Source organism: Protopterus annectens, chromosome 14.part0 (genome assembly GCF_019279795.1).
Source record: "Protopterus annectens isolate FY-2018-M chromosome 14.part0, PAN1.0, whole genome shotgun sequence".
Classification (NCBI taxonomy): Eukaryota; Metazoa; Chordata; order Ceratodontiformes; family Protopteridae; genus Protopterus; species Protopterus annectens.
In genome coordinates, this window is record NC_056748.1 from 1,045,121,766 (window position 1) to 1,045,265,944 (window position 144,179).

Consider the following 144,179-nt stretch of genomic DNA (forward strand, 5'->3'; position numbering starts at 1 on the left):
ACCTAATATATGTTCTCTGTACAATACTTGCATTATTCTTTCTCAGTATCACAGATGCTAGTTTGTAAATAACCATATATAATGTAAACATGTGGGTTAAGATACTTGCCATTTTTGTAAATATCTGTGTTAAAGATACTTAGGTTCATAGGTTCATAGGTTTATACTAGGCTATCTGCCCTAAGGCATTTATAAGCCTAGCCCAAAGTTTTGTGGCTTACGCCACCCCTTATATGAAAAAATACTGTACCCATTAGTTTGTTGTGCCTCTGTCCAGCAGTGATACAGAGATGATTCCCGGGGTAAACCTACGATCTCCCATCCACAGGTCAAGATTTCTCTTGAACAGAGCTAGCGAGGTGCTCTGCCTCACATGGACCGGGATTTTATTCCACAGCATAGGGAGTCTCTGAGTGATAAATCTATCCCTCCAGCACGTCCTATTTATATCCGTGCTAAGGTTTAAGTCGCTTGCTCTAGTGGTTTTGTTGGGTTTGGATTTTTTGAGGTGGAGCATGTCCATTAATTCCGGGTTGGACATGGCCTTGTATGTCAGGCACATGTCATCTCTGAGCAGATGGTATGCAACTGAATAGAGCTGAAGTTTCTTCAATCTGGCAGCATATGACAGATTTTGGAGTCCCTTTATCCTTTTGGTGAGGAACTTTTGGGGTCTCTCCAATTGCTGCAGATGTCGGGTGAGATACATCCCGAATGGGGCATTGTACTCGATCATTGGTCTGATAAGTGAAGAGTACAGGGGAACAATGACCTCACTAGATCTGGATGTGAATCCCTTCATGATCAGGTGGGCAATGTAGAAGGTCTTTCTAACCACTTTAGCAACGTGAGTGTCAAAAGAAAGGCCACTGTCAACCTGGGTCCCCAGGTCCCTGATAACCTCTTCTGTGCTTAGTGGATTGCCACCTATATGGTAGCTTGGGGTTACCTTGTTTTTCCCGAAGGGTATGACTATACATTTTTGACGTTTAACTTCAGGCCATGGCTCTGGCACCAGCTATCTGTTTCCGTGAGTCCCTTCTGAAGGATATCCGTGTCCGATGCACTTTCCACTATGGCACCCAGTTTGCAGTCGTCTGCAAACTTTGTCAGCCAAAGTCCTCCCATGTTGGCCTGTACTTCTGAGAAGTAGATGCCGAACAATAGGGGGCCAAGGACCGAGCCCTGTGGGACACCACTTGTGACCGGCTTGGAGTCTGACATAGCGCCAGCAACTCTAACCCTGTGGGTTCTGTCCTTAAGCCAGTTTGCAACCCATCTTGTGACATATGGGTTTACATTTAAGCTGGTAAGTTTTTCTACAATACCCGAGTGGGGTATTGTGTCGAAAGCCTTTGCAAGGTCAAGGTAGGCTGTATGGACTGCCTTTCCCTCATCAATGGCCTTGGTGACTGTTTTGAAGAAGTTGACCAAGTTCAAAAGGCATGATCTGCCCTTGACGAAGCCAAACTGGGTCGGGTCCAATGTCTGCAAGTCCCCTATATCTTTGTTTATGAGCTCCATTATGATCCTCTCCATAGCTTTGCAGACTAGACTTGTTAAGCTTATGGGGCAGTAATTACCAGGGTCCGTGAGGCACCGCCTTTGTGGAGTGGGACCACAGTTGCCGACGCCACTCCTTGGGCACGTATCCTGTGGTAAGGCTGAGATTAAACAGCTGCCTTATGTGCGGGTTTAATTCCTCATTTAGCTCGTGTAGCACACAGCCGGGGACACCATCCGGTCCCATTGATGCTGTGTTTTAGATTTAGAGAGAGCAGCTTTCACCTGCGCATTTGAGATGTCTGGGAGGCTACACTCCGCTGGGATAGTTATCTCTCCTTTAGGGGATAAGAGGGGGGTGAAGTTTGCACTGAACCTGTCTGCCAGTATGTTGGCAATGTCTGTGGGTTCAGTGATTTTTGTATCATTTTGGACTAATTCTGAGCATATCTGGGAGTTTCCACCCAGGTTCCTAACATAGCTGAAAAAGGTCTTATGATTGTCCTTTGAATCCATGGCAATTTTTCTCTCAAAATTGGCCTTAGTTGATTTTATGAGTGCTCGTATTTTTTTACTAATAATGATCAGGGGTGACTTCCCTTTTATGGATTTTGTTCTATCATGTAATAGCTTTCTCCTCTTATTGTAAAGTTTGTTAATGGCTGGGGTCCACCAGACTGGACGTTTGCCCTTTGTGGAAAGAGTCTTGGTTTTATTTGGGATTGCCTGATCCATGCAGTCCTGGAGGTGTCCATAGAAGGCATTTGTAAGGGCTTCTGCAGCTTGGGTTGTGGTTTCCACTGGCTCAGGGGCCTTGAAAGATACCACACCAGTCTTGAGTAGTGTGAAGTTTGCTTTAGAGAAGTTCTTCACTGTGGTCTTTTTTGTTTGGGGTGGGGGCGGGATGTGGATTTCCAGTGAGATTAGTTTATGATCAGATCTCACCAATGAGGGATATACTTCCGGTGTGGAGCATTTTATCCCCATGTTTGTGATAATGAGATCTAGTATATTTTCTCCTCTCGTGGGAACAGTGACTAGCTGTTCCATGGCATTTGAATTTATGAACCCCAGGAACCGTTGGGCTAGAAAGTTAGGGCTTGAGTAATGTTCCCAGTCTATATTCAGGTAGTTGAAGTCACCCAATATGATGGTGTTTGGAGATACATTTATACCCTCCAGTGTCTTCAGGAAGGCTGTGTGGGGTTCCTGAGTTTGAGAGGGTGGCCTGTAGCATGCTACAATTTGTAGAGCAGTTTTGCCTATGGTTAGTTGCACCTGGATGGTTTCCGAAGCTTCGTGCGTTGCCACCAACCTGGAGGTGTGGGTATCCTTTATGAATATGGATACACCCCCCCCTTTTGTGGTGTGGTCAGGGTTTTGGGGCCGGAACGCATGATATGAGGTAAAACCTAATAGTGCTGGGGTGCTCTCAGGAGCCTTGAACCAGGTTTCAGTTACAGCACAGACATCGATGTTCTCCATACTGAGAAGGGCCTCGAGTGCGTGCATTTTGAGATTTAGACTTCTGGCATTGAGCAGCATTACCCTCAGTTTCTTCCCATTTTTGTTTTCTAGGGTGGTAGGTTTAGAATTTGAGCCTTGCCTAAAAAAGGCACTATGGGGGTGGCAAGAGCCTTAGCCAATATCCGGAATCCCAGGGGTGACAGGTGCAAGCCATCCCTTGCGAAGAAGCGTGGCTTGTCAAGCATGTCATCCCAGGCAGACAGACACTGGATCCCCAGATAAGAAGCAAACTTGTAACTCTTGTTAATCTACATGGACATTACTGTGATTATTGCGTTCCTGACTATATTATTCCAACTTAAACTGTATGTGCCTCATCATTAATGTCTAGCATTTACAATTATTTTAGAGCTTTTATCCCCAGGCCTCTTCTGAAAATGGACAGATTCTACCCAGTCAGAACTTCCTTGTAAACAAAGACAATAAATAAAAATAAAATGTATATACTCTAAATGTGTTAAAATAATGCTATGCCTTTAGGCTTGTTCAGATGACCATATCTTGGAAATACTGGAGAATGTTCATTAGTCGCTTTACTAAATCATTGGTAGCAGTCTTGGAACATTCTGGAATAGACATTACATTATCAGACAATAAATCCAAACACACAGTGAATCTCTCCTGTAGGATTATCAAAAAATGTCATCAAATACCCCGGTTTCTGTGATATGTCTGCCAGCCAGGAAGGATCTCTATTTCTTCTGGTTAGATTATAACTGCTGGCTTCTACTTCCTTATTTCTAGCTGAAAACACACAGACTATGGCCCCATGATAGAATCTGACCTATAACAAAAACGTTATCTCTAGTCGGTCTGGTTCTACTACAATTGTCCCCTCATGGATTCTGAACTTACCACCTTGGTAATAGTTTCAAGATTACATTTCACAAAATGGAACATACTCTTTTTGTAATCCTGCCGTACCTCCTCCAAGACATCCCAGTCACTCTATTGCCCTATTCAGTTTATGGAGATGAGAGCCCTGTAGCCCATTTGCTCTCTGGGGCAACAGTTAAGTGGAACCAGGAGTAGGAGCCATCATCTGGGTGTTAGGGACTGTGTTTTCCCTAAGTAACCCTTCCTGTTGGCAGCTTGTGATTTTCACTATTGCTCTTTCATACAGAATGGACATTTACTACTACACATGAAACCCCCTTCATTAGAGGTGCAGTGGTATGCAGTATGGGGTTACTAGGCACATTGCTGTGAGTCATACACTTACAATCTTGTAGAAGTGAGCCCAACACTCAAACTCTCTCTCTCTCTCTTCCTTGAAGATAGACAAGCTGGTGTTGGATTCTCACTTCCATCTTCCTGTTTGGACACTTCTGCAACCCATGCTGTTAATCAAACATGAGGCAGCTAGGTCTTAGAGATTTATCCCTGTATGCAATGGGGCAGCAAGACAAATGGAATTAGCATTCTGTTAATTATGAGTTGTGCTCAAGATTTGAAAGGATCGTCAGCTAATAACTGTACCATCAAATATTAAATTAAGATTGTTAAAGCTGACAACACCCACACTCAGTTTAAGAGTAATTAAAAAGTACAGCTGTGTAAGTAAACTAACCTCAGTATTAGATGTTCAGATAGATCACTATTGCAGTAGCATAAAACTACATGGGATGTATCCTGCCAAGGATATTGGACTGCCAGGCCGTATACTAAATTTTTTGGGTGCCTTCATCAAATACTGTTTGTTCACTGAATTGAAAGAATGTGCTAGTATAAACAGAACATATGGGTACCAAATTTCAGAACTTTCTTGCCTCAAAAAAGGGAGGCTACAGCTAAAAGATATGTCATGACCTGATAAGTTAAAAATGTCACATCTTATGCCATGCAATAAACAGCAAGGGGTAAATAGCAAATAAAAAATATAGGGGATGACGGGAGGGTGTTAGTACTGTAACAATTATCTAACATCTGCTGTTATGGTAAGTTTATCATAAGATCCCTGTTGCAGTAGCATAAAGCTATATGAGATAATTGTCAAAACTTGGAGAGAAAGGTTGAAGGATACACAACTAGAGTCTCAAAAACCCTAGAGAATTGCTCTAGCAAATCCTGTTCTGCCTCTGGAAAATGAGTCAGTTTTGTAGTTTTCCTGAAAGGGAACACTAAGGACCAAGATGACCCTTCTAGACTAGCTCTAGAGCCCAACATTTTCCAAAAGGCCCTAGGAGTAGCTACAGTTCTGGTGCAGTGTACCTTGACATTCTGAGTGGAGTTTTTTCCATGGTAAGAATATCAGAAATGAATAGCCTGAGATAACCATCTGGAAATGGTTTGCTTGGAAAATGATTGCCCTTTTTGGTACCTGTGATGATATGGGCAAGTCCCAGCATAGCCAGCTGGAGTTTTGTAAAGAATGATATGTGCTTTGAATATCAAACTGATTTATACAAGATGCTTGTGTTTCAAATGTATTAGAACTGTAAAAATTTATTTGTACAGAATTTATGCTGAAAACGTATTGGTGAGGTTTGCTTGTGTTAAAATGTATCAGCAGTGCACCCTGCTGAAAAGAAAATAAATTCATATGTTTTATTGTAACGGAATTAAATGTTCATGTTTTAATAGATGATACTGGCACAACAGCGGTTAACCAGCTAACTGACTTTAAGAAAAATAATGGAAGTGAGCTATTAAACCATTAAAAGGCACCCCACAGTGCTGACTAGGACTGGAGATGCTGGGTCTGGAATAGAGCTTTTGTTCATTAGGTCAGTGAAATAAGGGGAGACCCCGGGTACTGCCATAAACATCTGGATGTGTATTGTGGCTGTCTGTGCTAAATTCCTGTCTCAGCTTCAAAGGGGGATACTGTGAGAACCTAAATTCAGGTGACATGATGAGGTCACTCTGCCAGCCCTCTTGGAAATTATATTTTAGATATTAAAAAGAGAAATTGCAACGTATTGAGTATTTTGTTTGGGAAGCCTGACTAGAAAGACCGTCGCCCACAGCATCCTGCCTTGCGATAGTAACTTAACTATAGAACAGTAAATCTTTTAGATCAGTCAGGAATATAGTGAAGCTTAATTAAGATATTGTTTTTCTTTATTTGCACGAGTCTGTCCATCAATGTTAATTTCAATATTTTTGTGATTTGAACTCTGTGATTTACTTTAAATATATATTCAATATTTTCATGTTCTTTTATTTATTTTTAAATATATTTAAAATGCTTATTGTGGGTGGTCCTTTTAGAAAGTATCTAACCTTTGACAGTACTTATACTTATTTGGTGACACTGTGTGGGCCACTCCAGAAGGCCTAGCTGTCTTGGTGAACTATTACCATTTGTATTAGTATGAATATTAGACAGTATAATTGGACACCCATTGTTAAGGGCCACAGAGTAGCTGATTGGGAAGTGTCTGGTGGTGGTGATAACTACCTTATAGTCTGGGCAGAAGGGGGCATAGCTAGTAAACATGTGCCAGCCTCTCCCAGGTGTGTGTGTGTGTCTGCGCGTGCGCAAATCAAATCTCTCAGTGAGTATGTGTCAGCTACTTGGGGCAGGGACATGAAGCACTGTGTTCACAGAGTGGGTGCTGGAGGACCTGGCTTGGACATTTGACTGAGGACATTACCCTACAGCTGTACCAGTGCAACGTTTTATTGGGGACCTGGAGGGAGACAAATATAGAGACCTCCAGACCCCAGGCTGAGTGTTTTCCCTGTGTGCTCTTAAGGGAAATTGTTACTGATGCAAAGAGGTCTGCATCTGGAAATACTGAGTGTATCCATTTGTATTCCAAGTGCATGTCCCTCTCTAGTGTCAGGGGTGAGGATTCAGGCTCCTTCATTACTGGCCTAGCATGGGGACAACACATATTGGTGGTCCTCTCATATTGGTTGCAGTGGTGGGCATCATATTGCATTCTAAAGAAATAAAGAGTTGGTGCGACTGTTTGAAAATTGTCTGTAGATATCCAGGGAATGCAGAATTCTTTCTTCTCTGTTCTTAGGCTGGGGAATGTAAACAGGCAGCTAATGGAGTGATTTAAAGAAAACTCAAAAACTAGCTTGGGCATAAATCAGGACTACTTTTAAGAATCATCCTATCTTTATGAAAAAAGTGAGATGGGAGGAAGGCTTGCAACTCAAATATTCATCTAACTAAAGTCAGGACAATAAGTAAATCTCTTAGCTTTTGCACTACAAAATTAAAATACCAGGATGAAGCTACCTGTCGTTTAGGTGCAATAATATGTAAAACCCCTTTCAGGGATTACTTTACCTAGAATAAAGAAAAAAAGATGGAGGAGGGATTACTAGCAGACAAGCATAAATGCCTGAAATATGTACCTTGATAGAAGTGTAAGACAGGCTAGATTTGAGCAACTTGCATAGAGTGGATCCTTCTGTCTGCTATGGCACCAGCTAGAAAATCTCTTCCATTTGGTTAAATATGATTTTATAGTAAGAAGTATTCTAGTCTCATTTAATACCTGTTGCACATCCTCTGTAAAGAGGTATTTGAATGGGATCAAAAACCTATCATCCAAACAGTCAGGTTTAGAATGCTGGGGTGAATGAGAGATCCCTTGTTCTGTGTGAGTAAGTCCACTCTGTGAGGAAGGTTTTGGTAATTACCCCTGGTCAGGTGCATAAGATGAAAGAATTAATGTCCGAGTCAAATGTGAGTCACTACCAGTATTCTTGGTAGAGTCTTTCTTGATCTGTAGTAAGACTGTAGTCATTGGGGAAAGGGGGGAAGCATAGAGGAACCTTCACAGCCAAGGTCAAGGAAAAGCATCTGTTCTCTAGACCTGTTTGCAAGAAATCCTGGTGCAGAACTTCTTTAACTGTCTCTTGTGAATGGAGGCAAACAAATCTACTTGGGGGTTCTCCACAGTTGGACAATCTCCTGGAAGACCTCTGGGTATAACATCCATTCTTGAGAGTCTGTCCTACAGCTGCTCAGTGAGACAGTGATAGTGTTGTGCATTGACAGGATGTACGTTGCCTGAAGGGAAAGAGAGAGACTGTGCTGAGATGTCACCTGATAGGCAATCATGGCTAGTCTGCCCAGGGGGTAAGACCTGGTTCCCTCAGTCGTCTGTGTATCACATCACTGCTGTTTCGTCTGTAACTACTGGAGCCCACAACTAATTCAAGGATTTTAATATTTTTATTAGGGCTGTCATTATTTTGACATTGATTTTTTTTTGTCCTGAAGTGGGGGGATCCCAAATCCACTGAACTTTGATCCCTTACATACTGCTCCCCAAGCAAAGTCTGAGGCATCTGTTGTGACAGGCTGACTTAGAATGGTGTGTGGGGGTACAGAATCTTTGGATCTAATTGACTCTGATTTACTCATCATAGAAGTGTTTTCTTAATAAAGTTCAGAACTGGACTAGGAAAGGTAAGAAGATGATGGTGTTGAGTCCAAACAGATTTGATGAACCACTGAATATTCTTCATGTGAAGTATGGCTAAAGTGACCATGAGAATAGCTGATGACAAGTCACCTAGAATTTTGGAGGAACTCTTTTGCTGTGGAAATGAACCAATGAATCAAGTCTAAGAACTGTTTATGGCAAAAGGAAATTTTCTTTGGAGGGAGGCATGCCATCATAAAAGAAGAGTTCAAGAACATATACCAGAAATGTTAACTTGTGAGATGGAACAAGGGAAGATTTCTCTAGGTTATTTTGAAACATAGTTTTCTAAACAGGTTTATGGAGAAAAGGAGGGAAGCCCGAGTGTCTTGAGCAGAGTCTAAGATAAGGCAATCATCCAGTTAAGGGTAAATGTAGATACCTAAAGACTGCAGAAGTAATCTACTTGAGGTAGATATTTTGTAAATACTTTTGGAGTCAAAGAAAGTCCAAATGGTAAGGCTGAAAATAAAAAAAAATGTAACCCAGACACACAAAATCTCAAGTAACATCTAAAGTCTTTCTGAATTCAAATATTGTGACATGCATCCTTGAGGTCTGGGGTTACTAAAAAAATAAATGGTAAGGAAGTGGAGGAAAAAGTGACTGTAGAGTTAGCATGATGAACTTTGGAATGGCTGAAAAGGAATGCAGAACTGAAAGATCCAAAATGGTCCATGTGCCTTTTTTCTTGGGTACAAAAAAAATTCCTTCTGGGTAAAGATGGAAAACCTTTCCCTCAGTGTTGAGAATCTGTCAGAGTTTAAGAGATCCACTTTAGACAACACAAACCTTTATGTTGATGCAGACCTTTCAAATAAAGTTGTTCTCCAACCAGAAAGCCATTTCTGAATTCATTTACTGATTGCTGTAACCTTGCGGATAATATTTTACTGTCAGACAGAATTTGGCTGATGGGGGCAATAAGTCATTGTTGGTCACTGTTTGGATAATGAGTTGCACAGGTACCTTGGGTATGAAAACTGCAAAGAGCGAGCAAATTAGGAATAAGCAAATTCAGCAGCAGCAACTAGTAGCTCTACCACAAGAGCATACACAAATCTAAACAAAGCTATTATTTTTTTCATGAAATTTCAGGCAGATCATGACAAGTACTTATTTCCAACAAAATTCTACCACAGAATAAAATAAAATGCTTATAAAATAACAATGCTGCCAAGTCATTCCAAGAAGTTTTAATTACATTAAAAAAAATCACAAAATGAAGTGTTTTTGCTCATTTTAGTACATAAATTCATCAAAATAAATTAAACCTATTGCACACTACCCAATTTATAAATAACCTAACCAATCCTATTAACAGACCAACAACTCAATTAATTACATAAACATTCTTTCCAAAACAAATAAAAAAATACAGTACCTCCAAAACAGTAACAGTAATGTACATGTGTAATAAAAGGACTCAAAAATAATTTGCAAAAGACAACTGTATAAAAATCAATAATGTAAACAACCTCCCTAAAAGTTCATAAAAAAATTCCTTAAATTGGATTAACAACTTTCCTGATCTAAAATGTAAAATGCTGTTGATCAAAACGTTATTATTAATACCAGGGCGGTGAGTAGCATTCAATCTAAGCTGCCATACAAATTCCTTTTTTTTCAAATATACCTCCCAATGATCACCTCTAACATATTGTGAAACCCTTTTCAAAAAAAAAAAAGATTTTTTAAAATCTCTACATTCTGTGCTGTGTTTAGAAAGGGCATTTCAAACAGCCTTCTTTATAGTATACACATGTTCATAGATTCTTTGCCTCGGCTCTGTTTTTCCAACGTAGAACACATCACAAGTCATGCATTGCACCAAATAAATCACTCCTACAGCATTACACGTAAACTGACCTTTCTACTCAACACAATGAGATAAAAGGCAACTGAAATACACATTTAGACATCACAGCCATACCAACAAATCTGTTGTTACTCCCTTCCAATATATTTTTCAGATTCCTTCCCCTCTTATATACAAGATAGGATGGTCTCCAAATTTACTAGTTAACCAAAAATATCCAAAAGCATCATCCCAATTCTTATTTATGAAGTCCTTTAACCAAATGTTCATACTACCATATGACAAAACCATTGGTAAACTCAAATTCTTAAATTTGTTTTGGAAGGAATTTTGATGTAATAAACTGAGTTAATTAACTAAATTAAAATAAAAATATAGATAACCAGCTAAACACCGCAGAATAAACTGATTAAACTTTAATAAAAATAAAAATAAAAACAGATAAAAAGTATTCAACAATTGTAAGAGCTTTCACACTATAACAGTGCTTCCTCAGACCAGCAATAAAATTTCAAGACTCAACTTATATAACTCATCAAGTAATGCTTCAAAGGTCTGGATCTCAGTTTAGCCCTTAAAGAGGCATTGTCATTCAGTCCTGGTTTCCTCTGTGATTGCAGCCTAAATATCCAGTCGAGCCCAAGGTTTTCAGTCTGTAGCCTTTTATCAGCACTTCTCTTACTCTCATTAATATCCAAGAAAAAAATGACAGGAGCTCAAAGCCAAACACTATTTTAATGAGTAATATAATAAAATACCGCAAAGCTTTTGAGTTATGAAACTATCTCAATGCAATTACTCATCTCATTATCTTCACAGTGTTTAAATATTTACACCAGCCAATCAGGGTCTATATTATAATCTCGAAGGTTTAAAACTTCGAATCACTAAAGATCGAACTTTAGTGATCGAAGTCTTAAACCATTGAAATAAAAAAAAAGTGTGTAGGCAGGGGGGCAAGGCCCTATGCACCTCCCACATGGGGGGCTGTGCCCCCCCACTTAAATATACCAACTCCGAGAACATACTACATTGAAGTAAATGGAAATCTCCCCCTAGGAAGATATTCCGTTTAAATGTTTGATGTAGTGCGTTTTCGCTATTCTCATGTTGACAATATCATATTCGATATTGTCAGACTTCAAGATTATAATATAGACCCGCCAATCATACATACTCCTAAACTCACATGGGTTATTAAATAGCTAAATGCAGTTAAAATAAAACAGCATAGTAAAAGGAACAATAGCATTAAGCCCATATTGAAAAACAGACATCAATATGTATATAAGTAGTATTTGTTTTTTATCATAATATTTAGTATAATAATAATAATAATAATATAGTTATTAGTAATACTTATAATATGTAATATATTCTTTATTTATATTTGGATTTTATTATAAGTTTATTTTTACTTAGTCCTGGGCTTATTTATATGTATTTGTATGTTCCTTTTACTATGCCGTTTTATTTTAACTGCATTTTAGCTATTTAATAACCCATGTCATTTTAAGAACATGTATGATTGGCTGGTGTAGATATTTAAGCACTGGGAAGATAATGAGATGTGCAATTGCACCGTGAAATAGTTTTGTAATTGAAAGCTTTGCTGTGTTTTATTATTTTACTCATTAAAATAGTGTTTGGCGTTGAGTAGTTTTTTCTTGGATATTCTTGCTACTTTGTCTTCAAGAGCTCTTTGGACACCAGGACTGGTTGATTTTGTGTGTCTCTTACTCTTGTTACAGAGTTGTAAAACAAGAAAACAAAAGATGTGATCACTACTAGTAGCTATCACATGTTTAGACAAAACACTTCCAAGTATCACCCTTCCCAATATCACTGATATGCTCTCTGATCCATTCCTTCAGTGACCTGTTAGTCTTTCCTATGTATAAGCATGGCATGTACAAGACTTACACAGGGCTAAATAGACCAAATGCACGGAACAACCAGCATAAAAATCAAATGTATACCTGTACCTGGCCACAGAATGAACAAAGAACTTATTAGTGGAAATATTTATTTATTATTTTACATTTGTTGTCCGGGAAAGTCCGATTGGATGTATGTCCATTTTCAGTGGAGGCCCGGGGAGAAAATCTTCACAGTTACATTTTAAGCAAAATATAAAGTGTATACAGAAGCATTCAAATTTACATAGATAGTACCAAATTTAACACTGACCAGTAATATAGCATTGAAGCTCAAGATTTAACATATTTACATAGACTGAACACATCTTTTACAGTTTTAAGCAGAGACATTACATAATGGTGAACATTGTTAACAGGGGTTGCATTTTTTACTTTATACAGTTGACTTGTGAGCAAGTTAGCCACAGTAGGGAATATAACAACAAAGAGAGCAAACATTAGACATAGTAGGGAGTATAGTAGCAGGAGAAGAGACAGAGATGGGAAATTGGATAACAGGTTAAGTAAGAAAAGCTGGAGGAATAAGTAACTAAGTACAGAGTAAGAGTAGAGGTGCAAAGAGAAAAGTGTAGTGGATAGATAACAGAGTGTCCTAGCAGTGACATAAGGGTACTGACTAAGGGGTTAGACTTAGAGGTGGAAGTTGAAGGAAGCTAGAGAAGTTGCATTATTTTGGTGATGAAATTGAAGTCAGAGGGCAAGAGTAAGGGGGGGGGGGGGCAGCCAGGTAGGGAACATGTGTATATCCATGTGTGCTTTAGGTGTTCTTTCAGGAGTCTTTTAAATGTAGTCTTTGAGCCTGCTGAGGTAACAGCAGTAGGTAGGGTGTTCCAAATTTTGCCTATGTAGTTAGGGAAGAGGGAGTCCCCTGCTGTGTTGTTGATCTTGGTGACCTTGACAAAATTTTATGTCGCTAGAGTGAAGTTGTCTAGTTTTAGCTTGTAGTTCTAGTATATTGGCCAGCGCTGGAGTTTTGTCTGGGAGTAATAGAAGATTATGGGCAAAGGAAAGTTGATGAAGTTGATGATAGTTTAGGTGATTAGGGAATTCAAGCCAGCCATGTTGTTTTAGGGAATGGCAGTGGTGGGCTTGGTAGGGGGCACCGTTAGCAAATTTTGAAATTTGATTGTAACAGGTGTTGAGGTTGACAATTTCAGTTTTGGATAAGTTGGTGAGAATGGGTGAAGCATAAAACAGTGTGGAAAGGAGGTGAGTTTGAGCAATTGTTATCCTAGCAGGTTGTGTTAGAAATGGTTTATTTTTATATAGACTGACCAGTTTTTTTGTGAATAATTTTAATGGCTTGATTTATATGCTGATTAAATTTGAGGTTATTATCAATGGTCAGTCTTAGCAATTTAGTGTGAGTGTCAGGGGAGATGACAGTTCTATCCCTGGGCACAATTTTAAATGGGCTTGGTATTGTGGTGGATTTGTTAGGTGTAAATAGCAACAGTTTGGTTTTTGGGATTTAGTATTAAGTTTTTGTTAAGAAACCAGTTTTTAGTGGTATGGAAGGCTTTTTGGGTTATAGAGAGGATATTCTGAGGATCACTGGTTGAAAAGACAAGTGTCAAGTCATCAGCATATTGTATAACTGTTGTATCTTGACAGATGCTATAGAGGTTATTGGTGAAAATGGAGAATAGGAGGGGACCTAAATGGAACCTTGTGGGACTCCTGTGATGATGGACAGCAGTGCGGATAGTTGTTGTCCCACCATACTGCTTGTTGTCTTCCTTGTAAATAGTTCTGAAACCAAGCTAATGCTTTGTTACTAAGGCCAATGTCAGTAAGGGCTTATACTAGTTTAAGATGGTTGACCATATCAAAGGCCTTTGATAGGTCCAAGAATATGGCAGAAGTTAGAATGCCTGTGTGTGTTTTGGTTGATGAGGTTTATAAAAGAGAGTAGGGCGTGGTTGTGCTATGAGAAGGCCAAAATCCATGTTGGGTAGGAGGGAGAAGTTGACTGTTAAGCAGGTATGGCATAAGTTGGTGGTGTACACATTTCTCAAGTATTTTAGCTAGTGGAGGCTAGATAGCTATGGGACGATATACCGACACATAGCACAAGATCTATACATAACATTATCTGATCGGTCAGAGCCAGGTCTAGTTACATCATAAGAATAATAACAAAGCCTCCTCTGTAACGATAAACCATTTCTAAAACTAAAGTGAGGAACACTACCAAGCAATGTCTCAAATCTCTGGTCAGTCATCAAAATGGCTCAATTCCTTCTAATAACATCATATACCAAATGGACATTATTAGAATATGTCAGATTCATCCTCATCATGTTCTGTGGAGCATTTCTGAATAGATATTCACATCTATCAGAAAAGAATGGTCTAGCTGTATCGTCCCTATGGGCAAGAACCTCATCAATAGCACATCTGGTCTCATTTTCATGGTAACCTCTTCTCAAGAAGTCATTCTTTAACTCATTAAACATATTGAGCATATCAGATTCCCTGTCACAAAGTCTAGCAGCTCTATAAAACTGGTTCTTTAACACATTTCTATCTATATACCTCAGATGCATACCAGCTTTATGCAAAACACTGTTCTTCTTAGTGGCCTTCTTGTACAAACTGGTGGAAAAATACCATCACTATTAGTGATACAAGTATTCAAGAATTCAATCCTCTCCACTGACCAGTTCACAGTAAACCTCAAAAAATGCATTGTACTATGCAAATAAGTGACAAAGTCAGACATCTCACTGGATCCCTGCAAATCACAACAATGTCATTCAAAGCGTACATAAAATAAGACACAGCTCCTAAAAGGATTATTATCACATGACACACAATCAAGTTCCCATCTTGCCATGACCACATTGGTGTAGCTATTGGCAAAACTGGTGCCCATAGCCATGCCTAACTGTTGCAAATAAAGGTCATCACCAAATAAAAACACACTGTTTGACAGAATTACCTCCAATAGTGAACAAATAAGATAAATCCTGCCATGGTCATAGTTAGAAGTTAATAATGACCTGACCAAATTAATACCCATGTCATTTGGAATCTTAGTAAAAAGTGAGATGACATCTAAGGTAACTAAAGCAGAAGTCGCAGGTAGTCTTATTTCTATACCAGTCAAACAAAGAGCTTAAAAATGTTTAATATCCTTCAGGATTGTCCCTGTATCATTCAGTATTGTTCATAACAACCTTTCTACATATAGTGACAAGGGCTCAGTGGCCCATCCCCTTCCTGATACAACTGGTCGCATAGGTGGGTCATGTAATGACTGGTGTATTTTAGGTAATCCATGAAGCACAGGTACCACAGGATGTTTCACTGCAAAATATTCATACAGTTCACTATGCAAAGAACCTTCCATAAGCAAATCATACACAGCACTAGAGATGTTATCAAGTACCCGATTAAAATCCAACCTAGACATTTTCTTATATGTTGCATTGTCATCTAATAGCTGATGCATGCCCCTTAAATAAGAGCTCTTATCCATGACCACTAGTCCACTACCTGTATCTGTAGGATGAAATTGTATATTATCCACATTAGTCAAGTCTCTTAGAACAGTCCTCTCTTCCTGGGTCAAATTGTGAAAAACATTACTGTGCTTTTTAAACAAAATCTCATAAATGTCTTTCTCACAGAGTCTAACAAATGCCTCAACCATCGGATTATTAACTGGCATATAGGCACTAGGTTTCCTAAATGCTGGTACATGATGTGACTGCACATCACAAAAGATCAATTTCAATGTTATATTTCTTGCAAAAAGCTTCAGATCAGTCAACACATCACTAATATCAGAGCCAGTATATGGAATAAAGGATAAAGCTTTACTCTAAATCAAAATTTGTTGAGGCGTTAAATGTTAATAGGATATATTAACAATCAAATCTTCTGTACCTTGCTCTTCACAACCAGGCCTAGGTCCAGATATTCTTCCCCTTCTAATCTCTTCCTGCCTTCCCTTCCCCTACTGGAGGACCAATCTTTCTTGAACTGAGCCCCTTCTCTTACTGGTTCTGGTAAAGGGAGTGAGAGAAAAGGGAAAAAATGAGCTAACAATGTTAGAAGAAACACCTTCCCATGCCAAAATAATACTGGTATTAATCAAGGCAACATTATCCGAATTAGTGGCAGCTACAGGGTCATCAGAGCCAATTGGATTCCCTGATATGCCAGACAAAACTGGCGTACTCTTATTGTAAGGTAAAACAGACTTGTTAGCCTGGCAATCCACTGTTGTACGAGTTGCTTGTTCCTTACTACTCTCCACTGCAGAACCAGACGTTGTATTAGATGAACGCTCAGGAGTTTTTCGGCCAGGAGAAGACACACCCCTCCCCAAAATCAGCAACATCATGCTGTAACTTTCTTTGTTTAACCTTCTGCAGTCTTCTGTCATAAGCCATAATGTCAACATGTAAACTGTCATTTTTATTCCTAAAAAAACGCACAGAGTAGGGTCCAGCCAGAAAGATAATTCAGTAATCTCACAACGCAGCAACTCTTCCAAGGATTTGAAAAAGCATGTCATGAGTTTCGTCTAGTGATCACACCTTTTGTTTTCTTGTTTTACAATTCTGTAATGAGAGTAAGAGAGGTGGTGATAAAAGGCTACAGACTGAGATACTTGAGATCAAGTGGATATTTAGGCTGCAAGCACACAGGAAACCAGGACTGAATGACAATGTCCCTTTAAGGGTTAAATTGAAATCCAGACCCTTGAAGCATTAATTGATGAGCTATATAAGTTGAGTCTTGAAATATTATTGCTGGTCTGAGGAAGCACTGTTATGGTGTGAAATGGCTTAGAATTGTAGAATACGTTTTATCTGTATTTATTTTTATTAAAGTGTGATCAGTTTATTCTGCAGTGTTTAGCTGTTTTTATATATATATATATATATATATATATATATATATATATATATATATATATATATATATATATATATATAAACGCTACAGAATCCTGAAAGCCCCAAATCCTGAAGACCAAAATCCTGAAAACTCAAAATCTTGAAAACTCAAAATCCTGAAAACACACAGGATACCAACACTTACTACATTCCAGCACAAGTACATACAGAAACATATTACCCTTCAACTATATGCAGGGGGGCAAACCCCCCTGCGCCCCCAACCCCCCCTACTACTTAAATATAACAACTCTGAGATTGCACTTGACTACACTAAGTGCAATCTTGGAGTTGATATATTTAAGTAGCAGGGAGTGTGGGGTTGTTCGTGGGCTTGCCCCCTCTGCTTAAACTAGGAGAAGAGTAATATGGTTTGTCTTTTATTTGTTTCTGTATGTACTTGTGCTGGAATATAGTAAGTGTTGGTATCCTGCATTTTGAACTTTTAGGATTTTGGGCTTTCAGGATTCTGTAGCGCATATATATATGTGTATATATATATATATATATATATATATATATATATATATATATATATATATATATATATATATATATATATTATCTGGTGGTTGTGTTTTAACCAGCTTTCATCCATTTATTTGTTTTGTGTATTTTTTAATTAACTGAGTTGTTAGTCTGTTAATGGGATTAGATAGATTATTTATAAATAGGGTAGTGTGCAACAATTTTTATTTATTCTGAGGAAGTTCTGAAGTAAACAAAAATGTTTAAGTTTGTGATTTTAATGCAATTAAAACATCTTGCAATGACTTGGCAGCATTTTCATTTTACAAGTACTTATTTACTAACCTATTTACATAGGCCATTGAAGAATAACTTGTCAGTGCTTCAAGCCTGGATAAAATTATGTATTAATAATTCTTCTTTGACATATCATTTGGAAGATGAAGGCTATGTTTACCAGAGGTGGTGATCATACCTCTCAACCTGTTAGCACGAGAATTCTGTAGAAAGCCTAACACAGTGTGAGGGGACAAAGGCCCAAAAATAGGGACAGATTTTAAATATTGTTGTTATAAACTTAGAAAGTTAGGTTAACAACATGAGTCAGAGCAGTAAATACAGTGTATTTAAAATGTTTTTTTTTCTTTTGTTTACTCCCATTTTTTTTCCTTTCCTTCTTTTTCAGTTCTTATGGCAAAGTACAAGAGATTTAGTGAATGTCACAAAATTTGACACCTGTTTAAGCATAATATGTGTACCAGCAGTGACATTAAAGTTAAATTGGACTGAATGGCTGGAGAAGATGAGAAGGTTGAGGAGGAGGAAGAGAGATTAGAAAAGCTGATAGATGGTTAGGTGATATAACCAGTCTGGAGGCAGGAACATTGAGTTTCTTTGAGGAAGTAGTTTTTTTTAAATTGTTAGCGCAAATTTTTAGGAGTTTTTTTAGGTATAATCTGAATGACTGTCAAAGTAAAGGGGCTGTAGTGGAAGAGGGTTGTTTTGTATGATGTAGTTTAGTTCCGAGGGTTGAGTGTATGGGGGTTGTTTGAGGGTAACTTCTCATGTTATAGGATATTTTCTCAGTTACTTTTGATACTAAAGGTGCGAATGTTTCCAGCTGTAATAGTCTGAAAAGCTGTGTTCTAAGTAAAAGAGCAGTTCCTTCTTTAATCAGGGACCATTTAATGAAAAATGGTACCATCATGAAAAGAATGAGTCAGTGGAGTTCCTTGGGTTGTGAATTTCTAATTGTAGAATGATGTTTGTGTGTTGTACCATTAAGAAGCATTTCAAGGTCAGCACATGCATATAAATAAAGCACGTGTTAACTTCAGTGCCATTTTGACAGTGCAGCCAGAGAGTGAGCATGTATGAGTGTAATAGCTAGTTCGTTTATAAGTTTATCTAAGTTAAAATTATTAAGCCACAATCCTGATATGTTTGTACACAATAAAGCTGCTTAAATAGAGCCCACAAAGGCTCATTTATTTTATCCTGACTTGATGAGCAACATGGTGTCAGAACCGGGATTCCAGAGACTGCTTTTCATAGCTACCAGGTGCAAAGTTAACAGTGAAGATAAACTAAAAAAACTGAGCACAAAAAAGGGCCAGAAATGAACCAAAGGTAAGGAAAACTTGCACAAATTATTTATTTTATAAAAAAGATAAAACAGAATATTACAAGGGAACAAACCAAATTATTAAACAAGCGACCAGCACAAAAGGTTTATTAATTAAATGAAATGTTTAAAATTAATATATTTGATAACACGATTATCAGAAAAGCATGTAAGGTGTTCAAAATTACCTCAGAATTGCAAAATGAGCATGTTTAGATTAAAACGAGCACAAGAAAACTATAATGGGCAGGGAAAAATATTAAACGAGCAAAATGAATATAATAAGGGCAAAAATGGCACATTAATATTAAATAAAGTAAGGCGACTATTTTTTTTGTCAAAGTACTGAGTTTTGACATGACTACTATTTTGTATTGTATTAAGGGCATAATTAGAGTTATTCAAAGTACCTCAAAGTGTGTAAAGTGCTTACAGTGTGTACTTATTACTGTGCATTTATTCTGAAGAGTTTATTTGTATGCAAGGTACAACTATTTTGTGAAGTTCAGTCAAAATACAGCCATTTTGGAAAGCTTTTTGTGCTGTGTGTGTGTCTATTCGCAAAGTGCCACCATTACAGAGTATTTCTTGCACTGTAAAGAGTTATTTAGCAAAGTACAGCCATTTTGTAAGAGTTTCAGTGTGCTGTGTACTGTTTATTTGTAAGGTACAGTTATTTTAAATGCTTCTTACTCGGAGCTTCTTCTGCCCAGTTTATTCGCAAAGTGCAGTTATTTTTAAATGTTTCTTACACTGATAAGTGTGATTTTTTTATAGTACAGCTATTTCACGCATATTCCGGGGCCCGAGAGTCTTATTTCTCAAAGTTCAGTTATTCAGAGGCTTGTTGTGCTATTGGGCATAGTCACAAATAATGCCATAAATTTCTGGCATATGAATATGTATGTGTGTCTGTGTGTGTGTGTGTGTGTGTGTGTGTGTGTGTGTGTGTGTGTGTGTGTGTGTGTGTGTGTGTGTGTGTTCATGCATACTTGCAAAAGCCTTCACTGGTATGAGTTAATATGGCAGACAGATTTCGAAAACCATCATCACTTGTATATGATCAGAATGTAGCAGAGAATTTTTGAATATTTGAGCAAGAGAACAATATTTCTATACAGGCAGCTTATTCTGACAATGATGCATGCACCAGGGCATTCATTTTGCTAAACCTAGCTGTGTAAGAGGCCATTGAAAGAGAGCATTCATTTGTGTAAGCACCAGCAGTATATGAGGGAAAATGTGAAAACCGTCATATTGTTGTACAGGCTGAATCAAGGGAAATGTATAACCCCCCAGACAAATATTACATTAGCGAGGCATTTGTTTTACACAAGAGATCAGAAACCAGAGGAAACTTTTGCAGCTTACATTACTGACCTGAGAAACAAAGCTAAAATGTGTCGGTTTGGTGACTTAAAAGATGAGTTGATAAATGACAGGCTTGTGTGTGTGGTATTAATAGTGCTGCAGTGAAAAAGATTCTGCTTCATGACATTTGTGATTTAATGCTGAGCAAAGCTATTGAGATTTGTCAAATCCATGAAGTTAAAGAAAGGCACACAAGTATCCTTGCAAGTGATAAGAGCATGGTTTCAGCTGGCTCCAGAGCAAATGCAGACAACATGCAATATGTGGCTAGCAGAAGCAAGCCTAAGCACATGGTACCTGCTACCCCTGCAGGCTCCCCAGGTAAAACCCGTAGTTTTCCAGCACGTTCTCAGAAAAGGATATACTTAGTGCAGTATAGGATGAGTCAGCAAGCCCCAAATCCAGCTTTATTGCTAATTGTCGCAATTGTGGCGCCAATTATGAGTCTAAAAGAGAAAAATGCTTAGCATTTGGTCAGCAATGCCACAAGTGTAAAAAATTTAACCATTTTCAGAAGTTTTGCAAATCAAGTAAACCTTACACAGTTATAAAGAGGGATCACTCAGAAAGGCAAGTTGATCATATAGAGAGCTGTAATTCTACTTTCTACTTAGATGGTATATCAGTAATTGGTGAAAAGGTTGATGCAGTAAATTTGTTGGCAGAGAGTGAATTGTTTTGTACTGTCCAGATCAATAGTAAATCCACCGAGCTTAAAGTGGGCACTTGCTCAAAGTGTAATGTTATGTCAGCATACACATTTGCGAAGGTGAGAGCTGGTGAACAACTCCATGTGGCTAGTTGTGTGAAACTTGTTGCTTATGGAGGTGAAGAAATTCAAACCGAAGGCTGAGTACTGCTTTCATGTTATTTGGCTATGAACTGTTACAACTTGTTATTCTATGTAGTCCAAAGACCTGTGCAATCATTACTGGGTCTCAGAGACAGTTTGAGAATGAATTTGCTATTCTTTGCCAAAGATGTTCATCATATAAGCACATATCCTAGTTTCAATTTTACTGAAGCTATTTTCTCAGAGTATGCTGATGTTTTCAGTGACAAGTCAGGTAAACTTCCAGTTGTGTATTCTATGAAGTTAGACCGAGAGGTCAGTCCAGTGGTCAGACCGGCAAGAAATGTTCCAGTAGCTATGCAAGATAAAGTTAAAGCTCAGCTGGATAAAATGGTGCAGCAAGTTGTGATTTGTCCCATCACAGAACCAAGTGAATGGGTGTTGTCCATGGTTGCAGCCCAAAAAAAGCATAGATGAAATCAGAATATGTATTGACCCAAGAGATTTGAACAAAGCATTAAAGAGACCACATCATCCAATGTGTACAGTTGAGGAGGTCGCAGCCCTAATATTAAATGCCACTGTTTTTTCTGTCTTGGATGCAAAAAGTTCATTTTGGCAAGTAATGCTTGATCGCAAATCCTCATTACTGACTACTTTCAGTAACCAGCTTGGCAGATACTGATTCCTCAAGATGTCAATTGGAATAAACTCTGCAAGTGAAGTTTTTCAGCATGCAGTGGAGCAGATTTTTTCTGGTTATCCTTGTGCCATAACAGTAGATGATTTATTGGTTGGAGGCAATAGTGAAGCAGAACATGGCAGAAACCTTAAGAGAGTTCTAGACAGAGCACGTGAAATGAACTTAAGGATCAATCCCCTGAAGTGCAAATTCAGACTACCAGATGTTACATATGTAGGTCATTTATTTACTAGCACTAACTAGCCACCAGACCTGTCCAAGCAAGCAGCCATTCTTGAGATGCCAACTCCAAATAATGTTCAAGCTGTACAATGTTTGCTTGGCAAGGTCAACCATTTAGGCACGTTTATACCAGACTTCAGTGACTTGACAGCACCTTTGTGAGAGTTGATGTGCAAAAATGTTATATGGTCTTTGCTGGAGCAGCATCAAAAAGCATTTGAAGACCTTAAGCAGAAAATTGCCACCTCACGTACATTAAAATACTATGATGTCAATAAACCAGTAACTTTTTCCTGTGATGCTTCAAAGTTTGGTCTTGGCGATGTTACTCTTCAAGAGGGCAGACCAGTAGCCTATGCATCTAGATCTCTTACCCAAACTGAAATGCAATATGCTCAAATTGAGAAAGAATTTTTGGTAATAGTATTTGCATGTTCAAAGTTTCATGATTATATCTATGGCCGAGCTATTCAGATGGAAACGGATCATCAACCTCTAGTTACTATTTTAAAGAAGCCTATGTATTCAACTCCAGAGAGATTACAAAGAATGATGCTCAAGTTGCAAAAGTACAACTTCAAAATGGTCTATACAAAAGGCAAACTTCTTTATCTGGCTGATATCTTTTCCAGATCGCCCATAAATACAACGGCAGAGAATTGTGACTTTGATGTCATGGAAGTGCATAATTTTTCTACCACAAGACTTGATAAGCTGAGAGATCATACAAAGACTGATCAAATTTTGCAAAACCTCAACCATATATTAATGTTGGATGGCCAGCAAAGCAACCTAGTGTACCACCTGAAGTGCAAACTTATTTTCCTTACAGAGATGAGATGTTGATGGAAGATGGCATTATTTTCAAAGGTCCTAAAACTGTTGCTCCCGATTCCTTACAACATGAATATACCCGGATTTTGCATCATGGTCACCCAAGTTCCAAATCTATCAAAAGAAGGGCGAGAGGACTAGTATTTTGGCCTTCCCGAGCAAAAAAAAAATGATAGTGTACTTTGTACTTGTTCAGTATGCAATAGTACTAAACTGCATTTGCAAAATGAACCACATCAGCTAAGTCAAGTCCTGAACCACCTTGGTTAACAGTAGCCACTGATATATGCAACTGGAACAATCAGCATTACTTAGTGTTGGTAGACTTTTATTTGAACTGGTTTGAGATTGATTTACTACCTAATCTAATGTCCACTGCTATTACAAAGTTGAAACGTCATTTCTCAGTCCATGGTAGTCCACACAAAGTTATTTCTGACAATAATACCCAATTTACCAGTCAGTTATTCAGAAATTTGCAAAGGAATGGGACTTTGTACATGTTACTAGTAGTCCAGAGTATCCACAGTCAAATGGACTAGCCAAATGTGCAGTACAGAGTGCAAAGCAATTGCTGGAGAAATCAAAGCATGATAATACTGATATCTTTTTTAATTTACTTAATCTCAGAAACATACCCCATGATGATGTACTTGGCTGACCTGCTCAAAGACTTCCATATAGGCAAACCAGAAAAACACTGCCTATTAGTTCCAGTTTGTTGAGGCCTAAAGTTACGAACAACAGGACAATTAGAGCTCAACTTTTCAGAAAGAGTTCTTTCCAGAAGTCCAGTTACGACAAATTGAGCTGATTTCTTCATCCATTGAAAGGAGGAGACAATGAGGATACAAATGGCGAAAGGTTTCGACTGGACTGGTCAAGTAACAGGTATATGTAACCGAGCTGAGTTCTTACTTTGTAGAATCTGAGGGTGTGGAATACAGGAGAAATCGCAGACATCATCTTCCTGTTTTAGAATCAATATTGCAGCATTGTTCCTGTGATACAGATTCTAGATCTCAGAGAAATCCAGACAGTGTTCCTCTTGTAGAAAGTGTTTTACCTTCTACTTCCATTCCTGATGTCCCCAAAGTTGAACATTTAGCAGAGACAGTCCCAGTTGCTAGACCTAATTACAATTTCTATTGTGATAGTTAAAAGAAGAGTAACACATTTTAAGCCCATACTTGGGGAAAACACACTAGACAACAGCCCCTCTGAAGTTGAAGAGGGGAGACCTGAGTTGGAAACAAGTTCTTTTTGTAGATCTATGGTGCTTACATTCAACTCTGACTCATCCCACTTGATGACCATTTTTTATAAGAACTGAGACATTTTAATGGATGACTTGTACATCAGGGCACAAATAGGAGAAAGACCTATAGTTACATACAGAAGGGGCTCAAACTTAAAAGACCTTCTTAGGAAAGGTTCTAACTACACTAGAACAGGACATGTAGGGATGTACAAATGTGAGTCTTGTAACTGGTGCCACAAGGTGAAATCAGGCAGCAAATTTACAGTGAATGGTATAGACCATTATGTAAAATGTAAATATAACCGTCACTCCAAGACAGTGGTCATCATGGCTACATGCGACCAATGCCTAGCATTTTATGTAGGCAAAACAGAAAGAAAATTTAACGCCAGAATTTATAAACACAACTATGCCATAAGAAAGAATAATATTAATAATGCTTTAGCGAGGCATATTCAGGACAATACTGGCCACAATTTCACATTTAAGGCAATAGTCCATGTAGACATCAGTGACAAAAAGCCTTGGGGACTTCAGTTACAGTTAAAGGAGTTAAGGTGGCAAATCTTACTACAGGCAGATAGATGGCCAGGGATAAATGACAGGACATTCATCTCTCTTGTATTGAAATTAAAAGCTCTAGAAAGGACAGAATATCTCAAAACATTTGTTAAGCACAAGCACTTTTATATGTATTTGGCTTTGGTAAACATTTTAGCATTATGTGAATATTTAACATGAGATTTTAAAAATGACTTTGGTTTTAGTTTTATCCTATTTAGAATCATTCATGACACAAGTATGAGACTAATAATTTATCTTTTAATTACAAATTTTAGTTGTATTTAAGATGCAACAGTTTCAACTGTAACACAGTCATCAAGGGGTTAATTAATGTTCTGTCTCAGTATTGCTTAGCTAGCTGCCTCTCTTTGCTTACCCAATCAGAGCGTTTTTTTATATGTATGTAAATGGCTGTCTTATATTTTAATGGTGTCTGATGAAGTTAACACTTGTTTAATGAAAGCGCTCACATTTTATTTGTTTTTCTTGTGGATTTTTATCATTAAATACACCTTTGGTTTATCATCACCTGAGTGATTTGTGCCTGCGAAACTCTGCCTGCCAGCATTTTTATTTATTTAGTTTGTTTTGCTGCTTCTGTTTTTTTGAGTTATCTAAGTTATGTTTAAAGGAAGATAGTGAATTGTACTGTTTAACATGGATAACAGTTGAATTACAGAGGCTTGAAAAGCATCGAGTTATAAACCTGTCTCTCCAATGATTTTCATTTATCTGTTGGTGAAAATTTAGGCCCTTGGTTCTAGTACTGGTGGAGCCAGTAGACGTGCAGAGATAAAAAGATACAAGAAAACTATTTATCTTATGGCACATTAAGCAAAAGAGAGTTATTCCTTTAAAAGCCAATTAGACACTGAATAAAAGGAGAGAGCTTCCAGACTTTCTTGATAGTTCAGGAGCATTAAATGCCTTTGATTTTTGTTAGCTAGAAACCTTTGGGTCTATCTGACTGATATGCTTAGTAAGATATATCACAAAAAGGGTACAGTACTCAACAACTGGTCTGATCAGTGCTGAGTATAAGGGAGTGCTTAAATTCAGACTTTGAAGATATTCCTTTTGGAATTAGCTATGCTAAATAACACGATTTCCTGACAACCACTCTCCCTAGGTATCTGACTATATTTTTATTTTGTAGTGTTGTGTTGTCTACGTAACATGATGAGGGGAGTGACTGTCTGCCAAAAGTGACAATACTGCAGTTTTTTTAGCATTTAGTTGGAGTTCAGTTTAGTAGACCAAAAGTTTACCAAGCAGAGTTCATGCTGCCAGGTTTGGGTGTCAGAGGGTGACTTAACAACAACCCCCTGTCTGCAGTCATCTATACATTCGGTTACCAGAGGTATTGGCTGGGGATCTGAGAATTAAAGGCCAAAAAGAAGAGTTATGAGCACTAAGCCCTGAGGAGTACTGCATGTCACTGTCAGTTATTCTAATGATGCACCAGCAAATCGCACTATGGATTCTGTCTTTCAGACAGTTTCCTAAATATATTATGACATATGGGTCCATTTTTAACACACACACTGAACTTCTGTATGATGTCAGCATGTGGATGGTATCAAATGTATGGACCATGTTAAGATACACAGTGTGCACCACATGGCTCTGATCTACAGACTTCGTACCCCTTTCAAAATGTTATCAGATATAAAAGACAGGATCTACGCTACACACAGTCAAAATGCTGGGGGTCAAGTCAAGTAGAATTCTTGATATTGTAGTTTATGATGTCAGTTCTAATACTCTTCTTGACTTTGCAGAAGAGGTTTGTAAGACTGATAGGTCTGTAATTACCTGCGTCAATTGTAAGGTCACTCTTTTGGGGGGCAGCAAGAATGCAGTGTGCCACTCATCAGGGATTAAACCAGTAGCTAAACTTAGGTTAAACTGTTTAAGGAGTGATTCTGAAACAGCATGCACAACAATATTAATTAAGCAATTAGGTATATTGTCAGGTCCCATGGAGGAAGTATTTTTGGTCTGGTTTGCGCTTTCAGTAAATGGTCTTATAGAGATAATTGGAGGGGTAACAGAGTGAGATATTTCAGGGCCTTGGACAGAAGTCAATAATGCTGTGCTGTCTTGCAGATTTACAAACTACTCATGGGAGTTTTTGTTTATTAGGTCTAAAAGTTTTAGCCACATTCTACATTGGAGGTATAGGTGTCATAGTTTATTGACAGGTATTTGAAGTCCCCCAAAATAATGGAGCTCATGCTAAAAGGGAGATCATTTAGAACATTGAGGAATCTTATGTAGTTATTAGGAACAAACAATGTGTTCTGCAGCAAGCTATTAGTTGATAAGTAATTATGTCTAGAGTGATTTGTGGCTCAGCAAGTTCAGTTTGTGGGCCACTATGAATCTGCCTGGAGGTAATATGTTCCTTGACAAATATGGAGACTCCAACACAGTTGCCATTATGTTTCAAGAGTGCAATACAGGTATGGGGAGAGTGCTCATTTTGCATTTAAACCAGATCTTAGTATCTTTGCAGACAGGATGTTTTCCCAAATACAAAAATGCTTCAAGATCAATACATTTACCTAGACTTGTGTTGAGAAGAGCCACCTTAATGTGATTACATTTTGGAACTGATATGTTAGTTATTTTGCAATTTCATTAACTGCAACACTGTTTAAAAAGCCATTGGGGCATGAAAGGCTTTAGCCAGTATGTGAAAGCCTTGGAATGAGAGGTGCAGGCCATCTTTAATGAAGCAAACTAGATCCTCAAGTAAATACACCAGTTATTTAATCAATTATTGAAACCAATGATATTTTCTTTGTATCTAGGCATCATCTGAAGTGAAGGAAGGATTCCACTCAGGCCAGTGTGTCTTACCTGCATTTGTAACATGCATAGAACATTCTTACATGTCCCTTTAAGTTACGCAGGGTTTTACATTTCAAGTCATTTACACTAATGTATACCACTACCACATTGTAGTCATTTGTTAGAAGATCCTTGCAATGTTAGAAATCCAGGTGTCTGGAAGACAACTCAGCCTTGTAAATAATGAGTCAGTATGGTTAACAATCAATTCACCTGCCACCAAAGCATGTCTGTTGCTGCTGTGGTTAAGAGTGGTAAATTTGGAGTGTATTTGCTCAGGTTATATCTTTAAGGTAGGTACATAAGGTGGATGAATGGCCTAATTTTTGCCGAGATTTAGCATTTTTATTTCTTAAAGGCTTTGGGAATGATTATTTTGGCCTAGCCAAGGTGTTTGAAGTAGATTGTTTCTACACTGATGTTAGATTTGTAGGACTTTTGGGTAGCAGAAGAATGTTTGTTGAGTTCCAAACATCATGGTTTTAATTTTAGAGGGGTTAAGTATTAGTATGTGTTGCATAAGCTATTCATGAAGTGAATGAAGTTCTGAAGGTCTGAAGTTGTAACGAGATGTCAATGAGTTTGGGATATGACCTGTATCTGTATATAAGATCAGTGGTAGTGGTGAGAGGTCATGTGGGAGTTTGTTGAAAAAGATGTAGCATACTAATGGTGCCAGGATGGATTCTTTAAGGCTGCCTATGTTTAGAGAGGCTTTTTCATAAAATGAGAATCCTAATTTTGATTCTGAAGTATCTGTTGGAAAGTAAATCTTTCTATCATAGTAGTGTGTCTGGGCTAATGTCTGCTTCTGTCATTTTAACAAAGAGGAGAAGGAGCTAGTGGTAGTTGAAATCAAATTGCCTTATTGAGATCTATGAAAAGTTCACCTATGGGGTTGCTTTTTTCTGTGTTTAGTAGAATATCATCTGTAGAATCCAAAGGTTGCTTACGGTACTTCTCCCTGGTCAGTTGTATAAATGGACACTGTATTCAGTAATTACTTTTTATTAATTTGCATGATGTGGGATGGACATTTTTTTCTGTCTGATACATATGCATGAGGCTGCAGAAAACAGAGCACATGTTCAGACGTAGAACTGAGTATAACGACAAAGCCAATGGTTATACTTATCTTTGTTTTCTAGTGTGGTATACATGTAGAACCGAGTCTTTTATGAAACATGAAATTATGTTAATGAGTTTTCACAAAATGGGGGCAATTATTCATCTCTTTGAATTGCAGCAACTTTGAAGAAAGCAATAAGCTGAGGGATGCAAAAACCTTTGTTTCCTAGACAAGAATATGTATGAAAGAAAACTCTAAAAGGGAACAACCATTAAAATGTTATTTTTAAATCAATCTGATTACTTGATCTCAGGATTTCTAGATTCAGAAGACCATTGGTGCAGCAAGCCGTAAAATAAAGTAGTCAAAACTTAAGCCCACCTCTCCATTTTCTGTGAAGATTACAACTACCACACACAAATTGCTTTTTTCTGAATGAATTTATGTAGCATATGGAATTTCACAACATAGCAACAATCAGTGAAAATTCGGGGATGTTTATTATCACACATGGAATACTGAAAATCATTTTACAAAGACTCATAGGAAAAATTGAGTAGTCCATTTACTGACACTACATATTATGGTTATATCCCACAAAAAATACAAATATTATTATTTTTTTAATTGTTGCTTCATTTGCTATGATTGATATGTCAGCTGCATTTAATGGTTATCACTACATTTTTCAAGTTACAAAATGTTGCTTCATACTGATAACACACCATTGCTTCTGTGAGTATATAAAAAGCTGCTACAAGCATTTGCATGCATCTGAATGGCAGCATTTTCATCAGATGAGGTTCAAAGGTTTGGCAAACAAGCTCAGGGCCTACTGACTATAAAGGAGCTTAATGAACCGTATCCTAGGATGAAGGTTACTGGCCATCGAGTAGTCTTTCAAGTCAGTTCTTTTTTAAATACCTTTATTAAACTATCACTTAAGATACAGGCAAACATACATTAACAAAAAAGACAACAAACCATATTAACATTTTTTTCCATTTACATACATTATACATCACATCTTTTCTTTCTATATTCAATCCAACATTACATAAAGTGCTGAATTCTTGCCTTCCCTTAAACTTACTCATCCTACTTCTCTTCCTAAACATTATTCTGCTTGTAGTGTTCCCACAATTTCCATTTATTTCATAATGTAATTCACTCCTATTTTCTACAAATCCCCCCTCCAGTACTTGTATCTCTTTTATAACATTCAGTACTTTAAATAATGATGGTTTAAACAGTGATTTCCGTTTTCTACTAATTGTTTTTTTTGACACCCAAAAGAATTAAACTTAATAAGACCTACTATGTCCAGGGAATTCAGATCCTGTATCCCAGCTCAAAAAGATAATTTCCTTTGTTACAGCCATTTGCTCACCCAATATTTCTGACAGAGTATTCTGTAGGGACATTTTAAAATCTGACAACTCATTACACTCCCAAAACATATATTCTCATTAACTTCATTCTTTCTCTTCACACCTCCAACATTTGGTATCTATCTGAGAAAAAAAAACTGAAGTCTGCTTGGGGCATAAAAATATCTATGCAAACACTTCCAAGCAAATATCCTAAACCTTCTGGACTTTGCATACTTGTGAGCCAAACATATATCCTCCCTCTGTTCCCTTGTAAATTGCTTTTCCAGTCTCTCTTTCCAATCTTTACTAACCTCCTCTGATTGATTCTTACAGTTATCATGCAGAATTTTATACGCCAACTAATTTCTTTTTTGACAGAAGCTTCTGTTCTAGATTCAACTAAAAACTCTACAAGAGCAGTTTTTTTTTTTTTTTACTTAAGATTCCCCTATCCTTTTCTCTTTGCTTATACTTTGATAACAATCTATGTTAGGGAATGCAGTCTCTAGCCTGCAGTACAAAAGTCTTCTTGGCCTTACCCCACTCTATTATCTTTCCTTCTATAGTTATTTGCTCCCAGTACCTTGGTTCCCTTGCCAGTTTTCTCTTTAAATTACAGCCCCCTCTTGCCTATTTTCTGTACTCCTACATGTAGTCATTCATATTGGAAAAATCTCCTTTCTCCACTCTCATGTTCACAGGTGTGTACTAGGCTAATGGCCCTGGAGCCCTTACAAGCCTAGCCCATAAAACTGGCCTGGCATTGTGCTGCCCGATGTTAGTTCCCGGTGCCTCCATCAAGTACAGCCACTGGAGTGATCCTGGGGTGAACTTTCTATTTCCCATCCACTCATCAAGATTTCTCTTGAAGAGGGCCAGTGAGGTGGTCTGCTTGATATGTATGCGAAGTCTATTCCAGAGCATGGGCAGTCTCTGGGTTATGAATCTGTCACTCCAGCATCTTCTGTTGATTGTGGTAATGAGGTTGAGGTCTCTGGAGCATGTGGTGCGGAGGGATTGGGATTTATTTAGCTGTAGCATTTCTAACAGAGCTAGTTCAGACAGGGCTTGTTGAGTCAAGCAGAGATCGCCTCTTAGTAGATGACATGAGACAGAGAATAGCTATAGTTTTTTTAGTGTGTCTGTGGGATATGCGTTTAAGACCTAGAATCCACTTTGTGAGGTAATTTTGAGGCCTTTCCAGCTGCTGCATGTGTCTAGTGAGGTACATGCCAAATGGGGCATTATACTCGATGATTGGCCTAATGAGGGAAGAGTAGAGCGAGAGATGATGACCTCTTTCTTCCTGGATGCAAAACCCTTGGTAATCAGATGTGCCACATAGAAGGACTTTCTGACCACAGTGGCAATGTGGGGGTCAAAGGAGAGGTTGTGGTCAACCTGTGTCCCCAAATCTCTTATAACGCCTTAGAACTATTGTCTTAGTTCTTAAAATAGTTTCTGCTACATTATGAATATACTATTTTGTAAAGTTATTATTGTCCTTAAGGATCTGCATCCAAAATCCCACGATCTCACTATTTTTCAACTTCCCTCAGCTTCATCATGATCATTCCTTTCCATTTTTAATTAAAACAGTCTACTTGTGCTATGTATATCAGCCTTAACTGTGTAGCTCTAAAATATCCCTTCAAACCATGTAATCCTAAACCACCTTTTTCTGTTGGAAGGATCATCTTAACTCTTGCCCTATTCCCCTTCTAAATGAATTCAACTCGTTATTAATTATTGTTCACAACTTCTCAAATGGTTGATAAAAATATGCATGACCCGTATATAAAACTAAAGGGATTAAAAACATTTTCACTGAATGTATGTTACTATCAATACTGATTAACAAAGCACTTCCATTTTCTCAATTTTTGTATTATCTTTTGTTTAGGCTCTTCCTACATATCCTTAGTGGCCATAACAGAATATTTTTAATCCATACTCCTAAAAACTTCATCTTATCATGCCCCATAAATATGGATATTGCTGAAGCAATTGTGTTTAGATACATAAGTTATGGTTATATCCTTTATTTTATCTTCACTAATTTTATATCCCAAAAAGACTTGAAACTTGTCTCAAAAGTTCCACAACACTAAGATGTCTTTCTCTGTATTTATCAGGTACAGAATAATATCACCTGCAAAAAAGCAGTATATTCTTGATTACAATACCAATTACATCATTGCATTTCTGAGTCCCTTATTTTCTTTGCCAAGAGCAATAAATATAATGCAAATAAAGTGGAAAAAGGACACCCCTCCCTGGTTCCTCTTTTCAAACACAACTTATCAGAGGGGAACCCTCACACCTTAATATTTGCCTCAAATCCTTCACAGATCACCCTAATTAACCTTATGCTTCCAATACCCTATTCGTACAATCCCACCTTACTATACTGAATGCTTTCTCTGCATCAAGACCCACTACCAACAGAGGTACTTTATTACATTCTTGCTTCCTTGTGGATCATTACTGTTCTATTAATGGTATTAAATGTTTGTCTCTCCTCCATAAAACAATATTGATACATATCTATCAATTTTAACAACACTTTTGCCACTCTTTTAGCTAGCAGAGATATAATCACTTTATAATAATGGTTTGAAATTGAAATGGTTCTACAAAAAGCTGGGTCTGCTAGGTCATTACCATCTTTAGGTAAAATAGCCACTACAGCTTTCTTCCAAGATGTTGGCAGTTCCCCTTCTTTTAAAATACTGTTAAACAAAATCTTTTAGATTGTCATACTGCCAGCCCAGTTATCAGGAATTTTGTAAATAATCATATGTCATTTGTGAATATCAACATGATTCATATGCTTGTCTTACAAATGTATTAGAACTGTATGTTATGTGTATATTAAATTGCTGGTACAGAAGTATGTGTTGAACAGGGTTTGTGCAGTGCTGAGCCTGGATGTGTGACCACAGTGTGCCCTGCTGGATTAGAGCAGAAATGTATATAAACTATTGTACATGCATACATGTATATGTTTTAATAGTGAGAACTAGAACATAGAGGGTTAACTTGCAAAACTTCAAGAAAATAGTTGGAATTAAATTGTTTTATGATTGTGCTATAAAAGTTAGTTTCAGTGCAGCAAGGAGACAGGGTGTCTATAACTAAGGTGCCTTCTGCATTGTTTTGTAAATGTTTTATTGTTTTATGTCTTCCAGCAATTGCAAAGATCTGCGAGAGATGTATCTTTCACAGGGAGATGCTAAAATGTTGGTAGTTTCTGACAATGGGAGTTCAGCTTGGGAACTAAAGTTATGTGACAAAATGTGATGTCATCCAAGCTAACCTAGCAGTAATATTCAATATTAATTTAAGAACTCTTCGAGAGAGAGAGAGGAGGCATTTTATATTTTGTCTTTGACCTAACAAGAACATCCACTCACCACTTCTACCTGCTTGTTGTTCTGTAAGTAAGTTTTTAGGGCATAGTATACTCTTTCAGATTCAGATAGGAGTAAAGTATAGCTTAGATGTTTTCTTTATTGTCCTGCAATGTTGTAAATATTTCCTGTGATTTTGAACTCTGAGGTAACTGATTACTTACTGAGTACTGTCTTGTTCTTTCATTATTTATTATTAAATATATTTAAACCTTTCAATTGTGGCTGGTGCATTTAGAAATATTTAAGCTCAGAGTCCTTGCATATCTATTTGGTGACACTGTACAAGCCACTCCTAATAGACTGACCCTTGATCAAACTACCATTTGGATTAACAGTAACATTGCACAGTAGGACTGGACACCCTTTGTTAAGGGCCTTAATGTAGCTGATAAAGAGAGGCTAGTGGTAGTCAGAACTACCTTATAGTCTGGGCAGAAGATGGCATAGCTAGTAAACCTGTGCTAGCCTTTCCCAAGAGTGTGTGTGTGTGTGTGTATATGTATATATATATATATATATATATATATATATGGGTCTACCTGACAAGGTCGACAAGCCACAACATCGACAACCAGTTTACCGACACCACATAACCGACAGTTCACAAACACGAAACCTCACATGCCCGACAATGAAATCACTGACACCACATAACCGACAGTTCACAAACACGAAACCTCACATGCCCAACACACCATAATAACAACAATCAACAAACAAAACAAATCCCCTGTCCAAAAAGCACACACACAACACAAGCACACCAAAATCCTTACAAACCCACACTAAACCTCACATACACAACTATCTACAACCTTAACCCAAACCCTAACCCTAAGGTCCATCACTATCGCAAACTTACCTAACCCGCGCCCTAACCCTAACTCACTTAACCCACCCCTAACCCAAAGACTATCACTACCGCGACACTTACCTAACCAGCGGGCCTAACCCTAACTCACTTAACCGCCCCTAACCCAAAGACTATCACTACCAGACACTTACCTAACCCGCGCCCTAACCCTAACTCACTTAACCCACCCCTATCCCTACAGACCATCAATATCGCACACTTACCTTACTCGCACCCTAACGTCCATCACTACCGCATACTTACACAGCCTTTTCCCATGTCGGTGTTCTCAGCGTCGGTGTTTTCATCCATCGGTCTTCTCAGTTGTCGATCTTCTGGCGTCGGTGTTCTCAGTGTCAGCGTTCTGAGCTGTCGACGTTGTCAGGCGGACCCATATATGGAGATATATATATATATATATATATACAGCAAATCTCAAAGAGTGTGTGTGTCAGCTACTTGGGCAGGGACAAGAAGCAATGGTTGGACAGAGAGGGTACTGGAGATCATTTTGCCACTCAGATGAGATCTCAACCCTATAGCTGTGCCAGTAGGGAGTCTTATTGGGGATCTGGAGAAAGAAGGAGAAACCTGCACCAGACTGACTGTGATCTCTGCATGCTCAAGTAATTTGCACTTTACTGTGTGCATACTTATCCTCCCTGTGTGGACATTCCCCACTGTTGCCAGTGGTAAAGATTGAGGCTCCTTGATTACTGGGCCAGTGCTGGGTCATCACACATATCTTTATCAATTTTTCCCTCTTAAGATCAAGACTTCTACAGGAACACCATTTGTTCCTGGAAACTTTCCTGAAGAATGATTATACCTCACTCTTTTTCCCCATCTCCTCCTATCTTAACTAGAAGTTCTTGAGCCTCAATATTTCCATGTGTGCTATTTCTTTATTTCCAGATTTCCCTGCTTTATAAAATTTTCATAAAATTCATGAAATATCGAGAATACGTCTGTAGGATCTCTGGTTATTTTTCTTGTTAGAGGCTCCCTAAGTTTGGCAACAACTCTTTCTACTTTCTGTTGCCTATGTCATTGTGCTAAAAGGTTTTGTGCACTCACTGGAGTTATCATCAGAAATAACTGCTTACCAGAAATCTTTCTAAACATGTGCATATTATCCAGATGCTCCCCTAGTTTCTCTTCAGCACTCTGCATTTGCCCTCTTCTTGTTCTGTTAGATTCACCTAATTCTGCAATACTTTAACCTTCGTTAATCACTAAGTAATTCCTAATACTTCTTACCATATCTCTTTTTGTTTTATTTTCATTTGATCCCACTCATTTTATATTTCTGTCCCTAATAACTCTCAAATAATTTGCACTATCCATGCTTTAAATTCTTTTATTTTTAACAATCAGAATGGAAAGCACCCATGTCTTATTTGACTTCATAACCCTGCATTTTTATGTTAGTTTTTTTCAGTGCATGATCTGAAATAGTTATTGTATGTGTGTCAAAGCTTTCAACTAAATGTACATGTTCATGTAAAATATAATTTCTATCTAGCCTAGCCTCTTTATTTGTATTTTGGAAAATAGTAAGTAAACTTTGTCCGAGTTCCTGCTACCAAATTCACATCCTGCATACCAAATATCATTATAAATGTCATCAGAAATCTACCCTATTTTGTTATATTTTCTAAGTCCATCTGATGCATCCACACTATTGCAAATTAAGTTCCAAACCCCATCTGTAAGTAATATTTCCTACTGAAAGTGGATTATTTCTTACATTTTCTTAAACTCCATAACAGTTTTTGATGGAATCTCTTATTCACTTCCCATAATTTCGAACATTTTACACTGAACTGCTAGCCATCGTACCTTTAAAGATTTATTGCTTGCACGTGCAGACAGCTGGTCTCCATATAAAAGTCGTTGGCAATGAAGCTTTGTAAATTTCACTCAGAGCAGAATGTACAATTGCCTTCAGCTGCAAACTTCTCGACTCTCACTGAACATTTGCTAATGGAAAAAACAGCTATTTTTTCAGGTGTAAGAGGCTTGGCATTTTCATGGCTTTCATTATTTTGTCGTATTTTTCAAACCTACTTGCTTAAAGCTGAAGCCAATGGTATTAATCTATACATTGTCCCTTGTAAAAATAAGACAAAATATCTCAATTCTACATATAATACAGTTAATTCACTTTTACACTCCACTGCCACCCAAGCAGCCCAAAATAATAGCATCTTAACATTAAACTTGCTTTTGTCCAGCCTTTCTTCTCTTGCTATACTGTAAAGGCTATATTTCTTACAACTAAAATGTACTTTCTTTATTTTATCTTTAACACATGCAACAGTCACTGAGAAAACTCCCCAACATTTTATTTTTTTATTTTATTTTACATTTGTTAACCGGGCTAGTCCAACTGGATATATTTCCATTTTCAGTAGAGGCCCAGGGAGAAAAGCTCCAGTAGTAACAAATAAAAATTGAAATTAAAAATTAAAAATCAATATTATTACATAGTAAATGAAAGAATTTGAATAAAAAAGAATACTAAAAATACAGGAAGTAATAAAATAAAGTAGGTATTTACAACAGTAAAGGTGACAATAAGTACAGGATAAATTATTATACAATATGATTCATGTGGACTTTCAGAACATCAAACAGGATAGATTACACCAGTATGTTGAATTGTGTTCAGCAGTTACAGTCCTGCTTCCAAGGAGTGTGAATTAAAGTTATGGTTCTAGAGGAGGAAATATCAGTAGTGAAGCAGAAGGTTAATCATGGTTGCTGCAGGGGCATAACCAGTGTGTTTTGAGGTTTTGTTTAAAGAGAGGCAGTGAAGAAAGTAAAGTTAGTTCATTAGGCAGTAGGTTCCAGTTTTTCCCCACAGAGTTGGAAAACAGAGAATCTCCAGCCATGTTGTTAGACTTGCTTATGCTAGCAAGAAGTTTGTTGGAAGAGCCTAGGGAATTTAGATTTTTGTAGGGGATTATGAGATTGGAGAGTATAGGAGTGCCTTTAGGTTGATAAAATATCTTGTGGGTAATGGTGATTTGGGAGACTTTCAGATGGTTTTGAAGTTCAAGCCAGCCTAGCTGCATTAGATTCAGACAGTGGTGAGTTCTAAAGGGATTGCCAGTGGCAAATCTGGCAATGTTGTTATAGGAATTAGTTAGTTTGATAATATTATTTTTGTTTAGGTTAGTATATATGGGTGAGGTGTACAGAAGAGTTGAAATTAAATGGAAGTGTGCAATCTTGGTTCTGGCTATTGGAGTTAGGAAAGGTTTGATTCTATATAAGAAGCCTATTTTTCTGTTGACAGTTGTTATGGTGTTATTTATGTGGCTGTCAAATGTAAGGTTATTGTCTATAGTAATTCCTAACAATTTAGTGGTAGAGTCAGGGAATATAATCGTGCCATTATTGGAAATGACAGAGAAATCTATGGCGGAGGACTTACTGGTGGGTGTAAAGAGAAGGAGTTTAGTTTTTTTAGCATTGAGAAGAAGGCAACATTTTGTGAACCATGTTTCAACTATGTTAAATACATTCTGAGTTAGAGAATGTAGTTCTGATGAGGAGTTTGCTGAGCATACTAGTGTAGAATCATCTGCATATTGAATGCAGGTGGCTTGTGGAATTGCTACATGGAGGTCATTGATAAACAGTGAGAAAAGAAGTGGACCTAGAATAGAGCCCTGAGGGACTCCGAGGGTGACTGGCAGAAGGGATGATATATTATTTTCCCAGAGAACTGCCTGTTACCTATTGGTAAGGTAGGACTTGAACCATTTAAATGTCAGACAGTCAAGGGAAAGGGATTCAAGAATGTTGATAAGAAGGGCATGGTTTACCATATCAAAAGCTTTTGAGAGGTCAATAAAGAGTGCAGATGAGAGGTTGTTTTTATTGCGATTTCTACTGATGGCATCTGTAAAGGATAATAGGGCAGTTGTGGTGCTATGTGATGGCCTAAAGCCATGCTGGCAGTTTGCTATTATGTTATGTTGAGATAAATGGTTTAATAGTTGTTGGTGAATGCATTTTTCCATAATTTTTGCTAAGGGTGATAAAAGAGCTATTGGCCGGTAGTTAGAGTAATCATTTGAGTTACCCCCTTTGTGTAGGGGGATAATATGGGAGATTTTCCAGATGTCTGGAATGATTCCCTCCTTAATGGTTCTATTTATGAGGATGGATATGGGATAGGAAATTACTTTGGCTGCTTTTTGCAGGTATTCAGATGATAGCTGGTCAGCAGAAGGAGTACAAGTTTTAAGTTTTTGGATGAATTTGTAGATGAGAGTGGTTGAGATGGGTTGCAGATGGAATGTTGGTACAGTGCTAGGTATGGTGGTGGGAAGGCTTGAGTTGTCTGGGATTAGTTGATTGGCTAGTGATTGTATGGTCTCTGTGAAGAAGGTATTGAAGGTATTGACAGTTTGGTGGGGGGTATCTGGATCAGCCTGAAATGGGGTAGGTGTACGAGAGTGCCCTGGGAACAGAAGTTTATTTATAATAGACCAGAACTTCTGGGGATTGTTTTGGTGATTTTGCTGTAGTTTACAGTAGTAGTTCTTTTTGTCTGTAAATATTGCCTTTTTTGTACTATTTCTCAACTGCCTAAAAATTTGTTGATCTGAGATATTTTTGTTAGCTCTCCATTTAGCCCAAGACTTGTTCCTAAGTAAAATTTTCTGTTTGGTTTCTTTAGAAAGCCAGGGGGCTGTTTTGGACTTCATTCTAATGGACCGTTTGGGTGTGTGCTTATCAAGGATAGATAAGAATTTAGAGTTTAGGTATTTAACAGCTTCTTCAAGTGGTAGAGTTTTAAAGGGTTCCAGTCACAGGCACTAAGTTCATTTTGGGATAATACTGGGTTAAAGTGTTTGTTGGTATGTGCAATCCTATATGTGGGGGGCTTAGAGATATAATTTATTTGCCTTAGGATGTAGGTTAAAGTATGATTGCTTACATCGTCTGGCAGAGTTCCTGCCTTGTAAGCTTGTTTCTGTTTATTTATAAGTATCCAGTCTAAGGTGCTCTCTTTCTTGTTTGGTTTATTGATTCTAGTTGTGGAGGTGATAGTTTGACTAAAGCCGTGACGGTTGATATGGGAGGTAGGATTATCAGCGTTGACAACTTTCCAGTCAGTATTAAAATCACCAAGTATTATTGTTTCTTGGGGGTAAGTTGAGGACACCCAGCTTAGAATATCCTCTATAGTATTGATATTATTACTGGGCGGTAGGTAGATACAGATGATATATAAAGATTTATTTTGGTTGATTTGAAATCTGGTGATAAGGACTTCTGCCTTACTATGCTGAGGTGGGTTGTATGGTAAAGTTGAGATTTGAAGTCCATCTTTGAATAGAACTGCTACTCCACCACCCTTGCTTTTTATTATGTCTTGTTTTAATATATTATATCCTTGGGGAATGATTTCATTGTCTTTGGTCTCTGGTTTTAACCACGTTTCTGTCAGGCAGAAGATGTCAAAGCAGTGAATATCTAGAAGGGCATGGAGATGGGCTACTTTGTTATTAATACTGTGGATATTCAGATATCCTATTAGGAAAAAGTTAGGGAGTTTAGGGTGGGTTACTAGGGTAGCAGGATTGGTAGAGCCAGGGTTAGGGTGGATGTCTAGGAGGGATTATTTAGATTTATTGAAGAAGTATTTATAAAGTTGGTTTGATATTTTTACTGTGAGTTTATTGTATTTAATGTGGGAGAGTCTATGGTATTTAAGTAGTAGATAACTGGGAATGGAAGTGATATTAGTATGACTATTAGGGAGTATAGCAGTATGTATTGCTGTTTGTTTTAGAGAGTAGTTAAAATGGTAATAGTACAGTTTTTCAAAGGAGGTGAGGAGGTAGGCAGAGGTGAGGGCAGTTGAAATTAAAGCTATGAGTATTAATTTGGTTATATTAGTTTTTACTACTAAAGGCATCTTGTTGAGATTATGTATAAGAAGTTTCAGGAGTTAAATCTGAAATTAAGAAAAAAGGTGGTATTGGATAAGGAGAGTGTCAAGAGAAGGGAACTAATACTTATTAGCTAAAAGAAAAGGGATATGGTAAATTACTACAAGTAGTGGGTTATTGTAACGAATAGAAAAAATGCATGGGTGTGGTTAATTTTGTGAAAATGTTGGTGAATGCGATTGGTTGGATAGGAGAGAGGGTCTGGTTAAAGAAGTATAAGTTTAGGACCACTGGGGCTGGGTGGGAATTGGGGGTAGGGTATGGGAGCGAAGTGAGCCCGCAGGGTGAACGGAGCGGGTCACAGCTGAGAGAGGCTGAGAGGCAATCAGTTATACAGTGAGACTGTGTTCTACAAGCTTTGAGTAAGTAAGAGGCACTTTCTGTATTTACTTATCATAAGAAAAAGAGGGTGAGCTTTTAGTATAGATGTGTAGGGAAAAAGGTAATATTAAAGAGTTCTATAGCAGGAAAAGTAAGGTTATTTAGAGAGTTAATTAAGGAGTTCTATAACAGGAGTAGTAAGTGATAGTAGAATAAACTGCTGGTTTATTTATATTTAAGACTAACAAGGTTAATTCCCTTTAAAATCATTTATGGGGTGGGGGGTAATTACTTGAAGTAAGAGTACTAACAGGGATAACTAAGAGAGGCTAGCCCGCAGAGCTAGAGGAGTTTGGCTGGCAGTAAGAAACAGCTTTACATGCTTTGAGTTCTGCTGCCCTCTTGTGGTATATATAGGAATTACACTAAATTCACTAGGATAGGAGGTACAGGAGGAAAAAGTAAGATATTAATAGATGGCCTAAGGGGTAGGTCCGCGGGTGTGCTGGCCCTTACAATTAGTACTACTTTAAAGCACTCACAATTTTTAGTTAAATACCTAAAATCACTGTAGGTTGTCACCTACACTGTGAGGCTGAGTGAGGAGAGACTAGGTAGTTCACGTAGGGCTTTCCGGTTGGGTATTCCCTCCTGTTCTGTTTGGATTTCTTTTACCTTGCTAGGTTGCTGATAGGGGGGACAGCCTGTATCTCAAGCACAAGGCTTAAATGCTGAAAAGGAGACAGAAAGAAGTAAGTTATAAGATGGCAACTAGGTTAAAGTCTATGCAGAAGTGGGAGGTGAAATGGTGAGGAAGGAGTGCAAGTCAGTACTTGAGTGGTGTGTAACACACAGTACAGTTTAAACACAGGTAGGCAGCATAAAGACTCCTAAACATCTGATTGTGTGGCTCATAGAAAAAAAAGAAGAAACATTTACCCACTATAGTCACATTCAAGTAATTCCTAATTCCTATAAAGGATTAGTTAAAGATAAAGAAAAATGAACCCAACAGGTTTACAGTTTGTACAACCTTCGTATACATGAAATAATGTTATATTCAGTAGAACATTTTCTGTGGAGTACAGCACATACAGCCCAGAAATTAAGCTAAAACCTTTCCCAAAACAATTAGATAGATAGTTAGCCTTCACTTCAGAAAAAGCATATGGTGGTTTATAGCTAGATAATTTGTACAGGCTAGCACAACAAAAATGTAATCAAGTACATTTTACATCAGACAATCCAAATTAAGATGATGCATGTGCTAAAACAGCAGTAATGTCCCCAAGTGTGTTTCACATCACATAGACCAGGAAGCGCTTTTCAGAACACAGCTACCAATTTAAATTGTGTGAGCAAATGCAGCAAGCAGGTCAAATAATACTAGCCCAGATTGGGAAAAAAAACGCATTTATGTGCCTAGTAAAAAATAATTGAAGGTTAAATTAGGTGAAAGAGTACAGCGCTCTGAGCCTGAGCACAATAAAAGTAGGCTATAAGCAATAAAAACCTCTCCGAATAGCAAGTAGAGTAGCTGCAGAGGAGAAACCCCCTCTATAACTTAATTACTGTAATTATAGTGATATCCTTATATCTGAGCACAAGATACGAGTGCGACTGGTTTAGGTTACAGCGAGTAGCACTATGGTCTATAATCAACAATTAAATAACCCCTCTATAACTTATTTAATATATTACAGTGCTATCCTAATATCGGTGCACAAGATAGCAGCGCGACTGGTTTAGGTCATAGATAGTAATGCTGTGGTCTATAATCAACATTTAAATAACCACTCCATCCTACTAGAAGCTCTCGGTAGGCTGTAAGCAAATTTATAATTAAAACCTCTCCGGGTAGCAAGTAGATAGGAGCGCTACTGGTTTAGATCGCAGCGAGTGACGCTATGTTCTATAATAAACAATTTAAAACTGGTCAAACCTACTAGAAGCTCTCGGTAGGCTGTAAGCAAGTTTCTAAAAAAAACCTTGCTGGTTAATAAGTAGAGTAGCTACAAAGGAGAAAAAACCCTTCTATTTCTTATTTAGCATATTAGAGTGCTATCCATACACCAGAGCTCAAGAAAGGAGTGCGACTGGTTAAGATCACAGCGAGGAACGCTATAGTCTGTAATCTACAATTACATAACTGGACAAACCTACTAGAAGCTCTCATTAGTGTATATTAGCTCTGGTAATGCAGAAAATACAGAGGATAACTTCAAAGCAGATTGTACACCACGCGGGAAATACACTCAACCTAGGCAATATAGCTTAACAAAGTTATCACAGTTTAAAAAATATAGAGCCTATTTGGCTTTCATAAACACTTTCAAAGTTGTTCAGTTATAGAGATTATTACACATCAAGCAAAGAAAACACATGTACAGACCGCACACCGCCCAGAGCACAAGGGGTTGTTAACTATGGCAAGGGGATTTAAAAATGGCGCCTAAAGTCCTAACCTGTATTTATAGGTTTAACTTAGTTAATAGGGAGGGAGAGGGATGGGCGGGACAGAAAGTACCAGGACAAAGTAGGGGGGAGGGGGAAAAACAATTAGCAGGAATAGAGAGTCAAAAAAGCATAAAAGGAGATACGTAGTAGGTACAAGAGGCTGAGAGGCAATCAGTTATACAGTGAGACTGTGTTCTACAAGCTTTGAGTAAGTAAGAGGCACTTTCTGTATTTACTTATCATAAGAAATAAGAGGGTGAGCTTTTAGTATAGATGTGTAGGGGAAAAGGTAATATTAAAGAGTTCTATAGCAGGAAAAGTAAGGTTATTTAGAGTTAATTAAGGAGTTCTATAACAGGAGTAGTAAGTGATAGTAGAATAAACTACTGGTTTATTTATATTTAAACTAACAAGGTTAATTCCCTTTAAAATCATTTATGGGGTGGGGGGTAATTACTTGAAGTAAGAGTACTAACAGGGTTAACTAAGAGAGGCTAGTCTGCAGAGCTAGAGGAGTTTGGCTGGCAGTAAGAAACAGCTTTACATGCTTTGAGTTCTGCTGCCCTCTTGTGGTATATATAGGAATTACACTAAATTCACTAGGATAGGAGGTAAAGGAGGAAAAAGTAAGATATTAATAGATGGCCTAAGGGGTAGGTCTGCGGGTGTGCTGGCCCTTACAATTAGTACTACTTTGAAGCACTCACATTTTTTAGTTAAATACCTAAAATAACTGTAGGTTGTCACCTACACTGTGAGGCTGAGCGAGGAGAGACTAGGTAGTTCACGTAGGGCTTTCCGGTTGGATATTCCCTCCTGTTCTGTTTGGATTTCTTTTACCTTGCTAGGTTGCTGATTAGGTTCATAGGTTCATAGATTAGTACTAGGCTAACTGCCCTTGCAAGCAATTTTAAGCCTAGCTAATTATCCCTTGTGAGACTCCAACCCTGCACCTTGTGTTTGTAAGGCAAACACCTTAACCATTAGGCCACCCTCCCAACCCAGGGGGATAGCCTGTATCTCAAGCACAAGGCTTAAATGACTGTGAGGCTGAGTGAGGAGAGACTAGGTAGTTCACGTAGGGCTTTCCGGTTGGGTATTCCCTCCTGTTCTGTTTGGATTTCTTTTACCTTGCTAGGTTGCTGATAGGGGGACAGCCTATATCCCAAGCACAAGGCTTAAATGCTTATCCCTAGAATACAGTGCAACTCCTTTCCTCCTCCTTCACCACCTCCCCATCACCTTATCTCTGACATTCTTCAATGCATGTCAAGTGATGACTAAGTGTACACACAAAAGATACTAGTCAGTGGTAGGGGTGACAAAAGGACACCATAATAATGCCGAAATCCCAATAACCGAATTAATAGGAGACTGCGAAACTTTACCTGTCACAACACTGCCTTGCCTAATCAAGACCGACTTTCCACCGTCTCTCATTTAAAACACCTCTGGTTATACACTACACAAAACTGCTTTACTTAATCTAACATGCAGTTTATATCTTGAAATGTTTTATACAAACACTAATAAGAACAAATTTGGTTTACTTTTCATTACTTTTTCCCCTTTTAGTGTCCTTCAAAACATTAATGACAAAGTAGGGTATATGATTTACAGGGTGGCCACGGTGGTGCAGCGGTTAGCATTGCCGCCTCACAGCAAGAGGTTCTCGGGTTCGATCCTTAGCTGGGGTGCCTTCTGTGTGGAGTCTGCATGTCCTCACTGTGGTCATGTGGGTTTCCTCTGGGTGCTCCAGTTTCCTCCCACATCCCAAAGACATGCTGTACATGGACTGGATACTCTAAATTGGCCCTAGGCGTGAGTGTGTGCATATGTGTGCCTTCTGTGGAAGGTTGAGCACCGGGCTGGCAACTCGACACCGTAAAACTCCACTGCTAATCATGAGCGAACAGGTGATCTGCTGTAGTGACCCCTAACTGGGAAAAGCTGAAAGGAGAAGAAGAAGTGTATATGATTTATAGTCCAACCAAAAGTTTAACAGTAAAGAAAAGTCCACTCTTTTCCAGCTTCTTTGTCTTGCAAAGTCATATTTCACAAATATGACTGATGCTTCATACAGTGCCATTTACTCACTAATTTCAGTGTTGCTGGTCTTCTTCCTGTTCATCTCCATCTCCCCAAACCAGACTGTTGTTCAAGGCCAATGTTCTCCTGATTCTTCTAGTCAACTCCTGTGTTTTTACTGTTTCTCAAGCATTTTCTTTTTCAAACATTGGAAATGTTTCACTAATGGCCGCTCTTAGTTTTATTGTCAAAAAAATGAGAATCCAAGTACACTTCAGTTTGCTGGCTCATTTTTTTTGTTTGATAAGCTTTTTTTTATTTCCTGCTTAGCCTGTTATGATTCAAAAATGTTTTTGATCCTCCAGGAAAAATATTCATTAGACAGCTAGATATAGCATCTTGAATCTCACAACTGCCTCCTGACATTCCCGAAGTGTTGGGACAAATTTACTTCTCTTCTGCCTAGTGTACAGTGAATAACCAATCTGATGTTGTTAATCTTCTTTCCATTCATCACAGATGGGTTTGGTTCCAAGCCCTCGGAACTGAGTCAGCCTAGTATCAAGCTCGCACCAGCGAAAAAACTCTCGAGCTAAGCTTCTACCCACAATGCCCTTCTCCCAGTTACCTCAGATCTTATTTGCCACATAGCCGTAAAGTGACGTTTCAGTCGAGCTCTCAGCTAAGTGGAATCTTTTTGATATTTTGTGAGAAAATTGTTTGATTCTCTTACCGTTAGTGGTTTATATTCATTGATCTTCACTTTTACAGTTAGATTGACTCCTTTTTCTCTTTCCTTCTACCCGTTTGGTAATCTTTTTAAGTACCATTGGTGGTACGGCCCACTCTCTTTACCCTTGTGGTATTCCTTCCTTTTCCATCTAGTTGTGTGTTTTTGCTCTTGGGATAGATATTGTGTGTTTTTTGTTTAGATTTAGGCTAGACTAAATAGGATTTAAGATTGTATTTGAAGACTGATTGTTGTGTTAACTTGTCATGATATCTGACAAGAAGGGTATTTCAGGTTTCAAGCACTGTACTTCCTAACAGTGACTCTCATGATGATTGTGTTTATTGCTTGGGGGTGCCCCATCTTTCGGTGCAGCCTCCCTGCAGCTTCCCTGTGTAATTTGCTAAAATTTAGCCAGCACACACTGAGTGCAAGAATAAGTTGATTCTAAATGGTTTACTTAAATTGCCCTTTTCAGAGGCCCTTTCTGCAACTGAGGTCTCAACCCCTCCTAGGAAAGATAAAAAGGTTCCATTCGGTTCCCTCTTCACCCTCGGGTGACCAGGGCACGTCTGTCAAACCTAAGTTACAAAAAGTTTATTCGGAGCATAAGTCCCCGTTACTATATCGGCACCATCTTCGGCACCAATACTGTCTCTGGCACCAACCATAAACCTGCCTTCGATGCCTATCTCTGCAATGACAACTCAACCTCCCATAACGGCTCTGAGTGCCCCTTCGGTACCGTGCTCTCCAACTACAATAGATTTGACTCCACTGCTCCCGGACTCCAAACTTGAGACTTCGGGGCCGGTAGACCCCACATCACAAATCCGATTTTCTCCGTCCTTAGACCCGTTTCTAGGCCAAGTCTATAGCCCATTCCTAGATCGACCAACCTCCCCATTGGGAGTATCCACTAGATCCACCAGGAGCTTTCATAACTTGATGTGGTGCATCTTGTGGACCAGCTGCTGGCAGCCAGGGGGATACCCATGCGTTCCAAGACCCATCCCCATACGGGATTTGGGTTAATTTCTCCACAGACTCCATCTTATTCTCCTCTTTTGACTACCTCAGTTCCAAAGCCTTCTGCTCCATCTCTTTCAGAATCCCCCATCTCAGTGCCAGTAGTGGACCTCACTTTGGCTCTGGGACCATCCCTTTGTTCCTCAGTTCCTAATGAGCCAGTCCTTCCTCAAGCCCGTGATTGGGCTGCGGGCTCTTCGGTTGGTGGCACGGTTCCGAGTGTTTCTTCAGTTCCGTCCTCGGTACCAGGAGCTTCGTCTGCTCTGATCCTGCTTGAGGATCGATACTTGGGAGCGTGTTCGATGGAATGGGGTTTGACCCTGTTTCCGAGGTTGCCCTTCTCAGTTCTGGGCTCCCATCCCTCTTTGGGCAGACCTGCTTTCCATGCGCTCGAGAGGGCTCTTGCTTCTAGAAGCATTCTGCCGACATCGGAACTCCAGTTTTCTCCCCCTGAGCTACAGCTGCCACAGGCTATCTTCCCAGGACTCTGGGCAGGGAAGCCACAGGAAACCCCTGTACAGGGTTACCCACTCTTCCGAGTCCTCCTCAGAAGCCCCCACTGAGGAGCCCCTGTGGAAGAGATCATGCAAGAGGAAGCACATAGACTCACCTGAGGAGTCTTTTACGGAGGACACGGATTTTGATGATGGTGAAGGGTCCCCATGGTCACCTCCTGATGATGTCTCCTTTGGAGCCATCCTTGAAATGCTGAAAAAGAGGGGTGACTGGAAGCTCACTAATCCTTCTTCTGAGGAGTCTGTGTTCCTGCAGGCTTTCCGTGCCTGGCCTTATACCTCTTGGGTGACCCCATCTGCAAACGAGCTAGTTCAGCTCATGGTGCAGCATGCCTGGAAGAACCCTGACTCTGTTGAGGCGATCCCTCAGAGAGACAATGACATTCTCTCCCCACCTGAGGATCACCCACATTGGTCCAGAGGTTTACCAGTCGATGCTATGGTGGTGGCAGTGGCCAGTAAAAGGGACCTAGCTGAAGAGAGTCCTACTGTTCACCCACCCAACAGAGAGTCTCGGGCCAGGGACAGATTGGGGAAGCAAGTTTTTGCATCAGCAAGCTTTGCATATGGTCCCTGAACTGCTCGGCACATTTTATGAGGCTCCAAAGAGACTTGATTTGAGAACTCTCTGAAGCACTCAGACGGCAGGTGTCTGATGAGGTGAGGGACAAAGTTGCCTCGTAGCTCGCAACCCTGGAATCCATCTCCAATTCATCCATGAGGTTGCTTTTACACGCAACCAAAGGAGCAGCTAGAGCTGTGGGTACAGGCATAGTTATGAGACATCACACCTGGATGCACATTTGTGACCTTGTAGACCCCTTCAAGTCTTCCTTTTTGAATGCTCCCATTGAAGCATCTTCCCTGTTTGGCTCCAAGGTAAAGGACACTGTGGCCAGGTGTGAGCAGGATGGTAAGATCCTGTCTACCATAGGCCTATGTTTTTCCAACCCTCAACGTTCCTTCTCCAGGAACCAGAGGAGTGGGAAGATGTGGCACAAAAAATCTCAGGGTCTTCTCTGTGCAGCATGTAGTGATGATACCCCCAGGGGCAGAGGGGGTAACAATTCCAGAAAATGCACCTTTCGAGGCAGATGGGGTCACCACAACCAAAGCCCCAGAGGCCTTCTCTGGATAGCCTTACCAGCGCTCCTGAACAGTGGCCTGACTGCTGGCCTCTGGAAGCAGTTGGGGGTCGTTTCTCTCGGCACCAAGCTGCCTAGCACTCTATCACCACCGATCATTGGGTGCAGAACATTATTACCAGAGATGACACCATTCCCCTCATATCTTATCCAAAACTTCCAACAATGCTTCCCAATGCTCCACCCAGTCAGAGGGAAGAAGCAGCTTCAGAAGTAAGAAAGCTGTAAGTCCCACCAGACCAATGCGGATCCGGATTTTACTCAAGATCCTTTTTGGTGCCAAAAAAGACAGGGGACTGGAGACCCATCCTGCATCTCAGCAGTTTGAACAAACATGTCGCCCAAACCAAATTCCAAATGGTCATGGTTCAGTCCATCCTCCCTTTTCTCAGGGAGGGCAATTAGATGTGCTCAGTAGATCACCGGGATGTGTATCACCACATCAAAATGGACAAACACTCTAGCAGTCTGCTTCTCTTCCGGCTAAGAGCCAATCATTACCAGCTTTGTGCCTGCCGTTTGGTCTCTCTACAGCCCCCAGAGTGTTCACAAAGTGCACGGCAGTTGTCACAGCTCACTTGAGAATGCAAGGATTCCCGGGTGTTTCCGTATTTGAACGACTGGCTCCTTACCACCCCCAGCAAGCATCTTCTGGTAACAAGCCCTGCAATACACCCTTTCTCTGGCAGAAATTTTGGGGATAACTGTGCACTGGGAGAAATCCAACCTTACTCCAACCCAGCAGATAGAATTCGTCAGGACAGTCTTCGACACTCAATCCTGTCTGGTGTCACTCCCAGCTGTTAGCATTGCAAGCATTCCATCCGGTCCTCCCCTCTGGAATGACTGCAATTTAGTCAGACAATATGTCAGTAGTCTGGTATATCAACAAGCATGGAGGAACAAAATCCTCCCTCCTGTGTTGAGGCCATGAGACTTTGGCAATGAGTAATAGATTCCAACCGCTTTTTGATAGCAACGCATATCCCGGGGAGCTCCAACGTGATTGCGGACAAGCTGAGCAGATGTATTCTCTTGCCCCATGAGTGGTCTCTCAATCCTGGAGTAGCGGCAGAAATTTTCAGCCGTTAGGGCCAGCCTTGCTGTGACCTCTTTGCCTCCCCTTCAAACATCAAATGTAGCAGCTATTTTGCCCTATTCCCCCCAAAGGGGGAGTCCCCAAGGGATGCTCTGATTCATGATTGGCCCACGGGACTTCTCTATGCCTATCCCCCATTCCTCTGATTCCACAGTTCATAAAGAAAGCGATTTGGTTGAAATGCAAGGTGATCCTCATATCCCCAATTTGACCTCGACAAGTTTGGTTCCTATTCCTTCACCCTCATCTGTTGTACCCGCCGTGGATTCTGGACCCTATTCTAGATCTGATCTCTCACTCCCAAGGGTTGACTCATCCAAATCAGTCCAGTCTCAAGCTGACAGCTTGGTTTCTCCACTTCCGCTAGTTGCCAGGCAGGCTGACCTCCCCTCTCCTGTTTGTGATATCATTCATCACTTCCCACCCTCCTTCCCCCGCCAAAGGCTCCTGGCGGATACTTTGGGTCCTAGTGGTGTCTTAGGGTATTTACTCAGAAATGGCCTCTGCTTTACTTGTATAACATGGGCAAACTTGATCTGAGGTAACAGGGAGAAGGGCATTGTCGGTAGAAGCTAAGCTCGAGAGTTTTTTCGCTGGTGCGTGCTTGGTACTAGGCCGACTCAGTTCCAAGGGCTCGGAACTGAACCCATCGGTGATGAATGAAAGAAGATGAACAACACAGATGGAACATTATGGTAAGACATAATAATAAGTTATGAACCTACCATAACGTTCCATGTTAGTTGTCTTCTTCTCGCCTTCTTTCTTGCTGGATCCGACTCGGCATATACTATAGCTCGAGAGCTATTTTTACTGGCTCGAGGCAGCCCTATATCCCACAATACCATGCGCTAACTCCCCAGATCTCGTTGGCAGCTAACACATAGTATAGTTTTATTGTTACCAAAAAAAATAAGCCTTTATACAAAGATATGGTCATCCTGCTGATAATACTCATGATATGGATAACCCTGGATAACTATGTATTATGAAAGAGAAGGACTCAGAGACCTTCAAGTCTGTCCAGGCTGGGGGGCAGGAGGGAGGGACGCAAGAAAGAAGGCGAGAAGAAGACAACTAACATGGAACGTTATGGTAGGTACATAACTTCTTAATGTTAAGTTGTCATTCTCACCTTCATTCGTGCTGGATGGGACAGCGTCCCTAGCACCTTGGTCCTGGGTGGCTCAACGGAACAGACTCCTGAGTATGGTGGAACCAAAGTCAGCTCTATTTCTGGAGGCTATATCAAGTTTGTAATGGGTAATAAAAGTATGTTGAGAAGCCCATGTAGCTGCTGCACAAATGGTATCTAATGGTAACCTTGCTTGAAAGGCTGTTGAGGTTGATAGTGCCCTGGTTGAATGAGCCTTAGGTCTTGAAGGAAGTTGTTTGTGTCTCAACTCGTAGACAAAGGTAATGATGGATGCTAACCATCTGGAAAGAGTTACCTTTGATACCGAAAGTCCTTTCTTTCCTTCAGCATAAGAGAGGAAGAGCTGTTCTGACTTTCTGAATTGTTTTGTCCTGTCTAGATAATACCACAGTTGACGATGAACATCCAAGGAATGTAGTTTCTGTTCAGCCCTGTTTGAATAATTTGGGAAGAAAACAGGCAAGTCAATAGTGTGGTTCAGATTTGATTCAGACGAGACTTTTGGTAGGAAGGAAGGACTCGTTCTGAGAGCTACCCTGTCTTTATGAAAATCCAAATAAGGGGGACGGACAGACAAGGCCTGAAATTCTGACACCCTTCTGGCAGATGTTATAGCCACCAAAAACAGAGTTTTCCAAGAGAGAAGCTTGAGGGAACAAGAAGCTGCAGGCTCAAAGGGAGGAAAAATTAATGAAGTTAACACTAAATTTAGATCCCATTGTGGAGGAGGATCCCTAATGGGAGGTCTGAGCAAGAAGATGCCCTTGAGGAAAGCTTTACAGAGCTTATGTGACATATAATATTGGTTTCCGAGAGCCCTACATGAAAATTGGCAATGGCCGCTAGTTGTACTCTGATAGTGGCCGATGACGACCCTGAATGAAAAAGCTCCGCTAGAAAATCTAGAACTTTATGAATTGGTGCATTAAAAGGATCTAAGGACCTAGCTTCTGCCCAGAACGAAAAACGCTTCCATTTACTCTTCCTAGTATTGGACTTATGGGAGGCAAGAATGATATCACGGACAGGAAGAGAAATAAAGGGAAACCTGGCTAATGTTGGAAGTGGAGCAACCAAGCTGTGAGGTTGAGGGAGTGAAGAGACTGGTGCAGCTTGCCCGTCAGATGGGTCAAAAGGTCTGGAAATGGTTCCAGATGCCAGGGCTGTTCCAGTAGATGACGGTGCAGGAACGGAAACCATACTTGTCGAGGCCAGTATGGGGCAATGAGGATCATTTTGGATCTCAATGCGGTTGCTTTCTGAATTAATTGCGGAATAAACGGAAAGGGGGGAGAAGCGTATAGAAGACCCCGAGGCCAATCGTGGACAAGAGCGTCTCTGGGGGGATGGCCTGGTAGAGGGAAGAGTGTGAAGAAGTCAAGGCACTTGCTGTTTTGAGGTGTTGCGAAAAGGTCGCAGCAAGGCTGGCCCCACTTCTGGAAAATTCTCTCTGCTACCGCTTGATTTAAAGACCACTCGTGAGACATGAGAATTGTTCTGCTCGGTCTGTCCGCTATGACGTTGGACCTCCCGGGGATGTGCGTTGCTATCAGAAACCGCTGAGAGGAGATCGCCCACTGCCAAAGTCTGAGTGCTTCTCGACATAGGGGGTAGGACTTTGTTCCGCCCTGCTTGTTTATGTACCACACTACAGACATATTGTCTGTTTGAACTGCTATAGTCCCCATGGGAAGAGAGTCCTGAAGGGCTTGCAACGATAAAAGCACTGCTCTCATCTCCAGGGCATTTATGTGCAGGTGGCATTCTAATTGTTGCCATGTGCCCTGGACAGTCCTGCCCTGATAGTACCCCCCCCACCCGATCAGGGAGGCATCCGTTGTCACCGTGGCAACTGGAGGGGGAAGAGCAATGGGTCTGCCCTGAAGAAGTTGAGGGGAGACTATCCATCAGGAGAGGTGTTTTTTGCAAGTTGGGGGTTATCAAAATGCAGTAAGTCATTGGGAGCCGTTGAAAGGACCACTGAGAAAAAAGCATCCACTGGAGAATTCACATGTGGAAGCGGGCTAAGGGGAGAAGGAGAATCGCCACTGCCATGAGGTCTAATGTTTTCAGTACTAACTTGACTTGAATTCTGTTGGACTGAAACAGAAATTGAACATTCCGCCATATGTCTGTCACTCTCTGAGGTGGTAATGTTGCAGACATTTCTGTGGTGTTTAACACGGCGCCTATGAAGTTTATACATTGATAAGGCTACTAGGAGGATTTTGCGAAATTTATGGAAATACCTAGTTTGTTGCAAATGCGAATGGTGTAATCCCTGGCTATGATAAGATGCTGCTTGGTGGTAGTGGCAATGAGCCAGTCGTCTAAATATGGAAACACCTGGAATCCTTTTTGTCTCAGATGAGCCGTGACCACTGCCAAACATTTGGTGAACACCCGGGGGGCTGTGGTGAGACCAAAGGGCAGGGATCTGAATTGGTAATGACTGGCTCCCAGCCCAAAGCGGAGAAACCTCCTGGAGTGCCTGTGTATCTTTACATGATAGTATGCATCCTGAAGGTCTAACGAGCACATCCAGTTGTCTCTGCCCAAGAAGGGCAGAATGGACTGCAGTGTTACCATCCAAAATTTTGTCTTCTGCACAGACTTGTTCAGTCTGCTGAGGTCCAAAATGGGTCTCCAGTCTCCTGTCTTTTTTGGTACCAAAAAGAACCTGGAGTAAATTCTGGATCCTAGCTGGTCTGCTGGGACTGCCTGGATGACAATTTTTTCTAACAGCTTTTTTATCTCTAGCTGCGCCTGACCCCTTTGTGCGGGTGGTACATCTGGGAGGGGTATCGGCGACTGGATCGGAGGGGAAATGAAGGGGATTTTGTAACCCTCGGATATGATCGACTGTACCCATTTGTCTTGAGAGATGGATTGCCAGGCTTCCGGGTACAGAGATAATCTTCCCCCGACTGCCTCCAAAGGTGGACAGTCGGGCAGCTTCTCAGGGATGCTGAAAGGGTTGGTCAGGGAAGGATTCCCTGGAACCCTGGTTCTGTGGACCCCCTCTGCCCCTGGGGCGGCATCTATTATTGTTCCCCCCTCTGCCTCTGGGGGGAAGTTCACCACGTGCGGCAGGTGTGACTCCCTGTGGTTTGCGGAACCACATCTTTCCACCCTTCTGACCTTTAGGGTATGGTCTAGATGGTGTGGAAAAGTGGACTCCCACAGCAGAGAGAGTCTTACCATCTTGCTCGCACCTGGTGAGGGTAGTCTTCACCTGAGGTCCAAACAACTCTGAACCATCAAAGGGGGTGTTGGTGAAGGATGCCTTGAAGGGATCAGCAAAATTACAGAGTTGCATCCAGACGTGACGTCTCAATGCAACACTTGTGCCTGCGGCCCTACTCGCTCCATTGGCTGCATAAGAGATAAGCCGCATGGAGGAGTTGGCAATGGAATTCAGGGTAGCCAGCTGGGAGTTAATCTTGTCCTGATACCCTGCAGCAGAAGGATCCTGTATGGTTTCACCCAGTTCTTTGAGCAAATCTCTCTGAAGGCGGGTGAAATGACATAAATAGTTCAGCGACCACATGGCAAAGGTCGCTGAAGCAAATGTCCGCTTACCGTACCTGTCCATAGTCCTAGAGTCTTTGTTAGGAGGATGAACAGGTACAGAAGGATCAGCTAATTCCTTCTTAGTGGCGGCTGCTAACACCATAGCATCTACCGAGACACCCTTGGTCAGAAATGGTTTGTCTACCGGAGCAGAAATAAATTTAGAAGGCCTCTTAGGGGTAGGTTCCATTGAGTCAGGAGCTGCCCAAGCCTTTCTGGCCACTACTTCCATCAGTGGGTCGAAAGGAGGGGACACCCAGGAGGTGGAAAGGCGAGACCCAAAAGCGTCAAGGTAAACCGACTCGTCCTTGGAGGGTTTGAGGGTGTACCAATTCCCCCTCTGTTTTAGGATCTCTAGGATGTCTGAAAAGGAGACATCCTCAGAGGGGGATCTCGGGGAACCCTCCGACTCATCCAAGTCAGTGTCCAAAGTGAGAGACTTGGGGGAGTTCACGTGCTTCCTCTTGCACTTTCTTTTACTAGGGGGTTCCCCTGAAACTTCAGGGGAGGCCTCGGACGAGGAAGAGACACCCAAAGTGGGTAGCCTGCACTTTGGATCTCTGCTATCAGTTTCAAGAGGATGACCAGAGACCGTAACAGGCACTGTAGAGGGAGGAGCTGAAGGAACCAACCTTGGAGAGGACACCGGATCCAGCATGCTCCTCATCACCTCAAGTGCTCCCCTATCAAGCACCGAAGACAGCCCTGGCTCCGAGAATACCAGGACCGCCCTCGGTGCCGACAGAGAAGGCTCCGAGAATGATGTCGGGGCTGAACTAACCAGAGCCGACGCTCCGAGAGGGAGAACGGGGTCGGACAAGGGTCCGATGCCACTCGCCCCCTCGGAGCCGACGATGGAGTCTCGGCGCCTGGACCTCTCCATGGACGGCACCAATGAAGAGGTCGGAGTCAATGACGTTGGAGCCAAAGGTGGTAGTATCGGCTCCGACGTGGGCAAGGTCCCGGTTCCGACAAACTCCGGCTCCGAATTCAACTGAAGAGTCGGAGGAGGAATCGAAAGTGGTACTGAGGGAGCCACAGTCTGATGAGATGGGCTTTGAATTATTTGGGCCAGTGCCTGGGACTTGAGGAGTCTACTGACCACCCTCTCAATGTCATGGTCGGACAGCCTGGAAGACCTGGAAGAATGAGTCCTATGACTCCGCTCCGACAGTAAGGGCGATGCTGGAGCCGATCGAACGGACTCTAGTGAGGGCGATCTAGAGCACTTGCGTGCTGTTGTTGGCTCCGAAAAGGCTTTCAGAGCGGGCAAAGTCTTGCTCGCATTGGATCCGGCCGGAGCCGATGTCGGAGCACTTTCGGTTCTGCCAGCCGTCGACTCAGAAGCTGGAGCCGAGGGTTTGGCGGGCTTGGGCGACTTCCCCGAGCCAGACTTAGACGGGGAGTCATCGGGCTTCAATAAGCCCCTCAAAATCAACTTATTACGGCGTTCCTGCAGGACTCTTGAACTAAATCTGTGACACACGGAACAAGAGTCCTGCAGGTGCAAGGGTCCTAAACAATAAACACAAGAAGTGTGACCGTCTGTCAGAGACATCTTCTGACAGCACGAGTCACACTTCTTGAATCCTGAAATCTTAGTGTCTTTAGACATTATGGTGGACACTAAGAGTCAACACAGTCAGCACTCACAACTCACACTCAAACTCTAACACAAGGGGAGAAGTTAAAGGACTGACTCACACACACACTAAAAAAACGGAACTATAGGAAAACTATAGAAAAGCTAAGGCCCGAAGGCCCGTCTATAAGTTTGACTAAAAAGGGGGGGAAGGCTTAACAAATTTTTAGCTAATAAGATTTTAGGATTAGGTAATACAATGGGGAATATAATTAGATAGGGAAATCTAACCTATTACCTAAAAAACTACACAAAAAAGTTCTTAACTGACCTGAGCCGGTAAAAATGCAACTTCGCAGCGAAGCGGCAAACGAGATCTGGGGAGTTAGCGCATGGTATTGTGGGATATAGGGCTGCCTCGAGCCGGTAAAAATAGCTCTCGAGCTATAGTATAGGCCGAGTCGGAGCCGAGGATCAGCTCCGAACCCATCCAGCAAGAATGAAGGCGAGAATGACAACTTAACATCATCTTTTTTCCACAAATTTATTACTTTTCTCTTTTGTCAGTTTTATCAGGATCAACTCTGTATGCTGATATAATTAAATATTTACTACTACAGGTCTTGGCTGCTTTCTCAAGGCCAGGTTTGGAGGACACACGATGTGCCCCTTAAAATTAAGGAATCCTATTGTGGAACACTAGTCTGGTTGCTTATTTGTGGTTTCATAAAAATAATACAGTCTGTTCCTTCCAGTTTCTCTAGTACATAATCATAGGCTTTTTCTGTGCACTGTTTTCTAACTGTACCATTTTTTGAAACAGTTCTGAGAAGTGTCACACTCAACTAGACTTTTCTTCTTTTTAACCTCTGATTTTGCAGTTTATCACTTCATCTGAATAGCTAGCTATAGCTTCTAATATGTTTTCCATTCTTTAGTTATTTGAGTTGATATTCTCCTTCAGTGTTTCATTTATTTTAGTCACCTCTGAGTACATTTGATTTATTTTTCCTCTAAATTACTGGAAGCCATATTCTGTACCAAAGCTGAAGCTTCAACTGCTTTTTGCTGAACACCTGCGAGATTCTTCCCAGTCAATGCTTTCTCTTCACATTTTCTGGTTGATTTTCTTCTTTGCTGGCATCCAGGTAGTGTATTTACTATCTAGAAAACTGAATTTGACTCAAACTGACAATATCACGGTCTCTTACTTCTCAGTTTCTTTTTTCACACTGTGAGAGCTGAAATTAAGCTGTGCATCCATTTTGGAAGTTTCATTCAGTTCCTTCCTGATGGTATGAACTGATGGCTTGAGCTTAACTGGAAGGAGGATTTTAGTCTATAGACATGGAAGTCTTTGAGATATGAAGCTGTCCCGTATCATGTTACAGTTATTTTTTTATTGAGACCAAGTGCACTGTTGTGCTCAGGTCGCCAGTGGGACATTATAAGCATAAAGTTTCAAATAGTAAGGGCTCGTTAGTGCAGTGTACTGCATGCAAAGGTCTCTGTTAAGAAGGGTATTAGACAGTGATAAGAGAGTAAGAGTTGTTGCTGTAATCTGTGAATATAAGACAAGCCTTAAAACCCATCAAGCCTCTGTCAGGAATACTTGCACCTTTTCCATTTGGGCCAGATAGCAAGTGCAAAATTATAGAACAAGATGCAGTACTGTATACTGTGGACAGCTTCCTTCCTAACATGGTCTTGATAACTATGATGGATTAGGTGGGCAACTTTATATTTCTTGTAGAGAGCAGCAATTATATGGCAACCAAAGAAAAGATCATTGTCTATAAGGACTCCACGGTCATTCACTATTTTGTCAACTTTTGATGCCTTTCAATGATATGTAAAGAGGACAGGATGTCTAATACCAGAATCATGCATTTTTTTTTCAAATTGGATGCAGTGATATTTCTTGTGAGCCATTTCTGTGCAGTTTTATGTGCCATTTGAGGAGATAAGCCATCAACAGTGGTAAGGACACTGCTCCCATGCTTACAGTGTGTACGTATTTTGTGTATCGGACAGTGGAGACAGTTTTGACATCTGAGAAAAATATGTAATTTACTAAACTGATATTCTGAACTAATTTTCAGGAGACTAGTAAATGACTAACTGCAGTGGTTGACAAATGGTCTCAACATTTTTGCACAGATATCTATGTGTCACTAAAAACATAAGTAGTTCAGTGGGACCTTGGGTTACTTCCTGCTGTTCACAAAGCACAACCTAGTATTTTTTTTCTGGCCTGAGGTCATTATAAACATATTTCAAGCTTTGGAAAGGCCTAGGATGTTCTCCTGTTAACTCTAAGTCAATTTCCAGGAAATATGTAGCCCATAAATTTTGAAATCTATGAGAGCTCTTCCTTTTATTTTTAAGCAGACAGCCACAGAGGCAGGAGTGGCCTTAGGTCAACTGGTGTCCTAGGCAAAAGGGCTCTATGGCACCCCCACCATACCACCTGGTGCCCCCATCCTAGTCTACCTACACCAAATAAATACTGGAAAAGCGCCTCTGCTAGAGTGGCGCCCTAGGCGGCCGCCTAGTTGGCCTATGCCTAAGGCCGGCTATGCACAGAGGAACACATTGGAGAAAATGAGAGCTTAGGCTGAACTATTTTAAATGTGATATTGAAGTAAGACAGCATGATTTGGGAATGGAAATTTATAAATTACCGAATATAATATTTAACACAAACTAGTTTCCTCAAATTAACCAGAGGTGCTTTAATATAGACTGCTTTGTGGTGTGGTGATGGTCTGTATACTACACTTTACTGATGCATGGCAATGTTATATTAATTAATTAATTTATTTATTTCTGTAAGTTCTTCTCAACTGACGGTTGCAGTGAACTCTTGTGGTAGTGCTGTGTCCCCTCTATGAACCCTACCTTCTAATCAATCTGCACTGATCCTGGAACCGGTTAGATTTGCCAGACACCTGGCCAGGCAAGTGACACAGGAGGTGAGGGAGTTAGGGATTCACCATAGTCAAGCACAGGTGGTTTTCAGTTTTGGTTAGGTGGAAGCCCTAGCCCCTTCATGCTAGCATTCTTTTGTAGGCCACTGCATGCTATACAGTATGGTGTAAGAGCATTTCCACTTCTGGTTATAGGAGTGATGTCACACAGCTACCTGCATATCCTCCATTCTGAGCCCCAGTGTCCACTGGTTCTCAAAGAGTGGTCCACCCTATAGTGGCATATCATCTCCATCACTTCCCTAGAAGAAGGCAAGCAGGCTAGATCTCATTAATCTTCTGTCCCTGCCATGCCAGTTATAACAGATGCCCTAGTCATTAATTGAACATGTGTTGTCCAAGTCATAGTCAGGTCTTCATTCTTCTCTACAAGTGAAGGTGGCACGCCATTGTTATATTTGTGACTTTGTTAATCACTTGCTGTTTTTCAGAAAAAGCAACTAATAATATGGTGCACTGTATTCTGTGTGTTGGCTGGTATTTGACATCATTTATCTGGGGCAAGGTCGAATATTTAGTCTACAGAATCTTAGAGAAAGAGAGGGAAGGAAAGGTAAGAGAAGAGAGAGGTGTGTAGTAGAATAAAAGCTACTGGACTGACAGTATTAGCCAAGAACAATGGAAAAGTAGCCAGTTAGGTTATCATATATGAAACAAGTATGTTAGTCTATTTGAATGCTTTCTGCAAGATATCACTATGCAGGTCTACTTTCATAGACCGAACGTACGAATCACCGACACACATTTTCCCCACCCCAAACAACCGACAACACACCACACCGACAACTCAACATACCGAACACCAAAACACCGACACAAAAAACGCCAAATACACATTGCACACAACAACATATCCACTAACCTTAACCTAAACCCTAACCCTAACGTCCGACACTACCTCACACTTACCCAACCCGCACCCTAACCCTAACTCACTTAACACACCCCTAAATCTCAACACAGTCACTATCGCACACTCACCCTACCTGCACCCTAACCCTAACTCACTTAACACACCCCTAAACCCCAACACCGTCACTATCGCACACTCACCCTACCTGCACCCTAACCCTAACTCACTTAACACACCCTAAAACATTCAGCCCATCACTATCGCACACTCACTCCACCCGCATTCTAACCCTAACACACTTAACACTACCCTACACAGCTCTACGTCACTTCCACACACTTACCTCACCGGAACCCTTAATCCGACACCACCGCACACTCACATTTTCCACACACTATCCTAAAATCCCTCAGTATCGTACACTTACCTGTCCGCTCCCCAATACTACACCTGTCACTTTCGCACACTTACCGTATCGCGCTCACACGCTGCCGTTGTCGGTCTCTCAGCCGTCGGGATATCGCGTTTTCGGTAACCTACCTGTTCGGTCGTTCCGTCTCGGTCTTCCAGGTGTCGGTAAAGTGGCGCTTCGGTCTATGAAAGTAGACCCCACTATGCATAAGGATACTGTATAAAGTGGCAACTAGAGTGACTTTGGTTTATGAGTTATATACACCATTGCTTACAAACATTGACTTATTTTGAACACAAACTATTTAAGGATCTTGCAATGGAATCTCTTGCTTGACTTCTCTTATTATGTCTTTCCACTGACTGAGTCATAGCACACAGCCTGTGAAGAGGTTCAAAGACTGAGGTGTAACTTCAGGAAACATAGTAAGGAATTCTACCCCCCAGGCCTCTTCAACAAGACAAACATATTATATTCTTGAGACCAGTTTCAGTTATGTGTCATTATTCTTAACTAATGCTTATAAAGAATAGAGAGAAATTCACTAAATGTCACTGGAACATGATGTGAATGTGCATGCTTTTTAACAAGTGATTTTTCTCTGGTAAAAAAAAAAAAAAGAAAGCATATACCAGTTCAATTCCAAGTATTCTGAGAGTTACCCGGCATTTTACTAATTTTTCACAACTCCATACCAAGCACACACTGAGACTATGCCCCCCATGCCTGCCCCCACAGGTCTATATTATAAAGATGAATGTTCAAGTTGTCGAACACCTAAACGTTGACAGCTAAACAGTGGCTGAGAACCGTGAATGGCTACTTCAGCGAATTTTTTCACAGGGAAAAAATTTGCTTGGCATTTATCGGGAATTTGCCCCTTTTCCCAATGTAGAGCGATCTCAGAGTTGGTATATTTAGTTAGGGGGGGTGTGGGGGGGGGGCACAATCTCTCACTTGATTAGGGTTGGAAGTTTTACTGTCTGCCGGCCTAGCGAATTTCTTCCCTGTGAAAAAATCCACGGAAGTGGCCATTTGCGGTTTTCAGCTTTCGCTGTTTAGGTGTCGACATTTAGGTGTTTGACAACCTGAAAGTTCATCTTTATAATACAGACCCCCCCCCCCCCACATAAGACAGATCAATAATTGAGAAAGGGTATATTTCCCAACCCCATCATTGCTGCAATCTTGCATAATTGTTGACCATCTGTTTTGTCAACCAAATTTTTGATAGGGGTTGACACACACACACACACACACAAAAGCACAATGTACATTACAGTTCTTTAAGCTTTGGCAAAAAGAGGAAATCATCCTGAGTAACACATATGCCTTTTTAAAGTGACTACTTCTCAAATAAATGAACAAGTTAGAACTATTTGATTTCAGGCATCTCTGACACAAAGTACACAGGAGAAAGGCACTGATGCAGACAGAGGGAAAAGGAAGAAGAGGTCAATAAACTGCTGACACTTTTGTTTACACGTATTTACAGCCATTTACTTCTAAAGTATGGTCTAACTCAGTGATGGTGAACCTTTTGGGTTTGGCGTGTCAAAAATTTGGAAAATGCCAATCTTGACTCTGCTGCCGTGTCACCCCCCCCCCCCCCAACAAAAGACAAACAATTTTTTTACATATTCAGTTATTTTAAAAAATACAGTCCAATCATGTGTGCTGCATTATGTATTATAAAAGTAAAAGAAAAATCACTGACATGCAATAGAGAAAACAATATGCGCACTGATAATTGGGCTTAAAACAGTGTACTAAAACATTACCCTACTTTTAATAGTAATTTTGAATTGAACTGAAAAATATGGAACACATTGCATTTGATTTTATTAGCATCAATTAATGACTTTTTTGTTGTTGATTTTTAATAGATAAGTGCAGGGTCACATATATGTTGTATTGTTGTTCATTCAGTTTATTTGGTAACTCGGGTGTTGGTGAATGCTGGTGTGTTGTCGCGTGTCACCTTTGACATGCATGTCACAGGTTCGCCATCACTGGTCTAACTTATTTAATTATATACTGGCCACTGATAATATTTTGCTATATAATCTATTGCACTCTAAAATGTTCCTTCCCAAGCATCTTCTGGTATGACATCTATTGAGAAATACATGCAACAATAATTTCCAACTTCCTATTTGTTAATTTTCTGTGGAACAAAGCCAGTTAGTAATATATAAAAAGATAAAAAATAATATCTTGTCAGTTTGCTGTCATTATTAGCTGTGCCTGTTGATGGTAGCTCATTTATAGAGTGATGAAACTGACCAGATGTCTCACATATCAGTGCATCTCATTTTCATATGTTATCAGGCTGTTTTAAGCTAGTTTAAATATATTTCAGAATTGCTCATTACAGCTTATTCACACACACAGCAGGACAGTTTCCTTTCCTTTGGCAAAGCCTTAGAATCCACAATGTTCAGAAGATGGCTTATTTTGATTCATCTGAACTCTGAATACCCTTTGTAGCCATTCTAAATTAGCTGAAATTGTAAGTATTATACACAATTATTACTCCCCCTTAACTGCACAGATTGTGCTAATAATTATAGCGGGACCTCCATGCCCCTACAGAGGTGTCATTTTTAACTGTGTATTTGTGCTAAAATCCCTAGGAGGCATTTAAAGAACAGTGTTGCTTAAATATCAAGTTGGCTCATCATACACTGTACACTTGTGCTTCCTTTTCATCTGCAGTTTCTTAAAATATGTCAGAATAAGCCTTCCTCAAATCATAGGGCCAGAATTCAAAAAAGTTGCCCTCATTGTAAGTGACATTTTAAGGCATGTCTATTAACAGGCTTACACCAGGGGCCAGATTCCAAAAGACCTGCTCTCAGTGTAAATCATCACTTACACTGAGAACAAGTCTTTTGGAATCAAGTCCATACAAAACTCCTTATGCCTACCTTAATTATTGAAAAAAGTAAATTATGGGCCGCCTCATACAAAAAAATCTAACCCATAACATGTAGGACTTGAAATTACCAAGGTTTTGCTTATTGCAGAGTTTTATTTCTACAGCCCTGTGCCTACTAGCCATGAAACTGCTACCAATGCGTGTGGTACTTCTATCACACAGGTAGCCATAATGGTAATTTTTCATTTTTTTTTTTTTATCACTTACTGCCTCCCCCTTCCTGTGCTTCTTGCCAAACAGCTCATCTTTCAGTCTCTAATTGGCCCATTTTTTTCCAGTCAGGATAAACCAAGCCCATCTCATTCTCCATACAAAGCAAGAGTCCAATCAGCTCAACCTCTTGGAAGCAAGAGTCAGCAATAAGGGAGTAATCCTAACTTCTTCTCCTGCCACAGTAGTGACCTGCAAGGAAGCAAAAAATACAGTCATGTAAAATCTTACCATAACAGTAGACATCCATTTCTTCACTGTTGCAGTATTTTTAACTTAAGGGACCTCCTGCCAAGGACAGCCCAACATCTAGTGAGTATACCAAAGTCTTTAGAATCTATAGGTGGTGTACATCACACGTGTGCTTCATGTGCAAGGTGTAGGCCATATAGATGATGTACAAATTCAGAACTTAAAAGCCCCAGGAGGAAAAATGTTCCTAGGGACCAGAAAGAACATGCGCATTCAGAAGAAGAAATGAGATAGCACGAGAAAAAATAACCCCTAGCCAGGAGGGCAATGAGAAAAAGCTAGAGCAGAGTAAGATTTTACACAACTGTACTATATCCTTCCATATCACTGTTGCACTATTCCTAACTTAAGGGTGAGTACAAAAGCTCAAAAGGAAATCTGGGAGGAGGATGGCACTGAGGAAACCTCAAGAAACCCATGCATAATAGCCTTGGCAAAACCAATTCCAGCCTTGGAAATAATATCCAACTTGTAATGGTTAATGAAGGCATGGACAGAAGACCAAGTAGCCGCCTCAAGGATAGAAATGGTATACAGCCTCTTGAAAAAGGCACCAGAGGAAGCAATAACTCTGGTGGAATGAGCCTTTACTGAAGAGAAAAGACATTTACTATGAAAACAACAACAAAAAGAAATGGCCTTGGAAATCCAGAATGAGATGGTTTGCTTAGAAACTGCCAACCCAAAGACCTGGGACGAAAGGAAACAAAAAGCAGTTCAGATCTGCGAATATCATTACTTTTATCTAAGTAATATCTGGGCTGTCTATGCAAATACAAGGTGTGATGCACCTTCTCACTGGCAGGATGAAGAGAAGGCAAAAAAGGAAGGCAAATGAATAGACTCATTAAGTGACAACTCACTGACCACCTTGAGCATAAAAGAAGGATTTGTAGAAAGAGGCACGCTTGTCTCTGTGAAAAAATAAAAAGGGAGGAAGAGCCATGAAAGCCTGAAGCTCAGATATTTTTTTTAAGCTGAAGAGAGGGCTAAAAGAAGAATAATCATCCAAGTAGAAAGCTGTAAGGAAGATAAAGCAGCAGGTTCAAAGGGAGCATCAGTCAATTTTTCTGGAACAAAACTGAGATTTCAGGAAGGTGGAATTGACTTCCTGGGAGGCTCGATATGAAGGACGCCTTTAAGAAACTGTTTGACCTCAAATCTAGAGGCCAGAGAAGGATTTAAGGGCAGACAAGCAGAAACTGCTTACAGGTGAGCTTTAACTGAAGAATATGCCAAGCCAGCATGGAGCTGGTCACACAAATAGGAGAACCAGTGGGACCTCCACAGATAAGGGATCCTGGCTTTGAAAGTGACACCAGACAGAATTTTTTTTTCCATTTGGACAAATATGATTTTCTGGTAGTGGGCTTCCTAGCCTCCTGCAGGACCTGAAGCACATCCTCAGAAAAGAGGTACCTAAAAGGGATCAAAGCCCTATCCCCCACAACATCAGTTGAAGAGTGGACAAGCGAGGATGGATAACAGACTCCTTGTCTTGTGTGAGAAGGTCCACCTGGTGAGGTAACATATGGTGATTGCCCCTGACCAAGTGAGAAAGAAGAGGGACCAATGCTGTCTGGGCCAAAAGGGTGTCACCAACAAGACTTTAGGAGAGTCCTGCCTGATCTTGTGCAAGACTCTTGGAAGTAGAGGAAAAGGAGAGAAGGCGTACAGAAACACCCCCTTCCAAGGAAAAGACAGGACATACCCTTTCCAAGTCAGAGGACTTGGGACTGTGAAACAGAATAGAGGAAGTTGCCTGTTCAAAGGGGAGGCAAAAAGTTCTACCTGAAGACTACCCCACCAATGGCAATGTCTAGGAACACATCTCTGTGAAGCATCCAATTCATGAGCCTGTGTGCTGGACTTGCACAAAGAGACTGCCACTAGATTGTACTCCAAGGGAATGTAGACAGCCTGATGAGTCACTTGATACTTGACAGCTAGATCCCAAACCTGAAGAGCTAGGCTGCAAAGAAGGTAGGACCTTGTACCCCCCTTGCTTGGTGACATACCACATACTACATCACTGTGGTATTGTCTGTGAAAGCATTGAGGGGTCCTCAATCAAAGAGGGTACAAAAGGCCTGAAGAGCTAGAAGCAAAGCCCTCTTCTCCTTGATGTTGATATGGTCTGACCTCTGATGAAGAGGCCAGAGACACTGAACTTAGGAAGAGTCAAAGGAAACTTCCCACCCCCTGTATGAGACATCTGAAAACAGCTCTTGCATTGGGACTGAAGACCGGAAAGGAAGCCTCGAGCTGAGAGAAAGTCAATGAATCCACCACTAAAGCTCAAGCTTGAGACAGGGAAGGAAGGAAGGAAACTAAGAAGTTGAGGTGGTGAAAATGTTGGAACCACATTGACTTGAGATACCATTGAAGCTTTCTCATATGAATCCTGGCCAGAGGCTGCATAGGAGTGGTGGAGGCCATAAACCCGAGGTCCCTGAGAAAATCCATGGCTGCAACTGAATCTACAGGAAAAAGAGACTGGAAAAAGGCAATCAAAGACAGGACCTTGGAAGTAGGCAAAGATGCCAGCATAGGGATGGGTCCGGATTCTGCAACCAGGAAAAACATGATCCTCATAAGGATTCATGAATGATTTTTGAAAATTTATAGTGAACTCCATACTCTGCAACAGGGAAATAGTAAACTGCAGATCCCAAAGCACGGCCTTGGGGGATGAGGCCTGAATGAGCAAATTGTCCAGATAAGGAAAGCTCTGACCCTCTCATTCTGCAAAAAGCAATGACAGGAGTGAGATACTTGGCGAATACCCTTGGGGAAGTAGAGGGGCCAAATGGTAGAGCACAGAACTGAAAATCTAAGGAAGAAACAGAGAAATTCATAAACCTTCTGAAAAGGTGATGGATGAGGATATGGAGGTTGGCATCCTTGAGATCCAGAGAGACCAGAAAGGCCTGAAGAAGAAGAGGAGGAAAAAAGTTTGAAGGGACAACATCCAAAAGGAAGGGATCTTTAGAAAGATGTTGAGCTGAGAAAGGTCCAGAATTTGTCTCCAGGTACCTTCCTTTCTTCCTAGGAACTAGTAACATTTTGGAATAAAACTCCTCCCTTCCTGGGCAGGCAGCACAACTTGAATGGTAACCTGGGTCAAAAGAGAATGAAGCACCTATGGAAAGAGAGGAAGCTGTTCTCAATGAGGTTGAGAGATGTCCAGAAAGAGAGAAAGAGATATCTAAACCATGAAATACTCCTGGCTAATAACAGAAAGAATGCCAAGAGTTTTTTGTGATGCTTAATCAATTTGTAAGGGACAGGGTAACCTGACTGAGGGAAAAGGGAAGCAAATTGTCAAATGGAATATGTCTTGTCCTGAAAAGGAAGTTTCTGAGGAAATAGGGGTCTATGTAGATTTATCAGGAGGCACATGTCTAGAACTCTTTTTACCCTTGGTCACAGGATCAGACTGTTTGTGAACAAAAGCAGATTTGGAAGAGTAATTCCTCTGAAACTTTGGAATAGGAAAAACAAAAGTATATTCCAACTCCTGCAGGACTTTGCCCTCATCCTGGAGAGATTTAAAAATGTCAGCATCATAACCAAAAAGCTTTTTATTTTCCACAGGTGCATCTGATAATTTGACCCTACTATCATCAGGTAAAGCCAGAAGATAAAGCCAAGAGTAACGCCTCATAATAGAATCAAATGCAGCAGTCCTGGAAGAAGCATCAACTGCATCATAACTGCACTTAATAGAGTTGTGGGCAACTTGAAAAGCAGAACCCAACAAGGAAAGGGCTGAAGCCTTCCCCTCAGAATCAGGAAAGTCAGAAATTACCTGAGAAACTTGATAAAGGAGGGCTAAAGCATACCTGGTCATGTAAGCCTGGTAATTAAGGGCCTTATAGGACACGATTGCAGCAGTATAGACCTTTTTCCCCAGCCTCTCCATAGCCTTACTGTCCTTGTCTGAAGGAAGCAATCTGGTAGAGGGCAACAGCTTGGAGGGTTTGTTAGAGGAGACAAACACCACTGAAGGATCAGCAGATGGGCATTTATACATAAATTTGCAATCATCAGCACTTTATAAAATCTGTCAGGTTTTTTAGGGGCTGGAGCCTAAGAATCAGGGGCTACAGAAGCAGTGAAAAGCTATCCAAGGAGGTCAGACTGAGCTGGAGGAAAAGCAGAAGTCTTGAGAGACTCCATCTGGAGGACCTCTTCTGGATATTAGAAACCTGAGAACAATCCCACTTAAAGAATTCCATCATAGGGGAAATAGGGCCCCCAAAGAAGTGTTCCTTTAAAGGGGAATCTGGACTAATAGACTCCTCTTCCTCTGAACCATAGTCTAAGGAGGAAAAGCTCTGAGAAGAGAAGGCTAATGACTCTTCCCCTGAATCCTGATCCTCACTAGAGGAATCCTGCTCCCTAGGTCTCTTGAAAGGAGGGGGAGACCAGGGAGCAGCAGGCACATAGACCCCTTGAGGAGGCTTAAAAGCCATAAATACGTTGAACAACACCTGAGTAAAATCCTGCCATTCCCATTAGGGATCCATAACAGCAGAAAAAATAATAATAATACTATTTCCTCCCTCAATAAGATCTGCAGAATCCATCTTGGCCCCTAGGATATAATCAGTTGAGTTCCCCTTCAACATCTGGAGCAGACATTTAGAAAGCCTCTGAGGATGTGTGAGAAGTTGAATCCATGCCGGCCTGTGACAGGGTCACAGCAGAGGAATCCTTGGCAATGACCAGACAATCCTCTAGACTTTAACTAACATCAAGAGAAATGTGTGTGGGGAGGCTGGATAGCAGCCAAATCAGACGAGTTTTTTGGCCTTTTTCTTAGCCAACATCTGACCCTTGGGATGGGAAGACTTTGCCATAGCACCTTATGTCAACAGCTTAAGACGTTGGTTTTCAGAGTAAATAGACAAGGAGAAGAGGTGACTATGTAGGGTCTTGGGGACAAACGCCAGACAGAACAGACACTGGTCATGATGATCTTTATGAGGAGTCTGCCTCCCACACTAACATCTTCTCTTTCTGGATGACATGAAACCAACAATACTAAAATAAAAAAGAAAGATAGGGAAGAACCCCAATGGCTCACTTATTTGAAAATGGCTCGGTAATCAGCACAGAAAAAATGTGTTCAGACTGGCAGCAAAGAGGTTCTGAACTGAGTGCATCCGTATGGCACTTTTATGCCCTACACCTTGCACGGGGAGCATATCTGTGACATATGGTGCCTATAACTTTTAAAGGCTTGGTATACTGGCTGGACATTGGGCTATCCTTGGCAGGAGATTTTCTTACATTAGGAATACTGAAACAATGATATGGAAGGACTTTAATATTCTAGCCAAAGACAATACCGTCATCTCCCCAACAGAGCACACCAAACTACTTGGTGCTGAGATTGATAATCTCAGATTTGACACTCACATTTCTCTTACCATAAAAAAGGTTCACAAAAAACTAGGTGCATTGTACAGAAACAAACAATTCCTCACCAAGACAGCCAAAATTTCTGCTGCCAATTCCCACCTAATCTCCACTTTATTCTACATCTCTCCTATACTTAAATACCTTAGACAAACAGACCTAATCAAGCTCAAGGCTTGCTACAATAAAATTGCTAAGTTTGCCACTGGTGCATCTTATCACAACCACCACTGTATCTCACTTAGAGAACTTGACTGACTTGAACTCTCTCAACTTCTTCACCTGAATCAACTCTCTCTCTCGCCCACAAGTTAGTAAACCATCCTCTTAAAGTCCCAACCCTTCAAAACCTTCTCCACCCCTACTGCTCCACTAGACCACTACACTCCAGCAGCAAAAAACCACGAACCAAGTCAATGCAGAAACCAAACCAAATAACTCAAAAGTATCCACAAGCACAGGACCCGGAGCCCACCAAGAATGAAGGCAAAGATTTAAGGCAAAGTTTAATGCGTATCTCCAAAAAACAAAGTAAATCCAACCAAGCACTTTCACCCAGTACTCTACCAGGCTTTTTCAAGGACTGAATAAAATCTTCATAAATCATCAGTTTAAATAGTACTGTTCAATGTCAGCTGGTCAACAATTAATTCATTAGTTAATTAATTAAAACAATAACTCCATGCATTTCCTTTGATAATTGATAACTCAATACCTTTCATTCCTTTAACAAATGATTAAAATGAAATATCCCTAACATTAAGAACTAAACACATCCTAATAAAACTTTATAACTAATCTATAATATCCCATCCCAAATATATTAAAGTCTGGCTCTTCTTAATTTTAACACTGGGGCAATATTAATATTATCATTTAGTCCTGGGAACCTAGTAGCGTCTAGTTTGAGCTGCCAATAAAGTTCACGGTATTCAAGTAATGTTTCCCAACTACCCCCTCTTAGTTCAGGGGTGACTTGTTCTAATACCATAAACTTTAATTCCATTTCTTTACATTTCTGGGAATGCTTAAAAAATAGATTTGGGATGGGGTATTATAGATTAGTTATAAAGTTTTATTAGGATGTGTTTAGTTCTTAATGTTAGGGGCATTTCATTTTAATCATTTGTTAAAGGAATGAAAGGTATTGAGTTATCAATTATCAAAGGAAATGCATGGAGTTATTGTTTGAATTAATTAACTAATGAATTAATTGTTGACCAGCTGACATGGAACAGTACTATTTAAATTGATGATTTATGAAGATTTTATTCAGTCCTTGAAAAAGCCTGGTAGAGTACAAGGCGAAAGCGCTTGGTTGGATTTACTTTGTTTTTTGGAAATACGCATTAAACTTTGCCTTAAATCTTTGCCTTGATTCTTGGTGGGCTCCGGGTCCTATGCTTGTGGATACTTTTGAGTTATTTGGTATGGTTCCAGCAGCAAAAATGTACTTCTAGTGACCAAACCCAAGAACTTAGCGGGAGAAGCACTATTCTCCTGCATCATATCCAGATTATGGAAAAATCTCCCCCCCCCCCCTCTATAACCACACTACCTTCTTGCAATCACTTCAAGACTGCACTAAAAACTCACTTAAAATGTCTCTGGTTACACCCATGCACCAATCCCCACCAGTAACCCTCCTTTTACCTCCCCTTTTTCTCTCCTCCCCTAATCCCTCTGCCTCACATAATCTGATCATTGCATTCCTTCTTCTGCAGGCTTTGGCTCACCCTTTATCCTCCCCTTCCCTCCTTACTCAATCTCTCAGACCTGTTATAACCTGCTTAACTACTTCACTTCATCTCAGCTCCAAATATATATCCAACTGACTTACACCTAGCTTCTCCTCACTCCGACGTATACTACTCACTCTGTCTCCTCTCTTACTCCTCTATCTTTCCCTTCCATCCCATTAGCCCTTCTAGCTTGTTCTGCCTTCGTGTGGCGCTTCTGCTTTATATCTGCTTGAGTTTAGTGCAATATTTGTATATAAGATTTAAGTATATGAGTTTAGAACAGTATCCATTTGAGCTTAGTTCTATCTGTATATACATTCTACCTTTATTCCTAGCCTCTAGCTAGATACTGATATATCTGTTCATTACTGTGTTTCATATTGTATGTATAGTTAATGTTTGCTGCAGTATGTATTATTTGCTATTGTTATGTGTATTCAGTTGTTCTTCATGTACTCTGCTGCTCATTTATTGTTCTGTGGAGCTTTTCTCCCTGGGCCTTCACTGAAAAAAGACCTGTGTCCAGTTGGAATTTCCTGGTAAATAAATAAATAAATGAAATAAATAAAGGACATCTATCATCCCTAGCGAAGGTGTGGCCATCCAGTCCCAGTAAGGAAATCTACTAGGGTCTCACCCTTCTGAGAATAGGTATGCTCATCCTCCCCATGCCAGTGTGGATGCCCACGTCACTAATCAAACCTCAGTTGCTAGGTCATAGAGCTTTATCCCTCTATGTCAGTAGAGTGGAATGCAGTGCATTATTCTTTTACTACTTAGTTGCAATCAAATACACAATCTTTAACTGTTAACCTACTTAATTTACTTGAAACCATAGCAAAATAGTTACTAAGTCTATAGTTTTTCCAGACACTCTTGGACGACTCATGAAAGAGGACAAGGCTTCCCTTGGATGGCTGACATCACATTTTAGAAATTCTGCTTTAATTCGATACCAAAAGTTTCTCATATAAAATAATGTTTCCTGCCTGTACCTGATTTTGCAGTTTTTCTGAATGCCATTTCAGCTGTCTTGCAATATTACATCACTTCTTTTTTTGCATTTGTTGCATCATCTATTAGATCTTAGGAAGAAAGACTGTGTAGAGGAATGGTAACTTTAATCCTTTAAGACATTTGCAGACCTAACAGAAAATTTTTAAATTAATGGATTGCACTACCTGAAAACACTACAAAGTCATCAAACACAAATGTTTAATAGATTTACTAAGTCTATGTCTATGGACACCTTAGCTTGAGAAAACAAAATAATGAAAATGAGTTAATCAACAAATCTTTCTGAGCAAGAAATTGTTTAATACTTCTATATAGGAATTGGTAGATAAATAAAATTATATGCTTGTCTCCAAAGGACATTCAGAGAAAGCTGCAGTTTAGAGCACTGCTACTGTGAGTTATGGACAGAGCTGCCATCTTAACTTTCTGTTGCTTGTATTAAAGCATTCATTCATAGCAGTGCAGAAAATATGGCCACCCTTTTCATTTGTTTTAGATAACCCCACATCCCATGTTGTGTGTGATACGGTACAGTTGCATAAGTCCTACTTACCTGTAACTATATGTTTGAATTTCACACGGTCTCAGTGGCATATGGGTTCTGTGCCTGCATAAACCCAAACTGGCAGCTTTACAGAGCTCTGAATCCTCTCCTCTGACACTCTCTATGACAGAGGATTGGCTAAGCCCCTCCCATCAGGAGAAGCCTAACCTCTGCCACAGAAAGTCAGTTACTCAGGCTTTCAATGTCAAGTAGGAAGAACCAAGGAGGACCAGAAGCAAGAATTGCCCAAAATCAACTCATTCACAGACACAAAACACCAACACAAATAACCTAAGCTAACTAACAACACAGCAAGGTCTGATACCATCAAACTATGTACAAATTAAGGGGGGTGGTGGGTGAGTGCTGCCATTGAGGCATTGTGAAATTTGAACATTTGCTGTTACAGGCAAGTAACACTTGTGTGACTGTACTGTGTTCATCATTCACACTGCCTAAGTGGTATATGGGTAGATTTCCAAAGCTTACCCTGCCTGGGAGGGGGAAGGATAAGGATCCAAGAGCCTCTGAAGAATGGTTCTCGAAAAGTCTGTTCTGAAACATAAGTTCATAGGTAGGTACTAGGCTATCAGCCCAAGGGCCTACATAAGCCTAGCCAGCACGGTTTCATAGCTTATGCCACCAAGAAAGTTATTTTCCTGTGCCACTGTCCAGCAGAGACACAGAAGTGATCCCCGGGGTGTGTTTCCTATTTCCCATAAACAGGTTATACAACAGGTTATACAACAGGAGGAGGAAACTAGTTCAGAAAAAAAGCAAATCCCAAGAAGGAAAGACATCCCTGATCAGTATCAGTAAGAAACTAAGGTCCCTCATAAAATCATCCAAGGCTAACTTTGAAAGAAAAATAGCAAAGGATTCGAAAGATAACCACAAAGCCTTCTTTAGCTATGTCAAGAATCTAAGTGGCAACTCGCAGATATGCTCTGAGCTAGTGCAAATTAGCACAAAATATACTGAACCTACTGAGTGAGTGGGTGAGTGGATGAAACAAGACTACTGAAGCCGAAGCCTGCACTGCCATTGCTGCCGCGACTACTGCCTGTACACACTGTGGCAAAGATCGTGCCACTGGGTCTAATTGTGATGAATAGTAAGCAATGGGACGTTGCTTATCCCCATGTTGTTGTGTTAGTACTGATGTCATATAACCGTGCTTGCAATCTACAGTCTGGAAAAAATGCCAACATCCTGGCAGATAGATTCAGTGCAAACTTCACCTCCCTCTCACCTTCAAAAAGGCCCACAACAATACCGGAAAAGTGTAGTGTCCCGGAAATCACAGAAGCACAAGTGAAAACAGCCCTTTCAAAAGCCAAAAACAGCATCAGTGGGGCCAGATGATGTCCCAGGCTGCGTCTTGCATGAACTACAGAACAAACTAACCCCCCACCTAAACACGCTGTTTGTAAAGGAAAACACAAAGATCAATGCACGTAAGGTTCAAGTAAGGCACCCTTTATTACTTGCAGCTAGGAGATAAAGCATGCAAGTACAAAGTTTGTCTGATTTTCCATAGTTCAGCATGCTGTTCTTATACAGTTTTCTGCATGTACACAAAAAGATATTGTTAGATTTACTGCTGACATGGTCAGAAAATTGCTGTCTTGCAAAAACATATTTGAGAAAAACAACCTGGCCTAGGCTTATTTCAGCCCTCCCTTGTTTCCTCACACTCCTTCAGCTGTCCAGTTCTTGATATGATACATTTGCCTAGGGTCAAGATACAACCCTGGCCTCAACACATTCTGCTGACTATGGTAGACTTTCAGGCATCAATTTTTCTCTTATCAAGGTCTCCTGCAGCTGCACATATTTCACACAGAATAAGCAGAATAAACATATTAATTGCTTTTTAACCCTAAATGCATTTAAGCTTGCACATTGCAGTTATACATTTTCTTAACACTGTTCAACCTCAGCCTCTCCACAGGCTATGTGCCCATAGATTGGTGCACAGCAACGGTTATTCCGCTCCACAAAGGAGGGGCCACAACTGACCCCGGTAACTATCGCTCCATAAGCCTGACTAGCTTGGTCTGCAAGGCTATGGAGCGCACCATCATGGAACTCATTAACAAAGACATTGGGAACCTCCAAACACTTGACCCAACACAATTTGGCTTTGTCAAGGGCAGATCATGCCTACTAAACATGGATGACTTCTTCGAGACAGTCACCAAGGCCATAGATGAGAGAAAGGTGGTGCAGACAGCCTACCTTGATCTCGCCAAGGCGTTCGACACCATTTCTCACTCAGGTATTATAGAAAAACTCACCAGCCTGAACATAAACCCCTACGTCACAAGATGGGTTGCCAACTGGCTCACAGACAGAACTCACACGGTAAGAATAGCGGGCTCCAGGTCCGACTCTAAACCAGTTACAAGTGGTGTCCCACAAGGCTAGGTTCTGGGATCCCTACTGTTCGGCATATATTTCTCAGAAGTACAGGCAAACACAGGAGGACTATGGCTAACCAAGTTCGCCAATGACTGCAAACTGGGAGCCATAATTGACTCTCCGGCTGACATGGACATCCTTCAAAAAGGCCTTACTGAGACAGACACCTGGTGTCAAAGTCATGGCCTCAAGCTAAATGCCAAAAAATGCATAGTCATCCTGTTTGGGAAAAACAAAACACCCACGAATTACCACATAGGCAGCAGCCCCCTTAATGCAGAATAGGTAATAAGAGATCTGGGGACCCAGGTAGATAGTAATCTCTCCTTTGACAATCATATTGCCAAAGTAGCTAGGAAATCCTTCTATGTGGCCCATCTAATTACTAAGGGGACCGCATCTAGAAATAAAGAGGTTATAGTGCCCCTCTGCTCGTCACTCATTAGACCCATCATACAGTACAATGCCCCATTTGGGATTTACCTCACAAGACACTTCCAACAGCTGGAAAGACCACTAAAGCACCTCACCAAGAGGATTACTGGCCTCAAACATATGTCCTATGCAACCCAACTGAAAAAACTCCAGCTGTACTCAGTGGCATATCGCTTACTCAGAGGTGATCTCTGCCTGACTTACAAAGCCATGTTCAACTCAGAATTGATGGACATGCTCCACCTAAAGAAATCCAAGTCACTGCGAGCCATGCGCTCTAGTGAGCTAAACCTTGCCACAACAATAAATAGAACATGCTGGAGGGATAGATTCCTGTCACAGAGACTCCCCATGCTTTGGAACAAAATTCCTAACTACATTAGGCAGAGCCCCTCACTAACACTCTTCAAGAGAAGCCTTGACGAGTGAATGGGTAACAGAAAATACACCCCTGGGATCACTTCATTGGCTCTGCTTGACAGAGGCTCAGTTAATTAATCAATGGAGCGGCGAAAGCCCACACACTCTGGCTAGGCTTAAAAATGCCCTCGGGCAGATAGCCTAGTACCTATCTATGAACCTATGAACCATCCACTCATCAAGATTTTTCTTGAAGAGTACTAATGAAGAACTTTGCTTGACATAGATGGGTAGCTTGTTCCAGAGTATAGGAAGTCTCTGGGACAGGAATCTATCCCTCCAGTGTGTCCTGTTTATTGTGGTGACAAGGTTTAGGTCCCTAGAGCATGTAGCTCGGAGGGATTGGGATTTCTTTAGGTGTAGCATGTCCAACAGCTCTGGGTTTGACATAGCTTTATATGTTAGGCAACATGAGAAAGAAACCTGTCTGCAATGCTTTGTAAAGGTATGAACAGAGGACCAGGTTGCTGCCTCTAGAATGCTTCTAGAGTCCATTACTTTCCAATATGCCTCTGAAGAGCATACAACTCTGGTAGAATGTGCCTTAATGTTGCCTGGAATAGATTTACCAAGCAGGGAGTAGCAAAAAACAGCAGCATTTGACAACCAATAAGTAATCATTTGCTTAGAGACTGGTTGACTTTTCTTAGCCCCAGAATAGGAAATAAACAGCTGTTCACCTTTCCTGAAGGGGTTAGTTCTGTCAAGGCAGAACCTGAACTATCTGAGTATATCAAAGCTATACAGAATCTACTCTACTTTGTTTTTAGGTTCCAGAAAGAAAACTGGAAGACTGATGGCTTTATTCTGGGTAAATTCAGAAACAATTTTTAACACCTTTACTGAATTATCATTTGTGACAGGGGAAAGTGTAGTTAAGCAGCATAGAATGGTGGTCTGTAGGATGACGTTGGTGATCAAGAAGAGGAGGAGGAGTGTGAAAGCAGTGCCAAGGATTAAATGGTGGAAGTTAAAAAAGGGTGATTGTGAGGTGGAGTTCAGGGAAGAGTTAAGACAGGCACTGGGAGGCAGTGAAGAGTTTCTGAATAGCTGGGTAAGTACAGCAGAGCTAGTAAGGGAGACTGCTAGAAAGGTGCTTGGTGTGACATCTGGACAGAGGAAGGAGGACAAGGAGACCTGGTGGTGGAATGAGGAAGTACAGGAGAGTATACAGAGGAAGAGGCTGGCGAAGAAGTGGGATTGTCAAAGAGATGAAGAAAGTAGACATGAGTATAAGGAGATGAGATGCATGGGAAAGAGAGAGGTGGCGAAGGCTAAGGATAAGGCATATGGAGAGTTGTATGAGAGATTGGACACTGAAGAGGGAGAAAAGGACCTGTACCGACTGGCTAGACAGAGGGACAGAGCTGGGAAAGATGTGTAGCAGGTAAGGGTGATAAAGGATAGTGAGGGAAACCTACTCACAATGAGGAGAGTGTGTTGAGTAGATGGAAAGAGTACTTTGAAGGGCTGATGAATGAAGAGAATGAGAGAGAGAGAAGGTTGGATGATGTGGGGACAGTGAATCAGGAAATGAAACAGATTAGCAAGGAAGAAGTAAAGACAGCTATGAAGAGGATGAAGAATGGAAAGGCTGTTAGCCCAGATGACATACCAGTGGAAGCATGGAGGTGCTTAGGTGAAATGGCAGTGGAATTTTTAACCAGATTGTTTAATGACATTTTGGAAAGTCAGAGGATGCCTGAGGAGTGGAGAAAAAGTGTTTTGCTACCTATCTTTAAGAATAAGGGTGATGTGCAGAGCTACAGTAACTACAGAGGGATCAGTCACAGCTTGAAGTTATGGGAAAGAGTAGTGGAAGCTAGGTTAAGAAGGGAGGTGATGATTAGTGATCAACAGTATGGTTTCATGCCAGGAAAGAGCACTACAGATGCAATATTTGCTCTGAGTGTGTTGTTGGAGAAATACAGAGAAGGTCAGAAGGAGTTGCATTGTGTCTTTGTGGACTTAGAGAAAGTATATGACAGAGTGCCTAGAGAGGAGTTGTGGTATTGTATGAGGAAGTCGGGAGTGGCAGAGAAGTATGTAAGAGTAGTACAGGATATGTACGAGGGTAGTGTGACATTGGTGAGGACTGCGGTGGGAGTGACGGATACGTTTAAGGTGGAGGTGGGATTACATCAAGGATCAGCTCTGAGCCCTTTCTTATTTGCAGTGGTGATGGACAGGTTGACAGATGAGATCAGACAGGAGGCTCCGTGGACTATGATGTTTGCAGATGACATTGTGATATGTAGTGAGAGTAGAGACCAGGTTGAGGAGACCATGGAGAGGTGGAGATATGCTTTAGAGAGGAGAGGAGAGGAATGAAGGTCAGCAGGGCTAAAACAGAATATATGTGTGTAAATGTGAGGGAGGGTAGAGGAATGGTGAGGATGCAGGGAGTAGAGTTGGTAAAGGTGGATGAGTTTAAGTACTTGGGATCAACAGTTCAAAGTAATTGTGAGTGTAGAAGAGAGGTGAAGAAGAGAGTACAGGCAGGGTGGAATGGGTGGAGAAGAGTGTCAGGAGTGATTTGTGACAGACAGGTACCAGTAAGAGTGAAAGGGAAGGTCTACAAGAGGGTAGTGAGACCAGCTATGTTATATGGGTTTGAGATGGTGGCATTGACAAAAAGGCAGGAGTCAGAGCTGGATGTGGAAGAGTTAAAGATGTTAAGCTTTGCACTGGGTGTGACTAGGATGGACAGGATTAGGAATCAGTATATTAGAGGGTCATTTCAGGTTGGACAGTTTGGAGACAAAATAAGAGAGGAGAGATTGCGTTGGTTTGGACATGTGCGGAAGTGGGATGCTGGGTTTATTGGGAAAAGGATGCTAAGGATAGAACTGCCAGGTAAGAGAAAAAGAGGAAGGCCTAAGATAAGGTTTATGGATATGGTGAGAGAGGACATGCACACGGTTGGTGTGAAAGAGCATGATGCAGGGGACAGGAAGAAATGGAAACAGATGATCCCCTGTGGCAACCCCTAACGGGAACAGCCGAAAGAAGATGATGATGATGATGATGACATAGGCAGCATACATTTATATAAAAGAAAACAAACCACGTTAGCATCTTCACAGTTACAAACATTATGCATCACAAATATGCTTTTATGCAATTATCAACAATTCAACATTACTTAAATTGCTCAGTTTTTGCCTTCCCTTAAATATGACTCCTCCAAAACATTGTTCTACATGCATTGTTCCCACAATTTCTGTTTTTTTATATATAGTTTGCTCCTACAGTTATTTTATCTCTGTTACACTCTTTCCTACTTCATGTACAGTTGGTTTATACTTTTATTTCCATTTTCTAGAAAATGCATTTTTTTGGAGCCACCAGAATTAAACTAAGCAAGGCCTTACTTGTCTAGGCATTTCAAATACTGTATTCCAACTTAAAAAATAATTTCCTTAATTTCATCCATTTGCTTACCCAATACCTCTGACAGAGTAATTTTTAGTGAATTCAAAAACATCTTTTGACATGAAAGAAGGATTGCTGTATTAAACAACCATGTGCTTGTGGAAAATCAGATAAGGTTGGGCCCACCATGAGAGCTTGCAGCTCACAGGTTCACCTTGCAGACATCAGAGCAATAAGCAAAACAGTCATCCAAGTGATAAACTTCAAATCAGCCTGAAAGGCAGGTTCAAAAGAAGAAAAGTTAAAATTTTCAGAGGACAGTTGAGATCCCAAGGAGGAGGAGGACTTTCCTTCTGTGTGTGTGTGTGTGTGGGGGGGGTCCTAAGTGCAACACTCCTTTTATAAACTGTTAGACCACAAAAAAAGATGAAAGAGAGGTATCCACTGGCACACAACTGAGATGGCTGCAAGATACACCTTGATAGATGTATAAGATAAGACATCATAGAGTAACTCACACAAAACTTTCAAAGTCAGAGGGAAAGATACCATACTGGGTCATGTGATATTGATTAGGCATGAACTAGAAAGCCACTTACACTTGTAAACATAAGATTTTCTAGTTGCAGGTTTTATGCTGCCCAACCTCATAGAATAAGAGCCTAAAATGTATCAAGACAGAATCATCCTGGCTGTCTGGAGCAACAGCTCTAAGTTGGGGTGCAGCAGTCACTACTGACACTTTGTGAGCAGTTCCAGAGTGTGAAGAAGCTTGTGGTAATTGCTCTTGGTCAATTCCATTAAAAAGGGAGAACCACCTTTGCCTGGGCCAAAACGGCGTCACCACAATGATTCACCACAATGATCTTTGGTAATTATTTCTGAATATTCAGAAGTACCTTGAGTATTGGTGGAAATGCATTAAGAAACAATACCATCAAAGGTAAAGAGAATACTTCTGGCTTCCAAGCATGGCTGCAAGGATGTCTCAATCAAAATTTTTCCAAATTTCTGTTCTAAAAGGAGACGAACAGAAGTATTTGAACTGTTCTCCACATCTAGACCAAATCCCAGCAGACATCTGTCCTGAGTTTCCACTCGTGATGGTCATTCCAAGATCTGCTTAGCCTGTCTGCAATTAATTTTTGCTCTGAGAGGATATATGAGGTCTGACACATCAGAGAATGTTATTAGGCTAGCTCCCAGGCCAACACTACCAACTGGCAAAAAGGATATGACCTTGTATCCCCCCTTGTTTGTTCAGGCACCACATGACTGTGGTGTTTCTATGACCAATAAAAGGAGACCTGGAGGCCACAAGTGGTGAAAAACTTTTAAGGTCTGAATCACTGCTAACATTTCACCAATATTTATGTAGTTTGTAGTATCTGAATGACCCCATCTGCCTTACATTTAAACTCCTCTGGACACTGTTTCCCATGGAAAATCTGAAGAGTCTGTCTGAACTGAATGAACTAGGATCTGGAAGGAAAGGGTAGGTCTGTGTAGGTCTGGATAGAGAAACATCTGATCTCCCTACCACTGTAACTCTCAATTCACAAAATCCAGTATTAGTACTTGGAACTTGAAGGGCAGCAGGTGCTAGGTCCAATAATTATTTTAAGTACCACTGAATCTTTCTCATGTGGAGTCTGGCCAGTGGTATCCATTAGGGTAAGTGAATCAACGAGGCCTAGAAGTCTGAGAAACTCTCTTGTGTTGGCAGATTTGTGAGGAGAGAACTCCCTGAAAATGTCTGGACAGTCAGGACATTGTCATTTGGTAGAAAGGCCATACTTTTTTTTCCATGTCTTATATACCCCAGGAAGACAATTCTTTGTGAGGGGGTGAGACAGGACATTTGTAAATCCAACTTGAAGTTAGGAGCAATTGTAATGTGATGATAACCATCCTTCAGATGTAAAGTCACTGTGAAAACAGTGGTCAAAAGAAGGGGTATGACCATCTGCAAAGCGAGCATTTTGAATATGAGTAGTTTATGAAAAGTGTTTAGATATGACAAATCTAACACTGATATCCATGATAACTGCTTTGTGTGTACCAAAAAGATTATGATGAAAAATCCTTTTCTTTTCCCCTTTTGCAGTGCAGAAACTGGTTCTATAACCCTTACTTGCAACTTGTGAAGGAATACTGGACAAAAAAAAGTGTCTTGTCTGGCGGTTGTGAGGGGATCATCCACTGCCAAGAGTATCCTCACTGAATTATTCTCAGCATCCACTAATATTATACTATTTGTGGCCAAACTGCTGAGTTGAGCTAAAGCCTGGGAGAAGGGGAAAGGGAATGAGGGACAGGGGAAAGGGAATGAGGGACAAGAGAAAGGGACAGGATGCCTTGAGTCTTGACACAGTCATTCTTTACCATGGAAATGATCTTTTTTGGGAAAGGAACCTCTTTTATTTAATTTGGAAGCATTATCCTCCTGCCCTGTCCTTCTGGTATCCTGACTCTTGTTAGGCTAGAATTTTTGTTTTTTCCTCAGATGTTGGATGCCTTGATAGGGGAGACCCTGGGAATATAAAACATTCTAGATACCCTCTGCATCCATTTACCTCTATCATCCCACCGTTTGAGAATATGGTTGACACAGGACCAAACACAAATTCAGAACTTAAAGGAGCTTTCAAAATCTTATGCATAAAATCCTCAGAAAAATTCTGGTTATGTAACCAATCATACAAAAATGTTGGTTATGTAACCAGTCATACCTTCTTAATACAAGATAAAGCAGCTGCATTTCTAGAAATATTGTCTGCACCTTCCAAGACACTCCTCAAATGATGTTTCAAAACTCCAGTTATACTAGAAATAATCTCATTCATATAACATTTCTGATCAGCAGGAAAATATACAGCAATGTCATCTAAAGTGTAAATACACTGCAAAATAAATTTCCACATAAAGCCTTGATAATTTAAAATTCTGAAGATGAAATTACTAGACTGAGCTAACTTTTTCCTGATATTCTAATCACTTGCCAATTTTATCCAGAGTTGTAGGGTTAGAAGCAGCCAAGGCTCTCTGGTTAGGGTTAGCGGCTGGAGAAAGTACAGCTGGGTCAGCTCAGAAAGGAACTAAGGGCTGCAAGATCAGAGTACAACTTTTATTTCCTTATAGTCATTTTTAGGAATTGGCTCATAGCTAAAGAGGTTTTACACGCAGTTGTATGGACATCTTCCATGGCTGGTAACAGAAGAGGAATAGCTAAAAAATGTGGAATCTCATCCTCAATAAGTTCATAAACTCTGCCGATGTTTGGCATAGCTTCATACTGCTGCTAGTCAAATACATCCCTAAACCTGACTAGCATTTGTGAAAAGATGTATACTTGCTTGAGTTTTTGAACTGATTCACCTAAAAAAGAATCAACTTGGATGGACTCGAGTGTCCACTACTGTCTGCATCAGAACCCCTGTCAAAACATTTTATTTCTTAATTTATACGCTTGCTTTCTCTTTTATTCTCTTTACCTTACTCCAGAATTTATCATACCTATATTTATAAAATTTTACTACTAATCACTCATCTTTTTCTGTTATCCACTTTAACACTTGTACAAATTTAATTAAGCAGCATATACCACTAGGTTAATTAACCCTAATCCTCTGCCTTCTTTATTTACATACAAAACTCCACTTTTTACTGGGTTTAATCTAGAGCCCCATATAAATGAAAAAATATCTGCAATAATTCCTTTTCAAATACTGTTGGCAACATAAATACACTTAAGTATGCTATTTTTCCCATCAGTACTGAATTTATCAAATAAGCTTTTTTTCAGAATAATTTATATGTTCTCCAGAATAGAGAGCTTTGTTCTATTTGTTCTTTTGTTTTTTTCTTCCAGTGAATTCTACTTGCATCTGTATTCCCACATTTTATACCCAACACAGAAATTTCTTTCATTGTAAAATATATATCCCCTACCTTTCCTACATCACCTAAACATTTACTTTTTTTTTTATTTAAAGCTATCCCCATCACTTCCAGACACTCATGTGTGCAAATTATTACTTCCTTTATCCAAATTTTGTTTTTTTGCAATTATTATAATGTCATCTGAATATGTTAACAGAACTGAAATTCTTAACCCTTTAGATGCTATATACTCCACCTTCTTCATTTTAGAATGTATTTCACATACTATCACATTCATAACTAATGCAAAGAGTATACGACTCATTGGACATCCCTGTCTTACACCACTCTTCATATGTACCTCTTGGCTTAACCAGCCATCTGCAAGTATTTTACTTTATTATTACTATATGCTGAAATATATACATTTCTAACTTTCTCACTTATATTATATTTTTTCATTATTACCTATAATATTTCATGTCAAATGCCTTATTAAGGTTTCCTATCATAATTTTCACTTCTTTTTTCTTTTCATATCATCCTCAACTGCTGTAACTGCCATTAATAATTCTTGGCAATCCTTCTACTCTATACTATATATACTATCTTCTATAATATTTTCCATTTTAGTTTCAAATCTCTTTTGTGTCCCTTTCATAAAGATTGTATAATCATTAATATTATTCAATATTGTTGGTCTGAAGTTTTTTTGTCTTCCATCTTCCATATGAATTTAAGTATTCTACCACATAATTCTTTATACATAAAACCTTCATTTAATCATTCATTCAAAATCTATATCTTTTGCCAATTCCTTAATTTTTTTATACATTTCATACACTATTTCATCTGGTCCTGCAGCCAGATCTATATTTACTTGCAGCAATACTTTATCTAGCTCATTTAAAGAAATTTCCTTAGCCAACTCTTTATTCACTTTTTTCTGTTACCTTTTTAATTCCCGTTTTTCTTCACTACCATCTGTTGTTTTTTATATTTCTTATGCATATTGTACTACACTATTTATAATCTTTTCCTGAGTTCTTTCTATTTCTCCTTTTACATTTTATTTCTCTACCATCTTCCTTTACCAATCTACTTAAGTAACTCAATACTTTTTTCTCTTTTTCCCTTTTAAAATATATTTTCTTATATAATAATTCTTGTATTTGTTCTTGATTTCTTTCATATAATTATTTTTGTCAAAGTACTAGTTATCACTATGTTCTAAATCTTCCAATGGACCATTATGTTCTTTTATATTTTTCTTTCTCTACTTTTCTGAAATCATATTGCCACTGTAAAAAATAATTATATTTTCCTTAAATATCTTCCACCATCCAGACCAATTTTTATAAAATGTTCTCGCAGTAATATGATCTTTCCACAACTGTATTACTAATGTCTTTCCTTCATTGCATACTTTCACATTTATCCTTTTATTCCTTTGCCTATTTTTTATATATTCCTTGTTTTATTTTATCTCTATCCATACTCCAAGATCAGACAATTATTTTTCAGCTACATCTCTTCTCCTATAACTATGCCTACTGATACTATAAAATAATCTATTTCAGTTCTTTGCATACCCCTTTTGTAAGTCCATGAATTTGTGTCATAAAGTTTTAACTTACCATGTTTTATAACTTATAACACTTTTCTTATATCCTTTATTTTTATGCTTGCCTCTTAAATCACAGTTAAAGTCTCTTGTTATTACAATATTTATATTTATCACTACATAGTCTAAAATCATGGGAAATAAGTTTTCCCTTTCTTTACAATGAGTATAAGCATATAATGTTATAATTCTGTATACTTGTTCTTTCCATTTTAAATCTGCAATGGTTAATCCTAACATTTTTGCTAAAATTATTTCTAATATCTTTGTTGTATTTCTACAAAATACAGCTATTCCAGAACATCTCTCATTTCCCAAATTCCAGATTACAATTCTTCCACATAGTTCAGTTATCTCAAATGCTAATATTAAAAGCATACCTTCTTCTAATGATAATAAGACTGAGCAAGTCAAACATATAAAATTATCAGGGATGATAAATGATGACAACTTAAAATCTGAACATCACATCCAATACATTGTCCAGAAGACCATTCAGAAACTTGGCCTGCTATACAAGGCTAAACCCTACCTCATTAATTAAAGTAGAATAGCCACTGCAACCTCCCTTCTACTACCCAGTCTACTATATGTTTCTCAGTCTTCACAAATCTGCAGTCCGGACAGCTTTCCAAACTAATAGAAAGCTATAACAAAATCAACAGATTTGCCACTGGCTTAAAGTCCAAAACAAAGCACTGTACAGAGATAAAAAAATAAACCATCTCAAAGTCCCTAACTTGATTACCTATAAACAACTAAAAACAGCCTTCAAAGCACTACAACATCCAGCTATTGCCAACCTACTCCAATGGTATGCTGCTGCTGCTACACATGGCAAAGCCTTTCAATGGTATTCTGCTGCTACACATGGCAAAGCCCTTGTCTCCTTAAGTATCTTAATGTCAGAATGATATCCAATGATATCTCAAGTGCAATAAAACAAAGTACGACTCTTCACAACTTCAAAATTAATCTAAAAATGTCACCTTAATAACTAAAGGCTTTGCCAATGCTGATCTTCCCAGGTAGAAATTAACCTTCTGATAGTACAAATCTTGCTCCCCGTTACTGCCATATACCTACTGCACTGCTTAACAGTGATGTGAGATTACATGAAGCTCTATAACTGGCTATTGGATACTATTCCGGATCTTCTTAAACCCTTTAACCTTGGCACTATCAGCACTCAGTATGACTAAACTCCCCCTTACAAAGCACCTGTTATAAACATAATATACATACCTACATCCATGCATAATGAATTTTTTTTTCTAACTAAATCTTGACCATACACATACTCATCAAGTAATATTCTATAACTAAACATGACATGCTATTTTCTCATCTGATCGATGCCTAAATGCTATTTTTCAACCATGTATTCTCAGTAAAGAGGTGAATATCATGTTACTGTAAATTTGTTTATGACCTATTCCAAAATGCCATTATTCATACAATGTAAAGATGTTACCTAAAGCCATCTGCATGTTTTTCAACATATTACTCATTCTACGTATAAACTGTTTCTGAATGATACATGTATGTGTTGAATGTTTCCTTTGATGTAACACACTAAAAATTTCTGTTAGTTAAATTCATATTTTTTCTGTCATGTCTGCAACTGCATTTATTGTACAACACCTTCAAATTATCAAACGTTGGACGTATGATTCTTCTGTGTTATGCATGTATTTTGTTTTCTATTATTTTTAATGTTTTGACCAAGTTAAACCTGAAAATTATGCATTTTTTTCAGTGCTCTACCTCTACAATGGTTAACAAATGAAAATAGAATAAAAGTACAGGCAAGACTAAAGGGCTGTGGCTGACCACGTTTGCGGACAACTGCAAACTGGGTGCTATAATAGAGTCTCCGTCCGACATGGATATCCTCCAGAAGGGCCTTAACGAGACTGATGCATGGTGTCAAAGCCATGGTCTCAAGCTAAATGCTAAAAAATGCGTAGTAATCCCCTTTGGAAAAAACAGAGTACCTGCGAACTACCACATATGAGGTAACCCCCTGAAATCTGAAGTAGTAATAAGGGATCTAGGGACCCAAGTAGATAGTCAGCTTTCCTTTGATAACCGTGTTGCCAAGGTGGTTAGAAAATCCTTCTATGTGACCCATCTGATCATGAAAGGGTTCGCATCAAGATCTAAGGATGTAGTGGTGCCCCTCTACTCTTCCCTCATCAGACCCATTATTGAGTACAATGCACCAATTGGAATGTACCTGGCTAGGCATCTCCATCAGCTGGAGAGACCACAGAGGTAGCTCACTAAGGGGATTACTGGCCTCATACAGTTGCCCTATGCAGCACGATTGAAAAAACTAAGGCTTTTCTCTGTTGCATACCGCCTTCTCAGAGGCGATCTCTGTCTAACATACAGAGCCATGTCCAACCCAGAACTGTTGAACATGCTCCATCTTAGCAAATCCAAATCCACTCGAGCTACACGCTCTAGGGATATAAACCTCAGCACAACAATGAATAGAACATGCTGGAGGAATAGATTCCCTTCGCAAAGACTTCCCTTGCTATGGAACAAGGTCCCGATCTACATAAGACAGAGCCCCTCACTATCACTCTTCAAGAGGAACCTTGACGAGTGGATGGGTAACAGAAAGTTCACACCAGGGATCATACCAACAGCTCTACTAGATAGGGGCCAAGGGTACTAGCTGCTAGATGAAGGGCCTAGGGAACTAATCAAAGGGGCGGTGAATACCGCACAACGTGGCTTGGCTAATATATGCCTTCGGGCATATAGCCCAGTATCTACCTATGAACCTATAAAATAAAATTAGAAATCTGATTCCTTTTTGCAGAAAATAACTGTTTCCTAACTTTAAATTGAAGTATAGTATTTAATCATCAGAGTATTATACAGAAAGCACTGAATGGATGTTTACATTGATGACTCTCATAAATACCGCAAGGCTAAACATCAAGAATAAAAAGCACTGAATGCCAACACTGGTGACTCTCACAAATACCAAAAAGCTGAACATTAAAAATAAAATGTAAATACAGAAGGCTGCACTGTCAGCCTTTTATTTGAAGAAAGTCATGCATCCAAAGTCTTGCCTTGCGCTATCTAACTAAATAAATAAAAAGTCTGGCAAAAACGTCTTTAAAACCTTTAAGTCTTGCACCACAGAAATAAATAAATAATCTGCAATTGTTTTATCAAATGTTTAAAAAAAAACACTTCCTGTTACCAGACTTGAGACAACAATATAACCTTTCCACACATTTTAAATAGGTTCATAGGTTCACAGGATTTTATTAGGCTATTGACCCAAGGGTCTTTACAAGCCTCGCAGTTAAATCCCAGTATAATGCTAGATGAGAGATATTGTCTATGCCCAAGGTTTTTCTAGCAAGGACTACCCATGTCCAGGAGAGATGCCAGGGCAATCCCTGGTAGAAATTTATGGTTTCCTATCCAGTCATCCAGGTTGCACTTAAACAGGGTCCTGGAGGTGCTTTTCTTGATTTGGATTGGAAGCCTATTTCAGAGGAGTAGCAACCTCTGATAGATGTATCTGTCGCACTAGCAGGTCCTGTTCATGTTGCAGGCTAGACCGAGGTCCCTGGAATGGGTGATTCTAGCCCCATTTGACTTGCAGATGTGCAACATTTTCATTAGATTTGGGTCAGAGATAGCCTTGTAAACCATACATAAGTCACCTCCAAGTAGTCTATACACTACTAAGTACACAGACAGCGACTTCAGTCTGTCTATATGAGACATGTGCTGGAGACCCTGAATTTCCTTAGTTAGCATCTGAGGTTTCTCAAGTTGCTGCAGGTGTCTGGTATGGTACATACCAAAGGCAGCATTATATTCAATAATAGGCCTGATGAGGGACTAGTACAGGGGAGTTATAACCTATTTTGCCCTTGAGGCGATGCCTTTGTTGATCAGGTGAGCGATGTATAATGTCTTCCTCACCACAGTAGATACATGGTGGTCAAAGTTGAGTTAACAGTCAACTTGTGTTCCCAGGTCTCTCACTACTGAATTCATACTTATGGTATTATTTATTTTATAATGAGCAGGGATATTGTTTTTACTGAATGGAATGATGATGCATTTTTAGCATTTAGTTTAAGACCACGGCTTTGGCACCAGTCATTGGACTGTGTAAGCCCATTTTGAAGTACACTGACATCGCTAGGGGATTCAATGACAGCACCTAATTTGCAGTCATCCACAAACTTGGTTAGGCACAGCCCCTCTGTTTTGGCCTGGACTTCTGAGAAATGTATGCCAAACAAGAGGAGGCCCAGCACTGACCTTTGTGGGACCCCACTGGTGACAGGTCTGCTGGTAGAGGTAAGATTTTTCCAGTTTGACTGAGTGTTGTCAATCTGTGAGCCAGTCTGCACCCATCTGACAACATAGGGGTAGATATTCAACTGGGTTAGTTTCTCAATGATACCTGAATGTAGGATACTGTTGAAGGCCTTGGCCAAGTCAAGATAGACTGTGTGCACAGCTTTGCTCTCATCTATGGCTCTGGTCACATTCTCAAAGAAGTCCAGCAGGTTTAGCAGGCATGACCTGCCCTTGACAAAACCAAAACTGGGACAGATCCAGGGTTTGGAGGTCATATATATATCCTTATTTATGAGGTCAACAATGATTCGTTCAATTACCTTACAGAGGAGGCTGGTTAAACTTATGTGTCTATAGTTACCCAAGTCTGTTGCTGAGCCGCCCTTGTGGATGGGGATAACAGTAGCTGTTTTCCATTCAGTGGGGACAAAGCCAGTAGTCAGGCAGTGGTTGAATAGAGTGCCTAATGGAATAGGTAGCTCTTGTTTTAGAACATTAAGAATGCAGCCTGAAATGCCATCTGGCTCTATGGAGGCTGTATTCTTAGCCTTGGAGACAGCATTGATGACTTGCTCATTGGAGATGCAGGGAGGAGGAGATGATGAAGACATGGTTTGTGGCATGCTTGGGGGTGATAGGGGGGTGAAACTTTCACCAAACCTGTCTTCTAGCAGGTTTGCAATTCCCATACAATCAGTATGTAGGATGCCATCTACAATTAGTTCAGCACACATCTGAGTTCTACCTTTTAGGTTGCGGATATAGCTGAAGAAAGCCTTATAGTTATCCTTGGCAATGGTTGCTAAATTGTTCTCATAGTTGCTCTTTGAAGATTTTATGAGTTGTCTTATTTGCTTGTTTAGGCCGAGGAGGGTGCTCTTCCAGTTCTAGGATCTCACTTTTGTATTTTTAGACAGCAGCTGCTTTCATACATAGTATAATTTATTAATGCTAGATGTCTACCAGGATGATTTGTTTCTTCTTGAGGATCTTGCTTTTTTCCTATCTGGCATGGTTGTGTCTGTAAACTTGTGTAAATGTTTATAGAAGATATCAGTGTACACCTTAGTATAGCCGTCAATGCCATCTGTGGAAACTGGAGGTTGGAATTTGATTATACCTTCCCCCAGGAAGGTATAGTTATTTTTGTTGAAGTTTTTTAGCCTGACATCTCCTTTGTGGAGTTCTGGTGCTATTGGTACTTCAAAAATAACTGATTTATGGTCATATTTAACCAGTGTGGGACCTTCACTTGAGGTGCTGCATCGGCCACTCATATTGGTGAGGACCATGTCTAGAATATTGGAACCCCTTGTGGGGTGGTGCACTATTTCTTCCAGGGCATTTGAGTTAACAAAGTCCAGGAACTTTTGTGTGAGTGAGTTTGGGCTCATATGTTTCCCAATTAATGGAAGGATAGTTGAAGTCACCCATAACTAGGGTGTTAGGTTGTACCTTAATTGTCTCAAGTAGGTCTAAATAACCTTTGTGGGCATCTTGGTTCATGGAAGGGGACCTGTAACTGATGATGACCTAAAGCGGGGTTTTACCCACAGTAATTTGGACTTGAAGTAGCTCCACAGAGTTTTCTTGTCTAACCAGTCTAGAGGTGTAATTATCTTTAATGAAGGTAAGGCACTCCACCTCCTTTGGTTCTCATACTTTCAATTTGCGGTCTGAAAGTGTGGAAGGTATTATAGCCTTGCAATGCCGGGGTACTTTCAGCGGCCTTCAGCCAGGGTTTTGTGACTGCACAGACATCAACATCTTCCAGGGAGAGGACTGATTCCAGATACTGCAGTTTCTGATTTAAACTCCTAGAATTTAGCAGCATGACCCTTAGTTTCTTTGTGTTTGATACTTTCTTGTCGGGAATTTTGTTGTTGTGACCTTGCCTAAAAAAGGCATTATGGGGAAGGCAAGTTCCTTAGCCAGCAACAGAAAACCTAGAGGTGCCAGGTGAGGACCATCTCTGGCAAAGTAGCATGGTCTATCCACAATGTCATCCCAGACTGACAGGAATTGGATCCCCTTAAAATGACACCAAAAACTAAGCCAATTATTGAAGTCAGTCATTTTCTGTTTATATTGTTGTATCATCCTAGGTTTGGGTAAAATGCTGCTCAAAGCTAGGGACACATATTCAGAGAGCTCAATCATGTCTCTCTTCATATAGTCCAGAGAGGTACATCTCAAGTCCTTCACACCAACATGAGCTATGATGGAGTCATAATAGTACTTCTTGTTGAGAGACCTGAGTGCATGTGTGATCTGGTGAATCCTTGCAACAGACAGGCAGCTGACTACAACCTTCTCCTTGTTCAGCCTGGTGAGTGTGGGATCTGTATGTCTTACTATAGCATCACCTAAAACAAAAACATTTGGAATATTTATTTTATTTAACATTTGTTTACCAGGATAGTCCGGCTGGACAGCTAGTGTCCATTTTCAGTGGAGTCCTGGGGAGAAAAGCTCCAGAAAAATTATTATATAATATGAGCAATATATACAATGTCAGTCAAGTTACAGCTGCAGAGAGGTTAACATGCAGATAATACAGAGATAAGTACAAGTACTAAGTATGGAAAGGTTAACATGTTAATAATATAGAGATACATCATTGTGCATTGCCTTAAGGTCTTATTTGTTGAGATACAGGTGCTACTGTTTTTATGTGCATTGGGTACTTTAGGTGTTGTGTTAGGTATAGCATGTTTGTGTTTTGGTGGTGTCTGGTATTTAGGTAGGTTTCTGCAGAGTACTTCTGCATATAAAGGTTTATGTGTTGGGTGCATATTACAAATAGGAGTCGTGGTGTGTGAGCTGACACCCTGTTTACTGCTGCAGTTCTGGGTGCAAGACAGCAGTGATTCCAGATGCTTAGTGTAGGAGCATCTCTCGTAAAGTGTAGTCGAGTGATTTAGGAGTAAAGGGGTGTCAGTGTACATGAGGCAGTTACTACACTGCCTCAAAAAACCCATGTCCACCAGGCTGGTAGGAGAAACAGAGGGAAACTGACAGTCCATAATGCAAGGTTTGAACCTGGTATCTCAGCAGATAAGGAAAAAAAGATGAAGGTATCAGACAGGAAGCTATTTTAGGGTGACTAACCTATGGGGTGTACAGTAGGAGGTCTGGAAAAGAGGGAGGGGGGCCCTATAGGGTCTGATGTTGATAGGTAACAGGTAAAATCTCTGCTAGGCTGCTAGAATAATAGGATGTTTGTTAGCATGCATTTTCTGAGGAATATGAAGTCTGAAACTCAAATGTATGTTATTATATAGTGACTTTAAGCCCCAAATCATTCCAATGATTTACCAGGAAACCCCAAATTTTATGAGGAATAGACCAAAATAAGAGGCGAAAGTCTGGACAGTAGTTATAGTACACAGGTATGCCGTGTTTTAATTTCGTTTGGAATCCAAAAATAACAAATGCAAGAACGTTGAAATTTGCTAAAATAAATATTACTTCGGGTAATGCTGAGGGTAAGGAATTCAGTAATATCAGAATGGCTCTGAAACAAAATAGGAATATATTAATTTGTACAACAAAAGGCAGTTTTCTTTTGTTGTACATGTGCAACATTTGTTGCTGCTGTTGCATAACAACCTCCAATATCATGAAAGATTGGGGCAGCCATTAAAATAATGCAGTGGCAAAGTTACAGGGACACTTAGAGTGCTAACTGTACTGTTTAGGGAAACAACTGTTTGCTGCAGTGCACTAGGAGCAACACGAAGGTCAAATGAAAATATATATTAATACACATATAGAATTTTTCAAAATCACTTGAAAATAAATCATATTTAATAAGGGCGAGATGTCTAACTACAAACAAATTAGACTTTGCATATTTAGTATTGGTTTTGTCCGCATTTACTAAGCACTTTAGAAAAAATGAAGCAAACAGATTCAACCAATCAAAGACACACATCCAGGCATATTGACTGAGCATGTCTATCTGTCCAGAACTTCATTTTGCTGAAAACCTGCTTAGGTACAATTAAACAACATAAATCACCAAATCCTGTACACCTCACAATATCACTTTTTGTCATTGAGCAACTAATAAAACAATAATTTAATGATTTTTTTTGGGGGGGGTAGTGATATATTTTATCTATAGGTCATACTGGTCATCCCCAAGAATTAAGTAAAGTTCACCTAGGTTAACATCCATGGTTATGTATACAAACACACTGAGACACAAAGCTGTTGCCAGCCTTGATGTCCAGGTACCTTATCAGCGTTATACTGAACCTAAGACGAGACTGACTATAACGCTGGGGGGACCGCTGAAAAGTAGAATCAGATAGTTAGAAACGCATGTCACCAGTGGGGTGCCACGAGAATTTGTAAGCAAGTGTGGTGGGCTGCAGTCTTATTGTTATCAACATTTCAGTTGTTTTATGTTACTGAACCTTTTTTCATGTTTCAACAGCCTTATCAAAGCACACAGTATACAATCAGGCTGTAAGGATTTACATAAGACAAACTAATCCGAGCAACACAATAACTATTGTCATATTTTTTTGCCTCACCATTTTTCATCTTCAGCAGTACAGTTTGGTTACATCTGACTAGAAGCCAGAGTACACACAAGGATATTGACTGGTGGTAGGTTGAAGCTTGCTAGCATTTTTGATTAGATAAGAATGTACTCAAACTATTACTGGTACTCGTTCAACAGCAATCAATATATTTTTTTTAAAAAGCCGTAGTCCAGTGCGTAAAATGCAGGCTTGTGATTATAGCAATTTTCAGTAATGTTACACCAAAATGAAATATTGTTATATATCCTCATATTAGTCATCACCCTTTCCATCTATAGCAATTTTTAGTCAGAACTAATTCATGATGTAGCCCAATAAGAATGTCCTATTTATAATTTTATTGTAGAAAATAAATATAAACATTTATCTTCAACCTCTGTTGCAGAGTAGCACTTCAATAATGTACTACTGTAATTTTTTTTATACAATACCTCTGTCTTCTAGCAGTTCCATGTTTTTACGTGACCTCATTGCTGTAAATTTGCACTTTATCAATTCCTGTTTTTCTACATGTAGACCCTTTTCATTAATAGCATAAACAATGCAAATAAATTTTCTGTAGAGACAAATGTTTAGTGTAACAAAGGTGGTGAAAACATATATAACATTAGCTATTTTACTTCTCTTTTGCTGCTTGACTTAAATCAGTCTCAGCTGATATCACCTCAGAAAATTTATTTTCAGAATTAATTATGTGCAGAAACATTCATGCAGGCACTAAAGCCAAAAATAACGGCACAACTCTTCATTGCTGTTATTACGTGTATATTATAGGCTATCATCCAACAGACTGAGTTACTTTAATTTGATTTGTTAGAAATACAGAAGTCGGTCATATCAGCTAAACAAAATGAGTCACAGCAGGTATATACACCCTTCCCGCGTTTATATCACGTTATTGAAAGATGAAAATAGCGAACGCTATTTCATCGGCCCCAAAACATCTAAACATGAAAATATCTAACATTCAGAACAGTGAATTTTTTCACATGGAAAAAATTTGCTGCTCCGAAACACATACACACAACACAAGCACATCAAACAAACAGCAACCACACACATACACTTAAATTCCTACATCTAACGCTACACTAAACTAAACATACACTACTATCTACCCACTTACCTTAACCCAAACCCTAACCTTAAGGTCCTTCACTATCGCACACTCACCTAACCCATGCCCTAACCCTAACTTACTTAAACCGCCCCTAACCCTAAAGCCTGTCACTATCGCACACACCCCTAACCCGCGCCCTAACCCTAACTCACTTAACCCACCCCTAACCCTATCGTACAAACAATCACACACTTACCTGAACCCAACCCGTAACTTTCCACCACACCGCTAAGAATAGCGAAGCCACAGAAACGGCCAACCAAATTATTTCCCGAGGAAAGAATTAGCTGTTCTGCAACTTCGCTATTCTTAGTGTTCGCGGAATAGTGTTAGATATCAGAACATTCGAAGTTTTAATACTTCAATGTTCTGATATAGACCCACCTTCCCTTTTATACTTAACCATTTATGGCAAAATGCAATAGTCTGCCATTTCAGTAACAATGGACCCTTTCCAGTGAGATAAGAAAAAGACACGTGGCTGTCCTGACACACAGATGGTATAATAGCCCAGTATTAGAAAGGATAACAACATATAGTGTAGTGTTTACACTGTTTATAACTCAAGGGCATGGTAAAATATACAGTTTTAACCTGAGTTTGACTTGTTTTGTGAAAAAGGCAACAAAATATTTTACATTGAGAAAACCATGTGCTTTACTAGCTATGATGCTATTAACACGAGCCAAGACGGAGTTAATTTAATATATGTGAATATAATCTACTTGATGTGTTATTTTTATTTCATTTCCAATAAATTGCAGCAGCACAGAATATTTTAAGGATTATATTTTTATTTAGCATAATAACTAATTGCCTTTAGGCCAACTTTTCAGGTTTATTGTCAGAATTCTGCAGCTTTTGATCTGAATTCGAGGTGGAGACAAACAGCTGTCATTCCATCTTGACGAACAGCGCATATACATCAATCACTTTCTCTGTATCCAAACCAAAGGGTAGAAAATTCACACAGACAAACTATTCAGTAAAAAGTGCAAGACGACCCAACCAAGCTAGAGTCTTCACTATGTAATATCTTAAATCTCTTGTTATAGAGGCTCATTTGGGATATATGCAAATGACCCCTTAAGGATATAATGTTGTTTCAGCTGCATCTTTTCTGAATGTCCATGACTTTCTCCTTTTTGCCTCTTTTTGGGTACATTCAAACCAATAAAACTAAACCCACTAGCTGTACATGGCAAGTCTACAGCTAGTGGGGTTTGGCTAAAACCATGAGCAGCTTCAAATGAGTAGTGTCCATCGATGGTACCTAGGACTCGACAATGAGCAGTCTGGTCTGAGACCCATTCATTGTCAAAGAGGCTGGAGTCAGATGAAGAAATGTCGACTCCGAAATCTGATGGGCAGTTGGAACTGACAAGACAGGATCCATAGATGCAGTAAATGGGAGCAGGAAAGGAGCTAGGAGAGCTGAGAGACAGCAAACTGGCCCACCCTTGTAACTGAGGTGGATGGGATGGTACACACTTACATCTGCATCTTCAAGAAAGTTCTCATCATAGGTTCCCGATTAGCTTTTATTGTGTTCCTGAACAACTGGACTTATTTTTGGCAAAAATGAAGGAGGAGGTCTGGAACTTAAAAAGCTGGACAGTTCTCACTCTGAAGAATCTCTACTACTAGTCAGTACTGCCTTTTAGTAGTGGAGAATTACATCTCAGCACTGAAGCAGAAATTTACCTCTTTCGTTCCTTAATAGAACAGGAGCACATACCCTGGTCACCTGCCTTGCATTTTTTTCTTTTTTTTCTTCTTTTTTTTAATGGAGTTTCTGTCTTTCTTCTTATCTCTGTCCCTCTTCTTCTCTTCATGCTTATCTGCTGATTCAGCAGGAAGAAGACCCTTAACAATTAACTTTATCTATATTTTCATGTGCATTAGAATAATCAAGTGTGCAGTGTGTGTGGAAAACACCTGAGTGTTCAACACAAGAGATAATCCGGTGAACAAATTTGTGCAGTACTGCATGCTGGACTTGTCTGTTTGTGTGTCCCTAAATAGCTAAATGTGTGAAGAATGCCTGAGCATCTCTCCCAACAAAATAAAAGAATGATTATGAAAACTACATGCTTCTATAAAAGAATTACATTTTAAACTAAAACTCTTACATGGGTTAGGTCTCAGTACTTTCAAACTTTAAAAGATTTTCCCTGACCTGTGTGATGAATTTTTATTCATAGGGTGCCTTCTTTTGCTTTGCATGGAATAGTTTATTAAAACAGAAAGTTTTTTTTTTATTATGAATGGATGAAAAACTTTGTTAAGCATGTATAATAGAAGCTGCATTGCTTTTTAATTTCTACTTAAAAATAGCAGCTTTTCTGTGGATTACTGATGTCTCTTGTGTTCCTGGTGAAATGTATTTGACTTTTTTGATGCAGTGTACTGGCACATGTTAATTGTCCTTGTATATAACAGGTATTTGAGCCCTCAGTAAAAAAAGAAAAATTTTTATTCAGATGCATCACACATTTTTTGGGGCCTATTTTCTACCCATCTTTATTCTTTAGCAATCCCTGCATTATAGCAGACACAATGTTAAGCTTCAACCTCTACCTGAAACACTCCAATTAAACCTTAAGGGCATACTAGCCATTACTGAATAGCAACAAATTCTGCTTTCCTTATAGAATCAATCTACCATCTAGATACGTTAAAGTCCACCCATCCAGCCATAACCCTTTTTTCCCCATTTTTGCACATGGAGTTAGGGTGTCACTTCAACAGTAACAAACATCTACAGCCAATGTTCATATCGCCAAGTGGCCATCCTGGCATGGTTGTTTCTTTATACCACACACACACTCAACACGTATGCCCAATTATTTATTTATTTATTTATTAACATTTGATTACTGGGAAAGTCTGACTGGGTAGAAGCCCATTTTCAACAAAGGCCTGGAGAGAAAAGCTCCAAATTATTACAAAACATTTTAAGAACAATAATTTTATAATCTTCAAAATTAAAACAAAAAAAAAAAAAACAAAAACATCTGCAGTTTAAATAATAATAACAAATTAGACATAATATAAAAACATTGGTTAAGAATTTAAGAATTGATACAAATAATATGACAATCACTTAGTATTTGGCAAAATTTTAGACGGTTTGTAGAGAAATTAAAATAAGTTAATCTAATACAAACAGGAATTACAATATAAAATGAGGGCAAAACAAGCTAATGGTATATTTAGAGATAAAGTCAGGGAACAAATTTGATAAAAGGAAGTAAGTGAAGAAGGAATAAAAAGGTACTGTTCACATTTAAGGATATAGTTTATCCTGGTTTTGAGCAAGAACAGAGCCAGATTTTAGATAGGAAGTCTTTCAGTGTGGCTTTGAAAGATGGGTGGGAGGGTATTGACCTGATGGATACAGCTAAGAAGTTCCATGCCTTAACAACCTTGTATGAGTACAGATAATGTTCAGCAGCCTTGACAGGTTTGTAGACAGACAAAAGGTTTTGGTCCAGTCCACCTACTGTATGCCTTTGGAATGTGGGAGGAAATAGGAGCACCTAGAGAAAACCCACATGAATAGGAGGAGAACTTGCAGACTCCACACAGAAATCACCCCAGCCAAGAAATGAACTTGACAGGGGTCCAGGGAAGTAAATATTGTGGGAAAAAATAGCCAGGGAATTGTTATGGCTAGGCTTGTATAGGTCCTAGGGTTGATAGCCTAGTACCAACCTATGAACCACAGAACCTCTTGCTATGAGGTGACATGCTACCCACTGCGCCACTGTGCCACCCTACACCTAGACAGAGAGCAACACAATTACCACCAGTAATATGAGCTGGATGGATATGTGACAGTCTTCACAATGAATACAAAATCCTGAAATGTTAAAATGGTGAACTTAATAAAAGTACTAATAGCATACATGATGTACTACATATGTGCACTGTGCCTACATGATGTACTACATATGTGCACTGCACCTGCACACAACCAGCTGACAACAATATCACACTCCTGTTATTGAAACTTGGAAACAAGTGCTAACATGAGTCCTGTGGGAGATGGTCACATCCAACCCTCTATACATGTAGGGGAGGAGGTATTTTTATTTTAACATTTCAACATTTTGACATGTTAAAATTATGCATTCAGTATTATGACTTTCAGTATACTGCTTTTTAGTAAGTTGATATGGATCTGAGCAAGACTGGCACAGTAGCTTTAACAGCTATTTAGGTTACCATAATAATCACAAAATTAACTGCAGACAGCATCAAATGGTCCAAAGAGCCAGAACCATACTGAACTAGCCAATACAACATCACATCAACTCAGGATTAAGATGGGTCACTGGAACTCTTCAGTGTTTGGGTTTTTCTGGCTAAATGTGGGTATAAGGTTGAAATGAACTTAGCTCAGCCTGAGGAAATGACCATTCACCTCTTAAAAGTAAGTAAAATTTTAATGTATCTGTACTCTTAAATACTTGGAGCAAAAAAAACAAAAAAACACTAAGCAAAATCCAGGACCCTAACCTACACCAGACAGTTCAGACACTGGTCAGATAGAGGGACTAAAGTTGGCTTACAAAATATTAGACCAGTAAACAATAAATGTACTACACTGGAAACAGTGCTATCCAAAGAAAACTCCTGTTTGCAGTCATCATGGAATCTTCATTGAAAAATGCAGCCCGCATGTCATAATATATTAAAAAAAGTTTTTCAGAGATAACAGACCAGGTCAAAGAGTGAGAGGTAACACTGCCTTAGTTGTACTTAAGAAATAACGATAATATTAGGCCATTCAGTCAAAACAGCCTAGTTCTTTACGTTGATGATTCCCATGACTATTTACTTGTAGATATCATCAAAGGAAATCACAATAAATCATTTAAAAGTATGACATTCATGCATACCCACCCATATTCTGCCAAATTACATTTGAATGCAACACAAAGCATCCATGAAAATTACATTTGGATGTAACACAAAGCGTCTAAGAATGATACGGCTATAAAATGTATAATGACTGGGGACTTTAACTTAAACTGGACAGATCTCGCACAAAACCAGCCAACAAGAACTAGCATTCCATCAGTTAACAAAACTTTAAAAGAACCTTCCAACCTAAATACAGCAGTGTATTACCTGTCTACTCCTCTGTTAGATGTGGTCACAACAAGCACTGCTACAGACTTTACAATATTGCAGTTCTACCTAGCACATTAAGTGACCTTTGTCTGCTGATCACTGTGTGGTCATTCAAAGGACCTCCATTTTATTTGGACTCTGGAAAATCCTTTCAAGAAATCCAAAAAACACTTTTTTTAATGCAAACAGACTAAAGATTACAGCATAACTTTTTATGAAAGAAAACTGCAGTGTTGCATCATTTCTCTTGCGCTGATATAAAACACATTTTCCCAATAGTGTGTGGACACTTGACAGCAAAAATGCCCTTGGCTTACCACAGCTCTTAAAGATCAGATGTAAGAGAAGGGCATGTACTGCAAGAACTGCAGATGTCCTTGCAGTATTCTTGAAAGAAGGAATGTCGCATCCCAGACACCCTGTCATTCAGGCCAGTGCTGAAAAGCTTGAAAAGGATCTTGTTTGCACTGGATGCCCTATTTATGCTCCTTACACAGAACGTAGGACATAAAAGGGATGTACAAGCACAACTACCCAGAACTTCTTTTGCAGGCAGTTTGCCCACCATTGTTACCAAATGTTTTGAATGTTATTTTGCTGTTCTGACCTCTTAGAACACCAGATAGGTGCACCATTTGGATTATTTTTTCTATTTGTTTTATTTTTTAATTTCTAAGCAAACCACCTCCTCCTGGATATCTCAGGCAATTTCTTTTTGTTATTTTTTATGGCAAGTCTCTGCTTCTGTTAGAGCTCATTTGTTACCTCTTCTAGTGCCTTCGTCAAGGCGCTGGACACCAATTCTATTAATGAAGCTGCTACTTGGTCTTCAGTGCATACCTTTACTAAGCATTATAAGTTGGATATGGTTTCTAGTGCCAGAGCAGGTTTTGCTGAAACCCTCTTATGTAGGTTTGTTGAGGGCTCTTCTCAGCCTTCCACCTCCCATTCTGTTTTTTTGAGCTTTTTTACTCTCCCTTCTTTCAAGAACACCGCAACAGTAATATAGAAGGACAAAGTACATCTGTGTAAAATCTTAACATAACAGAAGATGTCCTTCTCTTCATTGTTCCAGTATTCACTCCCTCCCTCCAACCCCCTCTTCTTTATTCTACCTTTTTTAACTTCTGGATGTGCATGGACTCCTTTGTTCTATGAGGATTGTTATCTCCTGTGCCAATTCACATCTGGGTAGTTGTGTCTGTGCATCCCTTTTATACTCTACATTCTGCATGAGAAGCATAAATAATATGGTGCTAACTAGATCCTTTTCAAGGTTTTCAATACTGGCCAAGCGACGGACTACCCGGGACAGGACATCAGGACATCCCTTCTTTCAATAATACTGCAACAGTGAAGAGAAGGACATCCACTCCTATGGTAAGATTTTACATAACTGTACTTTATGCTGAGTAATGCAGAGCTTTAATTCAGGGACGTCCACAAAGAAGCAAAACATTAAAAGTGCAAAATAAAACATTTGTTTGTGTAAATTGCTGACTGGTATCCACCACTGATCCAAATGGACTATTTTCAGGCTCAGCCTGGAGGATAAAAACATTTGAAAAACAATCATTTACACAAATTTATATATACAGAGATTTTTTTAAATCATGTAAATTATAATAAATGTCTACACTTTGTTCTCAAAGTTAAAAAGTAATGCACATGTGCGTTTCTGCCCAGGCCTTTACTGAAAATGGTCTCTGTCCCAGTTGGACTTTCCCGGTAAACAAATGTTAAATAAATAAATGTGTACTCATTCTGTATGTTAATTCTGAGCATGCCATTTATTCTAGGCTTCAAAAAACATGTTAAAATCTATGAATACTTGTAGCTTGTTATTTATTTATTGCTTTTTGTTTGGTGGTGCGGTACAAAAGCTTTATTTACTAATAAAATGTAAAAGAGCAGAAGAATAAACTCTGGCTTGTCAGTTTAACTCATAGAGTTAAGGTTATAAGCTGCAAATTTGCTTCATCCTTTCTCCAGGCTTGATTCCCTTAGTGTCCATGTCTATAATGTGTGGCTATGAGCAAGTAACTTAATGAGATTGCAGTCCTGGGGCATTCTTTAAAAGTGACATTTGTACCTAGTGATCTTCCCCAATTATTAAAAAAAAAAAAAAAAAGTGTGCAACATACGCACACCAGTAGGAAATACATTGGCAGATAGCATCTCAGTTTTAAAATTATTGCTTTCAAATCTACTGAGCTTGCAGATAGATTCTGTGATGCCTGGGAATATATATATATATATATATATATATATATATATATATATATATATATATATAAATTATGAACTGACTACATTATAACTTTTTGTATTATGGATGAAAATACATACACACACACTTCACAGCAAGGTGTTAGAATTCACAGTGGCACTCTAATTAAAATCTCGACTTAAGTGAGCTCTCCACATCTAGCTGATTGATGTGACATTTTTCAGGATTAAGAGAGACAAAACTTATTCAGAAGTAGAAAAAGAGCCAGAGTTCATTTACCTTGAAATAATACCCCATACTGTCACTTCAGTCTTTTGTAGTATGGGTTTTAAACTGCCTACTGTCTTTATAGACTTCCTTAAAATCTGTTACACAGTTTACCTGATCCTACTTGTGGATAATTGAGGGGAAGGCATAGGGTACATATAGACCATTGCTGAATTACTTTGGAACAACATTAGTTTTAGAAGTCAGTGGTTCAGCAAAAGATAAGACTTTTTTATTTACTTTCTTACTGCTCTAATGTTGTTTAACAGTGTCATACCAACCAGATACATGGGGGTTTCAAAAAGGCAAGTAAATTAGTCACAAGTTATGAAAAATTCCAGATCCATTAAACTTTATGTAATACAATTATAATAAAACTTTCACCAAAGGAGCTGTAGAGGTCATGAGCTGCTTAGCTAGAATCACTGGCTGTCCTCTAGTGATGTCCCTGACTGGCCTACAAAAAACAAAGTTCCCTTTTCATCAGCAACCAGAAAGCAGAAGGTAGTTACATTTAAATTTATCTGCATTTGTTTACCAGTATAGTCTGACTGGGCACAAGGTTCCTTTTCAGAGGAGGCGCAGTGAGAAAAGTTCCACAAAACTACATATATTAAGTTTACAAAAGGTTACACTAAGAAAGAGGAGTACAAGTCAAATAAAAACATTACTAACAATTATCAGTTGATGGTTAGTAGACAAACAGTGAGTATTACAGAAATTAGTATTCAGTATTAACTCTTAAATCAAGAGAGAAAAGAAATAAAATATATTGAATATTAAGAGCAGCTAAGTAGAGCTATTGCAGAAGAGAAGTACCTTATTTGCATTGTACATGATACAGACATGGCTAAAGACCTTAAATAATCAGCAACAAGAGAAAAGAGGGTAAGATACTTGTGAGCAATCAACAGCCAATACATAGAGCAACAACAGTACAGTGTACATTATTAACATTTGCTTCTAGGTTTAGTCTTATATACAGCATTCGTACATGAATGATTTGTAAGCTAAAGGTGGGGTAAAAGAGATGCAAGGAGTTGTCTGTAAGGTACAGAAGAATGGTGGTTAGAAGATGGCAAACTATGGAGTTGTAAGACAGAAGAGTAGATTTTGAAGTGCAGTAGAATATCAGTAAATGGACACAAATATATTGAGTTGAAAGACAGAAGAGCATAGTGAAATGAATTTGATGAGGTGTGTGGGACAGAAGAGTTAATGGAAGGGTAAAAAAAAGTATGGCAGGGATGACTAGAGGGGGTTCGTAGGCAAAGAACAGGTAGTCAGAAGAAGACAAATTAGGTAGCCAGAAGAGCCTAGATTAAAGAATATCAATTAGAAAGAATTCTTTTGTGTGGGTGGATATTTATGGCATTTGGAGAGAGGTTTAGTGGGTATTAAGGATGTGAGGTATTACTCTGATAAATGGCATGAACATGACCATGTTTCCATCAGATGTTGTTTAAATGTTAAGAGGTTGTGGGTTTCTTTTAGGATGAATGGAATGATCTGCTCAGTGTAATTTTTTTTTATGTAAGAGGGGCTCAAAGAATTGAAACTCAGGTCACCATTTCTGATCTCTTCAGACTTCTCCAACCATCATACTCCTCATGAATACAAGGTCCCATGGCCAGTAAAAACAATCAATCTATTCACACTGCATTTTAAAAAGCACAAGAATTTCAGTTAACAAACTATGCCATTATAAATAAATTAATTACCTGCATGGGTCTGAAAGAGAGAATCCTCAAGAAGGCATCTGCCTAATGGCTTCTTCCATGTCTTTGTTCTTACATGCTTGTTAAACCTATCTTTCATTGCTGACATTGCGTGCAAAGTTATATATTCTAGGGCTGCCATTTTTTCTAGATTCCAGAGTGGGCATTTACAATTAAAATGTGATACTTCTTGGGACAAACCATTCCTTCAACAACAGAAAAAATGGTTACTTTCAATATGATATAAAGATATACTGTTATAGAATTTAACTACTAAGGATACTCAGGAGGATAGGATTACTGACAATTTTGTCAATGTGTAATTGCCTGTGGTCACTACATCTGACCGTGGTACAGGAGCTCTGCCACAAGGCCCTACTTCTACAGGTTTACTGCGAATTCTGTCATTGTATAATAGCTTGCAGTCACTACAGCTGACCTTGATACTGCAAGAGCTATGCCACATGGCCCTATTCCTACAGGTTTACTGAGAACTTTGTCATTGTATAATGTAAGCACCTTTAGCATGACAGCCTTATTGTGTAGTAATTTTAATCAGTCAAATACATGCCTGCTCTGTGATTGAAACTCTTGGCGAAATAATCTGTGCACTCTAAAGACCTCTTACTAAGTTGGCCACTGTCCCCTTTTTCTTGACCAGCAGACTATACTGCATATGCTAGATGTTTAGCCAATAGCCTAGTACCTACCTATGACAGAAAACCTGTTTTACTTTGTATCTCTCTGTTAATTGCTTTGTACTGGCTATAAACTGATTGCTCTCAGTTATAATTTGACCTGAGGGTGGGATGACCTTCTAAGCAAGTACCTAAAAATTGCAGCCAATAGCACTGTGTATTTTGTCTCAATCCTTATAAATAGGTCAATCCAGAATCCCACGTTTCCTCTCTCTGGAAAAAGTCTTACATTCTCCCTTTGCACAAAGCAGGCAATTCAACAGACATTAATAACTTTAGACCTATATCAATCTTATCTCCCAAAATACTTGAAAACTGTATTCAAAAACAATTGCTAGACTATCTCCTGCAGGAATAACTCATATCCCCTACACAATACGGCTTTCACCCTTCCCATAATACTAGCATTGCCCTTCTAACCTATATAGATACAGACAATAAAGCTAGAGATAATGGCAAACTAGTCTCATCCTTATTTCTAGACTTGTCTACAACCTTCGACACAGTTTGTCACAGCACTACTTCAAATTCCTCACTTGGTCTCTATTAGACCACTCTTCTGTGGTTCAAAAGCTACCTGGCCAATAGGTATCAGTCAATTAAATGGCACTCCATGCTCTCTCATTACCTCCCTGTCACCACAAGTGTACTATAAGGCTTTATCATTGGTCCTTTCCTCTTTAACTGAAAATGAGTGAAGAATGAACAGGCAAATCGACAAAGTAATGTTTAATCCACCAATGTCACAGTACTAAAAATTAGTAAATAAAATAAACAATGCTTGAGCATTGTCATCCCACTTGGGGGACTTCATCAGAATATCGTAATAATATTTCCACCACCTTTTATATAACATTGTCTCTCCCAAATTAAATAATTAGAAACTTAGTAAAATAAATTAAGATTGAGGCAAGATTTTAAAGAGACACACACATTACGTGAACTATGAATTTCCCAAAGATGGAAACTAAACAGCCACACTTATAAATGCCTAAACATTATTAAAATATTACCAGTACCTAACATTATGAAAATGCTATAAAAATCCTGTAAAAAATGCTTTAAAAATTACTAGTTCAAACTGAAATGTACTTTTCATGCTGTAAAAATACAATTAAAATTTCATATATTTGGGTGTCCAAATGAAAATAATGCATAGTTTCTAGTACGATAACAAATATTAAAAATTGTTACAAAAATATATAAACATAACTAATATATAGAAATATGTAAAAACAGAGATAAAGTCGATTCATAGGCAAGAGCCTCACTTGTTGAAAGACTCCTGGGATTTTTTGAAGAGGATGACATCAGAGAGTTGGGACCAGAAGGTTTTTTAACTATTGATGTTGTGGATCTATTTAACTCAATTTCAGTGGAAGAGGGATCATCATTTTTCCTTGACACATTAATTGAATGTGACTTTTTAACAGCTGATAATATCAGAGTTATATTGGACTTGACAGACCGAGTGTTGAACAATAACTTTATTTACTTTGAAGCAGAGGTTTTTAAACAACTTAAAGGAATAGCAATGGGGACCACTTGTGCCTCTAAATATGCAAATGTGGTACTGCTCACTTGGGAGAAAAATTACATTTTTTTCTTCCGGATATTTTAAGTTCATTAGGTGTAAGGTAAAGTTAAAGAATTCATCAAATTCCTACACAATTTCATTCATTTTTTAAATTTTACTTTTACTTTCAACAGTAGGATTATCAATTAATAAGATGATCAAGTTGAAAAAAAAACGGGTTGGTTTCAAAACAAAAATTTTTAGGAAACCAAAATGTAGTAATTTCTATTTGCATTTTTCCAGTTTTCATCTTTTTGTGCTTAAGAAAAACCTTGTTAGGGGCCAATGCATAAGGTCTGCAAGGATGACCTCCTGTTTACTGATTTGGAAGAGGAAATTAATATGTTTAAAAATATGCTTATTGAGAGAGGATATACTGAACCCATGTTACAGGAAATTATTAGTGAGGTAATGAACTCATGGGGAATGAAATTTAAACCCCTATTAGGAGCAGAAGAGAATATGGATATGAATGAATCCCAACTAATGTTAGGGGGCAACACACGTTTGTTGTGGCTTACAATGAATTACTGGGCGATATAAAAAGTAATTGGAAATTTTTGAAGGGTAGTACTGATCTAGGTAAATTAGTAGGTAATGAACCATCTTTCATCAACAAGACTTTATTTAATGTCAGGGAACTAAGTGTATAAAGGATGGTAAGGCCACAATGGGTACTAAGAAGTGTGGTACCTACAAACAATGCCCCTCGATATTCGAAGGAGACAGCATACTTTTGAACAATGGTAGAAATTACAAAATATTTTTTAAGAGTGGGAATTGTGGCATTACAAGGGTTATTTATTTAGCCAAATTCTCTGGTAAAACAGAGAGGGCGTTGAGGAAAAGGATATACAAGCATAATTATGACATTAGTAGAATTAATGGTAACAATACCTTGGCTAGACATACAGCAATCTATAAGAATTATAATAGATTTCTACTTGGTATTATTGAAATAGTAGACAGGGATCCCATGGGGATAACTGGAAGAATTGTTTAGACTACAAAGAAGTAATCTGGTAACTCAGGTTAAATGTAACCTCCCACCCTGGATTAAATGATAGTATTGTTTTGCAACCAGCACTTAAGGTAAGGGCTATGAAAATATGAATAAATCAACAACCTTTGCAAAAGGCTTCAACCTTTCTTAACAAAATGTTCTATATTGTTTTTTATACACCTACACAGATATTATATATATATATATATATATATATATATATATATATATATATATATATATATATATATAAAACTAGATATATGCATGTTTTTATATATATATATATATATATATATAATTTTTATAACAATTTTTAATATTTATAATTGTAATAGAAACTATACATGTGAGTTATACCCACTTGACATAGTGTAATTTGTATCAGTATTCCTACATCTGTTTTTAAAATCTTAGCAGCCCTTGTTGCACTTCTCTACTTATAACAAGTACAGTATTGTGCTGGCTAATATGTGCTTAGTTCTGTACATATTATCTTCTATTTACACCCTCTGATATATTTGCAACTGCATTAATCTGATGAATGTATTTACTGCCAGAACTTGTCTTAGATTTTACATCATCACAAACGGAGGCTTTTATCTGTGTATAGCTTACAGAGTTATTATTTGTTTTCCACTCTCTGTTAGCACCTTTGTACCTATTGCATTTTTTATTATTAACAAATGCAGTATATTGTGTTAATATTACTTATTTTTCTTCCCAACTCCTCTTTTTAATCTACTTTTCCCTGGATCCCCCCCCCCAAGCCATGCTTGAACTACTGGCCTGCTTCGTTCTTTGATAGAACTGGGCAACCTCGGGATCAGTGTTATTTTCAAAATATACAGAAAATATGTTTTAACCTCTGGACAAAATTGTTAATTGCTAGCCCTTTTTAGTTTGTATTTTTTTAACTAAAGCACTTCAACACAGACTTTAGCTTGCCCTCCCAATCCTGTACTTCCTAACAGCAGTCTCCCTTTGCATGCTGTTTAACTATTTGAAAGCCCTGATATTTTTCTACTATTATTAAACCCTTTCTCCTATAAATTCTGGTCTTTCTAAATCCCACATACTCCTGGCAAAAGTGGTTTGTTTTATTTCAATACTAAAGGCATGCAAAACAAGCAAGTCCAGAGTACCTACTGCCTTTCCTGATTGTTTCTGTAGACTTGCAAATCTGTGAAATCGGGGCCAACCCTTTTCATCACGCTACAGGCTATCCACCACTTTTCTAGTCTATTCTGTCCTCCCCCTCCCTGTAAGACTAATTACAGCCTAACTTAGCTTTCTTAAGCTACAGGAGCCATTTTAAAAATCCCCTTGGTGTAGCTGCTTGTCTCATCAGGTAGAGTGCCCATACCTAAGGCTATTTTTCACAAACCTAAGGTTCTTTTTTACGAGCAGCTCAGTGGCCATATTGTTTTTATTATGCTAGCTCCACAACTTAGGGAGTGAAATAACACATTTAAACTGAGAAGAAAAACAAGCATTACTATATTCCTGATAAAGAAATGCAGTGCGCCCCTAACTCAATAGCTTAATTCTGTGCAGAACATGCCATAGTTGTTCTATACCTCCACAACAGTTCTGCTTTCCTCCAAACCAGTTTAAGGCAGCTGATAGATTTTTGTGCACTGCGTGCACGCTGAGAACTTGCACTTGCCCGCTCCATTCACCCTCGATCTGCTCAGGCTCACTCCGCTCCCCTACCCTACCCCCATTCCCACCAACCCCCACATCACTTTCATTTATCCTACCCAAACCACAACCCCCACACACATCCTCAACTTATCACCGTCTTCCACATCACATGCCACTAACTAATCAGCTCCTTCCACCTCATAACTGTATATTATCATCCAAACCCCTATCTATTCCTTCCCCAGCTTCTCAAAGCCTCAACTACATCCTTCTCTCATCACCTCATTACTCATACCACCACACCCTCCTCCACTAATGCCCCTCCTAAAACCCAATATTCAGACATGTTTCTCTTACACATAATATTCATCCCATTACTACTAACTGCTCTCTTCCTACCACCACCTAACAACCCTCCTATAATCTACTTAAAAACCCACCTCTATCTGACCTTTCTCACTTCAACACAGCATCCCACATCTACAGCTCCACAAGTATTGAACTATTCCCATAAAGATACCTCCACCATGCTAGCCCCTCATTAATACCACTAAAACTACTACCTATACCTCCCAAAGATCCCCCGCCCAAGTACAAGTAAAAAAAATCTAATCTTCATTTATATGGAGACATACACCCCAGCCATGGCCCTACTCTCACTCAACAAAACAAAGCCATCACAAACAACTTCCCCAAACCAACAATAAAACAAAGCTAGCCTCTACTATCCAACATATCCAAAAAAAGCTCTGACTTCCTCCTCATAAATATAAACTTCAGATGTCTCAAACAAAATACATGAACTTCACATCACCCTATCACTATACACTCTTGACATTGGTGTACTAACTGAAACCTGGCTTAAACACCACATCAGCAATAATGAAATCATTCCCCCTGGCTACAGTATTCTCAGACAAGACAGGACACCAAAATGAGGTGGAGCAGTAGCAATTCTATATATATAAAGACACTCTTAATTTTGAAAAACTGAAGGTAAATATCCAAGATATTGATAATACAGAGCTCTTAGCATCACATCTAAAAATCAATAACAACAAATGTATTGTCTTACTTGCTGTATACATATCATTAAACAACAACCCCTCCACAATAGAAAAGCTTCTCTCATGGGTCTCAGCCACATCTAGCCAAGAAACTATACTATGGCAAAGTTCCACACCTCAACTGTACAGATTTTCGCAGAATGTCGAGATTTTTGCCTCATATTTTTGGTCCGTTTTTCATAAAATTGTTTTTTTGGCAAATTAGTGGGAAATCATGGAAATCATTAAAGACTGAAGTTAGAAAATAATGATAGACATTTGAGTTTCAGACTTCATACCCTTCAGAAAATTCATGCTAATGCAAAACCTGTTATTCTATCAACTTTCAATGTTTGTAAGAGCAATATTTTAAAATTGTCCCTATTTTTGGGACTTTGTCCCACTTTTATATATAGCTCTGACCAGATTTCTTGATCTAAGAGGTTGAGAGGTAAGTGGCAAACCTTCTCATCACATAACCCCTCAAATCATATCAACTTACATGGTTTCACCTAATTGATTCATTCACCCACTAGAATTCACAAAACCAGCAACAAAGAATCCATTCCCGACTGGACCCTGACTAACAAACACTTTCTAATCCACCTTTCAGGCTGTCTACCTGACAGCCTAAGTGACCACCTACTAACCTTCTTTCTAAGACACTGTAGCTCACCCACAAAACCACAAACGTATAAACAAATATGTAATACAAAACATTTATCCATAGACACATTTAAACAAATACTACTAAGCTGTAACTGGTCCCCCATTAAAATACCTCCCACTAGATGCAGCAGTCAATTATTTCAATAACATATTTCTTGATATTCCAAACACACTTGACCCCATAAGACACATAAGAACAAAAATTAACAATGGCCCATGTCTCTCTAAAGCAACCAAACAGTTACTAAAACAGAGAGACAAACTCTGGTATCAACATATAACCAATAAATCAAAATCTTCCCTACACATACCGCCACCTAAGAAATGTCTGCAAAAAGCAAAACAGAGCTGATAAAAAACTGTACTATATAAACATTCAGTCCAAGCGGCAACACACCCCACAAAAATTCTGGGCCTCCATCAATCAGCTTATCCATCCAGGTCACACTTCTACTCCATCCCCGAATATCAAAAACACAGAAGAAAGCACAGCATCCCACTTTAACTAATTTTTCATAAGCTCCATCCTCTCACTCATAAAAAACAAAAATAGCCTGCAACAAATCACCCTCCCTACTATCATTGATTCACCTACCTCTCTCTCTCTTAAACCTGTCCAAACAAGTACAATAAATAAATTGCTGAAAGCCACAACCCTTGCCACCGACAAGCTGCCAAACGACTACCTCAGATTTGCAGCCAATGTAATCTGCTACCCAGTTTCAATCCTGATCAATAGATCTATCACTGAACAGTATGTACCTAAAATCTGGAAAACCTCCTACGTAATCCCACTCCACAAAGGAGGCTCCTCACTAGAACTATATAACTATAGGCCAATGTATATACTATCCTCTCTTTCTAAAATCTTAGAAAAGTGCACCCGCTCTCAAATGATGCAACATCTGCTATCTAATAAGCTCCTTTCCCACGCACAACACAGATTTTGACCAAGCCATAGGACCACCATGGCACTGCTCAAATTTACTGTCAACCAACTAAAAACAATGGCCAAATGGTTGCCTCAATATTTCTCGACATGTCAAAGGCATTTGACATAGTGTCCCATGAACAACTCCTACATGAGCTTGCATCACTTGACATTCCTAGAAACATTCTCATTTGATTCCAAAATTACCTATATGACTGCTGTCAGTCAAATGGCACAATGACCTCTCCTCCCCACTTGCCATTACAGTAGGTGTTCCACAAGGCTCAATTCTTGGGCCTATGCTCTTCACAGTTCTGACCAATAACCTATACAAAGCTACTAACCTTGCTTCCATCATATAATATGCAGATGACTCCACTGTCATCTGTTCCACACCTAACCTACAACAACTACAAGACAATACTCAAAAAAATATTTTATTGCCATCGAGTCTTTCTTAGAAAAATACCAGCTCATCCTTAATCCCAACAAAACCAAACTAATGCTGTTCCCTAACCAATGCCACAAAACAAACTCCCCCAACCATGACATTACAATCATCTCATCCAATCACACTCTAATTAAACCCACTTCAGAAACCAAGCTACTAGGTATCATTCTAGATGATGTTAAAATTTGACAAACATATATCTCATGCCATCAAAAAGACCCACAAAAAATGATGTTCCCTTTACAGAATAAAACCTTTCTTAAATTCTTCCAGACAAGCTATTGCCAGGAACCACCTACTATCCACTCTACTCTATGTCTCTCCTATATTTACTAATCTCAAAAAATCAGACTTAACCAAGCTTGAATCATGTACCACAAGATAGCCAGATTTGCTGCTAACCTGCCTCACAGAACCCATCATTGTCTTGCTCTGAAACAACTCAAATGGCTAGAGTTGCCCAACCTACTAACCCTAAACCAACTTACCATGGCCCATTCCATAGTTTATCTACCCGACAAATGTCCATCCCAACAGGACCTAGTACAAACCCACCTCAATAGCAGGACTCTACGATCCTCAAAAAAATTACTATTTGAAGTTACAAAATCCAACAGTTTTGGAGATGCACTATATTCTAACTATGTAACTAAATCATGGAACTCCACCCCCAAGAACATACTAAACACAGTAAATCTCACAGACTTCAAAAAACTGCTGAAGTCCCACCTAAATGACAATTAGTTATGCTCCTACTTCTCACCAGGGTGAACCCATTTCTCCCCTTCTCTCCCTCTCTCTTCCTGTTCTCCACTTTCACTATATCTCTATGCTTACTGAATATCTTACTTATTTATTTTATTATTTATTTTACATTTGTTGAGCGGGCTAGTCTAGCTGGATGCATGTCTATTTTCAGTAGAGGCCCGGGGAGAAAAGCTCCAAAAATAAAAATAGAAATAATAATAATACATACATACTTTAAGAGTAATAGATAAAAATAGTAGCTGATAAAATGTGCAAAAAGTAAAAAAAAAGTTATTACATAAAAAAGCAGTTGTTACAAAAAAAAAAAAAAAAATTATTTACAAAATAATTAGTCTTAGCAGGAATAGAATTCACAGTAGGAATCAAGGATATTGTACATAAGATACACTATCCATGTAAACGTACATATTCTTTATGATAACATGGTATTATGTTTGTTTAGGAAAAAAAATTATAGAGTAAGGAGTAGTTGTAGTTCAGAAGGAGAGAGATTAGTCAGGCTTAGTACAGGAGCATAGCCAGTGTTTCTTTAGGAATAGTTTTAGATTCTTTTTAAAGCGTGAAAGAGAACTTTGTGATGTTAGTTCAGTGGGTAGTACATTCCATAGCTTTCCTACCGAATTAGAGTATAGGGAGTCGCCTGCTGAATGAATGGATCTTGAAGTATTAAGTAGTTTATCTAATGAGCGTAGGTTCTTTTTATTATTATTATAAGGAGTAATGAGGGTAGAGAGTATCAGGGTGTGGGTGGGTTTATACAGGGCCTTGTGAACTATGGGGAGCTGTAGAAATTTAAGCTGATTGTGAAATTCTAACCAGTCTAGTTGTTTTAGATTCAGACAGTGATGAGTTTTGAAAGGGGAGCCTGTGGCAAATCTAGCAATATTATTATAGGATGTGGCCAGTTTGTTGAGGTTGTTTTTAGAAAGGTTAGTATATATGGGGGAGGCATAGAATAGAGTTGAGATTAAGTGGGTTCTGGCTGTAACAGTCCTAGCTACTGGAGTAAGAAAGGGCTTAATTCTGTAAAGGGATCCCAGTTTTTTGTTCACTGATTTTATTGTGTTGCTTATATGGGTATCAAAGTTGAGGTTGTTGTCAATTGTTATTCTTAAGAGTTTAGTGGTTAGGTTGGGACAAATGATGGTGCCGTCATTTGATATAAGTGTGAGATGTATGGGGGTGGATTTTCGGGTTGGTGTGAAAAGTAAGAGTTTAGTTTTTTGGGGGTTAAGGAGGAGGCAGCGCTTTAAGAACCATTGTTCTACAGTATTGAAAGCTTTTTGGGTTAGAGTTTTAAGTTCAGTTTCAGAGGAGCCTGTACAGATAATGGTAGAGTCATCTGCATATTGAATGCAGGTGGTGTGTGGTATTGCTGCTTGTAGGTCATTAATATAAATGGAGAAAAGAAGTGGACCTAGAATGGATCCCTGAGGAACACCGAGGGAGAAGGGTAGATTATCAGACAGTTTATTTTGCCACAATACAGCCTGCTGGCGGTTTTCAAGATAAGATTTAAACCAATTCATGGTTAGGGGATCAAGTGAAAGGGATTTCAGTATGTGCAGGAGAAGTTGGTGATTAACCATGTCGAAGGCTTTCGATAAGTCAATGAAGACTGCTGAGGAAAGAATTTTATTGTTACGGTTATTGTTGATGGTGTCTGAGAAGGATAGCAGGGCAGTGGTGGTACTATGGAAAGGTCTGAAATCATGTTGGCAGTTGGCAAGTAAGTCATAGTTGAGAAGGTGTGAGAGTAGCTGCTTATTGATACATTTTTCCATTATTTTTGCAAGGGGAGATAGCAGAGCTATTGGGCGGAAGTTAGAATAGTCATTGGAGTGTCCCCCTTTATGTAGTAGAATGATATGGGAAATTTTCCATATAGATGGGATAGTTCCTTCATTTATGGTTCTATTGATCAGTATAGAAATGGGGAAAGCGATGGCTTTAGCTCCTTTTTGCAAGAATTCGGCAGGGAGTTGGTCAGCTGAGGGGGTGGTAGGTTTTAATTTTAGAAGAAATCCTCACCCTTACCCTTACTCCCACCCTCGCCCTCTCTCTCCCTACACTCCACTTTCAATATATCTCTATTTGCTTACTAATCCCATCTGATTGTAAGTATAACATTAAGCATAATTTACAGTACCAAACAGGCATATCTGAGACACTACTCCATTGTATATTAAGATGTTGTATCTCTGAGACACTACTCCACTGTATGATTTCTTCGTACTAAGTGTAACTATCAAAATATGTTACTAAGTGATTCTGTTAGCCTTATTATGAACTTGAACTGTAATATGTTATGTGATTTATTACTATAATTTATCTGATTCTTTCACTATTGTTTAAAATACTGACTGTTATGTTATTATTGTATGTGTTGCTTTTCTTCCCAGACCTCCGCTGAAAATGGGCAATTTTGCCCAGTCAGACTTCCGCGGTAAACACATGTTAAATAAATAAATGGGTAAAAACTACACTCCCCATCCACCTGCAAAGGCACAGAGAACTTAGAAATCTAACAAAACAGCATATCAACAAAGACAAAAAAGATTTCTACAATAATCCTCCCTCAGCATAAACAGCTAATCCCAATTTTTTTTTTAATTCTATTAATCAAATATTGCATCCTGGGAACCCCTCATCTCCCAAACCCTGCACAACCAAGACATCAGAAGTAGCAGCAAACATTTTCAACCTCCGTTGAAGGTTGTGCATCAGGGCTGGCAACTTGGCACGTAAAAATCTACTGCCAATCATTAGCGGACCGGAGTTCCGCTGTGGCGACCCCTAACTGGGAAAAGCTGAAAGACACAACAACAACAATAACTTCATTGAATCCATCTCAAAGATGGTAAACTCTATTCCCCTCTCAACTAACTCTACTTATTCTTCTGCATCATCGCCTACCCTAAAGATCTCCAACACTCTCTCCCTACATTCCATATCTACTAACTATATTAAATCTCTACTTTCCAAACTTAAACCTTGTTCTGCATCCACTGATAATATCCCTCCTTATTTCCTCCAGCTTGCTGCAAACTCTCCTGTCATCCCTATATCTATATTGATAAACCGTTCTATCACCAAATCTAAGGTTCCTACTATTTGGAAACAATTTTACACTCTACCTATTCACAAAGGAGGTAACTCCTCTGAAATCTCTAATTTCAGACCCACTGCTATACTTTCTCCTCTTTCCAAAGTGTTCGAAAAATGCATCCATAAACAAGTCATGCAACACCTACTACATGAAAACCTGCTCATACCCACACAACATGGCTTCCGCCCTAACCACAGCACCACCACTGTCCTCCTATCCTTCATTAACACCATCTCATTGGTAAGTGACCAGAAAAAACTAGTATCCTGCCTATTCCTGGACATATAAAAAGCATTGGATATGGTACCTCACCCTCTTCTCCTTAATAAACTGACTGACTTAAACTTCTCTACTTCTACTGTTGCCTGGTTTACTAGCTACCTTACTGACTGACTTCAATCAGTAAAGTGCCAGACAGCCCTCTCCTCTCTACTCCCAGTCAAAATGGGCATCCCCCAGGGATTCATTCTTGGCCCATTGCTCTTCAATATCTTTATTATTTATTTTATTTATTTATTTTATTTTACATTTGTTAACCGGGCTGGTCTAACTGGATACATATCCGTTTTCAGTAGAGGCCCGAGGAGAAAAGCTCCAATACACAATAGAAGTACATATTTAAATTGCAAGATTCAAAGTATTGTTACAACAAGAGAATACAGCTTACATATGCAGGAATGAAAATTTACATAGATGTTATATAAGACTAAAGGACAGACAGGAAATTATACACAGAACATTGATTTCGTTAAAGATACTGAAAAATAGACTGAAATCAGAGATTTTCCTTATTACTAAAAGGAAAGAGAAATTTTAGAGATCTGCAATTAGGGAAATGGGCTAGGAAGTGGACCTAGAAGTAAAGAGATATGTAGTTAGTCAGGTTCTCGACATGGGCATGTCCATTGTGTGGAGAGATATTCTTTAAGGTTAGCTTTGAAATGATAGAGCCAAGAAGTAAGTCTAAGGTTGTTTGGCAGGAGTTCCACTGCTTGCCAATGGAATTTGCATAAAGGGCATCCCCACCTGAGTTTTTTGCTTTAATGGTTAGGATCTGGATGCTGTTTGATGATCGGAGACTATTGAGATTAGTATATGGAGTTAGAATTTTGCACAGTGAGGGAGTTCTATCAGGATGGTTGATAATTTTATAAGCTTCGTGAGTTGGCTAAGTTTGAGGAGATTTGGCAGTTCCAACCAGCCAAGTCTTCGCAGATTAAGGCAATGATGGGTTCGATAAGTGGAACCTGTAATAAATCTGGCAATGTGGTTATAGGCAAGAGAGAGCATGTTAAGTTCACGTTTATTGAGAAAAGAGAGGATCGGGGAAGCATAGAGGAGGGAAGAGAGGAGATGGGTACGAGCGATAATTAATTTGGTAGTGGGAGTTAGGAAGTTTTTAATTCTGTACATAGATCCTAGTTTTTTGTTAACAGACTTTACTGTTTGGGTAATGTGTATGTCAAATTTGAGCTTATGATCAATAGTGACACCTAGCAGTTTGGTACTGGTGACAGGGGTTATGAGGGTCCCATTAGTGGATTTAATATGAAAGGTTGTGTTGTTAGTGTTTGGGAGTTCTTTACCTAGAGGTGAGAAGACGTTGGGGAAGAAAAGTAATAGTTTGGTTTTAGATGGGTTAAGTAGAAGTTTTAAGTCAGTGAACCATTTTTCAACTAGTGCAAAACAATGTTGTGTGGTCATTTGGAGATTCGAGAGGGAGACGTCGGAGCAGATTAAGGTGGAGTCGTCGGCGTATTGTATACAGGTGGACCTTTACCAATCATCTCTATATTTCCTGTCCTCTATCATCCCTAGTACAATATGCAGATGACTCTACAGTCATCACTACTGCTGATACTCCATCTGATCTTCTCACTGCTACCCAGACTTCCTTCAGCTCAGTAAAAACCTGGCTCTCTAAAACCAGCTCATTCTAAAGCCTAAGAAAACTAAGCTCTTACTTTTTCTTCTCAAAAACCTCATTCATCTAAAACAGGCATTCTCCATTCTATCTGTAAACAACAGTCATATTGATGTTGAAACTAGCACAAAACTCCTTGATGTCACAGTAGGCGACCAACTTATTTTTGATGCATTTACACAATTGTGTAAGAAAAACACATCAAAAACTTGGCCTCCTGTACAGGAACAAAAAGTTGCTCGCTACTAATGCTAAAGTGACCCTCTCTCAAGCCTACCTCCTACCTAGTCTTTTATATGGCTCTCAAATCCTAACCAATCTTAACACATCCCTCTTAGCTAAGTTAGATTCAACCTACAATAAGGTGGCTAGATTTGCAGCACACCAAACATATAATTCCCACCACCATCTCTCCCTAAAACAACTTAACTGGCTAGAACTTCCTCATCAGCTCCTTCTCAATCAACTTCAGATTATTCATTCCATCCTATATCTGCCATCCTTCTGTCCCAATCTCTCTTCCCTTATCTCCCTATACAGTCCAAATAGGCGTCTTCGCAGCTCAGACCTGGACCTATTGCAAGTCTACATCCCAAAAGCAAAAACTGGATGCAACCTCTACAGCTTTAATCCTTCAAGCTCTTGGAACAAACTACCATTAGCAATTAGGTCTATTAAACAACCCAACCAGTTCAAAACAACTACCAAAGTATACCTGAAAGGACTCTGGTCCTGTCGGTGCACTCACCCTCCATGACTTACCTGCTAATTCAATAACTTCACTGCTTATCTTTATCTTGACTCTACTTATTGTAACTAATGTAATGCTTTGTATATTTTGATATGTGTTAAGAGCTAATGCTCATATCTTCTCGCAATGTACTGTATTTTAAATTGTAACTCCGTGGAGCTTTTCTCCCCAGGCCTCCGCTGAAAAAGGGCTACTAGCTCAGTCGGACTAACCCTGTCAACAAATGTAAAATAAATAAAAAAAAATAAATAAATTTGAAGTCACTTCTTATAGCAAATTATTAGGGGTGAGAGTGGATGATAAGTTTACATTTGACCTGCATATACAAAATTGCATAAGAAAAACTCATCAAAAATTAGGGATGCTTTACAGAGCCATAAACTTTCTCACCAATGCAACTAAAACTACACTTGCCACTACTTATCTCCTTCCACACATCTTTCGGTGCTCCCATCCTTATTAACCTCCAAGCTTCACAAAAATTAAAACTTGAACAATGCTATAACAAAGCTGTAAATTTTTCAACAATACCCATTTCAGAACCCACCATTGTATAGCTCTAAACAGTCTAAATTGGTTAGAACTGCCTCATCAACTAATATATATACACAGCTTCTTACCACCAATTAAGTTATCCAGCATCCGTCTCCTGTCCAGCATTAAAAAACATTCTACATAAATATGTTCCCAGTCAGTCATTGTGATACAGTGACCAAAAACTCCTGTTTGTCTACAAACCTACGAAATCTGCAGGCCACTGTCTGTACTCGTACAAGGTTGCTAAGACCTGGAACTCCTTACCTGTATCCATCAGGTCAATACACTCCCTCCCATCTTTAAAAAACACTCTGAAAGACTTCATAGCTAAATCTGTCTCTGTTCTTGCTCAAAATCAGGATAATCTATATCCTTAAATGTGAGCAAGTACCTTTTCATTCCTTATACCTCCTTAGTCTCTATTCTTCACTTACTCCTATCAAATTATCTTCCCTGACTTTCTCTGTAAATATACCATAAGCCTGTTTTCCCTCACTTCATATTGCAATTCTTGTTTGTATTAGACTAACTTATCTTTAATTTCTCTACAAACTGTCTAAAATTTCTATAAATATTAAATGATTTTCATATAATTTGCATCAATTCTTAACCAATGCTCTTATATTATCTCTAACTGGTTACAATTATTTAAACTGCAGATGTTTTTGTTTAATTTTTGAAAACTGTAAAATTATTGTTCTTAAAAAAATTATTGTTCTTAAAATGGTTTGTAATAATTTTAAGCTTTTCTGCCTGGGTCTCCCCTGAAAACAGGTTTTTACCCAGTCAGGTATCAAATGTCAAAAAATAAATAGAGAATTATTTCTTCTGTTTTTTTTTTTTTTTTTTTTTAACAATTTTATGTTGTTTCAAACACAGCATTATCATTTTCTGCAGTATTTAAAAGAAAGCTAGAAACTACTTTTCCACCGAAAATATCAGGACATTTGCCTTTTTTTATATTTGCACAACATAATTACCTAAATCAAGACTGTCCTGCAAAACATGGGACAAGTGGTAACCCTAAGTATTCCAGTTATTTATTTTGAGCTATATTACATATTTAAATTATAGTAGTTCAAGTCACGTATTAAAAAAAAAACAGTAGATTAGTATGTGTACCCCAGTTACTAAATCAATAAAAAACGCTCTCTCCTCCAGTATACTTAACACTTTTCCAGTTTGTTTCTTCTTGCAGTACATTCCACACTAGTGTCAAATTTTCCTTCAGGAAAAAAGTACAGTTGTGTACACTTACCATAAATGTAGATGTTCGAGTGTCTTCACTGTTGCAGTCATGACTGTAGGGTTCTCCCCTGCCGGCAGGCAGTCCTCGGTCGGCCAGAATCCCAAAGTCTGGGTCCGGCGTCAGCTGTTCAGCCATGCTCCCTGACGTCAGAGCGCCAGGAGTACAAAGCTAACAACCGACGCCATGTTCTCCAGTTTTTCTTGCCCCAGATGTCAGGAGTTCCAAAATGAGTAAGATCTCATACCCTTTGCAAATACACCTCAGAAAAAGGGTGAAGAAGGGAACCACACAAGGGAAAAAATAAGAGGGGACAGGAGGGAGGGTAACCCAGACTGCAACAGTGAAGACACTCGAACATTTACATTTATGGTAAGTGTACACAACTGTACTATGTTCATCGTGTTTCACTGTTGCAGTCATGACTGTAGGGTTGAATCCCAAAGCAGAATAAAAGGGAGGTGGTCATAAAGCAGAGGGGGTGGCTAAAAGGCCCTGCAAGACTGCAGAAGCAAAGCCTGCCCTAGACTTAGAGTAGTGAGGTAGATTGTAGTGCTTGGAAAAAGTATGCACTGAACTCCAAGTTGCAGCTTCCAAAATGTCTTTGGTAGGAACTCCCCTGAAGAAGGCAGCTGAAGTGGCAGCAGCTCTGGTAGAGTGAGTCCTTATACTCCCTGGGATTTGCTTTCCATGGTGTGAATAGCAAAATCTGATTCCATGAGCAATCCATTTAGAAATGGTCTGTTTTGAAATGGCTTTACCTTGGGAACTTGAAGCATAAGAAACAAACAATTGCTCTGATTTCCTGATGTCCTTGGTTCTGTCCAGGTAAAAACGTAGTTGTCTGTGTACATCCAAGGAATGCAAGATCCTTTCCCCTTTATTTTGAGGAGTGGGGAAAAAGTTGGCAAGTGAATAGTTTGATTTAAAGCCTCTTTGGAAACCACCTTAGGCATGAAAGTAGGATTAGTCCTTAAAGACACCCTGTCTTGATGAAAAATAATATAAGGTTCCACAGCCATAAGAGCTTGCAACTCTGAAACTCTCCTGGCAGAGGTCAGAGCTAACAGAATGGCTGTTTTCCAAGATAAAAACTTGATGTCAGATGTGGCAGCAGGCTCAAAAGGAGGTAAGGTGAGCTTTTCCAAAACATAGTTGAGATCCCAAGCAGGAATGGGTGGAGATCTAGGGGGCCTTAAGTTCTTAGCTCCTCTGAGAAACTGTCTCATGAGCTGGTGGGAAAAGATTGGAGGGTCTGTATTATAATGAGCAGAAAGAGCAGAGGCATATATTTTTATGGAAGAGAAAGAGAGACCCTTATGTAAGAGGTCTGTCAGGTAAAGTAAAATCAGAGGAATGTTAGGAATAAGAGGATCTGAATCCCGAGCCTGCATCCAGGAGCAAAATCTTTTCCATTTTCCTGCATAAGATTTTCTAGTGCTACGACGTCTGGCTTCTAAAATGACATCCATAACCTGCTTGGGTAGGAGAGAATGAATCATAGACCCTGGATTAACCATGCCGCCAGGCTGAGAGTTTTGACATGGGAGTGCAGAACCTGACCCTGGTGTTGGGACAGAAGGTTCAGAGTCTGTGGTAAAACCCAAGGGGGCTCCAGACAAAGGTTTTTTCAGTGTTGGGTACCAAAACTGTCGAGGCCAATTTGGGGCCAGCAAGATTATCATCTTGGGCTTGTCCTGTTTGAGCTTTAATAGCACCCGTAGAAGAAGAGGTAGAGGCGGGAAGGCATACCCCGAAAGGTTTCTCCAACTGAATGATAGTGCATCCACTTTCCAAGCTAGTTCATGGAATATCCTGGTACAAAAAATCTGTAGTTGATGATTGAGGTGGGATGCAAAGAGGTCTATGTGAGGACATCCCCAGACTGCTGTAATCATCTTGAATATTTCGGTGTCCAGCATCCATTCGTATGGGTCCGACAGGTTCCTGCTCAGACTGTCTGCCAGGAAGTTTTGCTTCCCTGGTAGAAACCTAGCTTGGAGGTCCAGTTTGCAAGCTAGAGCTGTGTTCCATAGATTCATGGCTAGTCTGCAAAGGGGATAGGAATGAGATCCCCCTTGCTTGTTTATGTACCACATAACTGTGGTGTTGTCTGTTCGTATCAGTAGTTGTCCTGGATGTAGAAGATTCCTGAAGGCCAATAGAGCCTTCTGAATGGCTAACATTTCTTTTAAATTGATATGCAGGAGCTTGTGATCCTTTGTCCAAAGACCCTGCAGACAGTTGCCCTGAAAATGGGCTCCCCATGCATAATCTGAGGCGTCCATGGTTAGTATCTGAGTGGCTGGAGGCAGACTGAAGGGTTTTCCTTTGTTTAGAGTACATGCCTTGGACCACCAAAGGAATTCCTTTTGAAGACAAGGCAGGATGGTAATCTGTATGTCTAAACTGTGGCAATGCTGAGACCATACACTTTTTAGGTACCACTGGATTTTCCTCATATGTAGTCTTACATATGGTACGAGAAGGATGCAGGAGGCCATGTAACCCAAAGCCTGCAGGAATTTCCTTGCAGATAGCTGAGTTAAAGTTGCCAAGGTTTTGAAAGTTGAAGCCAGCTGTAATTGTTTTTCGTATGTCAGAAATGCCATCTGGGTTGTTGTGTTGAGAAGAGCACCCAGAAAAGTTATCTGTTGTGAGGGTGTCAAATTTGACTTTTTTATGTTTACAATGAATCCCAAGAACTTGAGAAGATTCTGAACAAATTCTAGATGATGGAGTAAGACATCCTTGCTGTCTGCCTGAATAAGACAGTCATCCAGATAAGGGTAAATTTGAATTCCCTTGAGTCTGCAATAAGCTACTACTGGAGCCAGGCATTTGGTGAAGACCCTGGGCGCAGTAGACAATCCAAAGGGCAGTGCAGAAAATTGATAGTGCCTCGATCCGGCCTTGAACCTGAGGTATTTTCTGCATTCCTGCCTGATGGGAATGTGTAAATATGCCTCCTTTAAATCCAAAGTTACCATCCATGCATTCTTGGTCAGCATTGGAAGTAGCTGCTGTAGAGTAAGCATCTTGAATTTTGGTATCTCGAGAAAAGTGTTCAGAACTGACAGATCCAGAATGGGTCTCCATGAATTTTGCTTTCTGGGGACTAGAAAAAGCCTTGAGTAAAAACCTTGTCCCATCTCTGAAAGTGGAACCAGTTCTATGGCTTTCATAGCCAAGAGAGCTTCCACCTGGTTTAAGGCCTCTAACCACTGATGTTTTGGAAGATCCGGCCATCCGCTTGGTCTTGGTAGGGTATGAAAATGGAATTTGTAACCTCTTGAAACCACATCCAGAACCCACTTGTCTTGGGTTATATGAGTCCAATTTAGGTGAAAAAGAGAAAGTTTTCCTCCGAGAGGGGCTTCCAGGCAAGAAGTTCCTGTAGCCCAACAGAGGGAGTCATTGAGTCTGTTTTCTATGAGGTTGCGACCTGTCCTCTCCTCCCCTAGAGGTGGAAGCAGTCTACTGTCTTGTCTTCGGACTGAAGTACATTTTAGAAAAAATTGTCAGGAGTCAGCCAACCGGCACTTGCGAACTGCTATCACTGCACGGCAAGAAAGACTGGAGAACATGGCATCGGTTGTCAGCTTTGTACTCCTGGTGCTCTGATGTCAGGGAGCATGGCTGAACAGCCGACGCCGGACCCAGACTTTGGGATTCTGGCCGACCGAGGACTGCCTGCCGGCAGGGGAGAACCCTACAGTCATGACTGCAACAGTGAAACACGATGAACATCTTACCTTTCCTTTTTTCATTCCCTAATACCATCCTGCTTGTTTATAAATGCCTTGTACATATTCACCCTCCACGAAAAGAAAATAACTTCTTAATGCAAACACGGTTATAGCATGGTGGTTGGGCTAGGACAGGAACCTGACATTCTAGTAGTAACTCCAAATCATCCTAAACTCTGTACATCAAGTTGGATTAATAACAGCCAAAGCAGCTAAGTGTAAATTGGGCATGGCTGAAGCACAATATTTAGGGTCTGTGATAGAAAGGGGGATAGTTAAGCCACAGGTCAAGAAGATAGAAACCATATATAAATAGCCCATAGCAAATATCAAAAACAACTTAAATCTTTTTAGGGTAATCCAAGTACAATTGCAAAATATCCAGGATCATGCCCCCTGACTAACCTGACCAAGAGTAGGGCCCAGCTTAATGTTAAGTGGACAGAGGCTGACAGACCAGACATTCTGGAAGTTGAATAAAACGCTAGGCTTTGAACCAGCCTTCTTGACCCTCACTTCTCCAAACAATTTTCAAATATTATAGATGCCTCTGAGGTGGGTATAGGGACACTACTGGCACAAACAATTAAGGATGGATGAATAACTTGTTACATAAGTCAAACAGCAATTCAACAAGAGATGTCTAGCTATAAAGTAGGTTATAACAACTCTCAAGTACTATTTATTAAGCAGGGAGCTCTTGTTAGTCATGGACCAACAGCCACTCAGATAACTCTGGAGACCAAAGATTGCAACTGCAAAATTACAAGGTGGGTTGCATCCTTACAGCCCTTTCATTTAATGATCTTACACCATCCAGACCACCATGAATGCAGACAGGATGTGTAGGGCCTACAACCCCCTTCAATGGTGTTAGAACCAGGGGTTCTGAGCTGGGGGTATGTAGCACGATGGCTGAAATGAAACTGGGATCTGACATTCGAGCATCAACATGTAGTAAACAGTGGGATTACATTTCCCAGACGGCATGTTAGTTAAGGCACTCACATAGCAACAAGCATTTCCAGGGATCATATGAAGTGTAGCATGAGATGTATTCCTTATATCCCCCCACAGTCCTGAAAACCATGGACTATTTTCTTTTCATTTAAATGCTATGCTGAAACCTGCAGTGACAGCATTTTCTGTTGATTTGAATATCCTGAAGAAGGAACATTTGGTTTCATTTCTTCAATATATTTCCACTTAAACTTAAAAAGTGGAATTTTGTGAATATGTTTAATACTAAATGGACTTACTATAGGTAATCTCCTTCAAGTCTCCCCTTCCAGTTCTCACACTGCTTGATTAGGCACAGCTTCTCTGGTCTCTATATTTTATGTACTTATAGTGCTTTTGTTTACTGGGTTTGTCTGACTGGGTTTTACTAAAAAAAAAAAAAAAAAAAAAAAAAAACCTCAGTAGAGGACTGGGGAGAAAACCTCCTACATATTAAAATATTTTTAAGCAGGTGTTTAGAAATATATATGTATATACATTAAGTAATATATAATAACAATTACAAATTAATTTGCTAATTAGAGTTGACCCAGCTGTTCGGGATATGGGAACTTGTATGGAAATTGACCTAACTTTTGGCCAACATGTGTCTACTGTTGTAAGAAAGACTTTCTATATTGCACAGCTTATAAATAAAGAGATTGCGTCTAGATCTAGGGATATCATTATTTCCCTTTATTCAGCCCTCATTAGGTCAATCACTGAATATAATGCCTCCTATGGCATGTATCTCTCCAGATACATACAACACTAGAACGGCCATAGAGATACCTTACTAAAAGGATATAAGGCCTAAACAACATGTCCTACATGGACCAACTCAGAGCCCTGTCACTATACTCATTAACTTACAGACTGCTAAGAGGTTACCTGTGTCTGGCATAAAAGGCATACTCCAACCCATTACTGACAGATTTACATCAGCAAATCAAATGGCATTAGAAATACTTGATCTAGGGATCCAAATCTCTTCTGCAACATCAACAGAACAGTTTGGAGGAACATGTTTATTTTGCAGAGGATACTGCTGCTGTGGAACAGACTCCCCATCCACTTCAAAGTTCATCCCTGTTCACTTTCAAGCACAACTAAGATCTATGGATGGGAAAGTGAAAATTTACCCTAGGACTACCTCCTGTACTACTAATGCACAAAGGCAGTTCCTAAATGCTTTACCCCATGCATTGGTCCCCTCAAATTATCTGTGGTATGATCCCAGTTATTCTCATCAGGGGTAATATATAATTACTGACCATGAGAAGGGTAAGGCCAGTCTATAACCAAATGGGATAGGTTATTTTGAGCACAAAAAGGGAAAGTGGATAAGCTTAAAATGGCCCACAAGGGCAGCTGCCCTAATACCTATCTATCAACTTATGAACATTGTGAATTTGAAGAAGTGTATTAGTGGGTTTGTCAAATAAATAATAGATAATGTGATTAGTGCTTAGAAATTCACAGAAATGGAGGTAAGGGAAGGAACCAAGTATGACAGAATATGTTAATATTGCAGTTAAGAGGTGGGATATAAAGAAAGTACATAAATGATTATCTAAATGGCTATCATACGGTTATAGGAGTAGTATTGAGATGGGTGGTGAGCAGTGTCACAAAACTAAGTACGAATGGGAGTTGTTAGTAAAACTATTCAGGTATTGCTGAAGACTGGTTGTGGGGTATACGATTCTGAATGAACAGAAATGGTTTGACAATACAGCAAGCTGAAGATAAAGTGACATTTATCCTAGATATATAACAGAAGCAGATCCACTGATTTGATAGGTGAAGTTTTAGTTGTGTTTTAAATCAATCTGTTTTCTGAATGGATTTCAGTGGTAATGGGATGTGGCTCCATAGTTTAGCTACTCTATTTGAGTATAATCACCTGTAGTATTAGATAATTTGGCTACAGTGATTGGTGAATTTTGTCTAGAATATAAAATTCTATTGGAGAAGTGTTGTATTAAGTTGTTAAAAGGTGGGCGATTTCCTGGCTTATAGAGGTCTGTGTATTTTAGTTAACTGAGAAAGAGTGAGGTGATGTGGTAGTTCTAACCAATTTAATTCTCTGACTTCTAGACAGTGGTGTATTCTGTTGTTATAGTTTACTGCAGATTTGACTATTTTATTATAACACCGCTCAAGTTTGTACAGTTCTGAGATTTGAAATTTAGTAAAGATTGGGGTACCATAGAGGAGAGACAGTAGTAAAAATGTAGAGGCTATATGCCTTCAGGCTATGCCAGTGTAGGTTTTTACCTTGTATAATGTACCTAATTTTTGATGATTTTTTTTAACCACGTGATATGTGGTGGTCAAATTTCAAATGGTCATCTATGATGACACCCAGTAATTTTATGTGCTGTACTAGTTCTATTATGATGTTGTTGGCAGGGGTGATAGTGAATAGTGTTACTTTGGTAGAGATATGTTTTGTGGTAAAGAGCAGAAATGTAGTTTCTTTAAGGTTTAGTAGTAGTTGTGAACTATTTAGCCATGTTTCAATCGATAAGAAGGATTTTTGTATAAGGTCTTAGAGTTTAGAGGGAGATTTGTCAGAAAGGATTAGGGTCAAGTCATCAGCGTATTAAACTAGGGTAACATTTTTGTAGCAGTGTAGAGGTCATTGATGAATATGTTAAAAATACGGGGCCTAGTATAGGTCCATGTAGGACTCCAATAGCAACAGGCAAGAATGTGGAGAAATGGGTGGGCCATCTACAGACTCTGGAAACTATAGACCCATAAATCTCACTAGTCTTATAGGTAAAGCCATGGAAAGAATTATTATGGAGATTATCGACAGAGATATAGTAACCCTCCAGACAGTGAACCCAACCCAGTCTGGTTTTGTCAAGGGCAGATCATGCCTACTCAACCTGGTGGACTTCTTTGAGAAGGTAAGCAAAGCAATGGATGAGAGAAAAATGGTTCACACTGCCTACCTTGACCTGGCCAAGGCATTTGACACAATACCCCATTCGGGTATTGCTGGCAAACTCAGGAAGTTAGGTACAAACTCATATGTCACACGGTGGATAGCCAACTGGCTTACAGACAGGACCCAGGAAGTTATAATCGGGGAGTCCACCTCTACAAAAAGGCCAGTCACAACTGGAGTCTCTCACAGATCAGTCCTTGGGCTCCTCCTTTTTGGCATTTAACTCTCTGAAGTCAAGGCCAATGTCAGTGGACTATGGCTGACTAAATCTGCAGATGATTGCAAATTAGGAGCAGTCATTGAATCCCACAATGACATAAATGTTCTCCAGGAGAGGCTGACACAGACAAACAGCTGGTGTCAGAGCCATGGACTAAAACTAAATGCCAAGAAATGCATAATAGTATGCTTTGAGAAGTCATCCATCCTTGGTAACTATCATACTGACAACACACTACTTAGAGTTGACCCAGTTGTCAGCGGCTTAGGGACACACACAGATCGTAATCTAGCCTTTGACAATCATGTATTCTATGTTGCACAACATATAAACAAAAATATGGCATCTAAGTCCAAGAAAGTCATTGTTCCACTGTATTCGGCATTCATCAGACCTATCATTGAGTACAATACCCCCTTTGGTATGTACCTAACCAGGCATATCCAACAATTGAAATGTCCACAGAGGTTCCTCACTAAAAGACTACAGGGTGTAAGTAAAATGTCCTATGCAGACCACCCTATCCCTGTATTCTGTCTCCTAAAGCTTTTGAGGGGAGATCTATGCCTGGCATATAGGGCATTGTCAGGGTCTATATTATATTATTGCATGCTTACAAAGCGAACGATAATTAATCTACCCCATGTAAGCGAAAGCTTACAATGTCGAAACATCAGAACAGCGATTTTTTTCCCAAGGGGAAAAAAAAAAAAACTGTAAAACATTACATTAAATGGGGAGGGGCTGTGCCCCCACACCCCCCTACTTAAATATACCAACTCCGAGATCGCACTACAGTGCCGAAAACAGCAAAGTAACGGAATCAGCCAAGCAAATTCTTTCCCAGGGAAAGAATTTGCTTAAAAGCCGCTTCGTTATTTTGCCTTTTCGTTCTTTTACATTCGATCAAGATGCATTCGACAAAATGCATCTGCGATCAGGTAATAGGAACTCCATTGTCAGACCCCACTCTGATGGACATTCTGATATCCACAAAATAAACAGCACCAGAATTACCCGTTCTAAAGACTTAAACCTTGCCTGTGATAGAAACAGGACCTGCTGGACTGACAGGTATGTATCCCAGAGACTATTCCATCTGTGGAATAGGCTCCCATTCCATGTGAACCAGAGTTCCTCCCAAAACCAATTCAAGTGCAACTTGGACTACTGGATGGGGAACCAGAAATTCATCTTGGTTTGGCACCTTTGTCTCTAATGGACACATGCAACCTATAAATTGTTCATCTCCCAGGTCCATGATTACACTTTTCAAGGGTATCAGAACTTGTCAGAGATATAGGATGCCTGGCTAGGCTTAAAAAGGCCCTTGTGGTTGTTAGCCTAGTAAACACTTATGAGCCTATGAAGAAATGTTTCCATTTCATTGCTTGTACTCTAAGAGGTAATTATGGAACTACTGTAGTGAAGAGCTGGTGAGCCCTAAGCTTATGCAAGAGATTCTGATGGGAGGCAGTATTTAAAGCTTTTTCTCAGTCTAGGAATATAGTGCAGACTAGGCTTCCAGCATTTCTATGATTCTGAAAAACAGTAGTTGTGTTGTGATGAAGATGGTAGCCATGCTTGGTTGAAGACAGAAGCTGGTTATCTATTAGATAGCTGAGAAATTGCAGATGAATACAGTTTTCTAATGTTTTTGATAGGGACAATAACATGGTAATTGGCCTATAGTTTAAAATATCTATATTGATTCTACTCTTGTGCGATAGAACAACAAATGATATTTTCCACAGCTAGGGGACTTTATTTTTAGATATGGATTAATTTATCAGAATTAAATATGGATATGCAACAGCCTCAGCTGCAATTTTAAGATATTCACCACGTAGATTGTCAGGGGCAGTTGTAGTAGGCTTTAATTTTTTGCAGTATTTTTGATGGTATCTGTGGGAACTGTTTGGAAGAAGAAATGTTTAAAGTTATGTGACTTAGCAGGGGTGCGACTGTAATTCTTCTGTTAGTGTTTAGTTTTAGCATGGTTAGTTGGATTTCTGAGTTAGAGAAAGTTAGCAAAATGTGGGGGAAAAGAGAGATACCTAGTGCATTTTTGTAGAAATGAGAGACACCGACAGCTTTTTTGTTGGCTCAGTCTAATCTGACAGTGTCATTTATTTTTTTTTTCTTTTTCCTGGTGGAGCCAGGTTTCTGTGGCAACTAAGATGTCTAAAGTGTGCAGTGCTATCCATGCATGCACTTCAGGGTGTTTGTTCTAAATACTCTTCAAGTTAGTATGGTATATACGAAGGTCAGGGTAGGACTGTTGGGAAGATGCTAGCGATAAAGTGGCCGTTGGGGATATGCTGTCTGGTACCTGAATATGCTGCATTGGGCTTGGGTTTGGGTGAATGTCACTGCTAAGTTTTATAGTCATGGAGGTATGATGGCCATTTACTGCAGAGAGCAAACAGTTAAAAGCTGGTGCATAACAATTAGTAAGGAAGCACAAAGTAGAACAGGTTTTCTTTCATTTACTGAATGCAGACAAGACGCTAGGGATATAAAGTAAGTGGCTTACATAATATAATTTAATGGCCAAGTGAAAAGATAGTGGCCAGTTTGGTAAATGGTCCTTAGAATGTAACTGCTACTCCTTTGCGGGGATGCCACAGCTACTTTCTAGTACAGGGCAGGCATATATTTGATTAGTTACAGTCATTATACAGTAAGGCTCTTCATGTTAAACTTGCTAATATTGCACAATGAAAATCTCTGTAAAAGAGTTTGCAGAGGTGTGCCTTGTATCAGAGCTCCTGTTATTTAAGGAGCAGGGGCCATGTCATATATATCATATTAGTATTTTGCCTAAAGTGTTTTAAGTTTAAAAAACAGAAAGAATTCTACAAAGTTAAATCTAGTGTTTGCTTATCCCTCAAATACACTTCTACAATGACCTTCAGTAAAGGTGTAATTTTGGAATAAGTAATGAGGTAACTTAAAATGTTAAAAACATATTAATAACATAATCTAGTACTACAATTACTACTACTACTACTAATAATATTAATTTTTAGTGACAACGTATAAGAATAAGTACAAGATGAAACCCAGGAGTCTGTACACATTCCTGCCCTTTGCCAAAGTGACTGCCTCCTGCACATTTGTTTTATAAAAATGCTCTGAGATCAAGGTGTAAATGTGTATGTGGGGTTCATGTTTACATGTACAATGAAATGGAAGTAGAATTACATGTAGATCAGATGTCTGACTGTACAGAAACATTTATTCTGAGCTCTAGTCAGTTTTGTCACAATATAAACTTAACATTTAACCTCCATCATGTTACAGGGTGGAGTAGGGACAAAACAAAGGAAGGAAAACATGCTTAATATGTGAAGGCATGCTATGAAGTCTTAATTTGTGTGTTGATACAAAAGTTATGCATTTAGCATAAAGCTAGATTCATGTTGTCTTGTTTTCAACCAGTTAAACCTTTGTGTTATCAGATCTGACTGGATCTAACTTCAGTGCTTTTAACAAACTTGGATCCACAGCTTAGACTCATCCCACTGACCAATAATTCATTCTGTTCCCCAGAGTACCTCAGATCAAGTTTCCCTACTTATAGCATATCATATTATATAAAACCTATGCTCTACTTGACTCAGTAATAAAAAATGGTGACACTGTGACAAACAGCAAAGGGAAAGGCTTTCCACAGACAAGGCCCCTGGTCAGGTCCAACAGCTTGACCATGGTCTACAATGAAAATTATGCTGGGGGACAGTCGGAGGAGGTTGAAAAGGACAAAAACAAGACATCACGGTGTGACATCCAGTTAATATCCCACTGAACTGCCACCAAATAATGTGATGTCTTCCACTATCCTGGGTCAGTAACTAAGGAAATTCAGTCCTCACTGCTGACTCCAATGTGAGAGACTGCCACTTAAACAGGAGTAATATTCCACAATTTTCCCCAGCAGCACAACAGGAACACACTCTATAACCTGGAACTGGACTGTATACTTCTGTCCACCCCTAATGTAATTCTTTATTACACAATACATAGCAATGTGTCTCAGTTTAAGACCTCTGATACACTCACACTTAAATTAAATATCACACATCCAAACACTTATGAAAAAGCCTGACACAGATTTCCAGCTGTGTCCCTTCCCCAAATTAATATTGTAATGCTGTCACCAGTCATAGTGTCTTCATGCCCTTTTAAAGGGGTGGCCAATTAAGAAACTTAAATATTAAAATAAATAGTAGAAAATAACCTAAGCAGCAAGGCTACTGGAGTGGCCTGGGAAGTTATCAAGGCAAGTATAAGCACTCACAAATCACTAAAGAAAACACTGATTGACCAGCCACAATGTAAGTTAATAGAAATATTTAATAATGAGCAAAATGATTAAAAGTATAAAACAGTACTTTCCAATAACAAACAGAACTCAATCATCAGGAAAATTAAATAAGTACTGTAGGATATAAATCCAACATTCAGAAAAACTCTAACTGATTAGTTATAATTTCCTATCTGACTAAAGAACACTGTCCCTGATCTAAACTAAATTACTACAACAGAGCAAAGGCAGGTTTACAGTTCTTGGTGAGTCCTTTTGGGTATCCATTGCACAGTACATCTGTGAACAACTCACAAGTGGCTAACTGACTACTGTAACTGACAAATTACTGTAAATTGTCTTCAGCAGACTCATTTATAGACTACCCTAAGTGTTCCAGTTCTAATTTTCATTTCATATTTTGAAAATCAACCAACAGCTGTTTACTAAAGTTCCTTCCTTTCTCTCAGCTTCTGACAGTAATACATAGTAGCTGTCAACATTCTGACGACAACCTCTGCAGATCAGTTGAATCTGAGACATTTTGGCTTTAGAATCTTTCTTCACAAACATGGGCAATTAGAAATGTAAAAAGGACACCATTCAAGTCTTTAAAACATTATGTACAAACAGATTATAAATCAACATGTAAGAACTTATTTACAATATCATAGCTAGTTATGCCAGCATATAATCATAGCATCATAAGGGGTTACTAGGCTAATAATCCTAGACCTTACATGCCTAGCCAAGTTTTACCCTTATTTCCATGATCAGCACCTATCACCCCTGTCCAAGAGGGACACAGGTGGAACCCCAGGGTGAATTTACAGTTACCCATCCAATTGTCTAGACTGCATCTGAAGAAAGCCAATGAGGTGCTCTGCTTGACATGAAATGGGAGTCTGTTCCAAAGGTGTGGTAACCCCTGGGAGACAAATCTGTGCCTCCAGCAGGTTCTGTTAATGTCACATACCAGGTTAAGGCCATTAGAGCAAGTAACCTGCATTCTATTTGACTTACAGATGTGCATCATTTCCAATAAAGCAGGGTCAAAGATTGCCTTATATGCAAGGTAGAGATCGCCTCTGAGTAGTCTGTATGAAACAGAAGACCTGTAACTAGTGGTCCTGTATATTTTTGAACTGCTTAATGGAATCTGGGTCGGTTCTTATGTCTAGGCTTAAACCTTGTTAGTGACTTGCTTGTAGACTATTGCAGTACTAACTGAGCACATCTGTTTGACTATTTGAACTATCCTTGGACTAAGTTACCTCAAAGTGTTGTGTTCTGACCCTGGAAAAGTTGTTTGTTAATGCATTATTTTTAAAAAAAAAAAAAAAAGCAAATGCAGCTCTTTTATACCAGCTATTTGTCTGTGTTTTGAAGGGGCTTTAGTATTCATAGCAGTACCTGATAAATACTGTAATTATTGTATGTTTTGATAAAAAACAGAGTACTGTGATTTTATGCTGAGGTTAAACATGCAACTGTGTCTGTGAAAACTCTTTGTTTGCTCTCTAGCTCATGTATTGTCTGCCTCACTATCCTTTCCTCTCTTTCTACATGTACCAGCCTTGTGTTCCTGTATGTCCCTGCAATAGACCACCTGAATGTACCCTGCTGGACGTCTAAGAAAAATAGTCCTAAATTAAGAAGTAACCTACCAGCTCCCAGAGAGACCTTACCTTGATAAAAGACAGTGAAAGTATATGTTGCTATAGCTTCTAGAAAAATTCTAATAATAATAATTTTTTATAGATACTGCTAGGTAAGGCAAGCTTCCCAGTCAGGTTAGCCAGCAGCCAACCCCCCCCCCCCAATTTGGCTTTCTAAATGACCCTTGGTTCCAGCTTATACACTCCTCTAACTAGTTTATCTCCCTCCTCTCCCTATGCTTGAAATTCCCTTTAGTAGACCTATTTGCTGCAAAAAAAGTGACTGGCCACTAGGGGGCGCCTTCATTCAAGCTTCCTGTATGCTTAATTTCTTTGCCTATTCTTAACCATACCTCCCTAGCTCTGTTCTCAGTGTTCTTCTGACTTACTGTTTTACCTTCTCTCCTCTGTCCTAAGCTATTTTCATCACATTCTAAACCTCTAACATCCCAAGTCTAGTCTTGCTAGCCTCTCAACTTTCACCCACATTCTCTTACCTTCAGACTTACCTACAGAATTTCACACTTCACTGATTGTCATCCTCGACAGTCTACTATCTTGTCTCTACCTGCTCCATTCACCCTGCGGGCTCTCTCTGCTCCCCTACCCTGCCCCAAATTCCCACCTGCCCACAGTACTTCTACATTTATTCCTCCAAAAGCCACACCCCCATTACATCTACTCCAATCAAGCAGATCACACCATTACCACTCCCAACCCCATTATCTTAACACACCCACTGTTACTTAACCACTCATCCCTCCTTGTTACATCACCCCACCTACTTGCATATCTGGTAACCTCCTTTCAAAACTCTACCTCCCATTCTTCTCCCACTTATCAAACCAATACAATGTCTACATCAACCATCCCATATCATTTACAACTATTAATCCTGGTCTCACTCTTACCTCCTCTAACCACCGCCTATCTCTTAATCTCCTATGAACAACCTCTATACTCTACCCTTCCCTTCCCCTCCAAACACACTTCAACACCACCATTAGCTATCTCTCCAACCTTCCTAAACTTCATATCCAAACCCAGCTACCTACTAGCCAAATATCACTGACTAGCACACATTAAGTATACCAACCTAAATAATAGAAAACTATTTGACTATTATTGTAAGCCCCTCCACCCTAAACACATAACACTCCTCCACTCCTTACTAGACGGAGACATTCATCCTAACCCTGGCCCAAACCATACCCTTACTACTGCAAACAGCAAGCCAAATATAACTAGTACCCTAGGACCTACCAAGCCCTCTAACTCACTCTCGATAGCCCATCTCAATATACGCAGCATTTGCAATAAAATTTCTCAACTTCACACCCTCCTAGATGTCCACCTATTTGACATCCTATGTTTATCAGAAACTTGGCTAAAACCAACTGTTAAGGACATTGAAGTCACCCCACCTGGTTACAATATCATTAGATTAGACCGCACAGCCAAAAAGGGAGGAGGGGTAGCAATCCTCTATAAAACAGAGCTACAAGTTAGCACTGTATATCTTAGTCCACTTTTAGACAATAATGCTGAAATACTTATCTCAAAATTTCAGGTCAACACTCATAAAGCCATATATATTATCTGTATATATCTTCCTCCAGGAAATAACATCATTACACTCGAGAATATCCTTAACTGGCTTTCTATTAATCTCCCACAAGAAACCATAGTCCTAGGAGACTTTAATATCGACTGAAAGTCCTGTAGTAATACCCACCCCACCACCCATATTAACCTTTATGGCTTCTCACAATCCATTAACTCCCCTACCAGAACCAATAGACCCAACAACAAAGAAAGCACCTTGGACTGGATACTTACTAATAGTCTTCATCAGACTTACAAAGTAGGAACACTCCCAGATGATCTAAGTGACCATTCACTAACTTATATCATCGGACATAAAACCAACCTAACCTTCCTTAACACTTTCAGAACAGTACGCACCAAAAAGCAATTTAACCCAGAACTTTTCCAAACAGAACTCAATCAATGTAATTGGACACTGCTAAAAACTCTGCCACTCAATGAAGCAGTAGAATACTTCAACTGCACATTCTTAGCCATCCTGGAACAACACGCCCCAGTACGCTCTGTCAGAAATAAAGCTCAACCAGCCCCTTAGCTCTCTAACGATACTAGGCAAAAAATCCTTCTCAGAAACAAATCCTGGGCAAAATGGCGCACTACTAAGAATCCTATAGATCAACAAACCTTTAGGCAACATAGAAATAATACAAAAAAAGCCATCCTATTAGATAAAAATAATTTTTACCTCCAATTACAGCAAACCTATCACAAGGAACCACAAAAGTTCTGGACTAGCATTAACAAACTTTTTTACCCAGGTCACTGTATCACTCCCAACCCACTAGGCTCTAACCCTGAGAATCCCACACATACTGCTAATGCTTTTAATTCTTTCTTCACAAACACCATCCAAACTCTAGCTAGCCATCTATCTCCTGATACTTATAAGCTGCCTACTTCTAGTACAAACCCAACCCCATTATTTCATTTACAACCAGTGGCTACTTCCTTTATTTGCTCCCTTCTCTAAAAATTAAGACCTACCACCCCCTCAGCTGACCAACTCCTAGCAGAATTCCTGCAAAAAGGAGCTAAAGCCATTGCCTATCCCATCTCCATTCTCATCAATAGAACCATCAGTGAAGGAACTATCCCATCTATCTGGAAAATTTCTCATATCCCACTACATAAAGGGGGGAACTCCAATGACTTCTCTAACTTTCGTCCTATAGTTCTGCTCTCTCCTCTTGCAAAAATAATGGAAAAGTGCATCCATAAGCAACTACTTAACCACCTTCTCCATAACAACTTACTTGCCAACTGTCAACATGGATTTAGACCTTTCCATAGTCCCACCACTGCCCTGCTATCCTTCACAGACTGTATCAACAAAAATCGTAACAGAAATATTCTTTCCTCTGCAGTCTTCATCAATTTATCTAAAGCTTTTGACATGGTCAATCACCAACTCCTTTTACACATATTGAAATCCCTTTCACTCGATCCTCTAGTCATGAATTGGTTCAAATCTTACTTAGAAAACCGGCAACAGGCAGTACTCTGGCAAAATAAACTATTTAATCACCTTCTCATTTCTCTTGGCATTCCACAGGGCTCCATATTAGGCCCACTTCTATTTTCCATTTATATCAATGACCTTCAATCAGCTATTCCACACACTAACTGCATTCAATATGCAGATGACTCTACTATAATCTGTTCAGCCACTTCTCAAACTGAACTTCAGTCTCTTACCCAAAAAGCTTTCAATACTGTAGAACAATGGTTCTCAAACTTCTGTCTCCTCCTAAACCCCAAAAAAACTAAACTGTTACTCTTCACACCAACCCGAAAGTCCACCCCTATACAATTCACACACACATCCAATAATGGTACTCTTATTTCTCCTGACCTGACCACTAATCTCTTAGGAATAACAATAGACAACAACCTCAACTTTGATACTCATATTAACAGCACAATAAAAACAGTTAACAAAAAACTAGGATCCCTTTACAGAATCAAACCCTTTCTTACACCAGCAGCTAGGACCGCCATAGCCAGAACTCACTTAATCTCCACTCTACTCTATGCTTCACCTATATACACTAATCTTTCTAAAAACAACCTCAACAAACTGGCAACATCCTATAATAATATTGCTAGATTTGCTACAGGCTCTCCTTTCAGAACTCATCACTGTCTTAACCTAAAACAACTTGACTAGCTAGAATTTCTTAACCTGCTTCAATTTCACCAGCTTGCTATAACCCACAAGACCCTGTATCAACCCACCAATACTCCAATACTTTCTAGCCTCATTACACCTTACAATAACCTTAAGAACCTACGCTCCTCAAACAAACTGCTGATCAATACTTCCAAATCCAACAACTCTGCAGGTGACTCCCTATTCTCCAACACAGTTGGCAAACTATGGAATCAACTACGCACTGAACTCACAACTCTGACTTCTCTCTCACTCTTTAAAAGGAATCTAAAATTATTTCTCAATACACACTGGCTATGCTCCTGTACTAACCCTGACTAACTTTTTTTCATTTACACTAATCACCACTCTACATCTCTTTAATCGTACCCTTAAAGATGTTATTGCAAATAAAAATAATATATATGTATATTGTACCCTCTCTTGTACAAGTTCCCATGTTATGCTCACTATGAGTATTGTATTTTGTACAAAAAACTAATGATTTTATGAAACAATAGCTGTTTTGTTTAGTTTGATCTGTTTTGACTTTTATATTAATTCTGTATGTTTCTTGGAGCTTTTCTCCCCGGGCCTCTACTGAAAATGGACATGTATCCAGCTAGACTAGCCCGGTCAACAAATGTAAAATAAAATAAAGTGACAGTGATTTCAGATGAACCTCCTGTGTTCCCAGGTCTCACCACTGAGTGCATAATTAGGGTGTTGTTATTGATGTGGTAGTTCGCAGGAACATCACTCTTACTGAAAGGGATGATAATACATTTTTTGCATTGAGTTTAAGGGCATGACTTTGGTATTAGTCAATTGTTTGTGCAAGACCCTCTTGTAGGATGTTGACATCATTTGGAGATTCTATGACTGCTCCCAGTTTGCAGTCATCAGCAAGCTTTGTTAGCCAGAGACCTTTAGTTTTAGCTTGCACTTTGGAGAAATAGATACCAGACAGTAGAGACCCCAGGACCACTGGTTAAAGGTCTGCTGTTGGAGGTGGATTCCCCTATTTTGACTATATTGGTTCTATCAGTGAGCCAGTTAGCGACCCATATAATGATATACAAGGTTGATACATAGCTGGGTGAGTTTGTCAGTTATGCCTGAGTGGAGGGACAGTGTCAAAAGCCTTGGCTAAGTGTAGGTAGGCTGTATGCACAGATTTCCCCTCGTCAAGGGCCTTGATGACTGTCTTGAAGAAGTTCACCAGGTTTAACAGGCATGATCTTCCTTTGACAAATCCAAATTGAGTAAGGTCAACTGTTTGGAGGTTAGCAATATCTTTGTTGATAAGGTCCATGATGAGTATATCCATGGACTTGTAGATAAGGCTAGTCAGGCTAATAGGTCTATAATTCCTAGGGTCAGTGGAAGCACCACCTTTGCGCAAGGTGATAACGGCAGCCTTTATCCATTCAGCTGGGATGAAGCCAGTGCTTAGACTATGATTGAAAAGAGTACCCAATGGCATTTCTAAATCTTGTTTGAGCCCATGTAGGATGCAGCCTGTAATGTATCAGGTCCCATGGATGTTGTATTTCTGACCTGAGTTCATGATCTGCTCTTTAGAGTTACAAGGTAAAGGACAGGTGGTAGGTATGTCTTGGGGTAAGTTTGGCAGGGAAAAGGGAATGAAGTTTTTACAGAACCTGTCAGCTAACAGGTTAGCAATGTCCACAGGCTCAGTATATATGTAGAATCATTAACTACCAGTCTGGCACAAATCTGGGGGTTCCTATCAGATGACCGAAGACGCATTTTGTCTAATGCATCTCAGTCGAACTTGAAATGTCAAAAAGGCAAAATGAAGCGGCATATAAACGAATTCTTCCCCTGGGAAAGAAATCGCTTGGCTGCTTCCGTCACTTTACCATTTTCGGCACTGTAGGTGGTATATTAAGTAGGGGGTTGTGGGGGGCGATGCTCCCCACTTTATGCAATGTTTTAATCTTTTTTTTTTTTTTTGGGGGGGGGACAGCAATTTTTTTCCCTTGGGAAAAAAAAAATCGCTGTTCTGGTTGTTAGATGTTTTGTGAATTCGAAATTTTGAGTTCGATATAACAACGTTCGATCATTTGATCGTTCGTTGTTATAATATAGACCCAAATCTGGGCATTTCCTTTTAGGTTACAGATGTAACTAAACGCTCTATGGTTGTCCTTAGTTGAGGAAGCTAATCTGGATTCATAGTTAGCTTTGGAGGACTTCACAAGAAGTCTTATTTGCTTGTTTAAGCTGAGGAGGGAGTGTTTCCAGTTTAGGACTCGCTCGCTCTTACTCTTAGAGAGCAATTTCTTCCCTTTATTGTAAAGCCTGTTAGTGGCAGTTGTTCACCAGACAAGTTTGCTCTTCCTTGAGGAGTTTGTTTTGGTCCTATCGAGTCAATGCAGTTGTTCAGGTGTTTGTATAAAGCATTTGTGTAGAACTCGACAGAGTTGCCAGTTCCATCTGAGGAGGGAAGTGCAGTGAAGCTATTTATACCATCCTGTAAGAGACTGTAATCTGCTTTGGAGAAGTGTTTTAGTTTAGTTGGTTGTAGGGGGGTCAGGTATGATAGTAACTTCAAATGAGACTGATTTATAGTTAGATCTCACCAGAGAAGACCTCACAAAGGAGGTGCTACAGTGGTCTGCCATATTGGTATGCACCAGATGCAGGATGGTGCCACCCCTTGTGGGGCTGTCAACTAGCTGGTCCAGGGCATTAGAATTAATGAAGTTGAGGAATCTTTGGGCAAGTGAGTTTGCACATGAGTAATTTCCCCAGTCAGTGGATGGGTAGTTAAAGTCACCCAAAACCATGGTGTTCGGATGCATCTTGATAGACTCGAATAGATTCAAATAGGCAGAGTGGGTGTCCTGTTTCATGGAAGGGGTCCTGTAGCTGGCAATGATTTGAATAGGTTTTCTACCAACAGTTAATTGCACCTGAAGTATCTCCAGAGAATCATGCTGTCTAACCAATCTGAAGGTGTATTTATCTTTAATGAATATTGATACATCGCCTCCTTTAGTTTTCACGCCATTAGTTTGTGGTCTGAACATGTTGAAGGTGGTGTAGCCCAATATGGCTGGGGTGCTCTCCACAGCCTTGAACTAGGTCTCTGTGACTGCACAAATGTCTGTGTCTTCCAAGGTGATGACTGCTTTCAGGGAATGCAGTTTTATGTTAAGACTCCTAGCATTTAGCAGCAAAACCTTGAGGTTGTTCTTAGATGGAGTTTTCACATCAGGAATTTTGTCCTTGAGACACTGTCTAAAAAGGCACTATGAGAGTGGCGAGAGCTTTCTTTGGTCAGTAGTTAAAATCCCAGGGGTGACAGATGAAGACCATCTCTGGCAAAGCATTGACATCTGTCGATCATGTCATCCCAGGCTGTCAGATACTGTATCCCCTTGGAATGACACAGAAACTAAGCCAATTATTGAAGTCAATCATTTTCTGTTTGTATTGAGGCATCATCCTAGATGAAGGTAAAATGCTGCTTAAGGCTAGGGACCAGGGCCAGTGTTAGCATTTTGGGGTCCCCCCAGCAAATGTCAGGTTCAGGGGCCCCCTAGGCACTTCCATTAAAGCATCACCTTGTCACTGCCACCAATCCAAAGCAGCCTTTTAGATCATGCTGCAAACTTTTAGGAGTAGTATGTACAGACTAACCTGTAGCTACGATGCCCTTACAGTACAGCAGACCTATGTACCACACTGTGTTCACCCATCTTACAGAGGGATGTTCACAGTTACTGGCATTTTAGTTGCAACAATGATACATAATAACAACTCTATGAATTGATCTGGACTTAAGTGGAATGCTGTCCATATTCTCTAAAGTGCATTTTACTTTTTTTTTACATAATTTTTTCATCCAGTGATGGCTTGAACAGAAATGATGATTAAGGAAAGAAATTCAAAGTTGCTGTTCAACTTAAGTTTTCCTTGCATCCTTTCAGCACACCTTTCCTGACGAAGACAGCATAGTAATAATCATTTAGGAAATAACTCGTATAAGCCAGGGCCCAAGAAGCCACAGGGTTGTGTGTGTTCTGGGATGCATTTTACAGCATTTTCCCGACCTTTTAATAAAATGGTGCCATAAACAAAAAACATGAGTAAGAAAATAATTTCAGTCCTTTCTTTTTCTTTCAAGGAAGCTGTAAGATATGCTGAAGGCTTAATATTCAAAGATGACAAAATAGTAGTTCACAACAAACTAACAAACCATTTGTTGTCTGGAAACATAGGTCCAATATGGGAATATGGCCTGCTTCCCTAACCCCCCCCCCCCAAAAAAAAAAAAAAAAAACAGTTACTGCCTAAGCATCTCTCTGGTCTTAGACTGGGATGAAAGCAAATGTTCAAATTGTCCCAGTCATGTGTTTCAAGTGAGTCCTGACATACATATACATAGGATGTCTCCTCACTCCTCAACCCAAACTTTCAAAGGCAGCTACCTATGTACATGCCTGAAGTGTATTTGTGAGGAAAGTGAAAAGAATAATGATTATAGTAATGTATTCAACTTTGTTGCTCTTAGACAGTACACACTGCCCCTACACAAGTTATAGTAACCTTCTTTGTACACCTCTGAAGTCTGTGAGAAAAGTAAAAGAAACTTGGGTATTATAGAAAAACTCACCAGCCTGAACATAAACCCCTACATCACAAGATGGGTTTCCAACTGGCTTACAGACAGAACTCACACGGTAAGAATAGCGGGCTCCAGGTCTGACTCAAAACCAGTCACCAGTGGTGTCCCACAAGGCTCAGTTCTGGGACCCCTACTGTTCGGCATATATTTCTCAGAAGTACAGGCAAAGACAGGAGGACTATGGCTAACCAAGTTCGCCAATGACTGCAAACTGGGAGCCATAATTGACTCTCCGGCTGACACGGACATCCTCCAAAAAGGCCTTACTGAGACAGACACCTGGTGTCAAAGTCATGGCCTCAAGCTAAATGCCAAAAAATGCATCGTCATCCCGTTTGGGAAAAACAAAACACCCACGAATTACCACATAGGCGGCAGCCCCCTTAATACAGAAGAGGTAATAAGAGATCTGGGGACCCAGGTAGATAGTAATCTCTCCTTTGACAATCATATTGCCAAAGTAGTTAGGAAATCCTTCTATGTGGCTCATCTAATTACTAAGGGGTTTGCATCTAGAAATAAAGAGGTTATAGTGCCCCTCTACTCGTCACTCATCTGACCCATCATAGAGTACAATGCCCCATTTGGGATGTACCTCACAAGACACTTCCAACAGCTTGAAAGATCACAAAAGCACCTCACCAAGAGGATTACTGGCCTCAAACATATGTCCTATGCAGCTCGACTGAAATAACTCCGGCTGTACTCAGTGGCATATCGCTTACTCAGAGGTGATCTCTGCCTGACTTACAAAGCCATGTCCAACTCAGAATTGATGGACATGCTCCACCTAAAGAAATCCAAGTCACTGCGAGCCACACTCTCTAGTGAGCTAAACCTCGCCACAACGATAAATAGAACATGCTGGAGGGATAGATTCCTGTCACAGAGACTCCCCATGCTTTGGAACAAAATTCCTAACTACATTAGGCAGAGCCCCTCACTAACACTCTTCAAGAGAAGCCTTGACGAGTGGATGGGTAACAGAAAATACACCCCTGGGATCACTTTATTGGCTCTGCTTGACAGAGGCTCAGTTAATTAATCAATGGGGTGGCGAAAGCCAACACACTCTGGCTAGGCTTATAAATGCCCTCAGGCAGATAGCCTAGTACCTACCTATGAACCTATAATGACCACACTGTCCTCAGCCCAAACAAAAGCTGTAATGACCTTGTGCACACCTCTATGGTTAGACTGTAATGAAAATTAAAGAAGTAACCCTCTCCATAACCTACAGCAGTTTTCTGTACACACACATCTGAGCAGAACTGATTTTAGAATTGGTAAAGTTGACAGCAGAGGCCATTATCAGCTTTATCCTAACAGGGTCAGTCCTGTTCAGGTTAAAGAGCATAATCAGAAAATTAATACATTTTTTCTCAGTTTTCCCCAACCAGCAACAGCTTTTATGAGGCTCTCACACAGTCAAGGATGATTAATGTAGCCCTCTGTATCAG